At 42.3% G+C, this 144,179-nt stretch overlaps 2 protein-coding genes across 5 annotated transcripts in view; both read left to right on the forward strand.

The window, feature by feature from the left end:
• Positions 1-8,933: 8,933 nt before the first annotated feature.
• AMOT (angiomotin) lies at positions 8,934-71,853 on the forward strand. 4 transcript variants are annotated; one of them, XM_082716414.1, is made up of 14 exons: positions 8,934-9,411; positions 17,104-17,181; positions 23,608-23,756; positions 25,752-26,685; positions 32,966-33,446; positions 37,567-37,711; positions 38,579-38,671; positions 41,361-41,506; positions 55,868-56,017; positions 56,993-57,183; positions 64,752-64,874; positions 65,830-66,062; positions 67,089-67,769; positions 68,112-71,853. In XM_082716414.1, the coding sequence occupies exons 4-14, from the start codon at positions 25,814-25,816 to the stop codon at positions 68,207-68,209; spliced, it is 3,213 nt and encodes a 1,070-aa protein (XP_082572540.1). In that variant the 5' UTR covers positions 8,934-9,411; positions 17,104-17,181; positions 23,608-23,756; positions 25,752-25,813; the 3' UTR covers positions 68,210-71,853. The 4 variants fall into 4 exon arrangements, with proteins under 4 accessions (XP_082572540.1, XP_082572542.1, XP_082572543.1 ...); XM_082716415.1 differs by lacking the exon at positions 8,934-9,411 and adding an exon at positions 16,650-16,829; XM_082716416.1 differs by lacking the exon at positions 23,608-23,756.
• A 34,534-nt stretch (positions 71,854-106,387) lies between these two features.
• The window catches only part of LHFPL1 (LHFPL tetraspan subfamily member 1), a 97,126-nt gene continuing 59,334 nt past the window's right edge, over positions 106,388-144,179 (forward strand). The window contains exons 1-2 of the mRNA XM_082716428.1: positions 106,388-106,469; positions 106,997-107,120. The gene's annotated coding sequence lies outside the window, so the exon portion shown is untranslated. The remainder of the gene's footprint in view (positions 106,470-106,996; positions 107,121-144,179) is intronic.

Consider the following 144,179-nt stretch of genomic DNA (forward strand, 5'->3'; position numbering starts at 1 on the left):
GACACTGTCCATGACCTCAAGGGAACTTAAAGTCTAGTTGGGAATCCAGAGAATAAATAGCTACAAAACAATGTGATAAGTAATCTGATAGAGAGAGGAACTAGGATCAGACCTGAAGCCCAGGGTAAGGAGGAGGAAGTCCATGGCGTACCATGCTTTCCTAACACCCTGACCCAATGCCTGTCCCACTCCAGCACAGGAGGGGAGCAGAAATGTGATAGTACAGGAAACATGACACCTCCTGAAATGAACTACATAAACTGTGAAACGTAAGTCGTGGTTCTCTTGTTCTATAACAAGGTAAAAACTGCATTTAAAAAAAAATCAAGCTAGGAACTATGAACCGTGAAAACCTATGAGCAGTATTCCCTTCTTTTCCCTCTTCTGACATTATGCTTCTAGAAAGGAGACTATGGGACTGGAAGGCTGGAACACCAAACTTTTTTGCTTGGTTAATGTCACCTGGGTAGGAGTATGACTGGAGAGCTCATAGGATAATGTTAGGATCCCAGATTTATGCTCTTCGATTGCCTGGAGATAACAGAGGAAAGTTTATCCAAATGGAGGTTCAACCTACTGCTTAGGGCCACCCTGGGCTAAATTTTGCCACAAATGGAACTGCTGCTGAGGAAATGATAGAAGAACATTACCACTTAGGACAGAAAAACTCACACAAGCCTCCGCTATTACCATATTGCAAGAACCTCAAGTACTTTGTTCAAGCCATCTATTGTCTCTTAGATAGAAATTACTTGGCTTCACCTGAGTTTTTTTCTTTGTTTCTTTTTGACAATCCTTTGTATAGCAATTTAAGCTTGTTGAGAAATTACCTGGTTTCACAGATGGTGATTTGTTTATTTAATAATAATAATAATAATAATAGCTACTATTTATTGAGTACTCATCATATTCCAGGACTGTGTAGACAATATTCTAAATCTTCACAGATTTAAAGTTCTACCCACCATTCCCACATTGCTGAAAAATGCAATCTTCATAAGGGTAGGCATTTGCCTGTTTTGTTTTCCAATGCTTCCCAAGTGCTTAGAACAGTGTTGAAGACATAGTGGATCCTAATACACAGCCAACAGATTATAAAATTGAGACTTCAGAGGTTAAGTCATTTATCTAAGGTCACATAAGCAACTGAGTGTGGGGATCTTAACCCAGTTCTATCCAAATGAAAATCTCTTTGTTTCTTCCACTGTACTAGGCTGCCTTTTGGTAAAATCTATTCCTGGTTTATGGTTGTGATGGACATAGGAAGTCACACCATCCATAAAGTCATCTGGAACCATCTTCTTGACATCAAAGTCTCTGATGCCTTTCTCATTCAGCTACTTTCCAGCACTCGTGCCATGCCTTTCTTCTGATCTTGAAGCCTTCACTTGCTAGACACCAAATAAACATACCACCTTCTGCTGAAACTGTTCACACCCAGATTTCCACAGCGCTCTTCAAAACTCCCCATTATACACCTAGATCAAGGCACTGGGAGGAAGGAAGATGTGGATGGCACTTCTGATAAAGCTTCCCACTCCAGCATTCAGAAAACCTGTCAGCACTCCAACAACTGTCAGCAGTGGAGACTTGCAAGGAGCCCCAAACATCATCTACTTCAATGTCCCCACCTAGAGCAGGAATAATTCTAAAAAACAACTAACTCGGGCCAGGCCATGACCATCACTAAAGGAGTAGGCAAGAGAGCACCAGGGTGCACACAAAACTACAGAATAAGCCTGAAGCTTCTTCCTGGACCAGTAATATTCTAAATTGGGAGACAAAATGAAAGAATTCACCTATTGAATAAGTTAAATATCTTTTTTTATTTTTAAACCACTTCTGATATAGTTTATCACGGGGAATACCTAATTCACACTAATGTTTAAAGATAAACAGGAGGGGCGCCTGGGTGGCTCAGTGGTTAACCATCTGCCTTCAGCTCAGGTCATGATCCCAGGGCTCTGGGCTCAAGCCCCATGTCGGGCTCCCGGCTCGGGGGTGGGGGGAAGCCTGCTTCTCCCTTTCCCACTCCCCCCGCTTTTATTCCCTCTCTCACTGTGTCCCTCTCTGTCAAAGAAATTAAAAAAAAATCTAAAGATAAATAGGAGACAGGGATAGAGGTGACTGCTCAGGGACTATTTCCCTAGAGAAGTGATATTTGAGTTGAGGCCTGATGAATAAGATTCAGTGAGCAAGCAGAAGGATGGGAAGAGAGTAGAGTGGAGGGAGGTGTGTATAGTGTCCTTGGCAGGAAGGATAACATGTACAAGCAGAGTTCCAGCACAGGGAAAAAATGCAGGATCTAAAGAGCTAGAGGCCTGAGGGTCCCAGGCCCACACTCCACAGTAAGAATGTTCAATTATCCCTGGATGTCTTGCAGGCCCTCCCAGGAGTTCCTTTTTGCTCACATCCTGCCCAAATGCTGAAAATCTTGGGGGAGGAGGTCGCACAGCCTGGAACTGAGATGTCTATAGCTGCTCCAGCACCACCCCCAAGTTCCTTAGCTGAGACCAGGAAGCCAGGAACACATAGCTGTCATTGTTTAAGGATTTTCAACACGCTTGCTTGTATTGAGTGGCAAACCACCACTGATTTAGATTGGAAACTGCTTGGTGTAAAAAGTAAACTAGTCAGCACACTGTATAAACCACTGTAATGAACAATATCAACTAATATTTATATATTTGATCTTCACCACCACCTTTTGAAATAGGTGCTATTATGACTCTTCACAAATGAGGAAACAGGCTCCAAATGTACCCAAAGTCACACAGCTAGTGAGCAACAGAACAAAGACTATGGCACTAGGTCCCTTTGGTGTTACAGCCCATATACTTAGTACCACACTGCACTTCTGAGCAGGGTTCCTAGGGAAGAACGATTATAAGGGCCTTAAATCCTAAAGGCCACTAAGCAAACCTGTTGTCCTACCCCCGGGATTCCCTAAAATTGAATGGAGGGGCATGAGGAAATAAACTGTTAACTAGCTACTAAATGCCAGGCATCATGATAGATAACCCTAAATGTGTTATTTCATTTAATTCTCACAGCAACTCCTTGTGGGGGAAGAATTATTATCCCCTGTTTACACATGAGGGAACCATGGCCCAGAGTGGTTAAGCTATTTACCTCATTGGTAAGCACCAGAGCTGTGACCGGAATCCAGGCTCTAGTGACTCCAAAAAGTCTATACCCTTTCCATCAGAGCACACTGAAGACGGCTTAATATTTAACCCTTCCCTGGTTACATATTTGCACTTTAACAAGGGTCTTTCCTGTGTGAATCTCACAGGACCATGGCAGACTGGGAAGGAAGGCTGATTGGGGAGGGCAGGGTGGGCCTGCCTTAAATCACACCGGAATGGCGTTGACCTACCTTCTTCCTGTAGTTCCTGAAGTGGGGCACTGTGCCAGGGAAGATAAATCTCCACTCTTGTTCCAGGCTTCTTCTCCTCCAACTGGGGTAACAGCTCTCAGACTCTCTGGCAACTATAGAAACAGAGAAAGAGCAGAATCAATCAAGAGTTTATTTGCAAAGGGTAATGTCAGAAGACGGACTTCCTCTAAATCCTGCAAACTCTATACGGTTGAAGAGCTTACTGGCTCAGGAATTTGAGGGAATTTGAGGGAAACTCTGTCTTGCTTTCACTGATTTGTTTTTTATCATTGAATAATCATATTTTTTTCTCTCATCCCACCACCGACCTTGTGGAGTGCAGACTTCGATATGTGTTCCTTACAAAACCTATTGAGAAGTATGGACAGCCAGGGCCTTTCCAGAAACTCAAGCTGCTGAAGGAGATATGGTATTTAGTTAAGCTGAAGTGAAGCCCTGCATAAATCATAAAGAGGCGAACCCGGGTTACTCAAACAGGACCCTAGGAAGTGCTTGGGGAATAGTCTTGCAGGCAACTTTATTTTTCTACAGCCGATTTACTTCCAGAATGCTGGGGCCCACAAGTATCCCAGGAGCAACTTGGCTCCCAGATGCTGGAGCAGGTCTTGGCCTTGGAGCGCAGTCGTGGTGGTTGTTTCCTGAATTCCCACATTGCTGTTTTCCACACATGGATCAGGCTTCAAACTTCCTGTGTCTGGACCATTTGTGTGCACATGCACGCGTGCGCACGTGTGCATGTGTGTTTATATGCTTGCAAAGGGTGGAGAAGGGGGAGGAGGGATCCAAAAGGAAGAGTTTGTATTGCATATGTATCCCTTTGTTCCTTTCCCATTCAGATAAAGCCGCTATATTCTGATCAGCTGGCTTCTGCCTGTGCATAAATAGAAGTGAGTTTAGAAGATGTCCTCAAGAAGGCTCCTTTTCATTGTTTGGCTGATGTATTTTGTACGGTGCTTTTTTGGAGGGGGGAGGGGAGAGTTATGCCGAGCCATAAATCCTTAGGATTTATTTTCCCTGGTGTACGTGCTTCCCTCTGCTTTTGTTTCTAGATGCATTTAAATGATTTAGTTGTTCACCAGGCAATTAGAGGAAGATGTGCCCGGTTCACACTCCCAGTTGACTTGGTGGGTGGAGGAGAATGCCACTCAATACAAAGCACTCTGGTTTTGTGGTCTTTTCCTCTAGAAGAACCTAGCCAGGGGTTGAGAAATAGATTACAAGCCACATTCTCCTTCCTACTTTTCCGATATGCTGGGCAAAATATTGCATGAAAAGGGCAGATTTTTAAAAATTAGAACATTTCTTAATTGCCAACATTAAAAACCAGGAAATTTTACATTAAAACACTTCACTTTTGGTTTCTCTTTCAGAAGTCCTGGACACACTGGGCCTGCATTTCCTGTGGTGTTAACCAAGCTGCCCCCTCTACATGCCCCCTTTGCTGCCAAGAAGGTGGCCTCCATCATCAGTCTTGTCTCCTGACACCTAACCTGAGGGTTGTTACCTTAAAAAAAGTTTCTTTTTATTGCAGTAAAATGCATGTAAATAAAATTTACAATTTTAGCCATTTTTAAGCACACAATTCAACGGCATTAAATACATTCCAAATGTTGTTCAACCACCACCACGGTCTATTTCCAGAACTTTTTCATCATCCTAAACAGAAACTATGGTCATTAAACAGTAATTCCCCATTCCACTCTCCCCTCGGGCCCTGATCACCACCATGCTACTTTCTGTCTCCATAAATTTGCACATTCTAGGCACCTCATGTAAGTGGAATCAGACATTTGTCCCTTTGTGTCTGGCTTCTTTCACTTAGCATAATGTTTTTCTAAGGGAGAAACTGATTTTTTAAGTTGCCTTAAAAAAAAAAAAAAGCATAGACACTGATTTTTATTGCATTTTATTGCAAGGAGGAGTTGCATTTTATTAGAGAAAAAAAGACCAAACAGGACAGGTGTTTTGGTGTAGAGGCTCTTTACTTATAAGCTTCAAATGATCATTATATCCATTATTAATATACAGAGGGTCTTAATGTACTTAGGCAACCCAGTGTCTTTACACAGGTGTTTTACAGTTAGTGGTTAATTCTCCTGGTATCCCCCAGAGGCCTCTCCATATTTTATAGTCAGGCTATGAAGACACAGGGATGCTCTGGGGATTAGTTAAATGTGTGTGGCATACTTTGCTGTATAAACTCACTCTCTGGAACTAGTTTTCGCTCCCTGCTCTCAACTTCTACAGCTTTTACTGTCAATCCCATTCATTTAGCACTTAGCATACGCTTGTTAGTTGTCTTTTTCTGTATATACCCTTGAAGGCAGGAGCCAAGTCTCATCCCTCTTTGTTTTTTCAGTCCTGTCCATGATAGCAGCTTGATCAATGTTTGTTGATGTTGGCCTCCCCCTCCCCCTTCCTTTTAAGTAGAGCTGGCAAAGCATAACTCTAAATTCAAGCCCAGTTTAAACAAACTCAAGGGTTTTCAGGGTAAAAACAAAAGGAAGTCTTGCGTGGCGGGAGAAAAGGAACACCTAAGACGCTTGAAGACCTGGGCCAAGCCCAGGTACCAAAAAACCTGTTGTTAGTTTGCCACAGGCCTAAGAAGTGACTCACGCACAGCCTGAATCCACCATTAAACTCAGAGCTCTTGCTCACTCTACTCCATCAAAATTCACATTTAGGGAAGAACAGCAATGCCCCAGGCAGGATCTGAGGAGGGGGTATTAAAGGATTTAAGTGTTTTAGGGGTTTCCATTGCATGAAGGGCCCCATAGCTGTAGGGAAGACAGGCTGGAAAAGTCTTTTGAGGGCAACTTCAAAGCTGGGGACAGACAGCCGACAAAGAGCCACCATGCCTTTGCTACTAGGATTTGCTTCCCAGCGTTTTCTGTAATGGCAAAAGATGGAAACTAGCCTTCGTGGCCTCTCAATAGGGGAATGCATAAAGGAATTTTGGCACATTTGTGCAATGGAACACTGAGCTATCACGGAAAAGAATGAAGTAAAGGAAGTAATCCTGAGATGGAAGTGTAGTAAGAGACCTTGCTGAGGAAAGAAATGCAAGGTGTGCTGTGATTGATGATCCCACTTAGAAGGGGCAAAAATGGAACATCTATATGTAAATAGTATGTTTTGAAGATTGTACACAGGCAGAGAGAGAAGGGGAGAAAGGGACTGTGAGAACAGTGGCAGAGAGGAACTTTTTACTCCTTTCAGTACAGTTTTGGTTTTACCATGTGCACGTTACTTTTTCCATTTGACCAGCATTGTTCATTTTAACCAGAATCCTGTTGCCATTGTGATCGGTAGTAGTCTGCAGCATATACCTATCCAGTCTAGCTCTGCTGTCCACCCCTCCAAATAAGGCTGAAATAGTCTTCCCTTGCCTCACAAGCCAGGTGCCCATGTTTTGAACACTCAAAATCTTACTTTCCCCATGAAAAATCACCCAAATACCTTCACCTCACCCATAACCTCAATCACACCAAGAATCTACTTTACTCGTGTTCCTGCTTCTGAATCTTCGAGCAGCCCTTGCAGAGCACCCTGCATACCCAGGCTACCCCACAGCATGCCACCAGCCTATTACTCTTCCTGGACCCCGTTATATTCGGGGACCCCGTTCACAGTGAGATAGTGTTTCCTTTGAGCCCATTTCCTCTTGCATGCCTTGACCCATGGCTCTCAGAAGGCTTCCTTTGGGGGACTTGAAATGGATGTCATTTTTTTATTTGCACGAGCTCATTGTAATAGCTCTGCATTGCCAAGACCTTTACAATTAAACTCATTTCCACCTTGCAACATTTTCTAGGAAATATGGATCTGTGGAGAATGGTGATTTCCATGGTAAGTGTTCCCTCATGTTTGTTTTCTCAAGTTCACTTTGGAGATACACAGCATGATTTCCTCTTTCAGTACCAACGCCACAATAGCTGTAGGTTGTGGCGCCACTTCAGAACTGTTTAAAAGAGAAATCTCACCCACCCTGGTTAGAAAGGGGGTAATTTATTATTCTAACTGCAGGGATCTGACTTCATATCCAAACTCAAAACTGTAGAAAAAGAGTTGACTTTTAAAAATAAAGCCACAAAATCTACACACCTTGGATGTAAATGCTTAACACAGAGGAGCAATATGTTTGGTCCCTGGACATGGGATATATGCAAGGAGAAAGACATACATGTGTGGAGTGCTCTGTGGTTTACAGAGTTTTCACACACAATTCATTTGATTTTCATATATCAGTGTTGTTAAGTTAATAAGAAATGTCTTACAGCCTTTACTTAAAAATAGATCAAGGCTCAGAGAAGTTAACTGACTCAACAAAAGTCGCACAACTAGGTGGTAAGTGCTATAGTGCAAAAGGAGTTCTTCCTTTAGTTCCAAATTCCATGTTATTCTGCTAATCTTACACGGTTTCTTTGTGCTTTTGTTTCCCAGATGTAAAATGGTAGATTTTCAGTGTCCCAGGATGCTGTTCTCAACTCTGTGTTCTCAGGCAGTCAGTACCATTTTTTTTTTTTTTTTGGCAGCCGGGAAACGTGAACACCACATTGGCACTTCACGTACTTTTTACCCCTCCTGGCCTAACGAATTAAGGGGGATGAAAATTTACCTATTCCCAGAGGGCCAGACAGTGCCACAAAGGTGTACGGGAGACAGCCGACACACTTGTCGCACTCTCTCAGACTGAGAAACCAACCGTCTCTTCTTTCTCTTAGCAGTAGCTGGGGGAGAACGGAGAGCTAGACAATAGTCTCTTGTTCAGTTTTATTAATTTTGAGGGCGGGTGGGACAAAAAGATCAGATCGACGATGCAAGTGGCCAATCGCGAGCGAATCCTGAGCTGGGATTCGCCAATCGGTAGCAGCAAAAGACGGGTGGGTGGGATTACTCTTCGAGACCTGCTCCGTCCAGGCCTGCCCTCCCAAGAGGCGGAGACTCCGAGGAGCTCCGCCCAGGCCCCCTGTCCCCCGCGCGGCCCGCCAAAGGGAAGGGGGGCGGGGACGCGGGGGTGGGGTGGGAAGGGGGGAGGCTAGGGGGAGCGGAGGAAGAAAGAAGGGTGTCGCGTAGGACTGAGACCTGGGTGGGGGCCTGCTGGTAATAGGAAGCAAGAGGGGAAGGAAGACGAAGGAGCGCTGCTCCTTCCTGCATTATTTTGAGCAGGCTCTGCGAGTAGCTGCTTTTCAGCATTTCTGTTATTTGTGTTTCTTCCTCCCGCTGTGGGGCGGGGAGCTGCACGGGCTCTCCCACGCGCCTCCGCTCCGCTGGTGTCGTAGATTATTATTGTAGTCTTTGCAGAACCCTTTCCTTCCTCCCAGCCAGTGCTTGCGTAGCCTCTCAGGACTGCAGCGAGCGCGTTAAGCCACGTTACTGGAAGGACAAGAGCTAGGAACCCCCCACTTTCGCCAGAGTGGCTGGACCCCGCCGTTCAATTGTTTGAAACTTCCCCGCCCTCTAGCCCCGCCTCTCTTCCGCCCCCCCCACCCCCCCAGTCGCTGGGTCCAGGCCTGCTCCCTCCCTCCATTCCCCGCCCTCTACTCCGCCCCACTCTCTAGTCCACCCTCCCGCTCCGGGGCGGTCCTAGCCGCTCACCGCAAGAAGAAAAGCCACCCATTCGCCCCCCTCCCCTACCTCCCATCCTTTGCCCAGGAGCTGCCTTCTTCGCAGTCACGCCCCTTCCTTCCGAGGAGCTTTCTGGCTGCCCAAGCTAGTAGACCCCCTGATTTATTCCTCCATCTCCGCTCTCTTTCGCCTCATCTTCTCTTAGTTCTCACCGCCCCCTCCACCCCCACCTCCAGCCTGTCTTGCCTCCGACCATCCGCTGCTCCACCCTCCGGCCCGGTATCCTGCCTGTCCACTGCCACCAAGGAGAGCCCGGACGGAGCGGCGAGGAGCGGAGCAGCCGGGAGTTGGGGCTTCCCCCTGCCCATCCCTGGCCTCCGGCCCGGGACTGAAGACACTTGAGCGCACAGAGAGTCGTCACCTGGTCTTCGGTGCCTTCAGGGGTAGGAGACGCATGGTTACTTTTCGCGGGGAACTGGGGCAGGAATCCATGGTGGCATGAACTTGATCGTGCCCTCGGCGTGAGTGAGTCGATCTAGATGCGTGTGGGGATGCCCGTGTGTTCTACTTTCTTTGCAGCTGGCCGTGAGTTTTCCGGGATGAGCAGCAACTTAAATCGGTTGAAGAGTGTGCGCTCCTTTCTCGTCCTACAGAGATGCTAGTGGGTACCACTACTTCATGGTACTTTTACTTCCTTGCCTCCTGGGGTCCTTGTGGGTCTCTAGGTAACTAAGCACAAAAGGAATGAGGGAACTTGAGGTCTTCATTTACCTCAGAATGAATGTCTGCGCTTATCTCAGATTGCTAGATGCGTTCCTCCAGAATGCTTAGAGTTGGGGTGGGGGCTCACACTGTCCTCCCCCGGGGGCTGTGAATTCTTGAAGTTTAAAAGTCTGGGAGTAATCTACAATTTTACACTCCTTTCGGTGTGTGTGTGTGTATGTGTGTGTGTGTGTGTGTGTGTGTGTATATGTGTGTATGTATGTGGTGGTGAGGATGGAATTGCCCAGTATCTGGTTTATAGATGTTAGTGACCAGTTTTCTCAGGATCATGCAGGTGTCTTGAGGGTCCCAAGTCTGGGTCCCTGTACACCGGTGCTTCAACAGCAAGATGGATTTATCGATACATAAAAAAAAGAAAAGGAAAAGCGAGACGGAGAGTGACAGCCTTTGTAGCCTGATAAATTGCCAATAATAGTAGTATAATAATAATTTGCAGCAAGGGACTAGATACAATTAAATGAGAGAGGAAAGCGGACGTTTGTGAGAAACCACATTTTCAGTCTCTAGTATGTATTTTTGAAAGAATTGTGGAGTTGTGTTGGATGTAGTTCTCCTATCTCCTTCTGTTCCCCACCCCCACGTTAAGACTAGAAGTTGGGAGGCATTTAAAACTTTTAAAAATATGACTCTCTTTTATTCAGAGAGGAAGATAATTAGTCACCATAATCTTCAATAATGGAGGGCTAAGGTAATTTAAGTCTCCTTGAACTAGGTTTTGTGAAAAGCCCTATCTCTGGCCAGCCTTTGTGAAGCCTTCTCAGTTAGACCTTTCAGCACCCTTGTTTAGTAGCTAAGAATACTTCGCAATACCATTTTGGATGCAGGATAAATTTTCTCCCATTTCCCACCTATCTCCAATTGGGCGAACATGGCCAAATGAGAAGGGTGGTAGTATTCAAAGTCCTGTAACCAAATTGTCAGCAACCCATGGTTTCTTTGGGAACAGATTATTTACTTATTTTTTTTTAATAGTTGTGTTGGTTGATTTTAACGGGAAAGGAAAGCACGAAGGGAGAGAAGGAACGGCACAGGGCGACAATTTTAAAGGCTATCATCTTTCAGATCAGCTGGGAGGGAAAAGTTGGCCTGACCAAACTACATTTTATAACTGGCCTGGGACATTTTAATAGCCAGGTGGTTGTAGAGTAGTTGCATCTATTTACAGATGATAACTCAGGTTCCAGTTATTCTGTATGGGTTTATCTGGTGTCATTTACAGACACTTTCTGGCACTACATCATACTTCATTTTAAGATACTTCTTTCTTTGGAAAACTCTGTGGCTCTGTAAAATTGAAAGTGCTTTTTCTAACTTCATAGTCTAGATAACACAGTAAACCTCTGACTATGCTTGTATGCAGAGTAACTTTTATGTGAAAGTTGTGGATCTACTTACCTATTTAAAATATTTTAGAAGGAAATTTTAAATTCAATACTATTTTGGATTTGGGTATTGAAAGCTCATTTCTGGTTTGTGAAGTAGGAATTATTAGACAGATGCATACCCAAGGCATTTTGTGGAGTTGCTTTTTCTAAAGTTTTGTAAAGAGCGAATGAGACTCTTTCTAGAATGCCCTTAAGAACAGTCTATTCAGAACACAGAGGGATGGATGCTATGACCTTGAGGTCCCATTGAGTGCCAGAATTCTAAGTGGGTACATCTGCTTCTGTGCCTCTCCTAAGAGCCCTCTCCCAGGGCCTGTGCCTTCTTTAAAAGGGTGTCTTTGTAATTAAGCAGCCTGTCTCCCCCATCCCCCTTTCTTCCTTTGATCCAGCTTTTTAAGGCCCTTTTTCCATTTGGAGACAAGAGGAGTTTCTCACACTCTCCTACTCCCCTCTTAAGGTTTCTTTTCCTTTCTCCCCAAAAAGTCCCCCTAAGTTCTCAGGATGGTTAGAAGTTGTTTTGTTTTGTTGGGGTGGAGGGGATGTTACCAGTGAGGAGAAGTAGGGGATATATTCCCTCTTGGGAAATGCTTGTGACCAGGTAGCCTCCTCCATGGAGACTGAGCATTTGGAATGCATGAGAACAGTCTATTCTTAGGGACTGTCTGGAAGAAACTGTCCTTTGCACCCATTAAGTGTGGCTAAAACCCACTGAAAGGGGTGGAGAGAGGTGTGTGTGGTCAGGCTGAGCCTTTTAGGATGGTAAATGGGTAAATGTTCCCCAATCTCCTATTACATCACCTCTTTCCCCCATGGATTCAGTAGGTTTGGAGATCTGCTTGACAAGTTAATTAGCTTGGGACTAAACCAATTTGTTCAGAATTGTGCTCCATTGATTTCCTGTCCCCAGGAATTTTTGTTGGTGGTTTTCTATGATGTGTTGTCTTTAGTCTTGCTTACTTCTTCATTCCTTGCTGCCTTTTGTGGACTTTGGTCCAAAATCTAGGGTCCCACCCCCAAGTCAAAGGTTAGAATTTGGTCCCAGGAACTAAGGGGGCATTAAAACAGGCTGTGCATCCTGCACTGCTCTCCTCCATGGTGGGCTCCTGACCCCTTTTCACCCAGAGAAAGGAGGGAAGTTGCCCCTCACACACACACACCACAAAATCTGAACTTAAAAGAAAAGGAAAAGGAAGGAAAATAAGAGGTCATTTGCTTTATAAAAGAATCCACTACAGGTTTCTTTGAAAGAACTAGCTTTCCTAGTTTGTGCTTTTGAGCTATGACTTGATATATACAATTTACTATAACTGGGACTTCTCAAAAATGTATTTATTGCATAAAGGAAGATATTAGAATTTTGTTGTAGTGACTATAGCTTGAATTAAGTGAGGCGATTATTTGGCCTTTGAAATCTTTTTGTTATGTGGGGTGGAGTTAATTGTCTAAATCATTCTGGCTTGTAATAATGCTGGCCACGTTCAGCTCCAGCCTACAACCACTTGTAGAAGGGAGCTAGTATGACTTTCTGGAAATAAATCAGACTTCGCAGAGTTTGATAAATCTAAGGATGGGACTGTATACCCCAAATAGGTCAAACAGTTTAATTCTAGTTATTGTATTTGAATAATCCAAGATCCAGAAGATTGTTTCTGGGAAATAGCAGCAACTAATGCCATTTTTATTAGAAGAATCTAAAATAAACTTTCCTAGTGAGCCTCTTGGAGATTGGGATGTGGGCTCTAGGCCCACCTCTAACTTACTTTACCACCCTTGGCAGGTCCTCCTCTGTAAATTGTGAGAATTTGAACAGGGTGATTTTGAGAACCAGTTCTCAAAAGTTTATGGTTCCCTTCCTCCACCTCTACTTGCGGTGTGAATTGAATGATTCCTACTAGAAGGAGGCACAATAATTGTTAGAAAATGCAATCATGTAATCATCTGGATGTTTAAAAAAAATTCCTTAAAGGATATATCAATATAAATGCATTGTGCTTTGTGTTTTAACAACATATCAAATTAAAAAGCTAGGATCCTGCCTAGAACTTCATCAAGAATACCATTGACATAACAGATCATCCACTTTCATTTTTCTTAGTTCCTTTCAAGTCTTTGTTTTTGTACTTAACATGAATTTTATGTAGTTGGGGTGGGGTCACAGAAATTTACCGTTTCTTTTAAATAAGTGCTCACCTAAGACTTAACTTTTTAAACCTGTGGGGAAAAGTGAAGTGAGAATCTGACTAAGTATGCATGAAGAATCATGTATGTCTGTTCCTTGAATGCCAAGAGAGACTAATATTAATTAGTCTCTAGATTTAGTAAGTAATCCCTCGCCCTTTCTGTGATTTAGGGGTGTTCATGTATCTAGCAAGGCTGCTCAGTCCACTCCCTTGACCTCTTGTTACCCCTCCCTTATTCTATTTAAGCAAAAAGAAAACTACATTCCACTGTTTACTTTGTCTAAACCATTAGCGATGGATTCTCAAATCACTGTATCATGATAACGCCATCAAGAGAGTACAAATTTGGGTGGACTGTAAAATTTCCCCAATGAGAAAGGAAAAGCAGGAAGGCACAAATTTTTGTTTCATGGCTTTGAAAATAATATGTTGAAATTAGACTAAAAAATAGTAAGGAAACTTACGATTTGAGACAAAGAGATGTAGGTGTGGCAGGATAACCCACACGTAATGGGTTCTTCATTTGAGGCCTTCCCTCTACAGTGGAAGCTCAGTTACCGGTCCTTTAATTTTCCTTTGATAAAGAGGAGGTATATTGCACATATGATCTCCATTTTGGAGAATTCATTCCTAGAAACCAGTGGCTCATTGTAAATTAGATTATATTTCTTTAACCAGGATAGGAAAGTGAAGTATGGGTTTTTAGTCCTTAGAAAGCTCCAAGTTAAGTACATTTTTAATGATATGTATTCATGGGGAAAATGCAGATGGATCTATTTCCTAATACCTCTGAAGATATTTTTTGAAAATCTACTTTTTTTTTTTTTAAACTCTATAGGCTGCCCTTGACGTTTGTAAAGTCACTTTCATTATTGCCGCAACTGCATGAAATACCATTAGACTGTGTGACTTGAAGCCAGGGTCTATGATTTCTGTGCCCAACCCTCTTTGACTTGCCATGTGACCAGGCGTAAATGAATTAGCTGCTCTGAGCTTCAGTTACCCTTCTGGGAAGCAGGGATATTAATACTTCACAGAGATGTCTAGGCATGCTTCATATTGGACACATGCTTCGAGGTCATTGGATGAAAGGTGTTTGCATGATGGCAGAGCCCGTTTATTATAAGGTCCTGAGCAGGTGTTCGTTTTAATGAGCTTTGCTCTCTCATAACCTGTCACACCCTTTGGTGCTCCATTGCCTTTACTGACTATAACTGATCATCCCAACATTTGTATTATTGACCCTCTTGGCTCTTAACAATTAAACATTTTCATTCTATGTGGTAAGCTGAAATTCTAGTAAGAGGACTCTGGCCTCTTCCAGGGTGATGAAAAATCGCTTCGAAAAGAGACATTAGTTGAAATGTGCCATAGAGATCAGCGAGTTCTTCAGAGCACTTCCAAAAGATTAAAAAGAGTACAACAAATTTCTGCGTGTGTCTGTGTGTGAATGTGTGTGTGTTTTAAGGGAGAAAGTTTTGAGTAATATTTGCTTGTGACACATACTGATGATAGCCAGTAACTGAAACTCAGCCATTGTAGTGTTTTATACACAGCTGGTTTTTATTAATGATGGAATATTTATGCTTGCTGTACAATTCGTGGCTCATTTCCATGCGTATGTCAGAACTCAAATACCCCCCAAAGCAACATTAAGATAACATTAAATATACATGTGGCCAAGCTAGAAAGGGTGGATTTTGGGGGGTCTCCCTTATTTTTACTGGTGTTGCTTCAGATGACCATAACTGCCCCCCCCAACTTTAGGCATTGGTGCCGATCTTTTTCTTGCTTTATATATCCCATAGCAGATTTCACATTTTGATCCTTTTGATATGGACAAATGATCTCCCCCCTTCAAAATGCAGATGAAACTGATGTATGTGTTTTTTAAGAGCATATTTTCCCTGCACATGCTTCTCATTATCCAAGAGGCCTGGACTCAATCAGTAAAGGAGCAGAGAAACCACATAATTGAAAGGAGAATGACGGTGGTGCATACTTGGAATATTTGTGGGAAGGGGATTGCTGACATCAGAAAATGTAGTGGCCTGAGTGTTAACAGCATTGAAGAGAAATAAGCTTTCTGTGTTTCTGTGCATTGAGAATTATTTTTAAGGGGATAAAAATATGGGCCAGGTTTGACATCCTTTTATGAAGTTGCCCTGGAAACTTTGATGAAGGTTCAATTAAAACCTTCCCCATTAGGAAGCTAATTAGTACATCACTTACTCATTTTGGTTGTTTTCAAGGGGCAGGATTTGCATTGAATTAATGGCATTTCTTTCCATGTGACAGCAAACTAAGATAAAAATCACAGATGGGGAAAATTATTTAGATAGCCTATTTTGAAGAAGTTTAATTTCCTCTTTATTACATTTAGGTTTTCAATTCAGATTTTTGTTTCACTCCGTTTATATACAGTGATAACATTTTAGTTCAGTAACCAGTTTTACTTTTGGGATCACCAGCTGTAAACCAAAGCTTATTAATTTGAGTTTTCCATATGAATTGGAGAAATATGATGAATGACAATAAGCCATTTTATTAAGTTAACATTTGGGTTTTTTTTTCCCCCTGCAATTAATTTCTCTTTGCTCTTTGTGTGTGTGTGTGTGTGTGTGTGTGTGTCTTTGGGGCAGGCAGATTGTTTCTTTAAAAGCAAACAATTTTTGCAGCTAAGAAAATTTGGATGACCCCCTCTATCCCCAAAGAGCATTCTGTCTGCCCTAGGCTCTCAGTTGGGCTTCCATGAGGGCAGTGTGATGACTTTTTTGACCTGGTACTTTTTGTGACTAGCTAAGTGGTTGTCTCTTGGCAGCCTGAAGGAGACTGGTCTTGATGGGAACTGGAGTCCAGGATTCTTAGTGTGTTCCTTCTACCGTACTCTGTATTTTCTAGAGGAATGAATACTTGTGCGTGAGGTTTTAGGGCCGTTTCCAATAGAATTAAGTACTCTCTAGCTAAATACATAACATGGGCCTGCTGTGGTCCTCCTTTTCTCCATAGCTAGCAGGGGAACAGTCGTTCTGTACACATATCCCCTGACGCTATGCCTGCGGCATATGCCTACACTAGCTTCAGTTGGCTGAGTTATACGATTTGTACTTTTCACTGATTTTACCCTAGGCCTTCCTTGAAAGTCAGAGTCTAGATTTAGTTTTGCAGTGGCAACTTGGTCAAGACAGGTTCTTGGGGCTTGCAAGTCGGTGTGAGGAGGAGGGGCTGCCTTTGGGGAGTGACTCAGGCCCTTTGGTATGAAGATATGAAACTCTGGCTCCTGTCCATGCACCTGCTGGATGCCACACCTGCAGTCAGCACCTGAGCCCCACTCAGACACAAAAACCAGACCGAAGGCAGATGGGGCTCCCTTCGAAAGGGGTGCAGCAGAACAGGGAACTCCTGATTATTTTAGTGCAGCACCACTGCAAATTATAGCTCACCATTCCAGTGTCGGTACAGGAAAAGTCTTAGATTTTTTTCTTATGGGTGCAGTGCCCCGGCTTGCTCAAGGTACTGTTAGAGTCCTGAGAGAATTTCGCTTTCCTAACGAGTTTCTCTTGTGAACAGTCCTCCTTAAAAAATGGAGAGTCCAGTCCACAGGAATTTGTGTCTAGTAACTCTGCAGAGGGGAGGAGGTCACCAGACCCGGGTTCTGATCCTGGCCCCACAAGTAGGCTATGGTGAAACCTTGGTCAAATGAGTTATCATTAGCTATCTGTTCTGGGCTTAAAGCTTCTCCAGTTGTAAAATAGAATCAATCACATCTGCCTCTGTTTCCTCACAGAGCGGCTGAGAGGGACAAATAAGATAACGGAAGTGAAAGAGGTTTCGTCTCCTTAGAAGAAAAGCTGAGAAACTAAAGGTAACAGAATTATTGTTCTTGCTGTTCCTGTGTCTTTTATCCCTTGTCTTGTCTTGCTGTTGCCTCCAGCAAAGTCTTTGGGAAGTTGTGATTTACTCAGTAGGCGCGGTTCTTCTGGGTATCTCATGTACCAGTTAACGTTGTAGCTGTTGGGAAGGATACAGAGGGAAATCACTCACCCAACCCGTGATCTCTAAGATCTTCCATTTCTGGCTTAACCTAGCAGAGTGATTTCTGCCTTGGTATTTAGAAGCTTAGAAGACAAAATTAACTTCTCTCTCTCTCTTTTTCTCTTTCTTTCTCTGGCTCTGTCTCCCTCTCTGCATTGTAACTGCAGACTTCTGTCCCTGGAGCATGTTTTCCATCGTCTAGATTGAAGGCATGGGGTGGGGGGTACAAAGCACTGGGGTAAATAAAGAAATTTCCCTCTCACTACCACAATTACAAAGTATCTGACCCTTGAATGATGGTTTCTTTAAGAGGTCCCTCCTTAGTTTTATCCTTCCTGTTCTGCCTCCTGCCATGCCTGTTCTAACCCACTCTTTGACCTTACCTGTTATCCGAATGCTAATGTCTCCAGAAGATCTATCTCGTCCTATCTTCGGCTCTTCCCTTTCCAACTTCCTCAACAACAAGTTGGTTATCAGATGTCTCCTATTCAGCTCCTTGGTCTTTTCCTCTGGGAAGCTTTGCTGGGGGTTGGGTGGAGGGGAGCTCAGAGTTTTTGGCAGGGTTCTCTGCTTTGCCAGAGCTTCTGGCTGGATTGGGCCCCCTCTGCTTGACTGGGAGCTTCTTGAGGACTGATCTCTGGTTTCTTTCTTTCTTTCTTTCTTTTTTTTTTAATCCACCCTAGGGCCTAGACAGTGCCTGGCTACAGCAAACACTCAATAAATGTTTGTGGAAACTACATGGTGTGTGTGTGACTGTCTTGCAGTTGAGCTGTGTACAAAGTCCAGGGTGCCATCAAGGAGAGAGAATTAATTTTGCATATTGAGCAGAGTTGAGGGCAGAGGCAAGATGGAGGAGGCTTAGAGAGAAACCTCCAAGGGCACGGTGGCAAGTGGACCTGGCCTCTTAGGAGAGCTCTGACTAAGCAGCCCAGGAAAGAAATGCCTTGTGGTGTCTGCGCTTGCTAAGCCTGTTGCCTTCTCTGTTCAGCACTGGATGACTCTTATGGTTGAGTCTGCAAATAAACCTCTGTCTATAACACGTTGACCATTTCAGATCGGTGCCACATAACTCATATAATATTAAACAGAGCTGACCTTAAATGTGCCACCTTAACTGTGGCCGAAAATAGAGGTACACACACACAGGCTCATTGGTCATGTATGCTTAGTTCTATACAGAAAGATACCCTTTAAAATAGAGGGAAGATTGGTGTCTGAAAACTAACAGATTTAATTCTCAGAATGTAGCAGGCGGGGTCACTAGAACTGAATGTCTTCAAGCTGACTGTCAGATCTTTCCAAGGGCAAAAATGAAACATGATATAAGCCATTACAGGCCATGAACCTGTTCTCACCCACCTGATGCTTTTACTAATTAGCTTCTTGGCCGGGTGGCAATTTGGGGCAAGTGCATGCAAGCTGGATTCACAGGGGAGCCCACATTCCACTCTGCCATTTCGCAAGTCTCTGGGATACTACAGTGCTTCTCTTGGCTTCTTTCCCTCCCAGGAGTCCTGCGCTGCCCTGGTGGAAAAATGGGAGAGGAGAACTCTTCATTAAATGAAGGAGAGATTTTGTGGGGCTTTGGTGTTTTGCTGCTTTTATTTCTTTAGTGGACTGTCTAAAAAACATTCCTTCACCTTGACCCATTAATTTCACTTGTGGGATTCTGTCATTAGGAAACAATCCAAAATATTGAAAAAGGCTAAGTCTTAAAGATGTTTTCGTAACATTATTTAGACTAGCACAAAATTGAAAGCAATTTAAATGTCTTAATAAGTAGAGAATGGGTAAGTGAATCTTGATACACTCCTGTCACAGACTATTACACAGTCATTGGGATGTTTTTATGAAGTCTACACCACAGTCTGTCTATACCATGGAGAAAGTGCTTATGAGAAAGTGAGATGTAGGATCCGACATTATATATATGTCAATATTTCATGACTTTGTAAAAACACAAATACACAGAGGAATAAAAGAAATAATCTGTACCGGTAACAACGTTTAGGTTGAGGTGCTGGGACCTTGGGCAATTTCTTTTTCCTCTTCATTATAGATATTTGCATGTTGTGTTTATATTACTTATAAAAGTAGGAACAAAAATAAAAGTGAGTAGTGTAGCATCAAAGATAGGAAAATGGTAAAGCAGGCAGCTTCTAGGCATATTCCTGAACTTGTCTCAGTTTATGCTCAGTCTGATGTCACGGACTGCGTATCGTTTTTCTGAAGTAAGGAGACATGGGATGTCGTGACGGGCCTCTTCCTCCATTGAAATGGGTGTGTGTGGAGGGAGGTGGTGTGGTGGCAACAGGATTTTTCTTGTTACTCAATACGTCATTGCTCATGTACACTTCAGGGTTAATCACCTCGGTTGCCTGTTAACATGTTCAAGTTAATTGCTTTAGAGTACAGAAAAGTAAAACTGGGATCCAGTTGGCTGCACCTTTGAGTGAACCATCTCAGAAACAGATACCTGACACTGTCAGTATGATTTGGAAATGCCATGGCCTTGCTGTGGTTCTTAAAATAATCTTCCAACATAATCTAGATAGCGGTAGGGCTCGAAGCAAAGAAGCAGGACCAACTCAATGCCTTTTCTTAGTGCTGGACTTACGTAAGGGCAAGTTCCAAGTTGGTTTGATGTTGGCGGGACCAAGAACGGAGGCCTGGAGACATTGATCAGTGGAGGTTCATGTTACTCTCTGACCCACCTACAAATCTTGGCCTAAAGAAGGAAGATTTTGCAAGGTCCTTCTGCCATGCTTCTAGCTACACACATCTCTCTCTCTCAACTCTGAATTTTTCCTCCTGCTGTTAACATTTGGCTTCTGGTGGAATTGGAACATGGTAGCATTGAGCCAGGTTTATAGTCTCTTAAAACCAGAGTCAATTCAATTCAGTAAATGTTTATTAGGCATCTTCTGTGTACAAACTAATATGATAGATAATATATTATAGTGGAAGGACTGTTGCCCTGGGAGTCATAAAACCCGCATTCTGGCCCAGGCTCTGACCATTGTTAAGCTCTGGCACCTTCATATATAGAAAGAGGGCTTTGGACCACTCGATGGTCTCCTTAGAGTCTTTTTAGTTCTGACCTTCGCTGATCTGAGAACCCTTGCACAAAGACTGAGTTGCAAATAAAGGTTTTAAAGAAAACTTTAATTCATAAAATTGCTATAGTCTTCTAGAAAAAAAGGCCACTTTGAAATAATAATAGTAATAGATTTTATTGAGCCTTTACTTTGTGCCAGGCTCTGTGCTTAGCACTTTACATGAATTACCTCCCTTAATCTTTATAACAACACTGTGAGGTATGAGCACTGTTATCCCTATCTTGAAGATGATGAAATGAGATTTAAGGAGATCAAAAGAAATGTATGAGGCCAGCTAATAAGCCATAGATCCAGGATTTGAACTTAAACAGTGTGAATCTAGGCCCAGGCCCTTAACCATAGACATTACACTGTTTGCCTGTCACACATTGAAAGGTTAGAGATAACTTGCACAGGGATTATTATTTCTTACCTTCCAGAGGAAGTGATTTAGCATCCTGGGTGGGAAGACTGTCAAGCGAGGTGTTCTCTAGGACACTTCAGGCCTAAACCTGGACCAACCTGAGAGGATGTGAGACAATTCAGAAGGCTGTTTTGCCTCTTTCTGTGGGAGGCTTTGCATGCACGCGTGCATGTGTGTTTTCTGCACAAATAGATATGCACGTAGATATGTAGACATAGGGGAAACTTTGAGCTGGCTCCTTTCCATTTAGCTCAAAGTAATTGTAGGGAACAAGTTGATGGAGATTTATCAGAGAAACAGGTTTCCTAGACTTAGGTTCTTCATCTTGGTTGGCAGAGTGAGGGTTGAGGGAAGATTAGGAAGAGGAGGCAGAAGGGATAAAAAGAAGGTCTTCCAGGCATATTTCACATTTATTCAAAGGGCGGGAATTTGGTCTATCCTGGTCAGCTTGTAACACTGATTTTTCTGGGACGTAGCTTGAGAAACATCCGGGCTCTCACTCATGTGATTCGGTTTAACCAGAGCTGGGTTTAATTGAGGTATACTGGGAGAGGCCAATGATTGCGGGTATAGTAAGAATTTAGATTGGCCTTGCTGCCCTGTTGTTGTTACACAAGAGATGACTATATAGATTCAAAATGTATTTTTAAAGAGAGAACAATTGAAAAGCCTTTCTTCCCATATCAAATGTCCTCGGAGACCATCTGTTTGTCCAGGGGAAATGAGGTTATTTTATTGATTGACGATGACGTCAGAACCCTGGCAGTGGTGGGATTAAAGCTGCGGGCAGACTGAAGGTTGTGGAGTTCATACTATTTTACTTCTTGGCATGAGACAAGGCATCTTTTCCCTCCCTTTCTCTAATAAATAAATTGAGTAGTGTTTTCCTTCTTATGTGACTCTTAACATGTAGACAAACATAAGTTCTTGAAAGAAAAAAAAATCAGTATACTGGAGAGGAATCAGCAAAGTTTTTTTCTAAGGCTGATTTCTTTTCCTCTTTTAGATAGAAATGGAAAAGGCCAGGGCCCTGGGGTGGTGGGGAGGGACAATCTCTGTTCAGTTGACATAAAGTGATTTGGGTTTTGAAAAGGATATGGACAAGAGGGGACAAAATTAAGGGAAGAGAGTAAGATGTTGGGCAAGGAAAGTTTTCTTTGTAAGAAGCTAGGTATGAGGAACAAGGCAGTCAAAATCGGCATGAAGAATTGAAATTGTCCTGGAAAATAGTTGTATGGTGCTTTCTCGCCAGGGGCTCAAGTTTAAAGGCCTAAGGCTGTTTTCTGCATGTTTTGGTTGGAAAAAAAAAAAAAGACAACTGTTTTGTTCAGAATCACACAATAGAAGCACGGTGGTTATATACCACACTCTGTTAATAGTCCAGCTTTGATTCCAACTAGAAGTTGTTCCTCTGCTTTGAAATCAGGGAAGACACCCTAAAATAATCACCTTGCAGATTGGAGATGATTTTCCTTTTGATTGAGATTATATGTTGGGCCAAAACAAGATTGAAAGACAAATTTCCGTGTTTGCTCACTCCGTATCTCTTCACTTTATTTTTGGCAACATTGCAAGGAAATAACGTTAAATTAATCACTGTGTGGTTTTTGTGGATTTTTTTTTTTAACTTGGATGTTTTGGACAGGCTCCCAAAATACAGAGACGCTGTGGGCTTCCTTTGCATTGCCTTGCTCTTCAAATGGCATCTCTAATGTGGATTAAAGCCTTTCTTTTAAGTGACATGAGTGAGTCATGGTGAGTCTGGGACAGAAAATAGGAGTGGGGATCATGTGCATCTCACCTAAACACAAATTCCTCGGTTTCATAACCATTTTTGCTTGGCCCTACTGGGCTTATCAGAGAGCCAGCACAGTAATTAGAAAGGAAGACTATCGCAGATCCATACCTTGGCAGGTGTTTGCATCTAGCCTCTTATCGTGTGAGTCTAGGAGTTTACTTCTGGGGAGATGCCCTGGGCCGGGCCGTAGAAATGCTGAGAAAGCAAGTGGAGGGAGGCATCTTGTCCTCAGAAGAGTTGCTGCTGTGTGTTGAGAAGAACAACCACCTTTGCTTCTCCAGTAAGAATAAATGGGCCTGCAATTAGATTGTAAGCTCTGTGAGGGCAGGAACCAGATGTTGTGTGTCTTTTGTATCCTTTGTGCCTAGCACAAGGCTGGCGAACAGCTGGCATAGTCAGCATGCAATAAATACTTAAATGACTTGGTGGAAAAGAAGTTTTGGTTTCCCTCTGTCCATCTGAGGTGTGGCACTTAAATCGGGAGCTTTATGGAGCACCCCCCCCCCCTTTTTTTTTTTTAACTTAAAACCTGTCTTCTGATCCTGGCCTTCCCTCCCAAGATGTGGGGAGTGAGCCTGACTCATGTGCCCTGCTACTGGTGGCAGTTGCAAGGTCGCACCTTACAAGTGACATGGGTTCTGTCTTTTGTCATCATCCCCCATTTCAACTCAGAGTGGAAGCAGCAGCATTTGGGGGCTGCGAGGCTAGAACAGAGCAATCTTTTCCGGTCCCAGACCTGAACGTTTCCATCCTCTGGAAACTGGGTGACCTCCTGAACACAGCTGCTGGTAGTGAGGTTTCTTTTTGTCCTAATGGAAATGGATTCTGTCACTCACGTAAAAGGCAAACACACGGGAGGTGAAGTCATTCCCTTGGAAAGACTGGTTTGGTGAACGGTTTTTATTTCTCCCTCCCTCCCCCTCCTGAACATTTCAGAGTGACCAGTGGTTGGACTCTTGGCGGCGCTTACCCTGAACCTGAGTGTTAGGGGAGAGGGAATCTGCCGTTGCGGTTTCTGGAGCTGCTCATAAGCAAGAATTCCCTATCCTGATCAAGGCTTTAAGCCTAAAAGAAAGCAGAAATAGGTATGGATCATTCGTGTGTGTGAGTCTGTGTGTGTGAGAGCACACACGTGCCTTTGTGTGCTCCTCTGCGTGTATGTGAGCCTGTGTGTGTGCAGGGTGGGGCGGGTGTGGACTGGGAGGGGGTGGTGTACTTTCAGGGTCCTGGGCCGCTCAATGTCAGGGTTTCTTTCCCTGCCTTGTAGGATGGGTTTGCAAGTGATTGTGATTCAACCACACAGGCTCCCATTCCCATTTCCTTGAGAGAGGAAGGTTAGCTTAGTAGTCATCTTCCCAGTTTAAAGGCACCAAAAGACATTTACACGTTCTGCTTGTCAGCCTATCAGAAAACCCCAGTCTGACAGTTTAAATACAGGAGTCCCAGATGGTCACTGGGAGGGAGGGAGAGCGCAAGGCCCTTTGGTGCACCCTTCTTCAGAGAATATGATAAATGGGATTTAAAAAGGGCCTTTGGAAGGTTAACTGGGGGGTCAACTTGTCCCTAGAACAATTTGAGACCAGGTAGCAGTAATCATGCAAGAAGTGCAAAAAAGCAGAGAAGATGACCTTTTGCTCTCTACCATACACATCTTCTGGCCATTCCCTGCACAACTAGAGGAAAGGGGTCATGTTTCCAGAGAGATTGGAGGCTGTTTACTATCATAGAAATCAGAGCCTGGGAGCCAGGATTCCAGAATTCTCATCTAAGAACCCGAGGCTGGCTAGGTTGACCTTTATTGTGACTTTTTCTGTGACATTATGCCCATGCTCCAACACCGCTTAAGATCCTTAGAGTAAAACTTTTATTACTGAACGTGAATACTGAATGGCAATACTTCACATGACAGATTCTGTCCAAAGATTTTATGGATTTATGAGATTTTATGATTTTATGATTAATTTTATGTGTCCGATACCATGCAGAGAGAAAGGGAAAGAGAAGGAGAGAGGTGTCATCTACGACTAATTTCTCGGGCGGGAAAATCGAAGACAAGAAAATAGAAATCAGTTGCTTAGGTTACCCTGTAAATCCACTATCATGATTAGAATTTGAATCTTGAGTTGTCTCTTACCACCGACACCTGTTTCACTCAACCCATATTTCTTCCTTAAGAAGAATTAGTGGTGGTGGTGGTGGTGGAGGGGGAGGGATATGGTAATCGGACCCTTTCTAGAAGGGTGACCTTTTTATTTTTCAATTTCTAAATGCTGTCAGAGGCACACCTCAAATGAAAGAGGGCTTTCCATTTAAGTTCCTCCTAGCCAAGAACAACAGCAAAAAACCTCACAAAAAAACCCCCAAAACTCAATGATTATTTCTGGATGGCCGAAAGAGAAACTTTGTCAGTAGCAGTTATCTCAAGCCCTTCTCTTATTAAGCCAAAGAGAATCCAAAATGGACAATACAAAAAGGATTTTTTTTTTTTAAAAAGGCTATCTTGCAAAGTTTTATGAGATCAGAGAAAATGATTTGCATCAAGTGGGGATCATTTCCACTAAGTGCAAGCCAAGCTCTCTTCACCTCTTATTTATTTTAGTGATTATTTGGCATTTTGTAGCTCCCTTCACATGATGACCTGCTTTACAGATCCTGCCTGTAGGGTAAATTCTCCCTACTGGCCTGCCCCCAGTGTCATGGCCTTAAGAGTTGGATTTTTCATTTAAATAGAATACAGAGAGGTGAACTTTCTGAGTAAGGACCTAGGAAAATTGCCCTCTCTGGTCACCCTACCTGACTGCTCCAGGTCTCCCCAGTTCTCTCAGAAGTCAAATCAAGGTTGTATATTTAACTCATGCTAAAAGCAAAAGAGGAAACAGTGAGGTCTTACGTCCCCATGTTCCTCATCATATCAATGCTAGAACCAGGAGTCACCAAACAATTAACCTATTAATTCTAAGTTCAATTCTCTCCTTTGTCTCTGGAGTGGAATCCTCACCCCCAAATACCATTTTCTTCCCCTTTAGAAGAAATGATTTATCCATCAACTGGGTGTTAAGCTTCCTGTTTCCCCTTCCCAGGTCAAGGGCAGCCCAGGTGCCCAATTTCTCTCTCTCTTCACAAGGCACCACAAGCAATAGAGATGAGAAATTCTGAAGAACAGCCAAGTGGAGGAACCACAGTGTTGCAGCGTCTGCTACAAGAGCAGCTTCGCTATGGCAATCCTAATGAGAATCGCAACCTGCTTGCCATACACCAGCAAGCCACAGGGAATGGCCCTCCTTTCCCCAGTAGCAGTGGGAATCCAGGCCCTCAGAATGATGTGTTGAGTCCCCAAGATCACCACCAACAGCTTGTGGCTCATGCTGCTCGACAAGAACCCCAGGGGCAGGAAATCCAGACAGAAAACATCATCATGGAGAAGCAGCTTTCCCCTAGAATGCAGAATAATGAAGAACTCCCAACCTATGAAGAAGCCAAGGTCCAGTCCCAGTACTTTCGGGGCCAACAGCATGCCAGTGTTGGAGCTGCCTTCTATGTCACCGGAGTCACCAACCAGAAGATGAGGACCGAGGGACGCCCATCAGTTCAGCGACTCAATCCTGGGAAGATGCACCAGGATGAAGGACTCAGAGACCTTAAGCAAGGACATGTCCGCTCCTTGAGTGAACGACTAATGCAGATGTCACTGGCCACCAGTGGAGTGAAGGCCCATCCACCTGTTACCAGCGCTCCCCTCTCCCCACCACAACCCAGTGACCTCTACAAGACTCCCACAAGTTCCAGTGAATTCTACAAGGCCCAGGGGCCACCTCCCAGCCAGCATAGCCTGAAGGGCATGGAACACCGAGGTCCCCCACCAGAGTATCCCTTCAAGGGCATGCCACCCCAATCTGTAGTGTGCAAGCCCCAAGAGCCAGGGCACTTCTATAGTGAGCATCGTCTGAACCAGCCAGGGAGAACAGAGGGGCAACTGATGAGGTATCAGCATCCCCCTGAGTATGGAGCAGCCAGGTAAGAGAGTTCCCTTTCTGTCATTTCCTGGCATCCCCACCCAGCTTCTGCTGTGTGTTGGGAATCTGAAGGGAAGGAATGGGCAGGTGTTTGGTATAACAAACTCTGCAATGCATGGCTGGCCCCTGGCTTAGTAAATTTCCTGCCAACCTAGCCTCTTCAGCCATAATTAGTGCTCTATTAACATTCTCTTGACCTTATAGGTTGAGCATGGCCCCAACTGCCTAATGGATGAACAGGAGCACAAGTCTTGATTTCTACAGCTACATGCTGTCCTGTCTCCCAGGATTGTGAAGGAAGGGTCAGTGTTGGCTCTTCTTCTGAGTTGTTAAGCCCTTCCTGGAGGAGCAGAAGCAAATTAAATTGGACTTCAATCTGGAATAACCTATCGCTTTCAGTTATTCCCTTCCATAGTACTCTCTTCACTTCCTTTTAGGAACGAATCTTTCTGCAGAATTCCTATGATTCTTTTGGACACAAAACAAACACCTAGATAGTACTGTGGGGGGAACTGGATATGTGCAGGTTCAGATGTTACTTGCCTTTGATGTCCTTGCAGTTCATGAACTTTGGACTGTTTCATCTTTCTTCCTTAGAGCGTTTGTTAGTTGCCTGTCACGTTTTTGTGACATCTATGCGACATCATGTCACATAGAACTTTTAGTCAGTTGCCAAAAATGCAGAAAGAATCATATTCCCATGATTTCTTTACCACGTATCATTAATTCAGGAGGACGGTTTCATATTGTCCAGTTATTCCTAAATGTACGTTTGCATTATTCAGAGGCCCATTGTGCCCCCCTCGCTGTGTCGACTGGACCTTAGGATGCCATGATTCTGTTTGTTGTTTCTTTTGTTACTGTTTGGGCTGTGTCTCTGATTGGTAGGAGTTCAGCATATGGGGCAGGGGGGAGGTTTGGACCATGGCCAACAATGATGGCAGTTTTGCGGGGCATTCCTGCCCTGTTACCATGGGCAATTATGGGTGACCGTGAGGTTTGAAGTCCCTGCACCTAGTGGGGCCCTTTCCCAGGTTAGGCCTGTGATCTCTTTGATGTCTAACTCTTCACCTCCTATCTCCTCACTTACTTGGGAAAGAGCCGCTTGGCTTGAAGTTCATTGGGTGACTCAGGAGAGAAGGCAGTCAGGGGGTCAACTAGGGTGAAGGTAAGAGAATGCACCTGGCATTTCCTGGTACTTCTTTTTTTTCCCCCTCCAGGTCCTGTTTTATAGCCAGAAGCAATTCACTTTGGGCTCCACCCATAACTTGGCCAGTTTAGGACTTTTTTCTTCTTAACCCAGGTTGATATCCTAACTTTTTTCAACCCCTTCTATATAGCTCTCAAAGGGCAGGAGCCTAAGTTCTGATAAGTGTCTTAGAACAGGATATGGGGTAACAGACAGGGCCCTTCCCGTTTAAATGAGAGCAAGAACCCGATTCCCATCTGCCCAATGAAACGGAAGACCCAGGGAGGGGTTGGTCAGTTGGACTGCTTAGCTTAGTGGAAACCCATCCAAGCCAGCAAAATGTCAATGAAGCTGGGGATTTTTGTTTTGCTCTTCCCTTCAGCACGGAAGAGTCTGTGGGACTCTGTCCCTTATGTGGATGGGCTGACGTCTGTTGCCTTGTGGGAGGGGGAGTATGTTGGCTGGGGTGTGGAGCAGAATCCAAAGCCCCGCTTAGTGCAAGGCCCGCCTTCTGAGGAAAGCTATTTTCAGAACTCATTCACCAGTATTGTTTGTGATCTGAAATGACTCCCACAGTGTTTGAAGCTAGATGGAAAAGCCCTTTGATCTGCCTAAATAAATAATAAGGAGCCCAAAGAGATTTTTTCTTCTTCCCTTACTGATTAAGCCACCAGAGAAATTTAGCTCCGTATATTTCACAGGAAGATACTTGTAGCTTCTCTTCCCTCCCATGTTATCTATGGAGCTCTCTCCCTATCCCCAGAAGCAGTAGAGCCCATGCTGATTCCCCTCTCTTGAGCAGAATTTTAATACACAGGTTAGCTCTGTAGTTTTTTTTTTTCCCCTCTATAGGGGAGGAACAGGGTACTTGATATGCTTGGTGAATAATCAGACTTAAAATGGTCCTCATCAGAAGATGCTCTGTGTGAAGTTTGGGTCTGCATCAGACAAATTCTGGCAATAAAATTTCTTTAGGACCTGGGGTGAGGGAGTGGCACCTATTGACAAATTACTGGTAAGGGGAAATAGTTGAACCGCTTTCCAGAAATGGACTGCTTTTAGGTGGTGACACATTTTTCCTCCTTTATTTCCTTGAACCAACTTGCTAGACACTTTGTGAGTACCTTTCCAAGTAACTGCCGCTAACATTAATTAGACGATGAAATTCTTAGTTCTTAATCCATAAATTACAGATCAAGAATGCACAGCAAACTCTTTGAACAAATTGCTGTTCAGAAAACCTTTGTTTGCTTTTAGAGGTGCAGTGAAAGGCTAGAGATTGGCTGTTAGAATTAACAAAATGTTATAAACAATTTTTTTTTATTACTTCATCTTCCCTGTGCCCTCCTCCCCGCTTGAAAAATAAATATCCTGAATGCCCAGAACTCCAGATGGGAAACAAGGCCAAGCCATCTGAAGAATTAAAAAAATTTCTGAAGCTTTGTCTTTCTAAGTGCTGAGCCTTTTCTGCATCTGGGGTTTACACATTTATCAACTGCTTTTAAAAATTAAAACCTTTCTGTTTGTAAAGCAGCCACTTCCTTTCAGTTGTTGAAATCATGCCCAGATCTGAGGTTTCTTGAAATCCTTTCTTAGTGGAATCTAAGGGTGACCTAACTCTGTAGTTCAGAGCCGAGCTGGTTGTGCAAGAGAAACAATCAAGAATTTGCAGCCCTCTCCAGGATTCACAGATTCACGGTCACAGAGCCTGGGAAAGGCAGTTTCTGTGGGGAGAATAAATTGGGTTCCAGGCTGTTGGTGGCACCTGCTCTGGTGAGAGTGTGCATGTGTGGGTTTGCACACGTGTGGGCCAGGATTGTGTGGGGTGTGGGGGTGTGGGGAGGGGGCGGGGGGTGTGTGTGACTGAGGAAGGCAGAGGCTCCCAGTGAGGTGGCAGGGTGGAAGGTGCTGTGTCAGCTCCATGGACCGGCTTTTGCTTTCCTTTTGTGTCCTCACAGGCCGTCTCTTCAGAGGGAGTCCCTCCCTCCCCCGCTTTGGAGAAGGATGCTGATTTTGGTCCTTGGTCTCAGCCCTGCGTTTAGGCCCTGCCCTCCCCTTTTCCACCCAGTCCCAGGGACCCAGGTTGTCTTGGGAAGGAGCTGGATGAAGGGAGGGAAAGGCCCGGGAGGCAGGTCAGGGCTTCCACGGGAATCACGTGATTCTATTGTCTGCTGGCAACTTGTTGTTCCTGGTTAATATGTCAGCGGGAAGCGATTCACACTGCTGGAGCGCGCCACTCACCCAGCTGCCACCTGGATTACTACTGTCCTTACTATTACGCTTATTATTTCATCTTGAATGTACTTTTGCTTCCTCTGACATTCGCCCCCCCCCCACCCTCTGCTGCATCCCTGCCATGCCTCAGTCCCCTCCTCTCAGGGGGAACTTCACAGGAGTGTTAATACAGTCCTGCTTTTTTTGTGGTGGGTGGATGCTGGAGCCCAGATGGAGCTGGTTGGCTGGAGGGCTTTCTCTCCTTTTGTGACTGCCCAAGCCTTGCTTCATGTTTGCAAACCTGCCAGGGACGGACTGCCTTGGTTTTCCCAACATCATAGTGCGCTGAAATCTGCTTTCTTTCCCAGGCTGGGGAGCCGAAGAGGGGCAGTTACCTTGTCTCTGTTATCTCTAAGTAGAGCTCAGAGTCATGCCCAGAGCCACTGCTGTGCTGGGCTTATCTGACTCCAGAGACCTCTTCCTGGAGACCTTGTGGTCTCCTCCTTCCTGAGGCCCCTGGGAGGCCTTGTACTGTCCAGGGCATGGAAAGGCCTATCAGCCTCCAGGCAGGAGGGAGGCCAGTGGCCAGCCTGTTTGAGAGAGAGGCTGGACTGCTGATGGGGCCCAGAGGAGCTGAGGGGAGGAAGCGCATTTCAGAACTGGGCATTCAGTCTTTAAAAGAGAATACTTCCCAGGCCCGGGATTTCCAAATCCTGACAACAAAGATGAAGATTAATTTGGCCATTTTCCCCTTTAATTTTCAGAGCTGGATTGGAGAATATGAAATTTAAGCCCCTCTCTTCTGCCCAAGAGATCCAAAAGCCTTAACAAATCCAGTACATAATATTTTAACTCTAGGGATATATAAAAATTATAATAGTTCTTACTCAAAGAAGAGAAAGAGCGCAGTGTCCATTTGACCCTTAAGGAAACTGAAGATCCATAGTACAGAAAATGGGTTAAGACTTCCCCAAATAAATTTATAAGTAGCTCCTAGGCTTTTGATTGGACAAGTGTTTTGAACATTTCCAAAGAAAGGTAATATACAGTAGCAACTTTCCAGGTGTAATAATGGGAATCATGTAAATTCTTCTGTCCACAAATAGGTCGCATGCCCTCTTCAGTATTCAGCTATATTGATAGTGTTGTGTATATGGAATTGTAAGAGTAGAAGTACGACAGAGGCATCCCTGGGACTGACATACAGAACTGAGGGCTTGAGAAGATTTGAGGGCTCTGGCAAGCATCTGGGTTATTGGGGTAGGTAAGTGTTTGGAGTGACTTTGTAGCCGTAAAAAAGCCCTTACAGTGAGGATCTCTTGTTGGGATAGATACGTGCACAATAACGATAACTGAAATGTATGTGGGAGGGATGTGCTTTAGCTTCTGGAATGCCAGTTAAAAGTTAATTGCTCCTAGTGATTTGTCCCAGTTCCACCATGTATTCTGTGCAATGTAGTGCAACGATTAAATGAATATCCCATAAGTAAAATCCCTAACAGGGTCAACCTATCTTACTGGAAGGTAGATAAGGGACTCTTTGTAATTCCTGTAGAGCTCAAAAATGAGAGGAGCCCAGTATTTTTGTAATTCATCGGTGACCTCAGGAACAAAACAGGCTCATGCAGATTAAGTAACATGAGCAAGGTTACACAGCCAGTAGGCAGTAGAAAAGGTCTCACAATTCTATTGGGATCCAAACCCCATGCTCTTAGCCATCTGTCTTCCCTGGATTGAGAAATATCAACTGTAGGACAAGCATCCACAGGATGTGGGAGTATATGAGGTTAGCTGGGCATGGGCTGGGGGGATGAACAAGCTTTTCGTCGTTAGTGTATACTTCCAAATATTCTTGCTGATGGTGGAGATGGTGAAAGTGATCCATTTACATACTGTCCTTATTTCCCTTAATGGCTAACAGTCCAGTAGGAGGTACAAAAATGGGAGAGCCATATTAAACAATGTACCGAAGTTCTCTTTCTGGAACTTTCTATAAGAAATCACTTGGGGATCTGAATATCCTTGTGTGGAAGTCAATGTATTATGGTAGTGGAAGGAGCAGAAAAATGGAATTTGGGCATAGGTTCTACCCTGGTACTACCAATAAGTCATTCTGTAATATCTGACAGATTGCTTCCTCTCTCTTGGACTTCAATTTCCTCATTTGTCCAGTGACAGAGTGGATTAAATGATTTCTTGAAGGCTTTTCCAGTACTTACACTTTGTGGTCAGGTCATCAAAAATAGTATGACAGTGTTGCCTGTAAATCCTCTCCAATTCTTGGTATCATCACTGCTAATAGACCTTATTCAATTATTAAGTGTAATCAACAATAATTATTTGGTCTCTAACATAATAAGGACCTACACATCCTCAAGTAATTTTCTGTGAATATATGAATTATGAAAGAGAGTTGCCAATAGCGAGCAGGGGACTAATTTTGACTGCGGTTTGCCATTTCCTTGTGGGCAAGTGGAACACATTTTCTGAATTTGACCCTTTACATGTGCTGACCACATACAGAATGTCAGAGGTTTTGTTTAAAATAATGATGTGAAAATTACCTTCTGGAAGACTCATGTATGCCACTCAGATTTTCACCAAGCGACCCTGGAGGTCACCTGGTTCCATCCTCCGTGGGATCACACCTCCATCAGTCACTCACGGGTCAGGCCTGGAAAGGGCTGTGGAGCTCTTTGCAGAGACTTCCGAGTCTAACCCTGCCTGCTCCTCGTTTTGCAGGTCTCCTTGGGGACGGGGAGCGGGCCCCGGAAGCCTCCTCATCTCACTTTCTCGTGCCCTTCTCCCCCCCCTACCCCCCCACCCCCCGGTGCCACGGGAGAAAGCTTAACCTGAGCGTGTAAACCGTGTTTTCCAGGCCGGCGCAAGACATCTCATTACCACTGTCGGCCCGAAGCTCACGGCCTCACAGTCCTACTTCTTCCCTCACATCTGGGGGTTCCTTGTCCTTGCTGCAGTCTCCGCCAGCCACGAGATTGTCTCCTGCCCAACACCCGTTGGTCCCAAACCAAGGAGAGCACTCAGCTCACCTGCCTAGGCCTCAGCAGCATTTCCTCCCGACCCCGGCTCACCAGAGCGATCATTACCGGCTCCCTCAGCCCAGCCTGAGTCAGCCACAGCAGCAGCAGCATCACCACCATCACCAGCAGCAGGCCGGCGAACCCTATTCAGCTATGCCTCGGGCTCAGCAGTCCTCCGCTTCCTACCAGCCAATGCCAGCAGACCCATTTGCCATCGTTTCCCGAGCCCAGCAGATGGTTGAGATCCTGTCAGATGAGAACCGGAACTTGCGGCAGGAACTGGAAGGATGCTACGAGAAGGTGGCGAGGCTGCAGAAGGTGAGGCCTCCGTTTGGGGCTAGCAGAGTCTTCTTTCAGTCACGTGTTGCCTAGAGATGTACGTCTCCACTCGCTGGTGCCTGCGTGACTTATACTCGGGTCTTCTGGAGTCTTGTATCTGAAGGTTAGATATGGACCAATCTGGAAAAAAGCCTGTCTTCCCAGGAGGAGTCACATTTTACATTTATGTGGGGGAGAAAAGAACATATTGGTACAGTTTTCCCAGATAGCCCTAAAGAAAACGTAATTGTTTTCCAGAAGGCCGAGAAACTTCTTCTTAGGGTCAAGTACACTGGCAATGCCTGTGTAGGTGAGGGTCCTGCCAACCTAAAGACCTTTTGTCTTGATTATATTTTCCCTCGTAACTGAATTTGGATCTTAAACTAAATTTGGATCTTAAATTAGATAATTCCCACAAACATCTCACCACTGAATTCCCACAAACAGCTCACTCACGATCACCACTGATCGTGCTCTGCCTTGTTCTGGAAAGGGCTTAGAACACTTTTCCAAGTGGGAGTTCTCATCGTAACTCTTTTTCAACACCTCATCCTTTGCCTCCTCTTTGCTTTGGTTTTTCCCTGCAGCTCACATTCAACATCTGCTGTCTTTCTTTGGTGTGTGGGGGGCAGGAGGGGCTTAGCACCACAGCTGGGTGACAGGTGACAGCCCTAGGCTGAGGAAGTAGGAAAAGGAGTGTCTGTCCCATAGAGTTCTTATTCTTCCCTGGGCCCCTCTTGTCTCCTCCAGCTGGGACTTTAGCTCTTGAGTGCCCTAACCTAGGAACCTTAGCTCTTGGCTTCCAGTGGCTGTCCCTGAATAGGGTTATACCTTTGGCAGCCTCTTTGCAGCTTTTGTCATTGTGGATCTCATGTGGTTTGATCTCCCGACAATGTGAACTGTTCGGGGAGGTGAGGGTGAAGGTGTGGGAGGGAGGGTACATTGCCCTGTTTTGTTCAGCAACTCTGTCCTTAGGAGACACCCAGGAGTGGAAATTTCAGGGGCCTGAATGAAACTGAGAATTTATAAACACCAGATCTGGGTCCTAAAGTAAAGGAGGGCCTACTGTCAGCTGAGTATTTTTATGTAACAGAAACACCCTCACAGTGTGCCCAAATCTGGGTGGGGTATGTTGGGGTTCCTAGAGGACTGTTTCTCTGTGGCTTTACCCCCAGTTTTCCATTTTCTGCTTCCTCTCATTTAACTATATGCCCCACCCCCAAATCACATCGGTGCAACAAATTAATCCTACTCACGCACTAAAAGCAGACTGGCCTGGTGTGGCTGATTGGGTTTAACTGTTGACACCCCTCCCCAAACTCTATTCAGGGTGGTCCCAGCCCCATCTCTGATGCAGTAATCAGGAAGGTGGGTGACAGGGAAGAGGAATGGAACAGGATTTGTGGTGTTGTTCGTTGTTGCTTGTTCCCAGCGAGGGCCAAGATGCCTCCACCAAGTGTAATTGAGTGCTGGGGAAAGTGAAGGCTGACCCGATGCTGCAGTGGATTAGAGGCCTAAGTGGGGTTAGAAGAGGAAAAGGGAGATATGGGAGATACCAGCTGGTGATAGAAAAAGATACGGAGGCCCGAGGCTCATGAGGGGAATAATGAGACAAAAACCCACCACCACATCCCTCTTCCTTGCCTCCACCATCCCCAACCAAACCAGTGGGTCTGCCTTTCTATGACTTCTTTTCCTGGAAGAGCCTGTTGACAGATGTAAAACTTGCCCTTTTGGAGGGTACAGTATTTCTACACGGGGCGGGGAAGAAAAAGATTGGTACAGATCTCGGAATAGTACTCTGAACAAGGTGAGCAAAGGGCCTGCTTTCCAGGTGTGGCATTCATTCTGTGGGGAACTGGAAAGCCTTGCCTTCCGTCTAAAGGCTGCCCAGTTCAGACTAATACCAAGACTGCTCTTTCAAATGGAAATGTTTATTTTCTGTACCCCGCACTTGAATTTCATGCAAAAGCTTTATCAGGCCCAGGCCTTGCAGATCTTGTCTCTAAATGCCATTCACTACCAGTTTTCACCTTCTGTGCTGCTATCTTGGTGCCATCTGCAAGGAGAAAAACACTCTGGAGCCTGCTCTTTTCTGTGGTGTAAGCCTCATTTGTTTGCAGGCAGTCCTGCCTTGGGCATAATTTTGGAGCTGGGCAGGTGGAATCTGAGTTGTTTGGTAACCCCACCTTTCCTCCAGTCTCCCACTGGGGACCTGATAGTTCTCCCCATAAAGTACCCTTGAGCTTTGTTAAGAAGGCTAGTGGGAAACTGAGAAGGAATGCAGAATGGCTGCAGGAGTCAAATTCAATTTGCAAATTGCTGAATAGGCCACAGGGTTTATTTATCTTATACAAATTATATGCAAATATCTCTGTAGTTATTTCATGTGCAATGAAGCTGTACTGGTTACAGAAAGACTCTGGAGTCTAATTTCTTAGTTTCTTCTCGATTCGCGCTGATTTGGGGCAAGACCCTTTCCCTTCGAGGTTTTGTGTGTATGTTTTATTTTTCTCCCCCCATTTTATAAGATTTGCAGTGGTATCATAAAACATAACTCCGATCGTGAATTTCCGTTCAAAAATCTGTACTGGTTTCCCACTGACTATGGGATAAAGTCCAAATACCTGGCATTAAAGCTTTTATGATCTGCCTCCAGTCTATCTTTACAGCCAGATCTTACCAGCTTCCCTCTTTGTACCCCACAGAGTCTAGCCAAATGAGACTACTGGTCATTCTGGGAATGCATTCGCTCTCTCAGAATAGAATACCCTTCCCCTCACCTCTGCTCATTGAAATCTGACCTAGCTTTTAGGATCTGACTCAAAATGCCTGAAATTGGTCTCCTCTCCCCTCACCCCAACCAGGAGTAACCTCTTCCTCCCTGTACTTTTGTAGCACTTACTTCTACTGCTCTGAGTAACGCATCCTTCTCTTGATTCTTTTACTTGATTAGATTGAAAGCTCCTTTAAGGGAAACAGTAATGTCCTCATTCATGCCTACATACCCCACGGGTATTTAAAAAATTAAAAAAAAATTTTTTTTATTTATCTGACAGAGATCACAAGTAGGCAGAGAGGCAGGCAGAGAGAGAGGGGGAAGCAGGCTCCTCGCTTAGCAGAGAGCCTGATGTGGGACCCAATTCCAGAACCCGATCCCAGGACCCAATCCCAGGACCCTGGGACCATGACCTGAGCCTATGACAGAGGATTTAAAACAGTGAGCCACCTAGGCGCCCCTGCCCCCACAGGTATTTTAAAGATCTCTGTAAATATTTAGCCCTTGGTAAAGGTTTGTTAGAGTGAACTGAACCACTGGATAAGGCCAAGATTTCGAGTTTTTAGGGTTCGCCTCTGCCACTAACTTGATCTCAGAAAGGTCAGTTTCACTTTTCCCTGTGCTAAAATGGGGAGCGGTGTCCCTGTGAAGGCAGATAGCAGGGCAAATAGAAATAAACATGTGAAAGCCCTCTGGACACTCTGAAATAATGTTATTGACATATTATATACATTATTAATCCTATTTTCAAAATTAAGAAAATTCTTGTGCAGAAATTAAAATCATTTATAACTGTACTTATGAAATTTATTTTCTCCTACCACCTTCTCTGAAGGCAGAAACCGTATTTGTTTTGAACCTGAGGAACTCTCATGACCCCCTGAGCTGGTTGCTGAGCTAGCTGAACATTGACTTTAGAAATCCTTCTGGGGGCGCCTGGGGAGCTCAGTTGGTTTAAGCGACAGGCTGAGGTCCTGATCTCAGAGTTCTGGGATTAAGCCCCCCCCCCACCCCGTCCCGCTTCCGCCGTGGGGCTCCGTGCTCAGTGCAGCATCTCCTTGAGATTTACTCTCCCTCAACCCCTCCCCTGATCCTGTGCATGCGCAATAGATCTCTCTCAAGTTAAATAAATAAATCTTTTTTTTTTTTTTTTTTTAAGAAATTCTTCTGGGAAACTTTTCTTATCTGTTAGGCAGGCCTCTTAGCCATCTGTAAAGCCCTGGGAGAAGCTGTCATTAAGGATTTGCATATATCCTTTCAGACCATCTATTCCATTAAGCTCCTACCATCTCCACTATCTTTTCTTTCCTTTTTTTTTTTTTTTTTTTTGGTCTTTTCCAGGTGGAGACAGAAATCCAGCGTGTGTCGGAGGCGTATGAGAACCTTGTAAAATCATCCTCCAAAAGAGAGGCCCTGGAGAAAGCCATGAGAAACAAGCTTGAGGGTGAAATTCGAAGGATGCATGACTTCAACAGGGATCTGAGAGGTGAGCGACTCACTTCTGAAGCACTGGCCAAGATGGCGAAGGGAAGGGCTGAGGAGCATACATTGGGGCTCTCAAGGCTTGTCCAGCCCACTTAGTATGACCAGTCAATTGCAGGGCATAGACCAGGCTAGGTTTTGGGGATGGCATCAGAACTTGGTCTCAAGCTTGCTTCATGAAAGTGGGATGTGCTGATGTGTTAAGCAGGCAGTATCCCCCCAGGACTCCTGGATCTACCTGGCTTGTCCCCACAATCCGTGTTGCCTCTTTCCTTTCTAGGTTTTGCAGAGGTCTGTCTTTTGGCCATGCAAGCTTGAAATAGTGATGTCCTCTGTTGTTTCTGGGACTCACTCCTTTTATTTTTACCTTAACATGATAATACTGGAGATGGTGAGAAAAGACCACCTTAATCACCTTCAAAACTGATGACCTTGGGAATGTTATTTTCTGTCTTTGAATTTAAAATGTCTTATTGATAAAATGAGACAACTGAACTAGATACTGCCCATGGCCCCCTTCTAGCTTTGATGTTACATGATTTTAAAGACATCATGATAACTTTGATGCTCTTTTTCCTGGCAAATGAAAGATGTCATGTATTCAGGGATAGATGCCTTCATTAGAATTAAGAATTTTGCACTTGGGTTTAGTGAGGGAGGGGCGAAAGTGTTAAGTGCTCACCTCCTCCTTCCCAACCATGGCTTAGATTGCTTTGGGGCTCCACATTGGTGAATCTGTGTCTGTGTCACCTATTCCCTGGTAACAAGAAGAAGCAGGCTTGTTTTGCCCAAGATCAGTATTTAGAGAGCAAACAACATGTGCTTGGAAATTTGTATATGGAGCCCTGTTGATTGTCTCTGAATTCCACAGAGCGTCTAGAGACTGCCAACAAGCAGCTTGCGGAGAAGGAATATGAGGGATCAGAGGATACTAGAAAAACCATCTCTCAGCTCTTTGCAAAAAGTAAGTCTGAAAGCTCTGGCAGCAGATATTAATGTGTGGTTGGGAGCCAGATGTGTAAAAAGGTTACACAGATCTGCATATCCTTCTAGAACAGCCAGGACAGAGCAAATGACATCTAGGGATTCTTTTTCCTGTTCAAGCATCTTGTTCTTTTATCCTTTGAGGCCAAGAAGGCTGCTTGCCACATTTAGTCACATCAGCATGGCTCCTTCTGTATTAAACCAGGGAAGCCCCTCGAAACCCTTGCTTTTGTCACGGCTAGCTGAAAAGGACCCTAGTGAACATGGGGTCTCTTAATGTTGGAGGGATTTATTGTTGAAGGCTCTGTGGGCTGGCTGTGGTAGAGACGGGATTAACATGCAGGATGGTAGCGTTTGGAATACCTAATCCGCACCTGCGGCTCCCTTAGTTAAACACCCTGTATTATATCATATCATTCCTTATTGGCCAAGGGCAAAGGGAGCTAGAGGAGGACCACTGCTGCCATGGCCTGAGCTACTGACTCTGGTTGCCCAGTTGGAGGATGTGGGGGAGGGCAGAGCTACGTCTTCCCCATAATAGTGTTTCCTTTGTCTGGAAATACTCCAAGGACCGTGACAATGAACTAATCCTCTTCTTTATCGGTCCCTAATAGACTCCACCCAGCTAGACAATGCCTCATTCTTTGCCGTTACCACAATAAAACCGGCAATAAAAACTCTGCAGTGGATTGAACCCATAGGGGGAAACAGATGAGCTACCCTCACTCTGCTTGTGCCCGTAATTGGTGCTGCCGACCCCCAGCCTCCCTCCCTGCGGCTCCCAGCTGGAGTAGCGCACGGAGGGGACTTGTCAGGCCCCATCTTTGCTGGGCCTCCACATGACCCTTTCAAGTCATTCCGTGCAGCTTCCAGTCCGCTTTTACAAGTTTGTTTGATCTTCACTTACAATATCCCCCTCCCTCCCTGGGTTGCTCTGTGGTGCACTGGCCTCAGAAGTGGGGCTTTTTTCTTTCTCATTTCCCTGAGCCTCCTGTTCCTTTGTCGGTATGTCTCAGAGGGAAGAGCGCAGTTTTTCTGGTATAAATTGTTGTGCAGTTGCTTTGGGGGTGTCACGGTGCCCCTGGAAGCCGGTTGCCTCGTGGAGAAGGTGGTGACCTCGCAGGATAAAACAAATCAAAAGAGAAAATGTATGGATTCTTGCCCCAGGTCTACTAGTTCATAACCCCTCCTCCCTGTATGGTAATGGTATTTCAGGGGTCCTGGGAGCTCTGCTACTGGTTTATAAAATGTGGGAATGCAGTAGATAAAAACTGTATTAACAGCAAGGGGAAGGGCTGCCGCATGGTTCTAGAAGGGAAAAATGGACTCTACTTAATAAGCAGAGAAGAGGGCATGACTTGTGGCCTCTTAGTTCTTTTTGCCTTTGGACATCGACAGGGTGCTGCTTGGATGGAACTGTTGTAAGAGGCAAGAAAGCCCTCTTGAAGAGCCTGCTTGGGGAATGGGGTCCACTCATCCTTGAGAGGCCAAACCAACACAACCCTAGGAGAAGGCAGTCTGGTTAGAAAGAGTTCAGAACAGCCTGGCCGTAAGCGTGGGTTCTGCTGTGTATTCATTGACTAATTGTAAGACCTCATACAAGTTACTCAGGCCCTCTGGGTCTCTTGTCTTTTCATATACAAAATGGGGAAGAGAATAACACTTTTCTTGCAGGGGAGTCCTTGTGAGGACTAAGAATACAGTACTTGGTAGGTAATAAGTACTCAATAAATACTCATTTCTTTCCAAGGTACAGCTGAATAGATATGTAATGTCAGAGTGGGGAGGGAGGTAAGGCTGCACTATTAAACCCAGGTATCATGGTCTCCAGAGGAAGGGCACTGTACCTCCAAATGAGAATCAGAACTGCTCTTTTGAGTTTTTGGTATGGGGTCTGCCCTAGTTAAAAGGGGAGGGACCTGGGGCACCCGGGCGGCTCAGTGGGTTGGGGCCTCTGCCTTCGGCTTGGGTCATGATCCCAGGGTCCTGGGATCGAGCCCCACATCGGGCTCTCTGCTCAGTGGGGAGCCTGCTTCCCTTCCTCTCTCTCTGACTGCCTCTCTGCCTGCTTGTGATCTCTGTCTGTCAAATGAATAGGTGAAATCTTTAAAAAAAAAAGGGGGGGGGGAGGGACTTGAAAGGCAGAGGGGATGACGACACGTGTCTTGGTCTTCTCTCCCTACGATGCAGTCCTGGACTTATACTTCAGTTGGAAAATAACGTTAGGAAAGAGTGGGATTTGGAATTTTACACAGTCTGTGAGATTCCATTTTTAGATTGATTTAATATACTGTCCCAAGATAATAAGGAAAACTCTGGGGGGCTCAGTGGCTCTTTTGCTAATACAAGACCACTTGAAGAAATAAAATTGAAGAAACAAGCCTGCCTGTTCTTCTGATGTGTGTGTATTCTTTCCATCATACTTTTCATCACACTTTATACATCCCCTTTCACATTGCTTCTGCACAACAACCACTGTTAAGTGACTTTTCCGAATTTACATCGCAAGTTGGTGGTAGAGCCAGTGAGAGAGTCCCGATCTTGGGTATGCTGGTTCTTTCAGCTGTGTGTTAGACAATGCTTAACAATGGGTCTCATTGTCAGTTTTACTCAGGTAAGGTTTTGAGCCAGCTCCGGAGTGGCAGTAATGACAACTCTTGTCTTGATAGATAAGGAAAGCCAAAGGGAGAAGGAGAAGCTGGAGGCCGAGCTGGCCACTGCCCGTTCTACCAATGAGGACCAACGGCGACACATTGAAATCCGAGACCAGGCCCTGAGCAATGCCCAGGCCAAGGTGGTCAAGCTGGAAGAAGAGGTATGTGTAGTTTCCTTAAGTAGCATATGAGGCTGAGGTGGGGAAAAGCTGGGAAATCAAGGGATCAAGGGTACAGGGGACTCCCCACTTTGGTGAACTGGCAGCTACACAATCCCCCAGTAGGAAAGTACCATCTGCCACTTCTTTTTTTAAAAAGATTTATTTATTTATTTATTTATTTATTTATTTAAGAGCATGGGCTAGAAAGACAACACAAGTTGGGAGAGGGGCAGAGGAATAGGGAGAGAGAGAAACCCAAGCAGGTTCCCCACGGAGCGCACAGACTGACTCAGAGATCCGTCTCACAACCTGAGCCAAAATTATGAGTCGAACACTTAACTGACTGAGCCACCCAGGCGCCCTGCCATCTGCTACTTCTAGTTCTAGCTGTGCTGATGTGAGTGGACTTTGATTTCTTTTCTCTTCTCTGCAAGTTCCTTTGGCTCCAGAATAGAAAATCACCAAGGTCAAGGAGCAATTTCCATTTGCTCATTCATCTAAGAAGCTAGCCACCCCCCTACAAGTTCTCACTGTAGACCTAGCCTTACTTCAGGCCTGTGACCGATATATACTTTTTAATTCCTGCCCTTATAGGGCTTTAAAGCTTTTTTTTTTTTTTTTAAAGAAGGGCTAAAAAAATGATTCCATAATTTTAAAGTACTCCGGGGATCTTAACATCAAAATGGGCCTTGTCTTCCCATACTCAGTGGGAATTTGGTCCCCTTAGGTGAAAATTAATAAGATAAATGAAATTTGATGGCTATGCCCCTTGTCCTAGGATTTATTTTACAGATTGGTTTTGAAATAGAAGCAGTCTCAAACAGGGTGGGACCCAGGGACAATTTACAGTTCGTGGCAGGCCACGAGCAGTGCCTTGGCTCTTCCTGGCTAGGTTGTAGAATGTAGGTATGTGGTGGGGTAAAATTGTCACTTTTTTTGTGTGCAAGGATGGAGTCTTTCTTTGACAAATACAGGGGCTCCCAACTACTAAGCATATGATAAATACATATCTGATTAGTCTTGATGTAGATGTTACTCGATTGCAACACTGAACTGTGTTCATGTGAAATACAGGCAGTGTTGCTGCTGGCCTGTCACTAATTAACCTTGCCTGTCAGCTGTCATTGTATTGAAGTACTACTAAGTCTTCGATGTTTTATACTTCAGGGAATGGGTGTGTTCCAGCAAAAATTGATGCCAAAGTGTAACGTGGTGAAGAAAATTTCATATCTCACTATCTCTTCTGAAATTTGAATTTTGTTTTAAGAGGAAAAAAGAGCCTCCATTGTAACATTGGAAGCCTTATAAACTGGAGACCAAAAAAAAAAAAAAAAAAAAAAGTGTTTCGTGACCAAGCCCTCAGCACTGTAGCTCTTTTATGTATGAGCTCTCCTTTCTGCCTTCCTTCATTGCCTGCTGCTCCTCCCTCAGTAAGAGTGGGTCTAGTTCCTAGAGATCTGACTTACAGATACCCTTTGGTTTTGGGGGTAGGGATTAAAATGCTTTTTGGAGGGCACCTGCATGACTTAGTCAGTTGAGTGTCTGACTCCTGATCTCAGCTCAGGTCATGATCCTCAGGGGTTTTGAGATGGGGCTCCAAGCTCAGCGGGAGTCTGCTTGAGATTTTCTCCATCTCCCTCTCCCTTTGCCCCTCTCATTGCTTGCCCCCTGTCAAATGAATAAGTATTTTTAAAAAATGCTTATGGGTTGTGGGTTCATAGATTTCCACTAGGTAATGTCACCTAACCTATATTATCCTTGACCTGATTTGCTTAATCATTAAACTTCAGGTTGGATAAATCGGGCTCATGTCCTGCTTCTTGAGCTGTCTACATGAGAAATACTGCTAAGTTTCTTTATTGAACATGAGGAATGCTTGTATATGTCTGGTATCTAGACCTAAGGAGCACACCCTTGAACCTTTTGCTATACCTCGTTAATGCTTTTCTTTCCCCTTTTTGTGAGGAAATCACAGAGTAAATTGCAGGACAAGGATAAGACTGTATTCTTTGAGAGAAGGGAAAACTGAGAGACTGGCTGAGAAGTAGCTTGCTGGTGGTCACATGGCAAGTCTTGGGTAAAGCCAGGAATAAAACTGGAATCTCATGACTCTTCATTCCCTACCCTTGCTGCTTGTCTCCCTGTCTGAATCATCCTTTGGTTCTATTCCCAAAGACAAAATGTGGGCGCTTGTTCAAATTTAGTAACCACTGCGTCTTTTCATTTAAAAAAATTTTTTCACTCATAGGGCCCCTCTTTTTCAACCAGACTGTGAGGAGCTTGTCCAGAGTGGTTTGAGATTGGGCTGTATACACAGCCCTGCTAACCCTCCAGGAAGGGTGCCCATCCAGTAGGAGGTAAATGGGGACAAAGACTCTGCAACTATCTTGGTTTGCTGTGTCCTAGGCCTCAGTGGTAACTGGTGGTTAATCATGAAAATAATATACAATATACATCTAAGGAGAGGATGTTAATTTGTAGTTCCCACTGGGCAGCCCTCACTGCAACAGTTGCCTGAAATATATTTCTGGCTTCTGAGGCTTTTCTGGGCATCCGTTCCAGAGATTTTTAGGATTTAGATTTCTAGGGCCCTGCCCCCAAAACACACAGATTTATGATTTAAAGAAGAAGTTCTGAATATTGGGCTAGGTTTCAGTCATGGCTCCTGGTGGCCAGGTATCTTCAATGAGCTCATTGATTATTGTTAATTTTTAGTCTTCACCCAACTTGGACTTCTGCTCAGAGTCTGATTGTTGGGAAATCTGAGTTGCTGTTGCTAAAGGAGGTGCAACATTTGATGGGCCAAGAGCCTTCTACCCAATGGAATCACAAAGGCAGAGGTCGTGTAATGTCTCCCAGACACTTAAGCGTGGTCACCTCTAGCACATGTAGTGGCTTGAAACCATGTCTCAGGAAAAATCCACTGATTCTTATTATCTTTTCTGTCTTAGCAGCCTATCTGACTTTGGTTTGCACCTGGGTGGTGGTTGCCTTATCTCCTTTACAATATTCAGAGGAAAACATTCTTTATCCTTAATCTCAAATACAGGAATTGATTATTGAACTTCCGCTCACCTGCTGTGACTCAACCTCCATTAGGCTTCTTCTGTCTGGGGTAAAATTTTTAAGTATGGAACATTATGGAAGGTAGCACTGGAACTAATCTAGTAAGGAATCTTCAGTGTTCACAAAATTAGTTAACATCTCTAAATCGAGGAGGGTATTCAGGAATAGAAAATGTAGTTCTCTATCTGGAGATAACTCACATAAAATCATTTTTGAAGACAGAGGGATATGTCAGATATTTGCTATGTCTCCTATAAACAGAGAATTTAATTATGGCTTACAAATGGTACCATTACTTTCCCTTAGAAGTTCTTCCAAGAGAAACCTCTGTAGTCTACTTAGCAAATGAGATTTAGGGAAACTTTTCCCAAATTAAGTAGTTGGTCTAGGGAGTATTTTCTTAGCCTACTAAGTATAATGTCAGGTCAATACATATATCGAATTATTATGTTGTATACCTGAAACTAATAATAATGTTATATGTCAAATATATCACAATTAAAAAGAAGGCCAGGGAAAGATTATGACTAGTTTAATGATCCAAGGACCCTTGCATGTATTTATGTCTTTCTGTGTATAAAGTTCTCATTTAGATGCTCTTCAAATACATTTCATTTTTCTAATCCCATTAAGTCTCTGGCCCATGGTACAATTCACTGTGCTCTAAGCTTTATACAGAAATGTGCCTCAGGCTTACAGAGAACCCTTTCCCACAATCACAGCTTCTTCCTCTTCCAAGCTCAGCAGAGATTCTCTGATGGACCTCGCTCTGTTGACATCTGGGGAGGTATCTTGCTGGAAGGGGCTAGCACTTTTACTACAGGAGAGACCTGGTTTTTCAGTGATTCACTATGACCCAGGTCTTGCCTTCAATCTGCGGCGATGCAGCCACTAGCAGCCAAGGTAAATGGTGCCTTTCCATCCTTGCCCTTATCTTTGTGGACACATAGGTCATGTTGAAGTGGAGGCCCATTAAACTCCAAGGCAAAAGAACTCTGTCCACAACAATTATGGTATTCTTCCATGCAAAGGGACCTCCCCCAACTTCCCTCCCACCCCCAACACACGCTGCCACTAATTTGACCTCACTGGAGAGTTTCGACAGATGCCTGGCATATCCACTCACAAGGCTCAAGGCCGCCCAGACTTCTGGCTGGCTACTGTCTTATGATGATCCAGAGCTGAGCCACTGCTTGGGTAATTGTTTCAGGAATGGTGGGAAAAAGGCCCTGGCAAGATCAAAGAGGGAAGATGCTGCGGGTGGGCTGCTTACTGCGCAGAGGGCCCTGGAAGGGAGAGAGTGGAATGTGGGAGGGCTGGCAGAAAAAGTCAGTGAGCCTTGTTCTTTGGCTTTAGGCTAGAATGACAGCCACAGAGATTCAGGGAAAAGGGGCCCAAGTGTTAACCTTTTCTGAATTACCGTAGCTGGTGATGATTTAGACATCACACTGCTAACTCTTGATGCCCATGCATTTTCCAATGTCCTTTTGCTGCTCCACTCAATTCTTCAAAACAAAGTTCATGTTGTTTCCTTCCATTTCCACTGTTATGCTTTTATGGCTGATATTTTTTCTTTTTTCTAATTCCCTTGCTACTTACTTGATTTGTCATTTTGGTTTTAGAGATGGGCAGTTTTCTGCTGTCACACTTATCCACATGGTACCATAAGAAGGTCTCCTTTCCCAGTACTGGAGGAAGATGTACTAGGCATAGACATTTATGTTTCATCCAAAATCATCTCCAGACAATAGCGCATCGTGTGAGTAGGTAAAACTCACACAATAGTTACGATGGATTATAAATGTGGATGGAAGATCCGAGGTTACTAATTATGTGTGCATTTAGAGTATTGATAGGAATTCAGATAAAGTACTTTATCTACCCAGGATGGATTTTTGGCTTATTTGAAGGGCATTTCATCTAAGGATGACATTTCCCATATTTATGGCAGTTTTTTTTTTTTTTTTTTTTTTTTTTTTTTTAGAGAGAGAGTGTTTGTGTTGATGGGGAGGGGCGGGGGAATCTTAAGTAGGCTCCATACCCAATGTGGAGCCTAACAGAGGCTTCAGTCTCATGACCTGAGATCATGAACTGACCTGAAATTAAGAGGCAGACACTTAACCCACTGAGCCACCCAGGTGCCCTGGCAACATAGTTTTTTGAAGTAGGTGTTGTTGCACCCAGTATGTTAAGAAATTATGTCCCCACCCCAAATAAAGATTGAGTGACCACTGAAAACTCGATTTTCTCAGTTTTTCCTATGATTTTCACTTTTTAAATTCCCAGATGGAAGCCTTGTATAATTTCTTTAGTCTCCTTAACAGAATGAACTTCATTCTCTTGGTAGCAAGTTTCTAGAGGTGGTTTCTACTCTTCAGTTCTTTTAATATCCACCAGTGGACCACAGCCTCTTGGCAATAGACAGAGGCAGCTTGCTAATACCAGGGTAGTGTTACCAAATTACTTCAGAGGGAACTCTTACTTGGAGCCAGGGGCTCCTGAGTAAGGCTAAATCAAATTACACAGAAATTACTGAAGGCTCATGGAGCAACATATGAAGTAGTTTTACAAAGGAGAAGAGCAAAGAAAATACACTTGAACTGTGACATCTGTGACATAGTGAGTGGAGTTGTGGCAATGGACAGGAAGATGAAAATCAAACATAATGAAGACTGTCCTCTATGGCACTGCACTTAGTTCTGTGTGACCAGTTTTAGTGTCTTCTAGCCAATGAAGTAAGTGTATGCCTATGATAGTGTTAGTCTAGCCAGTAAAATTGGCCTAACCCCTCTACCTATCCATCTGTATATATTTTTTATTATTTATTAAGACTTTTCAGAGCAGTTTCAAGTTCCCAGGAAAATAGAAAGTAAGGTATGGAGATTTTCTGTCTACCCCCTGCTTCCATACCTGCATAGCCTCTGCCATTATTAACACTGCCCACCAGAGAGGTCATATTTGTTACAGTTGATGAGCCTATGGTCACACATCAGTGATCTAAAGTCCATAGTTTATGTTAGGGATCACTCTTGGTGGGGTTTGGATCAATGTATAATGACATGTATCGACCATTATGGTATCATATAGAGTATTTTCACTCCCTAAAAATTCTGTATTCTGTATTCCTCACCCCCCTACATACTTTTTTTTAACTTTTCAAAAACATTTCCAAATCTGTATTGTATCTCCCACCATGAACCTTGAAACTTTTGTCTTCTTTTAACAGATTAGGAAATTAAAGTGTAGACAGATTATATAGTTAGTGATAAATCTAGGACAAAGCCCAGATCTCTTAATTCCAAAATATCCTACCCTACACTTTGTCCACCAGTGCATACAAGCAAAAGGTCAGTGACTAAATGACTTCCTTGCAAATGGCTGAGACAAATGGGTAACTTTAGGGTCTGAGAAGCAATTTTGTATGTAGCCATCTTTTAAAAAATAAATTTGAAAGACGTCCACAGTTGTTGGAGGGAGGGAAGAGATGCCATCACGTGGTATTCATTTGCAGGGATCAGATTTTCCTGAGTCAGAAGGGGGTTAAGAGATCTGCCAAATGCTTGGGAATGGGTTCAAATTATTGCAGAAGTGTAATGGAAAAATATGATTGATTGAGCTCGAGAGTATTTGCCCTATTCTTCATTGGATTGCCTTTCTGTTGTTCCTCCCACTTTATGATTCCTTTTTAAAAATTTATCTCTGAATCAGAGTGACTTGAAACCCTTGACTTGCCAAAGTAAATACATTGATGAATGTGTATTTATTCATATATTTGTAGTGTTATAGCTAAACTATGCTATGCTCATTTTTATTCTTCTGTTTGACAGCTAATTAATATTAACTGGTTACCAAGAGTGTAGTAAACAATAAACCAGAACTAGAACAGATGCAAAGGAGTAGAAGGTCCCTGCCCTTATGGGGCTTATAGGATACTGCTCTCCAGTGGGGCAGGGGCTTCATTCTGCTTCCCATTATTACATCACTACTGCTCTCCGATGCAGAATAGGGCCTGACATATGATAAGCATTCAGTAAATACCTGTTGAATGAATAAATGAATCCATACATGAATAAAATCTTTTATAGTGACTGCTAATAGAGTATACATTATGTGAGGCTTTTGAGAAAAGCAGCAATCAGGGTCAGTTAAGATTAGTAAAGGAGAAACTCGTGGAGAGTTTAGTGATATGGTGAGGGGGGATGAAAAAATGATCAGACTAAAAAAAGAAGGAGAAATGATCTGATCAGACTAATACAAAGGTTGATTATTTGCAAGGTAGGCCTGGTTGAGTTTTAAGGCAGTAGGAGGCAGAAACATTTTGATAAAAGCAGTTTTAAGAGCTGGGTCTAGACTAAACAGGGGTGATAGCAGACTGGGGGTGAAATGAAAAGCATCAAGTAGCTTGAGATATGAATGAGAGAGAAGAGCTCTGGCCTAGAGAGTGAGAGGGGTGGTATAAAAAGTGCCTTGGATATAGTAGATACCTAATCAATACTACTGGAATGGATATGCTAGCAGTAGATTGCTTTATTCTTAGATAAAGAAGTGCCTTAATGTACTCCTTGAAGAAGTCTGTTATAGCCACTGTATATAGGATGGACTGATTGTGCATGTGTGTTTATGTGCACAGATGCTTATATGTAGATGGGAGAGGGCAGCTGAAAGGAGATCTGTTAGGTTATTATTACAATAGCTCTGTTGTGAAATGAGTACTTAAACCTATGTAGGCCAAAGGGGCGCCTGGGCGATGCAGTCGGTTGAGCATCTGGCTCTTGGTTTGAGGTCGGGTCGTGGTCTCAGGGCTGTAGGACGAAGCCCGGCATCAGGCTCCACACTCAGCGTGGAGTCTGCTTGAGATTCTCCCTCTCCCTCTGCCCCTCCCACTCATGCACGTGTGCTCTCTCTCTCTCTAAAGTAAATAAATCTTTTAAGAAAAAAGCTATGTAGGTCATGAAAATATAAGGAAACAAAAGAATAAGCGATATGTTAGAATTAACACATAGTAATAGTGAGAGATTGGGTATGTTAGACAAAGGAAGGAGGGAACAATAATTTCACGATTTTGAGACTGGAAAAATAAAGTGATGATAATGACTGAACTATCAAAAGGATAGCCTTTTGGAGAAGATGAAAGCAGTCTGGGACACAGTAAGTGTCAGAGTGAGAAATCTTGCACTCAGCTAGATGTCTGTGACTAAAGAGAGCATGATAACATTAAAATGTGAATATAAGCACTTGTTCAAAGTATGGCATGAATGAGATCTCCAGTAGTGCTGAAGTGTAGATCAAGGATTCTCACCCTCAATATTATTGGCATTCGGGGCCAGATAATATTTTAATGGTGGTAATAGAGGAGGCTGCCTTGTACGTTGTGGGATGTTTAGAAGTATACCTGGTTTCTACCTACGGGAAGCCAGTAGTAACCTACCCCTAGTTCTAACAACCAAAAATGTCTCCACACATTGCTCCATGATTCCTGGAGAAGAACCATTGGTATAGAGGCAAAAAGAATAAACTTCATAGATTAGACCTTTGTGGTATAGTGAGATGTAGGAATGGGGTTGGGAGGGAAGGTGGGTCTAAAATATCAACACAGAAAGTAAGAGTGATTTAAGGAACCACTTTTGGAGAATACAGAATTAAAGAAAGCAAGGGAAGGGGAGCTTTGGCAAGTTTTTGAAAATTGGCCTTTGGAAAGAAAACTTGAATAGATGGAATGATTTCCCTATTCACAGAATATCCAAAGGGAATTTGGTTTAAATGATGGATTAACTTGGCTTCTTCTAGAGGTGCATGGGTACTCGTCTCTAGACCTGAGTCACTACCTTGGCTTTAGAAACTTTTTAAGTGAACTTTGACTTCCTTGAATACTGAAGACATAGAAAAATAAATCATCTGGGATCCTGTGGGGAGCGCAAACATTGTATGTTCTCTTTTCCATATACATACACACAAACTAAGGCACAACTTCTGTTTTTACCTCCAAGAATGTGCCCATATAGAATTCTAGGATTTCATTTTGCCTCCTTTCTTAATTATTGGTCAGTGTTGAAGGTGAAAAGGGGAAGAGCAGATCCATAGAATACCTGTGAATTGAAAGACCATCAGAGGCCATCTGAGACTGTCTGTCTAGCCTATGTAGCTTTTTTTTTTTTTTAACTTCTTGAAACCTACTGGTCAGTGGTTTCTCCTAAGAGAGAGAATGCCATACCCAAAGGCAATGAGGCGTGAAATGCCATGGGGTCCTCGGGAACCTTAAATAATTTAACCATGCTGAAAAGTTAAGTGTGAAAGACAATGGAATGAGGTAATGCGATATATATGTAGTAATCTTTTTTGGAAGTTAACTTTTACGTAGAACCCTATATATATAAATACATATATATAGAAAACACCTAAAATACATACATAATATATAAATATATATATAAAACACATAAAAGAGAAGCCATCTGATACAACTTACCCACCATAGTGGCCTCTGAAGCACTCCACAGAACAGTTTGAAAATCACTCCAGGGCCTGGCATTTTATCTTCAAAGGACCGGATAGTAAATAGTTTCTGCTTTGTAGACCTTAGGCCTGCTCAGCATTGCTGTTCTAGCCAGAAGGCATCTGTAGCCAGTATGTATGTAGATGGGGTTGGATGGATTTGGCCTGCTGCTGACCAGTTTGCTTGGCTGACTCCTAAAACCCTCCTCATTTTTTACAAATGGGGACTCTGAGACTGAAAACAGGGAAGCAAATTACCATCAAGAGCAGTGCTAGGACTAGAATCCAAGTCTCCTGATTCCCACTTTGTTCCTTTACCTTTCATTTGTTGTCAGATAGAAATACCTGATTGTGTATGTGCGTGTGTGCATGTGGTAGGGAATGCGCTCTGCCTGTGGCTCTTTGAATAGTACCTTTGACCGTAAGTATTTATTTCTCATAAAACTGAGGTCATTTGGAGAAAATACGGTGTCCTTGCAGCTACTTAGTGCTTACTTCTAATTGTACCACCAATGACTGGCCTTGACCTATAAAGATCCTGAAGCTCTGTCATACGAACTGTTTGAGGCTTAGTTGTTTTTTGGGGAGAAGGAGCAGAGGGAGAGAGAGACTCTTAATCAGGCTCCATGCCCAGTGTGGAGCCCAACATGGGGCTCAATCTCATGACCCTGAGATCATGACCCCAGCTGAAATCAACAATAGGATGCTTAACCGACTAAGTCACCCAAGTGCCCTGAGGCTTAATTTTATTATGTTTTCCTAGGGGGAAATGACTGTATTTTTAATGTCTTTAAGTTTTATTTTCTTAATCTTTAAGTCTAGTTGTCCTATACTACTACTTGGTGGTATACAACACAGTGATTCAACAATTATTTACATGATAACATGCTCACCATGATAAGTGTATTTCAGTATTATTAGCTACATTCCTTATGCTGTACTTTTTATCCCCATGACTTATATATTTTATAACTGGAAGTTTGTACCTCTTAATCCCCTTCACCCATTTTGCCCATTCCCCCACTCCTCTCCCCTTTGACGACCGCCAGTTTGTTCTCTGTATTTATCAATGTGTTTCTCTTTCTGTTGTTATTTCTCTGTTTGGTTTTTCTTAATTAGACACTGATGTGATAATGAGAGTTACTGAAATAATGAAAACCATATCAAGGCTATCTGGCATGAATGTACCAAGTTGAAAGTCTTAAAGCATGTGTGATTTGGCAGTAACTTTTTCTTTAAAAAAAAAAAAGTCCTTTTTGTGCTGGGTGATCTACTAAGCACTTCATGTGTTATTTCATTTGATTCTCATAGAGGTATAACACATCTTCATCATCTCCATGTTGTTGATGAATGAATAAATGGAAGCTCAGAGAGATTGTCTTACCTCAGGTTGCATACCTAGTGAGTGGGAGAACCAGGTTCTGAACTCAGACAGTCTGAGGCCAAAGCTCATAACCACAACCATTGTACTATGTGGCCTCTCTCTTTACCTAAGAAGGAATCACTGACATTTCTGATGACATTGGAAGGTGAAGTTGGGCACCCACAGTATCCTAATTACCGATCTAACATTTGAGGAGATACACACAGGAGATAAGTATACAGAAGAGAGTCAGAAAAGAAAAGGGGAAAAGAAAAGGGGATTTATCATGATGAAGGTAAAAGTGAAGCTTATAACAATAGTAAAGGAATTAATAAATCATATAGACCTTTGTTCCTTTTTAAATATAGATGAGATCTAGGGGTACCTGGGTGGCTCAGTCAATTGAGTACATCCGACTCTTGATTTTGGGTCAGGTCATGATCTCAGGGTTGTGAGATCAAGCCTTGTGTTGGACTCCTCACCAATGGTGAAGCTTGCTTAACATTATTACTCTCCCTCTGCCCCTCCTCCTCCCTCTCTAAAACAAAGAAACAAATAAATATGAGATCTAGAAAACAGAGTACATAACTTAGAATATAGCTGACTTGTTGATTTAATCTATAGGGTCTTGCATTGGTAGCATCCTAGAGTTGTCCTTTTCTGTCATAAGTTATCTAGGGATAAAGCATTTCCTAGGTGACCCTGGTATTTATGGGTGAGCTATCCTCATTCTTCTTGTAAAAGAGGTAGGAGGAGAATTAGGCCGGCAGCAGTGGTCCTGGTACCTTACATGTAATCATCCCAGTGGCTCAGTGACTCCGACTGCTGGAGATGCTTTTGATAAGATATTAAGGTTTCCTTTCTCAAGAAAAGGAAGACATGGAGATATCCACCTGGCCCTGGACTGCTTCTTTTTCAGTTCTCTGTGCTTATACCAGAGTACTTTACCATCAAGGCAAGAACTGCATGCTCACTTTAATTGCCTTTAAGTATAACTGCTGTAAGCCTGAGTAATTATAGTTAACATCCTCTGCATTAACATTGCACTGTTCCCTTAGGATTTTCAGTGATTCGCAAATAAATGCATTCAACTTTAAATAGCTCATGAGGATTATAGAACCCAGAAGGTGAAGATAGAGAATATTCCCTGCTCTCCAGTTATTCAAAGCTTAGCAAATAGGAAGGCAGAGACATCTGGGGCCTGACAGTCTTTACTGCCCTAGTCACTGTTGTTACAGTCACCCATTCCAGGAAAGAAAAGAGTTAGCTTACTGAGAGGAAGATTACGGTGATTACTGTTCATTTTATTTCCTAGGCAAAGGTCTTCTGGATAAAAGCATGTAGACTTCCAACTCACCTCAACTGGTTTACAAGGCTAAATTGAACTAGGTCTTGGAATGAAACGAAATGACAAGAAACTAAGAAAATTTCTAAAAAATATTTTCTTTATTTATTTGACAGAGATGACAAGTAGGCAGAAAGGCAGGCAGAGAGAGGGGAGGAGGCAGGCTTCCCGCGGAGCAGAGAGCCTGATGCAGCGCTCTATCCCAGGACCCTGGGATCATGACCTCAGCTGAAGACAGAGGCTTTAACCCACTGAGCACCCAGGCACCCCAAGACAATTTTTTTAAGTTTTCTCAGTCACCTAGGCAAAGCATTCCACAGGTCTGGTGGGAAAATATAAGATAGGTTTTCTGCAACCAAGATAAAGTTCAGCAATCCCGACATTAGGAGAAGACAGTTCCAAGACAAGGACAGTTCAGCACATGCTTTTGCTGTCTGACCGGACATTCTAGACAGCAGTGATTTGGTCTCATTACCATTAAGAAGTTACCTGGTTTCTGCAGTGGGGAAGTTGGGGTGGTTCTGCTGGCTTGGCCCCAGCTAAATGGGGGTGGGCAAGGCTGGAAGGGTGGGTAACCTCCCACGTTGCAACTATCTGCCTAGGTAGCTCAGGGGCTTGGGAATTTGTTGAAAACTTAGAGTTGAGCTGAATTCTTCAATTTCCTTTTGACAAGGTTAACAATAATATTTTTATTTGGATCTTAATAGTAAAAGTATCCCTAATCTCAGCTTCCACGAAAGTGATAATGACAGCTGTGACTAGCTTAGAGGAATTTCTGTTTGAAAAAGAGTCCATGCCTTGATTTTATTGGCAAGATAGCACCCCACAAATATGATGAAAAGCAGAACCTCCTCATTGACTAACAAGCTGGGAAGGCTGCATTTACCCTCTCTTCTTAAATGCTGAGGAGGTATATATATGCCTTCCGTAAAGAGCCTTGAGATCCTCTTCATTCCTCCATTCCAGAGGAGCCAGGATTAAGTTTATGAATTACAAGGGTACAAAGAACTCGGTTTCTTAGTCCCAACCCTTTGCTTTTAGTTGTGGTTCATAGGCTTGGAAAGAGGAAGACTCATGTTTGACTCATTGACTCTTAGATTCGATTCATTATTTCGAGTCTTTAGATATCTTTAAAGGTCCCAGAATGAAGTTGAGAAATTACGGTCCACTGTTACCAGCTCAGGCTCATGACTGAGGCAGAAATTGCAAATAACTTGTGTTCTTTTAATAAATATCTAGTGGGGCATGTGCTAGGTAATGAGGAGATTAAAAACTCTTCAACGTATGGTAGCTTCACTTTTGAGAAGCAGAAACTGTCCGGGAGAGCAGTGATCACCATATTGGGTAATTACAAGGACCACAGACTTCAAAGAGACAATTCTGGCTTCCTTGTAACCCCAGCACCCTTTCTCTATATAAGGGTGGGGGTAGGTTTCCTTTCCATACCAAATTAAGGTTTTCTCCCTGGAGAGTCCCCATTTTATTTTTTCGAATTTCTGTACTGTAATGACCAAAATAATACATTGTTGCTCCCAGAGTATTCCATTTTAGAATGAAGAAGAGCAGATAATCCATCAGGATTATTATTTTAATAATGGTAAAAGTTTGCCATCAAAGACAGACTTTGGGGGCACCTGGGTGGCTCAGTGGGTTAAGCCTCTGCCTTTGGCTCAGGTCATGATCCCAGGGTCCTGGGATCGAGCCCGACATCGGGCTCTCTGCTCTGCAGGGAGCCTTCTTCCTCCTCTCTCTCTGCCTGCCCCTCTGCCTACTTGTGATCTCTGTCAGATAAATAAAGAAAAAATCTTAAAAAAAAAAAGACAGACTTTGTTGATGGAAGTAGGTCTGGGGAAGACAGAGAGGTGGGGGAAAGAATCAAAAATAAAAGGGAGTTCCTAATTCCTCGTCCTCATCACATTCTGTGTGTGCTAACTACAAGGCAACTACTCATCATGAAGGACCTTCTTACCATTCATTCTTTTTTTGGAGCTGGACAGAAAGTGATCGAAACACAAGGATGGATTTGGGAGCTAAATACCTGACCCTGTTATTCTCTTTCCTTCCATCTTGCAACTCTCCCACCCTGGAATTTCAGCTGAAAAAGAAGCAGGTGTACGTAGATAAGGTGGAGAAGATGCAGCAAGCCCTTGTACAGCTCCAGGCAGCGTGCGAAAAACGCGAGCAGTTGGAGCATCGTCTCCGGACACGGCTGGAGAGGGAACTGGAGTCCCTCAGAATTCAGCAGGTATGGAGAACTTAAAGAAAATGAGATTGTTCCTGGCCAGTTAAGTTTCATTTGGTGCCTGACGTGAAGATTGGCTCATCTTTTTGTCCCGCCCAACTTTACTTCCAGACTGACTCCTCATGGTAAAGATGAAGTCGGCATCCTTAGCTTTCCTGTTCCAGCAAAATCCTTAATGCCTGTTATCTTGTGCCTTTTATCTTCAAATGAACAAGTAGACCCTGTAAGAAGTCAAAATACTGTACAAATAGACTTCTTGACATTTTAGAATTGAATGTGGTCTTTAGAATCATCTGGCCATACTCCTCCTCATTTTTATTTATGTATTTTATTTTTGAAAATGTTTTATTTATTTATTTGTCAGAGAGAGAGAGAGAGAGAGCGAGAGAGTGAGCCCAAGCAGGAGGAGCGCCAGGCAGAGGGAGAAGCAGGATCCCCGCTGAGCAGGGAGTCCAATGTGGGGCTCGATCGCAGAACTCTGGGATCATGATTTGAGCCAAAGGCAGACATTTCACCAACTAAGCCACCCAGTTGCCCCATACCCCTCCTCATTTTAGATGGGAGAAAATCAAGACTCAGAAAAGGTTGCATGACTCACTTAAGGCTACACAAGAAGTTAGGGGCAAGGTCAGGCCCCAGTCCTAGATTTTTTTTTTTTAAAGATTTTATTTATTTGACAGACAGAGATCACAAGTAGGCAGAGAGGCAGACAGAGAGAGAAGAAGGGTAGCAGGCTTCCCACTGAGCAAAGAGCCAGACGCGGGGCTTGATCCCAGGACCCCGGGATCCTGACCTGGGCCGAAGGCAGAGGCTCAACCCACTGAGCCACCCAGGTGCCCCCAGTCCTAGATTTTTCATGTCTTATTTCTGTTGTGTACCATGGGACACATTCTCTCCAAGAATGGGGGCTCTACGAAGGGGACTTGGCCACCGTGGTTCGCTCACTAACCTGAGGCTTCTCCACATCTCCCCACCCAGCGCCAGGGAAACTCTCAGCCCACCAACATTTCTGAATACAATGCCACGGCATTGATGGAGCTCCTCCGGGAGAAGGAAGAGAGGATCCTGGCCCTGGAAGCCGATATGACTAAGTGGGAGCAGAAGTATTTGGAGGAGAACGTGATGAGACATTTCGCTCTAGATGCTGCTGCAACTGTAGCTGCTCAGAGGTAAGGAGGTGGGTGGCTGTTAGAGTCAGGCCCTTCAAGGGGCTGGGGGTGGGCGTGGGGGGCAGAACAGAAAGGGGCCCGATGAAAAGATTTTTCTGTATTTTTCCTTGTTTTTCCTGTCACGCTCTTTGCTCTTTCCCCCTCCCCTCCCCTCCCCTCCCCGGCCCATCTCTGCTTAAGTGTGTTTTCTTTCATCTGATGAAGCAGGGACTGTGAGGGGAGAGGGTCAGGAATTGGTAAATTAACATTAATTTATAAACTTAACCAGAATCCTAGCTCGGCTTTCCTTGGGAGCCAGAAACATTGCAGGTGGGATCACCCAGACGTTCGCACACCTCTTTCCACCAGAGCCACAGCTTCTTGCAGCCACGTGTGTAGCTTTCTTTGTTTGGCCCTGGGACTAGAGTGGAGGCATCTCCGGAGAAATGCTACTCGAATTAAATGTCACTCAGGAGTGGTGGCCGCCATTTGATAGCTCTGGCTCACCCCAAGTATGCCAAAGGCTGTGCTCAACACAGATCCATCCCTGCCCTTTGAGCAGGTCTATATTTGAAGGCCACATTCTCTGCATCCGTGAGTGGGTCACATGGAAATGGTCACATTCCATTTGGTCAGGGAGAGAAAGTGGCAGGAGGATTTCTTACGTATTTTTTGCCTCTGACATTTCCCCCTTCCACATACTCACATACCAATATTTCAAATATTGGTCTTTGGAGGAAACGGTGCTCTTACCTCGTCTGGCTGTCTTGCTGCTGCTCGGAATCATGAGTTGGAAAAAAAGAAACAAAACAAAAATGAAGTTTGAAGCAGGAGGTGGCCTGGGTTGTTGGAGAGACGGACAGAGCCTGGGGTGGGGTTGGGTGTCTGAGGGAGTCCGGAGCCTCTACCTAGAAAGTTATTAAAATCCACGGTGCTCCTAAATGAGGTGAGCTTGCCAGAGTTTAGGGCTGGGATGTGTGTGCTGTGCAGAGGCGGTGGCGGATACATTTATCTGTAATTCCTTCTCATGCCTTCACTTCTTTCTGAAGAGCTGGGCTGGTGGTTTGCAAACCTACTCTCAATTCTCCAGGAAGACATCTTACATTTCTGTAACACACTCTGCCCGTCTCCAGGTATCTTCTATAAACCTTAAATGGATTGGAATTGCCTCTGCCCCAATTTCGAGGCCCTCATGGGCTTAAGCTTACCCGCCTTTGTTTTTCTGCAAATGGTAGATTAGAAGCACAATTAAGTGTCATTTTAGCTTCTGTCTCCCAAGAGAAATATCTGTGCTCTGTCCTTATCTAACAAAGGTTGTTCAGGCAACCCTAATACTGCAAAGGAGATGCAGGATGATTTCTGTCATCTTTGTGCAGAAACTGAGACAGACACCGCTTGCAAAGGTGTGCAGTGTGAGCAAATATTGGGCAGCCAAGGTTCTTGGTGCTGGGATGTTCGCTATTAAAACTGGATCCAGAATAGACTTCAGGTCAGGAGAGGCAGGAAAGCTGGGAGGTTGTCCCCAGGATCTTGTATAAAGAAAGGACCTCCTTCCTTCATTCTGGAAGTTTTGGGTATCGAGGGGAAACCCCCTTTCAGGCATTTCTTTCCAGCATCTATTGGCTTCTGTAAGGTAGATTTAAGTCAAATTTGTTTAAATCACCAGGTAGGAGGTGGAATCATTGTTTCCAGTTAAATGTGCATGCTTATTATTTCATATGATAAAAAGCAGCTAGTTTCTGCCTAGCAGAAACACCTTAAGTTAATTCCTCAGGCAGACATCCTGTATCTGAACTGTATAGTTTTTGTATGCCTGTCAGTCCAGTCCACAGGAGAAATTGAGAGATTGTATTCAAATTCCTGCAGAATGAGAGAACCGGACTAGGTAATTCCTCCAGAACCTTCTATTTCTAGGATTATACTAATTTTTTTCCCAAAGATAATGCCTCTTACACTTGGCCACGGAGACTGGTTCCCTTTCCTCCTTTCTCAATGAGATTTCAAATTCGAAAGGCAGCATTCAGAAAACTTAATTTATTTCAGGACCTGTGAGTTCTTCTGCCTTGCCTTCCAGCATCTCTTGTCATTCCTTTCCTGTCCAGTGGTTTCATTCTGTCTCTTCTCAACCCTAAAAATTTGACCACGGTTCTGCTCTTTGCCCCTTTCCGTGGTAAAAACCTTACATTCTGTTTTCTTTCTAAATAATATTTAAGTGCCTAGGGTATTGGCGGCAAATAGAATGTGCTCAACATGTATTTGAATAAGGAAGGAGAGAAAGAAATAAAAAGGGAGGAAAAAGAAAAGAAGAAGCGAAAGAGAAGGCAATGATTTTCAATTCTATAACTTAAATCTCTAAATCTAGTGCCATATTTTAATGACCTGCTTGGTTCCTGTGTGTTCTGCTGGTATCTCAGGCTTAATCTGTTCCCAATGTAATAGCTTATACGGAGGTAAAATTTGGGAAATGTTGCTTGGGTGATATCAGTGGTAGTTACAGAGTTTTTTCAATTGAGGTATTATTGATATATTAAGAAAACACCTATTTCAAGTGTATGGTTTGATGAACGTGGGCAGGTGAATACAGTAATGGAACCACCACCCCAGTCAAAATAGAGGAAACATTCTAAAGTGCTCTAGCATTCCTTCAACTAGATCCCTTCCTCCCCCACATGACCAGAGACAACATTTTTGGGCATTATTGTTTTGCCTTTTCTAGAATGTTGTAAAAAAGGGATTTATAGAGTATATACTCTTTATGTCTGATTTCTTTCACCTGGCATCATTATTTTGAGATTCATACAAGCTGATGCATGTATAAGTAGTTTATTCCTTTTCATTGCTGAGCAGTGTTCCATAGTTTGGGTCATACCACAGCTGCTTATCCATTCACTTGGTGATGGATATTTGGATTGTTTCTCTTTTTTGCCCATTGTGAATAATAAAATACAGATTTGAATATAATAACAGACAACCGTCTTTTCTCAGGTGAGAAAACCTATTAGGTGATCAGTTTATGCCCGTGTTAGCACTTGGATTCTACCAAGCACCACTTGTCAAAGGGAAAGTGGTCAATGTAAGAAATCACAGGTAGTCTTTTCTGTATAACTACTCTGCTAAGTAGTTTACAGTTATTGCTTATCCTCCTAAAAATTCTTTGAGATAAGACAGTTGTTTATTGTATAGGTGAGGAAACTGAAGCAAAAACAGGTAAAATAATTTGTCCAAGATTACACACAGTTAACTAAGAAGAAGAACTGGGATTGAAAATGACATTTTGACACCTTGACTACTATCCTCTGCTCCTTCCCAGATATGATGATTTTAAGATGGTACAATAGGGATTATGAACTGTTCAAGAGTTCCCATTTGAGGCTTCTTATTTAGTGACTCAAAATACTATATAATCACAATAATATGGCCCAAATTATAATCCCATATTGTTGTGCTCCTAGAGGTTCTCTAGATGCTTAATATAGATAAGGGATATTATTACCAAGTAGTTCATCCTAGAAGAACAGATTTGGCAGTGCAGATTGAAGTTCACAAATGGTGAATATATTTCTGAATAGCAGCAAAAGGATAAAAAGATAACAAACTTGATCGGCCCTGCAATTTACAAGTGCATTTCCTGAATTCGGTTGTTAACCTTCTCCAGACATGCACTGTTTTATTTTTATTTTGGGTGCTGTAAATCTGGGAAAGAAGGAAGGAAGGAGAAAACAGGAGGTAGAAGCTGCGTGCACACATCATACATGCCTTCCTAGCCCTTCCTTGTAGGCTTTCCTCACTTTCCATCCTTGGCTTTCTCATTATACCTTCTGTCTTAGTTATCTTGTTCTCTATTACAACTTCAAATAGTAAGTCTGACATCGCTTAAAGTTAGAATTGTCAACAACTTGGGGCGCTTGGGTGGCTCAGTGGGTTAAGCCTCTGCCTTCAGCTCAGGTCATGATCTCAGGGTCCTGGGATCGAGCCCTGCATCGGGCTCTCTGCTCAGTGGGGAGTCTGCTTCCCCTCCCCTCTGCCTGCCTCTCTGCCTCCTTGTGATCTATCTCTCTCTGTCTGTCAAATAAATAAATAAATAAAATCTTTAAAAATAAAAAAAAGAATTGTCAACAACTTGTTGGGTATTGTCATATGGCTATTCATAAGACATGTTAACTCCAGTGTAACTAAAAATCAAGACGCATTATTGTGTTTTCCCAGAGATCTCTCCTTATTTTCTTAGCACAGAAAATGAGTGGTATGCCATCTTCTCTAGGCATTTGAATTAGAAACACCGAAGTTCTCATTCATTCTTTCTCTAACAGCTACCTTTAAATAGTCTCTTGAGTTGTAGCAATTCTGCCTCCTGTAGCCTGTTCCATTCTCCCTGCTGTTGAATTGGTTCATGATTTCAGTATCTCTGGATGGGATTATTACACTAACTAGTCCTGACTGGTTTGCCCAAGTCCAGTGTATCCTCCCCCACAACTTCCCATCACGTTTCGGCCAGAGAGAATGCTATCTTTCTAAATCACAGCTTGGATCATCGCAGTCCCATCAAAAATGTCTAATGGTTTTCAGTGCCTGTTGGAGTAAAATTCAGACTCACTTCTGTAATAACTAATTATTTACCTGTTTTTTTTTTCACCTCAGCTTGCAAGTCTCCTGCAGTCAAGGACTAGTCTTATGCATGTCTAGCCACTTTTTAGCATCACAGTGACTTCGGACACACAGTGCCCCACTCATGGTCAGGTTCACATATTAAATAAACAAAAGGATGCTATCAATAAGAAAAGATGGATTTGAAGTGTAAAAGGTTTTTTGTGAAGATTTTATTTATTTATTTGGCAGAGAGAGACACAGTGAGAGAGGGAACATAAGCAGGGGGAGAGAGAGAGGGAGAAGCAGCCCTCCCAGCTGATGAGGGAGCCCAGTGTGGGGCTCGATCCCAGGACTCCTGGATCATGACCTGGGCCGAAGGCAGACACTTAACGACTGAGCGACCCAGGTGCCCTGAAGTGTAAAAGTTTAAAACACTAGATGTTTTAATGAGGAAGTCATGGGTGACATTCGAGAAAAGAATGTCGGCAACAGGATAGGGATAACTTCATTGGAGAAAGGAAGGAGAGAGATGACTAGAGGGGGAGGGTCACCAGAAACTCCTTTACTTAAGAATTTAGATGTAGGATGTCAAATTTGGGGATCTGTATTTTGGAGTATACACGTAGTGTTTTCAAGACACGAGCTCACTGCAGATGTGCCTAAGGATTGGAGTATTGGAAGTTACCAGGTCAAGTTGCTCCTTCCAGCACTGTGCTTGCTTGCTTTTTGCTTAGTAGTTCCAGTCTTCTAGAAGGAAGATTGATGTTGAAGGCCATCCTGGCAGCTCTGTAGGAATTCACTAATAAGTGTCCCACATTTTCAGGCTCCATTCCTGAGGAACTCACAGTGTCCATATCAATTAGCTGGCAGGGCTCTAAGTCCCCAAAATGGTCTTTTATGCAGTGAAAGTGGCAGTAAGCCAGCATTGGCTCCCCCAGTGACAAACCGTATGCTCATGTCCCCAGTGTCCATAGACACCAAGAATTCTCTAGAGAGGCCTGGCTCTGAAGCAGCCATTCCATTGGAACTGTGCGCTGTAGGAACTGCCTCCGGGATATAATCCCAGAGCTGGAATTCTTTAGAGTCACACTCTCCTGTATGTTACTCTCCTTCTATCTATGTACTTTTCTCTCTTAGGTAATAGGTAACTTTGTTGAATGTTTTTACTGTGACTGGCACTGTGTCTTTTACATGCATACTTTGACTTCATCCCCCCAAAATGCCACAAGATTAGAGGTATAGTTATGATTTCTATCTTGCATATGAGGAGACTGAGCTTTCGAGAGGTTAACTGACTGCCTGGGCTCATAGAGTTTGTTAGTGGCAGAGTACTTGAGAAAGTGGGATTTGACCCTGGTGTGGTCTATAGTAAGAGCCTGTGTTCTCCACCTACACAATGCCATTTCCCCTTGGGTACTTTGGAACACAAGAGCCATCCCCAATGGGGCTGGAAGCAGGTGAATTCACCAGAGCAAGTGTGGAATTCTGAGATGCTAAAATGTTTCAGATTTAGCAATTGACGTGAGCCACTGTAGTCCTTGTGCTTCTTGCTCTCCCAATGATTTCACCACTCAAGTACGTTGTTTCAGCCTTGCATGTAAAGTGCAAGCATTTGGGGGAAACAGTAGGTTTATAGAAACTCACCCAAATTCTCTAACTTTAATACCAACTTTCTGCCTCTTCATTCCCCTGCCCTTTCCTTCCCATCTGCACTGGTCACAATCTCTAAGCTGAGAGAACACAGCTAGCTGCCAGCAGAAAATTCTCCCACAGATCCTCATTCTCAAAGGAAGTATAATGAAGCTGTGCCAGTTCATTGTTTTCTTGGTCTATTGTCGGCTTTCCTTGAAGACCCATATAATGACATCAATATTCTTCCTAATCCCTTTTTTTCCCTCCAAGTGATTCAAAGAAGATCTAGTTTTCTTCATTCCCTTCCCTCTTTTGTCTACCACTCGTTCTAAATGCACTGAAGAAGGATGCATGACCTCATTTATCAGGACAATACAGGATTCTGTATATCTTTGACTTGTGCTGTTTAGACATCAGCCTTGTCCATGGGCTAGACCCTCTCCCCAGCAGCGTCTTCTCCTCCTCCTCTTCTTACTCCCCCATGCCTTCTTCTCCTTTCTATCTCATACACACACACACACACACACACGCGCGTGCGCACGCGCGCGCACACACACACACACACACACACACACTTCACTCATTACTTAGTCTTTGAGTAAATGGCCTGAGACACTTTCAGATGAAACTGGGTGGTGCCTCGTGCAGTTGGGACTCTGGCAAGAGACCAATAGTGTAGTTGGGGAAGAGACTCCTTGATTTGGCACTAGAATGTTTCTGATGTAGGTCAGATAGGAATTAAGTGGCACTGACTCAAAGGCCCTACTTCTTAGTCAGCTCACACGCTCTGTCTGACCTTCACTGTTGACGTGTCTCTAGTTTGTTTCTAGCACTCGGTGTAGTAGTTGTTATACATCTGTAGCAGTAACTGTCTAGTACATTCTGTCTTTTGGCAAAGTCTAGCCTTTTCCCATTTATAACTGTCATGAGAATAAGGTGGAAATAAATAATAATTATTATTTATATTACATATAAGACAGTATATATAAATATAAATATAAATAATAATATAAAGTGGAAATATAAATATCTTCCTATTACCTGGCCATGATCAAAAACCTCAAAGCGACTCTGCCAGAAGGCTTTGGGAGGCTGTCTGTCTAGTTCTGAAGGCAGGCCTGTGCTCCTCGTGTACAATCCCTTCCTGACTTCTGCAGCCGTACTCATGCCAAAAACCTCTTCTAACTCTAAAAGCTGTGCTTCCCCATCTTGGAGGTTCTTCTCAGTAAGTCATCCAGAAATCGACCATTTCTAATGAGTTTGACTGTAGCTTACTGCTTTCCGGCAATACCTTTGACTTGAGATGGAGTTGATAGGATTCATTGATTTTGCTGCCTTGTCATCATCATCACTGCCATCTTCCTTCTCAGGGACACAACAGTCATCAGCCACTCTCCCAACACCAGCTATGACACGGCCCTGGAAGCTCGCATCCAGAAAGAGGAGGAAGAAATCTTGATGGCCAACAAGCGCTGCCTTGACATGGAGGGCAGGTAAAAATACCGATCTGGACGCTGGTAGAACAGAGAAGAATGTATCGAGACCAGATAGGTCAGAAGGGAAGGGCAGGCATCTTTATTCACAACCGGAAAGCTTGATAATGCAGCCTCCCCAACCCTTGCACCCCTGCCAGCCTCTTACTTGGTATGTGAAATACAATGACTTTTACCTAGCTGTTCCCATTGGCCTTGGTAATTGCTTTCCATCTTCCCTCTGCCAGAACTTTATTGCTGGTATTTGCACTCTGGGGTATTCTTTCTAGCATTGGACTTCAACCCTGTGATACAGCAGCATGCACAGTAAGAGAATATCCATTCCAACTTGGAGGTAGGGTACCTGATACCTTTTATAAACTCATGATCATTTACTTATTAGCTGAAATTGTGGCCCATTCATAGTTCTCATCTTTTCATTAAATACATCATCCATTGACGCAGATCGCTCACTTCAGCACCCCCTGCATGAGTTTACTCTCCCATATACAGTCTTCTTTTCCACCATGACCTTACTTTGGCCTCCTAATTTTTTTTAAAGATTTTATTTATTTGACAGAGAGTGGTCACAGGTAGGCAGAGAGGCAAGCAGAGAGAGAGAGAGAGAGAGGAGGAAGCAGTCTCCCTGCCGAGCAGAGAGCCTGATGTAGGACTCGATCCCAGGACCCTGAGATCATGACCTGAGCTGAAGGCAGAGGCTTAACCCACTGTGCCACCCAGGTGCCCCTGGCCTCCTAATTTTTAAAACAAGTCCTGGGTGCTCTGCTATACTCATCTAGGTATTAAGAAAGGCATTTTAAGAAATGTGACACGCCGTCCCTTGCTTTACACCCCAGAAATAACTAAGCCACTCTTCAGTCGAAAAGATACTGGAAGCTCAAGTCCATGCAGGCAGTGAGACCATAACATGGAGGAGGCAACAACGTTTTTTATGTTCTCTTTTTATGGCTCCTAGGATTAAGACCCTCCATGCCCAAATTATTGAGAAGGATGCCATGATCAAAGTACTCCAGCAGCGTTCCCGGAAGGAGCCAAGTAAGACAGAGCAACTGTCGTCCATGCGACCTGCAAAGTCTCTGATGTCCATTTCCAACGCCGGGTCAGGCTTGCTCTCACATTCTTCCACCCTGACTGGTGCCCCCATCATGGAGGAGAAGCGGGATGACAAGAGCTGGAAGGGGAGCCTAGGTAATGGCAGTAAATGAAGAAGATGAAAATGACGCCTTTAAGGAGAGCCCCGACTTAGATATGTACCCACTCAGCAAGGAAAAGGAGTGATGGTCCAGAATCTAGAAAGGACGATGTATCAGGTTGGGTTTCTGATTGGGTCGCTCCTAAGAGGAGCTCCTCCACGCTTTGATGAGTCACTGAGAGAATACTGGTTGAAACCAAGGCCTTAGAAGATAAGAATTCTGAGTTCTGTTTGGGTGGGAAGGAAGACAACTTCAGTTTCCTTTTAAAAATTCTCAGATCTGGTCTTGCCAAGTGAGACCCTTTGTCTTTGTCCAAAGCCTATGTGTCCTTCACGTCAGTCAGTATCTCAAAATTTCACATTTTCTCTGTTTTTTCCTCTCATGGAATAGGAGGACTCAGAATTCTAGTTAAGCTAAATGGAGCCGGGTGGCAGGTTTTTGTTACCAGTATGTTCCTGTCCATTCCTTCCCCTCTAATCAAAACCCCAGAAATATTGTAGCTACCACAAGGCACATTTTTAAAGCCTGAGAAAGCCCACTTTGTATTTTTATTTTGGGGCTCTTTGTTGCTTCTAATACCTTTCTTGGTCCTCTGACACTTGCAGCATCCTTTGGGTAGAAGAGGCATTCTGGGGATCATGGTCAGGATTAGAATCTTCAGTTGCACAATTATTATCACCCTCATCCATGACCACAGACTTCTTCCCCCAATCCTTTCCAGTTGTCTATTGGTAAATGATGTTGGCGATAAGTGGAACTGAGTGGAAGCATTCTGAAAGCTTGCTGGAAATGAGTTGCCATTGGAAAAATAAAACAGATTCTCGACACTTCAAGGTTTCATACCTTGGTTTGGGGTGGAGAGCCAGGACCAGGAGGGATGTGCCTGCCAAACCGATTCCTGGGTTCTCTAGAGGCACAGGGAAAGTTTCTCCTGAACCTTCTGCAGGAGAGAAGAGGCAACCAGACGTCTGCGTTTGAAGAGCCTGTACTTCTCTGACCTCTTTCCCTCTTTCCCTCCTAGGTATTCTCCTGGGTGGAGACTACCGCACTGAGTCTGTCCCTTCCACACCATCGCCGGTGCCGCCCTCCACTCCCCTGCTCTCGGCTCACTCCAAGACAGGCAGCCGAGACTGCAGCACCCAAACGGAGCGGGGAACAGAACCGAACAAAACCGCAGCTGTCGCTCCAATCTCTGTTCCTACGCCAGCCGCTGTCGCCGCCACTGCTGCCGCCATCACTGCCAACGCTGCCACCAACACTGCCCCCGCTGCTACCAACACCACCACCATGGTAGCCGCTGCTCCGATTGCAGCTGCCGCCGCCTCTCCGGCTGCTGCCGCCGCCGCTGTCGCCACCCCATCTCCGGCAACTGCTGCTGCTGTTTCTCCAGCTACTGCTGCTCAGAGTCCAGCCGCTGCCTCTGCTGTTGCCGCTGCTGCTGCTGTTGCTCCCACTGCTGCTGCTCAGGTTGCTCCAGCTGCTCCGGCTCCGGTTCCAGCTCCGGCTCCGACTCCAACAGCACCTCAGGCGTCTGCTCCGGCTCAGACTCAAGCACCAGCTCCAGCTCCGGCTGCGGCTGCTCCTCCAGCTCCAGCTCCAGCTCCGGCTCTGGCTCAGGCTGAGGCTTCTGCAAGTCCGGCTGCCAGTTCTGGGTCACGTCGTTTGTCTATACCCAGCCTGACCTGCAATCTGGATAAGACAGGTAAAGATTCTTTGGGTTCTGTCCTCAGTTACAGGTTGTTTGTTGGCACCCTGCTGCCTAGACACTGTTGGTCATTTAGCCAGAGTTTTTCATGTTCTCAGAGGGGATTGATCACAAGACATAAGTGCAGAGTCTGTAGATGACTCCTTGGGACACCAGGATAGGAATAGGAATGAGCCAAGGCCATTCTTCAGTAGAAGTAAATGCTCAGGTGAACAGTGGGAGAGGGTGGCAGGCAAGTCTCACTTCGCCATTGGCTTCATGGCTCCCAAGCTGTCTATTTTTAGGAATCTGTGGCTTTTCCTTGTTCCTAAGTGCTTTCCAATCCCTGTTTCCATTTAGATGGCCCTGTGTTCCACTCCAATACTCTGGAAAGAAAAGCTCCCATTCAGATCCTGGGACAAGAGCCTGATGCGGAGATGGTGGAATATCTCATCTAAACGGCGTATTCGAGAGCTGCAGTTTATCAGCGAGAGTGCTTTTAATCATTTTTCCCTTTTGTTTGTTCTTATTTTGAGGGTGAGGACAAGGGTTGGGGGGGATGTTTTTTAAAGGGACTTTTTATTGAAACGACCTAGTACTTAAGTAATACTATACAAACTCCAGTCTATTCTGGTACACACTTAGAGAGTACCTCTAAAGACCGATTATCAGAATGTGCTCTAAAGTTTACTGTTTGGAATTATACAAATACTTGGACTGTTGATAGCTGACTATACATGAATGTTTTCAACGTGCATAATTTTATTTAGCATTTTGGAGAGCACAGTACGTTTGGAAGACAGTTTGTAACATGTAGTTCAGAAGTGGGAAGCCGGAGAGAATTTGCACATGTGCTGTTTTGTATACTTACCATCTACACAGCGTCGAGAGAGAGAGAGCTCTATGGCTCGGGCTCGTGAAAGGGAGTAGTTTTGGGAGCTGTGTAAGCTAGAGAAAAGGCAGGGAATTTGGGGGTGTGGAAGGGTGCTGGAGCTAATTTTCCCTCCCAATTTCCCAGTTGCCCTGTACCAGGAGATTGTGTTTATCTTCATTTCAGTGGTGCTTTGGAAGTGGATTCTTTTGGTTCCCTCATGGAGGTTCATACATTCATATATATACTCTGGAGTAATTTATGCATTTGGATAATTAATATATTGCTTTCAGATGCTAGGAGAGTAAATTAGCTGCGTGATGTACAACTTCCTCTTTCTTAGGGAGTTAGACCATCAGAGGCCTTGATGGAGAGTTGTTTGAGGTGCTGTGTGCGGCCACGAACACAGCTGGCTTGCCTTTCCTGAGACCAGTCTGCTTAGTGTTTATTTCTTCTCCAGCATGAACTCACTGGCTGCATCACTAGTCTCAAATTTCCAATCGTTGACAAAACCAGGAAGCATTTTCAGTGATGGGCCGAATGCTTTGAATTTCTGGTGACTCCTCTGAAATAACTCCTTTTGTTTTCCCCAATTCTTAGCATACGTCTTAAAAGGCATCATTGACTCTCACCTCCAAGGGGAATAGCATCAGAAACCCAAAGTACTATGCTGCAGCGGGGGGAGAGGTGGGTTGCAGATGTGTTCTTAGCTATCCCCTCTCACTGCCAGTGACTCCATCCCAGAATACCTTCGGAGAGCAGCAGGAAATGTGCATGTGGACAGGGACCAAGGAGACTGTGGCTCCAAGCTTTGCCATGGGGCTGCCTCGAGGGACGAAAGAGCTGCTTTTTGCCACAGGTCCCTGCTCTGTGTCACCTCTCTGCCCTTCATTAAGGTGACAAATCTGCCGACAATGTCATTAAGATCAGTTTTCAGGGGTATGGGAGGGTGAGGGAAGTTGGGGGGGGTTAGGTAAGGGTGGGGGGTATAAGTTTGGGGATGTGTTAGTTAGAAACCAGATTAATAGAAGAGTAGGCCTGATATATTACGTTGTGAGGCATAGTGGCTGGAAAGAACTGTAGCAGTAGAGCCCTATACTCTCAGTTTAGTGATGAGGCATCTGAGATCCTGAGAGGTTACGTGACTTTTTCAAGATCACACAACACAGCTTTCCATTTTACCATGCTTCTTTCGGGAAATCTTATCTACAGCAAGCCTCGTTTTAAGGAAAGGAATCTTGTCAGACCAGGGCATACATATTTTGTAAAACGTTCCTGGTTTGAGTAGTTTGTCCAGGGTTCTGAATTCCTACTTTGCCTCTCCTGCAGTGCCTTTTGCAAGGTCTCATTTCCACACTGAGTCACATGAAACTCTCCCCACCCCAACCCCAAAGAAATCGACCTCACTTCTTCTCTTGCTGTGGATTGACTGCCTCAGATCATCTTACAGGGTTCCTCTGTGACCACGGGAATGGTGGCCTGTTTAACAGTATTTTTGCGCCATTCCTAATTCTCTTCCATAGGGATCATCCTGCGCGGTGGAGGGAGAGACAAGAGGGAGACTGATGTGATTTTCAGCCAGTCTTGACATTTCAGTAATGAAGTGATCATCCTACACGTTAGTCCTCTGTCATCAAGTGAATCCCAAATAGAAATTAAAAGTGCAGTTGTGTTAATACTGGTTCATACTACCCTTTAGTCATAAGGGGGGAAAGTCCTCAACTAGTAGAAGCCACAGGTAGCAAACTTCGGGACTGCTACCTTCTAGCCAAATAAATAAATCCAAATAAATTTAAACCTTTCATCTACTCCTTTTATGGTTATAACACATTGCCAGAATTTTTGCTAGCTCTGGGAGCCATCATTCTAATCACATTCTGTAAGGTGACAAATGTCATACATTCCACATTGTATGGCAGCCATCTCTTTAGACTCATGTCATTTTGGGAAAGGAGGAAGTTCTTGGCTGAGTGCTACCTTGAACTTTCCGCCGCATCTCTGCCCCCTCACACCAGAGGCAGTCTGGTTTGGCTCAGTTTTTACTCCCTGGTAATTGGCTAAAGTAATAACCGTACGTGCATCCGAGAGATGGAGGAAGTCTATGTCAGTATATTATGTTTACGAGGAAGGTCGATTCAGCCTTTTCAGAAAATCTCTAATAGGTGTCCTTTTAAAATTTCAGGTTTATGGGAGAAATGTCAAGTTAGTCACCTTTTCACAATTGTGTGGATATGTAACATGTGGGGGATCTTTGTGGACTCCCGCTTATCTATGCATTTTACCGGCACCTCAGGACAGAAGGGTGACCTTGTTGTCTTAACGTGTACTGCCCGGTGGTCTCTGGGGACCTTTCCAGTCAATTGTACCCCAATGTCCCATGTACAGAAAAACTTCATTAGAACGAACTTTACTTGATAAAAAACTCCTATTAACGATTTTTATTAAATAAAAGTAGCTTGAATGTTCTTTTAAAATCATGTTATCTGGATTGTTGTTTCAATGAAGGATTTATTTGCCATGCTGCTTTCGAGCTTCGGGATGACAGGATAGCAGAAACCTGAGATATCTGCCATCATCTGCTGCAGGAAACACCAAGTGTTCTCTTGTTACGCAATTGGGTGGGTACAACGATTGGAAAATGAACAAAGTGACTGTGCAAACTACTTTTTAGGAACAGCCTAAACACTCAGAATGCGGCAGCTTAAAGTGCATACATATGGACTAACTTTTATAAATGATATTCTCATGTCTGTTAGCCATACAATCTCCTGTTATCTCAGTTACTCATTTCACATATGGAATGTGTTTACTTCAAATGTGTGCTTTCTTCCTGAACATATTGTCAAAGGAAGGCATCAGCTATGGGCTAATTGCCATCAATTTCAGCCCGCCATGATCCTTGGAAAGAGATCTCCCAAGTATCATTCATCATCAGTAGGACAAGTGTCGGGAGTTTGTTTATTTTTTTCCAGTAGCAACGATGGTTACATGGAGTTGTCAAACCTCCTTCTGGCCTCCCTTGTGATTAATGGCATGTGTTTATAAGATGGATAGCTAGGGTTGGCAGATGGCTAGAGAAGAAGCACCTTCGGTTTAAAATGTATGTGGCCCCGTAATGATTGAGACCCCATTCTGTAATCGACTGAGCTAGTTCCAATAAAGATAAGCAGGTTTGAATCCACTTTGTGCCTATCTTTTCACTGACAATAAAGTTAGCTATTTTAAAATGCAGTGCCGTGTGGAAAATGTTTTGGTGTTTACCCAGCAGAGGCTTTATTTACACTGTACGAGTGATCACTTTGAATTTAGTATGCAGTGAAATTGCCTTTCAAGGGCAGCTTAAAGTATGGAGTGTGATTATAAAGTATTAAGACAACACCACAGGCCACATGCTCTAATCGGTTCCTTTCTGTATTCGGGCAGCATATATTAAAAGCTTTGCATCTTTTTATCTCCCGTTTCTGAGGGATAAAATGATGGCCACCCAAAGCAGAGAATTCATCCTTTAGTTAGCAATTTGGAAGGCCCCCTTGATGCTTCTTTTGTACCCTTGTTCTTATGCCAATTCATCAGTTTTGGTTGAGGGAGCTTGTTATTAAAAGCAAATCAAAACCGCAAACAAGTTGGCTTTTTTCACCGAAAATGTGAAAGTGGAAAGTGCACCTCCTGTTTACAACTGGGTCTTTACAACACGGGCTTTGAAATGACACTTCTTACAGGGAAATTGGCTGGATGCGTGTTGCAAAATGTATGGGAAGGGGATATAGAATTCATTAAACTCTAAATTTGATTTGTTACAATGAATTCGGGCTGCATTCCCTCCATATTTATGATGAATACATTGGAAACGTCACACTAGGTATGAAAGCCCACTCCTCTCTTTTGGGATGAAGATGGCTTTAAGTGAACCCATCTTTTTTTTTTTTTTTTAAGATTTTATTTATTTATTTGAGAAAGGAAGAGAGGGGGAGAGGGAGAAGCAGGCTCCCTGCCTGAGCTTGATGCTCGCTCCAGCCCAGGGCTCTGGCATCATGACCTGAGCGGAAGGCAGTCGCTTAACTCACGAAGCCACCCAGGCGCCCTCAACCGCACCTTACAAAACTCTGTGAAACATTTTTTTTTTTTCAGAAGTATATTGTGACCAGTTCTTAATGAGCAGTCATTTGCAGGGAGAAAGAAACAGGTTCCTTCAAAAGTGACTAAGATTGCGTTGTAGGAGCTTTGTAGAATGAGCTGGTATTATAACTGATCTGATCGTCTGTGTGGGTTCTTCATCTCCCCTTGCTGTGGGCCTCCCTACTGTGAAGCTATTCGCAGTCTATGTGAGTTCCACAGTTGCAGGGAAAAAACAAAAACAAAAACACCTGCTGCTTCCCACCTTCCTCACCTCCCTCTTCTCCTGAAGGGAGGTTTTTATGGGAGGAAAAAAGTGTGATTTAGTTTTAGAATACTTTCTAAATTACTTGGCTATCACCATGATAATTGAGTGAAGACCTGTGGAGGACAGGACTTAGTTTCCAAAAAGGAAATGACACCAAAATTTCATACCACGCCACAAATACTCAGATGCACCAGCTGGCCAAATCCAAGGTATTTATTTAGGCTCCCATGGGTTTTTTGCTTGCTGAATACCTCTAATCAATGGTTTCGGGCACGTATGAGTTGTGGAATCTCACTGCGGATTAGATGTTGCCATTATGTAAAAGGCCCCAGAGTTTGAAAAAAAAAAAAAAAAGAACAAAAACATAGCCCATGGTTCTAATTTACTAGAGAAAATGACACATATGCATGCGCATACCTACATTTACAATTCTTTCTGGCATATGAAATGAAAAAAGTTTGAACAAGATTCAGAACTAGTGCAAAGGACAGAATGATTGCTGGGATGGCACAGAGTATGTGTGTAGGGGCCGGGAGGTCTAAGGGGGGCGAGGTTTGAAGGATGTACTGGCATTAACCTGGTGAACTAGGGAATGGGGATGAACATTCCATGCAGAAGGAATAGCATGTGCAAAGGCAATGTTACTTTGTTGGACCTGTGATCAAAAGAAGACCACTGTTTCCAAGATGAAAGGCCTGAGAGAACTAAGAATTCTAACACCTCTCAATGGAAATTTGCAAGCTTCCCGGATTAGGTGGTAGAATGTAGTGAACTGGTCCAGTAGTTGAAATAACATGGGTGTCTAGTCCTAAATCTGCACCTAAACAGTTGTTTACCTTTGGGTAAGTCCCTTAACAGGATCAGAGAGGTTTATCAGTAAAATGGGGATAAATACTCATTTTTGTAGACCCCATGGAGAGGAAGTAAGAGAGCTTCATAAAATGAGAACATAAAAAGGTACTAGTCAGAAACAATGGGATGAATTTATAAGGATGAGGTTTCTGTAACGTCTATTAAGGAAAAATTCAAACATACATAGAACAGAATAGGACAAGGCCACTCCATGTGTCCATTACTGGGCTTTAGCATTATCAATGTGTAGTGAATCTTGCTTCATTTATCACCCGTGCCCATCAGCCCCATATTATTTGGAAGCACATCCCAGACATCCTAGTGTGCATCCATAAATATTTCAGTATTCATAAAAATGAAACTTTTAATAATGAAAAGTGTAAAGTGCTACTCCTGGAACCCAAACAAGATGACAGCCCGTCTGTGCTTTGCCATTGACAAAGCTTCTTTGTTTGATCTCTCAACTCCTCTCACAACTCACAAAACCTACTTTCTCAAAAATAGAGGGGTTCATTCTCCCATAATCCGAATATCAAAGGGGAATATATTTTCTTTAAAGGCTCCCCAGTGCAGCTTCTAAGCTATTATTTCTCCTCCACTCATATAAAAAGCTCCAGCTTCTTTAAAGTCCCTGTCCTCCACCTGTTCTTTATTTATCTTCATCTACTGATTAGGGCACTATCCCAAGCTCAGATGATTTTGGCCCCTAAGTCACAGTTGTCCTCTCCAGGCCCAAACTACCCAATCAGCATCCTGCACTATTAGCTCACTGTCCTTTCCAACTCTACTGACCTCCACATCCACTCTGCCTCAGCCTGCTGTGCTCACGGCTAACGCAGACCTGATCACCAGGGAGAAATGAACAGCCATGGAAATCACCTACAGCAGTACCCCACACTCTGTCCACAGGCTCCCATCCTTCCAGTTCTTCTAGTCTGACTTTATCTGCCCTTTGACTTCCAGGAGACCTGAAATCCTTTGATGTCCCCCTTTTCTTCCTAGGTTTTAGCCCCAACCTACTTAATCTGGACATCATGCTCAATCACCTGAAATCATACATAACCGTTCAAATCTCAACCATTCTTTGAAAACCAGAATCTCATGGGTCATCCTTGACACCTCCCTCTTCCTCATAGCTGATATCCAATCCACCATCAATCCCAACAAAATGAAAAAAATTCATCCACTATTTAATTATAGTCAACAACCTATTTTAAGCTACCATTATCTTTCACCTAGCTTAGTTCTTCTCTTCTTTTAAATTTATTGATTGATTTGAGAGAGAGAGAGATAGATTGATGTGAGAGAGAGAGAGAGAGAGAGAGAGAGAGAGAGAATGGGCCAGGGATGGAGGGAGAGGGAGAAGCAGACTCCCCACTGAGCAGGGAGCCCGATTCCAGGCTGGTCCCAGAACCCTGGGATCAATTCCTGAGCTGAAGATAGACCCTTAACAGACTGAGCCATCCAGGCACCTCTTGCCTAGCCCATTTCAATAGCATATTAACTTATTGGCCATGTCCACTTTTGTTCTACTATACATATACATACATATGCATACTACATATACATATATGTGTTCCATATATACATATGTATATATACATATATAGAACATATATTCTACTTATAGAACATATATACAAATATATATTTATATTTACTCAGCAGCAAATATAGATCATATTGTGTTATTCTCCTGCTTAAAATCTTTTGAAAGCTTCTCATTGCAAAGTGAATAAAATGGGGCCACAAAAGGTAAAACAACTAACCGAAAGTTTTACTGTTGATGGATTTAAGACTAAAAACCCAGATATCTCAGACTTTTATTCCAGCAGGATCATCATCATGCTTTGTTTTGAATATCTTTTGTTCTCATGCTTATAGGACACTACTGCTATGATGTCATTATCTTCTCTGATGTTAACTTAAAACAGTACTTCTTGCAGTCATCTCCAAGCCATCTGTCTTGGAATCACCTCAAGTGTTTATTCATTGCACACCCCATGATCTTCCCCCCAGAACAGTTTACCCTGTTGTTCCAGGGCAAGCCCCTGGAATTTGCACTGTAACAAGCTTCCTGGGAGATTTTGATGTAGCTCCTCTTGACAGCACATACTTGGACAAATACTGGCTGAGAATTTCCGGGCATTTATCTTATTTCCCTTCCACTCTTCCACCCTTACACCCTGCTACATAACTGACACCCAAGTGCACATAGTTAAGTGGATAAATCCAGTTTGGACATTAGCTATTAACATACCCTTACTTCAATAGGCAGCCATTTTATTTTCTTCATTCACCCTTAGTACTGATGGCAAAATGGTTGTCTTTTCTTCCCAGATATGATCTTAAGTGGGTGGATTTACTGCTCTGATCAAACAAGACATGTCGTTGGTTACTTTTGTTATTGGTTTACATGGTTTATAGTCTTTGAAACAACCACAACCATATTTATCATCTTAGCCAGCTCATTTAGCCCGAGTGACCATTCTGTAATATGAGGTCACAGGATTATGATCCCTAATATCCCTTCTGGCTCTTACATTCCTTGATTCCACGAGACTAAATACTACCTCTGAGGTCATAAATTCTTTCACATGCATCCAAAATTGACTATGCAGCACAGATAAAAGACATTTTAAAATCTGAATAAACTGAAAGTATTCTACAGGCCTAAGATCTGTTCATCAAGCTTCAGTTCTTTTCCCCACTGGTTGTGCCCACACTTGATTTTTTATTTGGTCTTGGCTATACCTACTCTATTCTCCTATTAGGCCTGTTATTTTCCAATGAAGACATGTGCACAAGAATAAATTTCCCAGGAAAATCTGAGATCAAAACAGGAGGAAAGCAGGGTAGTTTGCATTTCTTTTAAACCATGAGTCCATGGTAATTTGCATTTATCCGGTTGTAAGGGACTGGGTGGCACAAACAAGGGAGAGTACAAGGGAAATAGTCAAGACATGTGTCATGTTGCAGTGGATGGCCAAGTAAATGATGACAGTTGCTGGGCCACCATTACACCCAAGGAACTAAGTGAAGCTGGGGAAAGGGGAAAGGGAAATAACTTTTTTTGGTAACCTGTTAGGTGTTAGAAACTAGTTGTGCAAAAAACACATGCAATAAATATTCTTCAGGGGCACCTAGGTGGCTCAGTGGTTGAGTGTCTGCCTTGGGCTCAGGTCATAATCTCAGGGTCCTAAGATAGAGCCCTGCATCAGGCTCCCCGCTCAGGGGGAGTCTGCTTTTTCCTCTGCCCCCTGTCCCACTGGGGCTTGTGCCCTCTCTGGCTGTCTCTCTTTCAAATAAATAAATAAATAAACAAACTAACTAAAAAACATGTATTCTTCCCAATGACAAAGTTAAAAGATCCAAAAAATTAAAAGCATGTATTTTTAAAAACTCTTTTCTTTCTCTCATGCCCAGGGGGAGAGCCACATCTTGTTATTCTTGAAGTTTAGACAATTTGGAAGACCCTCTTAATAAAAAAGACCTTAAAATGTTATGCATACACGAGATTCTAAAGTATTTATTTAGAATGAGAAATCACAGCTAATTATAATTTTTGAAAGCTGACAAATATCACAAACATGATAATAAATAAGAAAAAACACATTTTAAAAAAAGTTCTTATTTAAATTCCAGTTAGTTAATAGAGTATAATATTAGTTACAGGTATAGAATTTAGTGATTCAACACTTCCATACAACACCCAAAGGTCATCACAACAAGTGTGGTCCTTGATCCCCATCGCGTATTCACCTCCTCTCCCCTGGTAACCATCAGTTTGTTCCCTAGTTAAGAATCTGTTTCTTGGATTGCCTTTCTTTCCCCCTATGATCATTTTTTTTGTTTATTAAATTCCACATATAAGTGAAATCATATGGTATTTGTCTTTCTCTGAATTATTTTGCTTGGCATAATACTCTCCAGCTACATCCATGTCACTGCAGATGGCAAGAGGTCATTCCTTTTTATGGCTGAGTAATATTCCATCACATATACTACATCTTTATCTGTTCATCAGTCGATGGACACTTTGGCTGATTTAATAATCTGGTTATTGCATATAATGTTGCAATAGACACGGGGGTGCATGTACCCCTTTGAATTAGTATTTTTGGAGGATAAATAGCTAGTAGCTCTATTGCTGGATCATGGGGGTAGTTCTAGTTTTAACTTTTTGAGGAAACTCCATACTGTTTTGCACAGTGGCTGTGCCAGTTTGCATTCCAACCAACAGTGCAAGAGAGTTCTCCTTTCTCCACATCCTCTCCAATACCTGTTATTTCTTGTGTTGTTGATTTTCACCATTATGACAGGTGTGAGGTATTATCAACACATTATTTTTTATTAACTGTCCAACACACCTCGATAGTACTATTTTCCTATACTTTTGGCTTCATATTTTGTGTTTGCTTCTTCATATGCTAATGGTTTTACAATATCATTTTCTGTCAAGAGAACAGGAAGATAATTTAGTCTTTTCACTAGCATGGTTGATGAAAATGTATTGTTATTATCAATAGTTGACAAGCTAATGCACACAACTTTACACATTTGAAGCAGAACTGATGCTTATGGAACTGACCCAGGTTTGTACTCTACAAACATAAGAATTCTGATAAATTGTATTGCATGCAATTCCCATCACAGAATGAACAAAAGTATTATGCATAGCTGTATACACTACATTATTGAGTGTATTCCTAACAGAAGAAAACTTCCTCTGTCTTTATACATTAGTGAGAACTGAATACTCTGCATCCCGTTTTGCAAATCAGGTGATCAAAGGCATTTTCTGTGGATCAGATTCTGGATCTATACATTTCAAACCTCACTTCAGTACCCACATATTTTCAGTGTCAAGGAACAAAAGACCCATTCATATAGTGATAAGACCTCTGGTTTTGAACCTTTCTACTACTGTGCTAGAGAAGTCAGCAGAGTGAGCAATTGGGGTATTTCTGGAAGCTATTCTTTTACCAGGATGTTTTAGCAATGATTTATCTGTACACAGGACTGACTGCAAACCACACAAATACATGTCACTGAACACAAACTAAATCTATCTCCAACTGAACTTCCCCTTTCTTAGATCTCAAAAATGAGAGAGGATGTACTGTATGGGAGTCAGAGTGGAAAGAGACAGCAGTTATATTGGGGTTCTCCAGAGAAATGACAAGAGTATAAATGTATGTATATGTACTTGTATATGTATATGGAGAGAGAGATAGAGAGAGAGAGAGAGAGAGAGAAACTGGCAAGTCCAAAATATTGAGGCAGAATTGCTTTTACTCTGGAAAATTTCAGTATGTGCTGTTAAGTCCTTCAACTAATTGGGTGGAGCCCACCCATATTATGAAGCATAAATGGCTTTATACAGTCTATTGATTTAAATGTTAATTGCATCTAAGAAATATCTTTGTAGCAACACCTCCAGTGGTATTTGCCAAACAACTGGACCCCATAGCCTAGTAAAGTTGGCACACACAGTTACCGATCACTGCAGAGACCCTCCCACAGCATTGGAACGGGCCCATGAGATTCACATCCCATATCCAATCCATCAGCAAATCTCATTAGTTCCACCTTCAAAATATACCCAGAATCTGATCTTCCCACTGAGTTCTGCTAGTTTAATGTTCTGTTGCATCACCATCTCTTCCAGTTTCTTCATGTCTGCTTTGTGTTGTCAGCGAGTTGGTTACCTCACTAATTTTAAGGAGCAACATTTGCATACAATTTTCATCTACTCAGAGGTATAATTTTTATGGTGTTTTGTTTTTGTTGCACTTTTCCACTTTTTTTTCTTTTTTTTAAAGGTTTTATTTATTTATTTGACAGACAGAGATCACAAGTAGGCAGAGAGGCAGACAGAAAGAGAGAGGGGGAAGCAGGCTCACCGCCGAGCAGAGAGCCCGATGTGGGGCTCGATCCCAGAACCCTGGGATCACGACCTCAGCCGAAGGCAGAGGCTTTAACCCACTAAGCCACCCAGGTGCCCCGCACTTTTCCACTTTTTAAAAGATAGTATACTTTTGTCAGTACTGTGTCAGTTCCGTTTTTATTACTCATCCTTGAATGACTTGGATTATCTGGTCTCGGCTATTTGCAGAAGATTCTGGCTATGGAAAATGGGCCAGAGTAGCCTTCCATGCTTCACTATCCAAAAGCTCTATCCCCTACAGGCAAAAAGGCGGATATCTTACTGCAAATGTGGCTCCTCTGAGTGGTTCTTTGGCTTGTCCCTTGTCATCAGTCTCTCTGAGCTAAACCTAGTTCAGGAAGGCATCTACCCCTGCTCTATCCATCCCAATGCCTGGACATGTTGCTGCAAACTAGAGACAAAGCTTTTATAACTCAGGATGTACCAGTCAGTTACAGGAAGTATGTTTTTTTTTTTTAAGATTTTATTTATTTATTTGACAGAGAGAAATCACAAGTAGATGGAGAGGCAGGCAGAGAGAGAGAGAGGGAAGCAGGCTCCCTGCCGAGCAGAGAGCCCGATGCGGGCCTCGATCCCAGGACCCTGAGATCATGACCTGAGCCGAAGGCAGCAGCTTAACCCACTGAGCCACCCAGGCGCCCAGAAAGTATGTTTTTGTTGAAGCTTCCTAAGATCAGCTATACCCTTGCTGCACTCTCAGTTCTTCACTTCCCATCCCTTCTTCCCATTCCTCTCTTATCTCAGATACTTTTGGAAGATGCAATTTTATTTTTGAGTCTGTATATATCTGTCTTAGTGGATAGATGAAGCTCGTAAGTTTCTTTTGTTCTCTTTGTTACTTTTGCATGATTTCCCAGAGAGTGAATGGGGAAAATGCGCTATTATGATATTGCAATACACTACTTTGATATTATAAATGACCTTATTTTTGCTCATTATTATATCCTTAGAGTATAGAATAGTGCCTCATCAAAAAGTGAGTGGGTGACTCAGTTGGTTGAGTGACTCTTGATCTCAGGATCCTGAGTTTGAACCACCCCACCCTCTGCCCCACGTTGGAAGTAAAGCCTACTTAATTAAAAAAAAAAAAGTAACTGCTTATTAACTCTTTTTTTTCAGTCCAGCAAACAATATTCTCCACTCCTGTAACTAAGTTACTGTAGTTTCTGGAGAAAGATGAAGAAACTGGTGCCACTACACATTTAGAGACCCCAGTTTCAGCTGGGAACTTCTATATTTGCCCTTGGCCAGTTTCTTGTTCCTTTCAGAATGTATTCCACACATTTTTAACAATATTTGTTCTTTCAATCCATGAGCATGGAATGTTTTTTTCCATTTATTTGTGTCTTCCTCAATTTCTTTTGTAAGTGTTCTATAATTTTCAGAGTACAGATCCTTTACCTCTTTGGTTAGGATGATTCCTTGGTATCCCTTGGTTTCTGGTGCAGTTGTAAATGGGATCAATTCCTTTATTTCCCTTTCTTCTGTCTCATTGTTAGTATATGGAAATGCAACTTATTTATATGTATTGATTCTATATCCTGCCACTTTGCTCAATTCGTGTCTGAGTTCTAAAAATTTTGAGGTGGACTCTTTTGAGTTTTCAACAAAGAGTAAGTATCAAGTTATCCGGAGAAAATCTACACATTCAAAGCAATCCCTCTCAAAATACCGTCAGCATTTTTCACAGAGCTGGAATAAATAATCCTAAAATTTGTATGGAACAAGAAAAGACCCTGAATAGCAAAGGAATGTTGTAAAGGAAAACCAAAACCAGCAGCGTCATGATTCCGGACTCCAAGCTCTATTACAAAGCTGTCATCATTAAGACAGTATGGTACTGGCACCAAAACAGACACATAGATCAATGGAACAGAACAGAGAACCGAGAAATGGATCCTGACTCCATGGTCAACTAATATTCAACAAAGAAGGAAAGGATGTCCAATGGAAAAAAAGACAGTCTCTTCAACAAATGGTGTTGGGAAAATTGGGTAGCCACACGCAGAAGAATGAAACTGGACCATTTCCTTACACCTTATACAAAGATAGACTAAAAAATGGATGAAAGACCTAAATGTGAGACAGGAATCCATCAAAATCCTTGAGGAGAACACAGATAGCAACCTCTTTGACCTTGGTCGCAGCAACTTCTTGCTAGACACATCTTCAAAGGCAGAAGAACTAAGAGAACAAGGAGAGTGCCCTAATGTGGGAAGAGGGGTGGACAGTGATTGGAATGTGGAAGAGAGGAGACTAAGAGTGGCCCCTTGAGCACCTCCTACCTCAAGCTTCACTTGCTCGGGAAATGGGCTAGGCTCAGTCCTTGGCATAGATCAGTAGGCCAACCTGTGGGGAGCTGGGACAGGCAGAGGCAGAGACAGGGAAGCTGAAGAGGGGATGGCTGAAGAGGATAGTTGCCTTTGAATATTTGAAGGGCTGTCAAATGAAAAGGAAGATTTACATTCTGTGCCCTAAGGGCTAGGTCTAGGAGTGAGGAGTGGTAGCAAAAATGAGGAAGATTTACGCAAGGTTAAGAAAAGTTTTCCGTCAGAACTATCTGAAAATGGAATGAGCTGCTTAGAGGATGATTAGATCCTCATCATTGGAATAGTACAGTCCAGAGGCCAAATGATCACTTAACAGGCATTCATCAAACTGCATAATTATTCATAAGGCTCCTTCAGGGCAGGGACATATAAGATTTATGTCTGTATTCTCAGCATTTGGTACAATGCCTGGTTCAATGCCTGCTACATAGTAGGTGCTCAATCAGTGTTAATTACTAATGATAAAAATAATAGTGAGTTCTTAATGTCTCATAAAATGAGTGTATTGTAATAGAATGAAAATAAGCATCACAAGGATGAAGAGACAACATGACCTTCCCTAAAATGCTATTCTGGTGCTTGTCATAAAAATGGAATAAAATAATATAGGTGAAAGCACTTTGAAAGCTCTTAAGTATTATACTAACATTTAAGCATTTTTAGGGATTTCATTCTCTTGGCCCCACCCTGACTAAACCTTATGGTCAATTCAATGATATAAAAACTTAGGTCCCTGATTTTGAGAAGCTGACAATCCAAGGAGGCTGAATAAATGTATGTGAGATAATAGGAGAAGACTTCAGTACTAAATGTGTGGTGCTGTCTACATAACAGCACCTCTGGGGCTCAGGGAGCCAGTGTGTCCCTATTACTTTATTGATGATTACTGACATTCCTTAAGACTCCAGTACTGTCTCTACCAGTACCTTGGTTTGTAATCTTGGACACTGTCATAGCTCATTTGCATCTTTATCCTCATCTATCAAATGGGAACAATAACTCCTGGTTTACTTTGAGGACCAAATGGGGTAATGGGCAAAAATGCATTTAGTCAAAGTAAGCCATGCTCTACAGATGCAACTGTAATCATCATTGTACAAGCATTTCACATCCTTGCTCTTGTGCTACATAGCTAGTATTCTTTTTTTTTTTTTAACTTAACATGCTGATGATCACTGATACCCAATTTATACAACTTCCCTTACTCCTCCTTGGAGGGAGGAAAACTGAGCTGTAGGGACCATAAATCTACTGTCTGGAGTAACTGTTGAAATGTGGGTTACAGTAGGCACTCCATGGCAGAGCATACACATCCAACCATTGAAGATGGAAACAGGGTTGCTTTGGGGTTGGAGGATGGGAGTTAAGGAGTGCTGATTGGCCCTTTGGGAGCTGACTTTTCCTTTGTCTGTGGTGTGCTGCTTTTTCCTGGGTTGGTCTTTCCAGAAGCTGTTTGCAAGCTGGGCTGAGTGTCTGTTCGCTGTCTTCCCACATTGCCTTCTTGCTATTGACTGATTTGTGGCCCCCCAGAATTCATATGGTGAAGCCCTCACCCCCAGTGTGACTGTAGTTGGAGATGGGGCTAAAAGGAAGTAATTGTGGTAGAATGAAGTCATATGGGTGGAGTTCTAACCTGATGGGATTTGTGGTTTTGCAAGAAGAGGAAAAGAGATGTCTCTCTCCACGAGCACCAGCACGCCAGGAGGAAAAGCCATGCAAAACACAAAAAAGAAGATGGCTGTCTGCAAGCCAGGATGTCAGAGGCCAAACCCTGGCAGACCTTGATCTTAGACTTCCCAGCCTCCAGAATATGAGAAAATAAGTACCTGTCGTTTAAGCCAGGCAGTTGACAGTATTTGTATGAGCCGACTAAGACACATCTCATCACACTTTGGGCACATGCAGACTTATAACACAGAAGCAGGGGAAGAAAAGGCTACAAATCAAGAGGAACGGAAACTCCACCCTGATCTGAGGTCCCTAAACATGGGGAGCAGTGGTGTGTGGTGTGTGAATGAGTGGTGCCATTATTCCCAGACAAGTATCACTGAAAGTCAGTGGTAGGTTTGTGGAATCAACAACTGTTTTCCAGCAGGGGGTCATTTGTGTTTTAAACTAATGCCACATTTCTGAGCAAATTGCTGAAACCTTCTGTAGTAAGGCTGGCTCGGTGGAACCATGAGAAGCTGAGTTGCTGAAGCAAGAAACAGTCTGTTTCTTTTTTTAGTGGTCAAGTTCTGTAGAGGCATTCTGTAGCAGATGGGATTATTTCTGTACCTTCTTCTGCTATGGTTTTTTCCTGTTTCTTTAGAACTAAAAGTAAATTCAAAATTGAAGTCCATGTAGAAAGTAAACTATTTTTCTTTTTCTTTTGTTTTGTTTTTAAAGTATTGCTATTGCTGCTTCTGATTCTGTGCTCAGATCTATTTATTTCCAGGTATCCAAAGCCAACAGTGGCTCCTTCAGACTGTATCATCTTAGCAGTCAATGCATCAAGATGAAACAAAAAACAAAACAAACAAACAAACAAACCCACAGGTTTGAGGATTGCTTCCTGTACAGGCTGTATGAAGTTTACTTCACCAAGATGCCCAAGAACACATTTGGATATCCAGGGCCCTTTTTCTCTCTCATGGTCTGTGTGACCTGAGCTATGGATGACTCTGGGATATGGTCAGAGCTACTTGCTACAGACATCTTTCTCAGTAAATGCATCAAGTTTAGGACAACAGGACAAGTGGGTGATGTAGGCTAGGATTTGGTGACAACTACTGGCCAATCTTGACTATCTGTGAGGCACTGCTTTAGAGTCATTGGGGGCAGATTTCTCAAAATACAGGGACCTGGAATCTGTTCCCAGAGGATATGGTTTGGTAGGTGGGTTATGAGACCTGGGTATCTGCCTATTGAATAAACTCCCAAGTTATTCTGTTACACAGTCAGGATTAAAAGCCCTTTCCTTTAGAGGGCCTCCAAAATTAAGAGGTGGACGTAACTGGAGAAGAGCCAGTCTCAGCTTCTTTAACTAGATCAGTTCCAGACCCTCAGGCCACCGTGGTTTGAAAAAAGGCAGTTATTTTGTGCTGATGCATGATATGTAAGGCAAATGAATGATCTCTCATGCTTGCTTTCAAACGAAGAAGCCTGAAGTAGCACATTGAACTAAATGGAATGGGAATATGTCATGTGCATATTGCCATTTAGTAAATATTTAATAAATCCCCAGAGTGGGCAGGAAGGAATTTTCATTTTACTGTTTGGTCAGAAAAATTGATCCTACCTGCTGATGTTGTAGCAGTGCCAGAACTTCACCCAAATTTTTCATTCTTTTGTGTATTTGTTCATGTTTTGATTGACACTCATTCATTCATTTATTCATTTATTCATCAAATGATGTCATAGGATAGTGTGCTGGCTCTGGAGATATAGTGAAGAAGTTAAATATCTGCCTTTAAGGACATTAGCGATTAAAAGAAGCAACAGTAGCTGTCTGGCACAAATGTTACCAAAACAAAGTTGCATATAGGGTGGACCATACACATGGCCAAAAGAGGCAAGAACTTCAAAGAAATAAATTCACTGTCTTAACCCAAGAGTTCTGTAGTACTTGCTAAAGTACCAGGCACTGTTTTAAATTTTTAAATCTATTAATTCATTTCACCATCTAAATAATCTTAAGAAATAAGTACTATTATTACCCTATTTTATAGATGAGGAAACTGAGGCACAGAGAGATTAAGTAACTCGCCTAAATTGTCAAGAAGCAGAGCTAAGGGTCAAACTTGTTTTCTTAAGAACTGTCTTATATTCCCTTCATTTTGATATCTGAAATCTCCACCAGAGGAGAATCATTGTTTTCATTCGCTGTAACAGTCATCAATGGTTACATTTATTAAAATCTTACTAGGTATCAGGTGCTGCACTAAGTATTTTACAGCTATGACTTTATCACTTAACCTTTGTATCAACTATCTTCATTTAAGAAAGAGGAAGCTGAGAATCAAAGAGGTTAGTTCATTGCTCAAGGTCACATAGTGAGCAAAGGGCAAAGCTTTGATTTGAAACAAGTTCTGTCTGAAGATCCCACATTCTTTTTTTTTTCTTTACGATTTTATTTATTTATTTATTTATTTATTTATTTATTTATTTGATGGGATGGTGGGAAGAAGAGAGATCCCAAGGAGGGGGAGCTGTGGGCAGAGGGAGAGGGAGAAGCAAACTCCCCACTGAGCAGAAGGCCTGATGCAGGGCTCCATCCCAAGACCTCTGGATCATTATCTAAGTCAATGAAAGATGCTTAACTGACCGAGCCACCCAGATTACCTTAGAGCCCATAGTCTGAACTGCTATACTATATTGCCTTTCCACAAAGTGGTAATACAGTTAATGTGACATTAACAACAAGAGACCTGGAGTTAAGAGCACACAACCTAGAGTCAGAATGCCTGGGTTTAAATTTGCTCTACAGCTTTCAAGCTGTTGTGAACGTGAATCATTGGTTTCATTTATAAAATGAGGATGCTAGTGGTAACCTATCTCATAGAGCTGTGATCAGGATTAAATACATTAATATAAGAAAATACTCAGAAGAACATCTGCTACATAATGAGCACCACATAAGTATTGGCTGTAACTAGCATTATTCTCTGACAAGAAGTCGCCACCAGCCATTTCAGTATGAGCGTCTATGAGATGTTAGCTAGCTTGTCAGCCAGCAAAGCTCGGATAAGCTGTACTATCAGATTTGAAAGGGATAGAGGTGGCATGGAGAAGGGTATCCCAGGCAAAGGCATGAAGGTCAGAAATAGCATGGTGTATTTGGGACTGAGGACGGACAGATTCTCAAGATAACTGGTCAAGGGCGTATTTGAAGTAGAGTGTCCAAACGGAAGTCACATTATATGAAGTCTCACATGCCACACTCAAGGATTTAGACTTGACCTTAAGCAGGAAAGGGACATGACCAGTTTTGCATTTGGAAGATCATCACTCCGGCAGCACTCTGGTGGATGGATTGAAAGGGGACAGTCTCAAGACACATTGTTCCTATAGCTTTCTTTCCCCTCTTTTTCTATAGGTAATAATTAATACTTGAACTATGGCAACCAGAAACAATGAGAATGGAGAAGAGGAATGGATGTCAGAGATAATTAGGAGGTGGCATTTACAGGACATAGTGAGTGGCTGAATGTGGTAGGGGAAGGTAGAGAGAGGAATTTAAGATAGCTCCCAGGTTTCTGGCCTGGGTATCTTGGTGAATAGTGGGGCGATTCACTAAGAGTATACAGGAAGAGAAGAAGGTTTGACAGGAGGGAGTACAGACAGATGATTTAGTTTGGGACATGTTGAGTTTGAGATGCTTTTGGGACATCTGAGATGAGATGACCAGTAGACAGATGAATATATGGGTCTGAAGCTCAGGAGAGAGATATAGATCGAAGATGAAGACTTTAGAATCATCAATTTGTATGTTGGATCGGCTGAGATTGTGTAGGAAGGGTATACAGAGTGCAAAAAGAAAGGGGCACGAAGAGAACCCTGGCTTACAGTGGCATATAAGGGGTGAGAACAAGAACAGTGGTTAGTAATGGATCCTGGGGTAGAACAGCCAGAGAGGAAAGAAGAGAACAAAGAGAGAAGATTCCTGTTGGGATCTGGGCTGAAATTTTACGAGTTTGTCCACAGATGACATGGGCAAGTTCAAATCCTTCACTGCCAATCAAGTCTTTGTTCTTGTGAGATTCCTTAGGGAAAGATTTGCAAAGAACAGTATCCAAATGGGGGACAAAGTATCACTTAATAGAAAAGCTAAAAACTTGGTGCATGGCTCTTTAGGAAAGTTGGGTTGGTGTACATAGCTTAGGTCACAGGCCTAAATAGGGCTTCCACCTTCTAGAGCCTATCACTTTCTGGGTAGTTCTGGAGGAAGCTGTAAGAACAACAGAGCCAAGGGCAAATTCTGTTATCCCTTGTCTACCCAGGTGCCTAAAAGAGTGGCAATTTGAGAGAGAGAACCCAAGTTTAATCAAAGAGAGAAAATAGATGAGAGCGGAAGAGGAGACAGAGAAACAAAAGCAGAAGAGGAGCCAGAGAAACAAAGAGTAAAAAAGTTAGAGAGGGAAGAGAAAAATCCCAGAGTGGTCACTTACGTGAAAAGCCACCAGAGAAGTCACATAGCTAAGGCAGCAGAAGAAATTGATGGGCTTCTCTCCTGATTTTCGTTTCCAGTCTATACCCCTGAACACTGCGGCACCTGCAGTAGAACAGACTATCATAACGAGCTTAATTGTCTTTTGCTTGCACTCTTGGTTTGCAAAGCTGGTGCAGTGTGGGGCTCTGACTTACAACCAGAACAGGCTCATCACATGTTGGAAGCTGTAGAGGAGGAGTTCGTAAACTGGTAGTTGGCAAATATGATTTATTTGACCTAAGCAGTGTTTGCCAACATAAAAACTCAGGAAAGGTCACCTAAAAATCTGGATTTCTGTCCTCTCTTGGAAAAATAAGAAAAGCTGGCAAAGCTGAGCCTGCACCATGAATGGTCCCAAGTCATGGTTGTCATCTTTAGATAGAGATGTGCTCCTTATTTTGCCACTTCCTTCCCTATTGCTTTATATCCAGGCTGCTTCCCTCATCTGTGTCAACAGACTGACACTCTCCAAGTACAAGACTCCAGGAGAATGCTAGCAATGGTATTGGAGAAGCAGACATAGACATATTTGTAAATGAATGGGCTTGGCATAAAACTTTATATATGGCCTCTAAAATGGGAATATTATATAATTTCCATGGTCATGACAAATTATTCTTTTCATTTTTAAACATTAAAAAAAAGTAAAAACATTCTTGGCTCATAGGCTGCCCCAGGTAGGTGGCTTGAGCAGATTTGAGAGATAGGCTCTCATTGGCCAATTCTTGGCCTAGAGAATCCATATGTTTAATGTGGTAGGTAACATGTAGATCAGAGGCTCCCTTCCCCCAGTTAGGACATATGATCATGTGTATAAGTTGGGAAAAAATATGGTTATGGCTATAATAAAGACAGGACTGGCTTGAGGATAAAATTTTGCTTGGATACAGGTAGGATATGACATAGATCTGGCTTTATAAACAGCCTCCACCCTCCATGCAAATCCCAAAGACAAGGCAAGAATAAAAAACTCAGGAAAAAATACCCATCGAAACTAATCAGGCAGAAGAGAGCTAGTGCCAAATAGTGATGCAAATTGTGCAGACTGTCTCATTAGCCTCTTTGGATTTTGTCCTTCTGATGTATGGTATGACTATTCCCCAGGTCTTAGGGGACTTCAAGTAGGCAAGCTTCTGAAAGAGAAACCAGCCAACTTTTATGGAGACAATACCAAGAATGAAAAAAGCTGTTAAAATGATCAAGTAGTCAACCTGACAGATCTGAATTAGAATGGGTCTGAAAGATAGTTGTTTCTGGAGCTAGGGATGAGGAGAAAAAGGCTTTCTGAGGAAGGTATAGTTCAAGCTGGGCCGGAGTTTATGAAAAGGGTACATGACAGAACATATCTTATGGCCAGCAATGCATCCTGGGGAACTTGGCAGCATCCACTAGGGTACCAGGTTGGGGAAGGTATGAGCAAGTACCGAAAGATGTCCCCTTACCTCCATGTGGAGATGGAAAGAAGAATCTTTTCTTCCATAGACTGAATGCTCCTATCCCCAGCTCTCTGCCTAATTCATATGTTGAAATCCTAACCCCTAAGATGGTTGCATGAGGAGGTGAAGATTTTGTGAGGTGATTAGGTCATGAGGGTGGACCCTTCATGAACGGGGTTCCTGACTTATAAAAGAGGCCCCAAAGGGATTCCTCATCCCCTCCATTATGTGAGGACACGGAGAAAAGGTGCTGTCTGTGAACTGGGAAGTGGGCTTCCCCATACACTGACATCTGCTGATTCTTTGATCTTGGACTTCCCATCCTCCAGAACTGTGAGAAATAGATTTCTGTTGTTTACCCAATCTATAGTATTTTGTGAGAGCCACTCAGATAGACGGCACTTTCCTTCTGGCTAACTTAAAAAAAAAAAAAATCTTGGGGCGCCTGGGTGGCTCAGTGGGTTAAGCCGCTGCCTTCGGCTCGGGTCATGATCTCAGAGTCCTGGGATCGAGTCCCGCATCGGGCTCTCTGCTCAGCGGAGAGCCTGCTTCCCTCTCTCTCTCTCTCTGCCTGCCTCTCCATCTACTTGTGATTTCTCTCTGTCAAATAAATAAATAAAATCTTTAAAAAAAAAAAAAATCTTGGTCCCAATTATCAAAACAATACAAGTTGGTGTGGAAATGTAATAAGCATAATATAGGAAGGTGTAAAACAGCAGAAAAAAGCGTTCCTTATTACTCTCCACCTAGACGCAGTCACTGTTTCTGCTTTGGTCTGCTTTCCTTCCAGCGCCTTTAAAACACCTCTATGGAGGTGAGAATTGTGTATATTATTTTTAGCTCACTTGCCCCCTCCAACTTGATCTTAAAATTTTCCCCATATCATAAAAAAGTTTTGCAAACATGCACACTACACCCCAGCTGTGTTGAGCATGGAAGCATTCTCAAAGGTTTTGCTATTAGGAACACTGTTTCACCTGATCATTTTATTCATAAATTTCTACATTTAAAATGATTTTTTTTTGTTTTAGGAAAAAAAAGCTAGAAGTGGAGCTACAGGATCAAATGCTATGATATTTTTAAGCTCTTGCTACATCTTTTTGTCGACAGAATAGACAAAATTTGTGCTACATATTTTAAGATCTACATGAAGATCTTCATGAGGATTTTCATTATCTTCAAAATTTTCATAATCTTCATTATTAGTCATTAAACATTTACTACCACTTATTGTATGTCAAGACTCAGGTGGATACAAAGGATTTAAAGATACAAACTGTGCTCTTTGGAGCTTGCTGTCTATCCATAAAGCAAGACCCAAACACATAAAACGTAACCAAATTCTACTGGTAAGAATTTTCCCTACAGGCAGACTTGCTAAGGCTCACCAGGAAGTTTGAAGAAATACTCAGTGCAACTTTTATAATAATAAAACAAGCCAAACCACATGCACAAACTAACAAAAACCACAATGAAAAACCTGGAAATTACCCAAATGTTCATCAGTAGGGGACTTAAGAAATAAATAAGTAAATAGGTAAATATTAGTACAGCCATACACTGGAATGTTAGGGGATAGCCTTGAAAAGAATAAGTTAGGGGTGCCGGGGTGGCTCAGTCTTTAAGCATCTGCCTTTGGCTCAGGTCATAATCCCTGGGTCCTGGAATCCACCCCCATATTGGGCTCCCTACTCAGCAGGGAGCCTGCTTCTCCCTCTCCTACTCCTCTTGCTTGTGTTCTCTCTCTCGCTCTCTGTCAAATAAATAAATAAAATCTTTAAATTAAAAAGAAAAGATTAAGTTAGAACTGTACAGGCTGATACAAAAACATATCTAATAGATGTTTTTCAGGGGAAAGAGAAGCAAGGGTAGAACTGTAGGTATCGTATGGGTATAGTGTGCATGCATGTGAGAGACAGAGAGAAAGAAAGAAAGAAAGAGAACATTAATATAAAGAAATCCCCTACCTACTTTTCCCTAATCTCAAAAGCTCTGAAAACAGAACAATTCCCATTCCCCCCCAAATTTGGCCTAGATTCATTTGGGGAAAAACCTGGTATTAACTGACACATGGCTATTTGTAATCTTCGTTTATCCCAAGCAGTGTGAATTTTCACTTGGCTCCATAAATGTTAATGTGCTTGATTAATACTGAACATATATAATTTATGTCTTTGCTGTCCCAAACCCTGCTGAGGGAGTGACATACTAAATGTCAAAGGCACTGCATCATCATCTTAAATCTTAAAATCTTAAAAACATTGAATTCTAGCATATTTCTGCCCTCAAGGGTTTAGGATAAGCAATTATGCCCTGAATACAGATACACATATATGTTAGTATATGTTACTTTCTTTTCTTTTCTGGAGGATGCCACACGAAATATTTTATAGTGATCTTTGAGAAAGGGACTTGGGATGGCAGGGAAAATCTTTTGCTCTTCATTTGTTACCTTTCCATAGTTTGAATTTGCTCACCTTTAAATGTGTTATTACTTTAATGTATTAAAAAAAAAAAAAACCTCAACAGGAGGGAGAAAATTATGGCTCATTTTCATTTCCTTCTTTGTACCTTTCCATATGAAAACTAATATGAAAGTAAGTAAATTTTTAAAAGAAATGCATTTACGACAATAAAAATAAAAATATCCCAAATGGGAGAGCCGTCTGTGATTAAGAATTAGGAGGTGCACATCCCACACAACTTTGGAAGCATGAGTGGTCCCTGTAGCGCGAGAGAGCTACAGAGAGCTTGCATGGGGGTACTGGGACTTACACTAGACTCTACACACACGTTGGATTTGGTTGGTAGAACTGATAGAGAGTTCGGATGGGGAAATCTGTTCCTATAGAGGCCAGAAAGTGCACATGAGCTCCTGAAATCTGGGAACTTGGGAGGCCAAGTAAAGTGAGGGATACCACCTACCCAGTAGCTGCAAAGGACAGAAGAGTGAGGATGGCTCCATTTTCCACTTACATTTGACCCTGAGTGTTTTCCCACCAAACCGGACGGTATGATGTTACAGTTTGTCTCCTGCTCCTAGCCACCTCCAACCCCATTTATTTCCTTTTCCTCACTCCCTTCACAGGCTTTTCATTAAACAGCCTCTTTTTAAAATTCTCAGGATCCCGGTTGATGCTCTAGAAACAGTTACCAATGACACTTCTGTGCATGTTGAAGATATACACAAAATCTTGTGGGGGAGAGAAGAGCCCTTGGAAATCCGCGAGTCCACACCTGTTATATACTAGAAAGGGAATGTGAGATCAGGAGAGGTGAAGCATCTTGCTAACTTGCATAGCTCTGACGCAGAGCTGCAAGTAAAATCATTTTCCTCCTCACAGACCTGTTTCAGCCTCTTCTTCCTTTTGTATTTACTGGTGGTGTGATTGTTTCCCAGACTCGTCTGTGATCTGCTAAGACTCCAGCATGTTATTGATGTCCAGAAAAGAAGAAACAAACATAAAAGCTATGGAACTGGGTGGTCACTGGAGAAGCATCATGCCTGTGTGGATTGGAGCCTGATTACTAGTGAGTTACCATGGCAACATTTGGGCATGCATTTCAGGCTCCAGGGAGAAGATAGAATTCTCACATACTGCCTGGCCTCTCATTCCTGTCAAGATGGGATTCATCACTCAAAGAGCCTGGACCGCCAACTGTCAAGGGGAGGGGAGCAGGAAGAGGGTGATGGGAAGGTGGACACTCTTTTCTTCCTGTTTGCAATGTCCTCATTTTTGAAGGTGAAGGGAGGGAGGGAAGGAAGGAAGAGACAGAGGGAGGGAGGTTTAGAGGGAGGTGTTTTGCTTGCAATATAAAACACTGCACTGCCATTAACCCTTTCTAGCCTGGATAAAAATTGTTCTAGCTGAATGTCCTTCCTTGGAAATCCAGCTCTCCTTAACTCTTTTCTCTTGATTTCATATGCTGCAATAGGATTCCACCAACGGCACACAGATGAGAGATGCCCACGTTTTTGTGACAAAAATAAATATTTTTCTTAAAGGGCTGTCTCCACCTGGAGCAAAACCCAAGGGTCAAGGTCAGCAGTGAAACAAGAAATTTAAATGAAGACTGGTCTGGGAGTGTGGCAAAGTTCTGTCTCCGATTTCAAGTGCTCTGAGATCCTAAGGTAGGGAATGGATCAATTTTAGCTCAAACCTCACGAGCCTCACTCTCCTGACCCAGCCCAAGCACCTTGCAGAATCTCCATGGGGTGCTAGGAAGGAGGGATGTGGCCTTGGAAACTGAGGGTGTGCCAAATGGCCATTTTGGGGGGAGCCCAGAGGGATGATCTAGAAGGCATGATGATCTTAAGTGGATAGAGTAGGGCAGGAAAGCAAAAGTTTGCTGCAGGATCGGAGTGCTGAGTGGTGCTATTCTGCTAACAAGGCTCAGTTGTTCTAGCATGCTGTTCTCGTGCTGTTCTATCCATGAGGTTTGTGTTAGTCTTTTCTCCATCACTGACCTCAGGACAGTGTACGCCCTTACTCCACGCACACTAGGCTCATTTTTCACCTCCCATTTCCATGGTTTCCTCTACTTCCATTTCCCCCTCCTCTTCCCTTCTGCTTGGCCAAATTCTAGTATGTGATTCAAAATCAAAGTTCGGTTTTCTCCCTAGAGCATTTCTTTCTTGCCCCAGCCCACGATAAGTACCCCTTAGGCAAAGCTTACTTTGATTTTTCATTACATAGTTATTTAATCTCTCTGTGCCTTGATGGGGTAGATGAAGAAAACAACAGCATCCACCTTTTAGGTTTCCAGTGAGTATTCAATAAAAAATGCACTTTAGGAGCATTTAACAGGGCAGGTCCCAAAACAGAGTGAGTGCTCAAGAAGTCCTATCTGCTATTGTTATCATAGTGGGGCAGTGCATGGTCCCTAGTTAAAACCCCACATACTGCTCTAGGTAGTACATAGTAATAGCACTGAACGCAGCAGGTAAGCTATCCACTTGTGCTATGGATATGTGAGAGAATGTTTCCAGAATAGGCAAAAAAAAAAAAAAAAAAGTGTCCACTGAGTGCTAACTACGAGCCCGGCCAAGTTCAGGGCTATCATTCTTATCTCCCGTCTACTGAGGAGCAAAGAGGCCCAGAGAGGTTGGGTCACTGGCTGCAGGCCACACAATCTAGCTAGCGAGTGGTAGTGGAGCTGGATACGAACCTAGACAGTGTGGCTCCAGAGCCTGGACTCTTCACCACTATGTTATGCCTTTGCAAATTCGAAGCAGAAACCCCGGGAGAGCCTCTGGGGAGTGAGGAGGCTATTTAGCCAAGTGAAGGGGATATAGCTGGAAAGTGTCCAGACCCTTAAGAGAACGCAGGTTGGGGGGTGACCCCTATCTGTGGGGCATGAGCAAGCCGTGTGTGTGAACTCATTGAACTCCGTCCCGGAGGGGTTTTGACTGCACTCGGGGAGTCCGGCCTGGGAGTCTGTGGTTGTCATAAGGACTCACCGTGAGGAAGGGATGGGAGAAATGAGGAAAAGAAGAGTAGCATTCCAAGGCCGCGGGTACCAGAAGACCCTCAGCAAACTCCTGGGTGGCAGTCGCCAAGCTGGAAGGGAGGAATCTGCCCGCTGCTGTCTGGCCACTGAAGGATAGGAGCAGCTTTCAGAAACTCAACTTCATAAATCAAGCCTCGAGGTCTTATCTCTTACTTCTTTCTTGGCTCCTTCTTGGCCACAGTCCTGTTGTTTATCTGGAAGGAATTTCAAGTGTTACACAAAGCTGCGAGGGAACATAAATACTTGGTTTCGATGAAATAGTGCTCAGAGGGGGATTGGAAAGCTCCTCAGAGCCAGCGCTGGGTGGGAGCTTTTGAAGGAAGGGAAACTGTTACAGCTCCCAGACCTTGAACCACAGGAGCTGGGTGGTTAGGAATCCTGACCTACCTCAAAGTTCCCAACTCTACTGTAAGCTTTTTGTCACTTGCTTTGCTTTAGGCTATTCTCAAATCTCTGGTGACTTCACAAATACTTGGAATATTAGGTTCCACTGAAGGAACTCCTACAGTGCCACAGGTCTTACCATTTTTTCAGTCATAGAGAATATTAGAGAGAGCCTCGTCCCTAAAATCCTAGCTGCCACCATACCTGTCATCTTACTATTGGCATTTAAAGTGTTCGAGGCTTGGAGTTTTTTCTCCCCATCTTCAGGAATGCCCGTCTAAAAACTGGAAGGGTGTCTGAGATGCATCTGATCCAACCCAGCTAATCTCTATTAAAGTGTGAACACTCTTTGATGCAGGTAGTATATAAATTAATCTGAGGATTGTGGGTTCTCTGAATTACCTGCAGTTGTGTGCAAAGTTTCATGTGCCTGCGCACAGGTGCATTTTTCCAAGTTTTTACCCATTGTGAAGCTCTTGTTGGGCTGGAACATAGGCCTTTGTGTTAAAACTTGAGAGTTAGTGTGGTGTGGCGAAAGGAATAGGCTTTGGAGCCAGAAAGACCTAGCTTTGAATTGTGGCTACCCACTGTATAGCTATGTGATCTTGAACAGTGTATGTCACCACTCTGAGTATCATCTATCTATAAACTCGGGAAAATAATAGTGCCTAACTTGAGTTGGTATTGTGAGGTTGCAATGAAATGAGACAGATCTGATGCAGAACATAGTGCCCGGCACAAAGGTGCTTACTAAATATTCATTTCTCCAGGGGCACCTGGGTGGCTCAGTCAGTTAAGCATCTGCCTTCGGCTCAGGTCTCAGGTCATGATGCCCGGGTTCCTGGGATCCAGCCCCGCCTCAGATTCCTTGCTCAGTCGGGAGTCTTTTATTCCCTCTGCCACTCCCCCTGCCTGTGCTGTCTCCGTGTCTCTCTCTGTCTCTCTCTTCCTCCCTTTCTCTAATAAATAAATAAATCTTTAAAAAGTGTTCATTTACTCATTCAACAAATATTTATTGAATGCTCACTCTGGATCATTCATCCTTCTGTGTTCCAGAACTACAATACTGAACAAAAGTCCCTGTTCTCATGGGACTTATGTTAAAAAAAAAAAAAAAGTCAAATAAGTAAAACAGCTAACAAGATGATAGGTGCCAAAGGAAGGAAACAGTAGGGACTGAGAAGAAAAATAATGGCAGTGGGGAGAGGAGACTCATTTAGAGTAGGATGGTCAGCACCAGACCCTCTGACGTGGTGACATTTCAGTTGATATCCACAAGTTTTGGAGGAGATAATCATGAAAAGGGAAGGATGATGTGTTCGTGCTTTATCGCTGTTAGAAGAAACTACCACAAACTTAGTCAATGAAAGCAACACTGATTTACTGTCTCACAGTTTCCATGGGTCAGTGGTCCTGGCACAGTGTGGCTCAGCTAGGTTCTCTGCTCAAGGTCTCCCGAGGCCAAAATTAAGGGGTAGGCTGGACTGCATTCCTTAGTGGAGACTCTGAGAAAGAATCCACTTCTGAGCTCTTCTCCTTTTCATGTTTTCCATGTGGCCCCTTTCATCTTTAAGCCAGGAAGAGTCACTCAAGTCCTTCTCATGCCTCCAGTCTCTCTGACTTCCTTTTTTCTTCATCTCAGCTTCTTCCTACTTTTCCCTAATCTCAGCTTTCTGGGCCTACCTGGATCATTCAGGATAACCTTTCGGTCTTAAGGGGAGCTCTGCCAGTAGTCAGAATTACGTTTGAATAATTCCTTTTGCCGTATAATGTTATATAGCAATGAGTGTGACCCCAGGGGTGAAGGTCATGGGGTCCCAAATTCTGTCTTACCACACATCGAAAGGATATTCTATGCAAAGGGAACAACATGAACAAGTACAAGAAGATGGACCCCAACTTGCCATATCTGAGGAACTGAAAAAGCCAACTTAGCCAGGACATTGTGAACAAGGTGGACAGTGAGGCAAGATGAGGATGGAGAGGTGGGCAGGAGACAGCTCACGCTGGGCTCGGAGGCCATGGTCAGGAGTCCGTGTTTTCGTCTGAGGCCGATGAGTAGCCAGGAAAGAGGTTAAAGCTGGGAAATGACATGATCTGGTGGCATGTGAGAAAGATCATTCTTGCCACTGTGTGGAGAATGAACAAACAAAGTAAAAATAAAAGGGAGAAAATCGTCATGCAGGATAAAGATTATGATCCCAGTCCTTGATTCTGGCACTTTTAATCCTGTTTCAGTGACAGCACTGGAAATCACAGCGCTCTTTGCTCAGTATCATGAAATATTCATACTTGAACCATAAAATTTCTCTCTGTTTAATTCTGTGATAACTCAGACGCTAACTTTTATGTTCTAGTACGGGCCCTTGGAAGCAGAAAGTCCGCAGAATTTACGGGAATACTCAATCCATCAATGTTTTGCTTTCTTTGAAAAATTTTGGGGGAAAGACCGCCATTTCATTTCAAGTTCAGTTTGTTCCATTTTTAGTGACCAAATACTCTTTTGTTTGCTTGTCTGGCTTTCAGAGGACACGGCCTTCTCTCAGAGGACAGTCTGAAAAACATTTAAGAGCAGAGCAGTTTCCTGGGGCATAGATACTGATATGAGCTAGACGCAAGAGCGGGCCCTCCCTGTGTCCCTTGGCCTCTTCTGGTGCTCTTGGCCAGGAGTTTTGGGTCTCCATTTGAAATGCGTTATTACAATGGGAAGAAATGCAAGGTGCAAAGGAAAAGAGAGCTAAGAAGAGTCCAGTTTTACAGTCTAGCTTGACTCATCAGCGGGAAGCAAGATCCTTTCAGCCTCATTTCTCGGTGGGTCCTTTGGTCCCAGGTGGAAACAGCTCTAAATCTACCTGGAAGCCTGATTGCCCAGGCTCCCATGGCCTCGTGTCCTGTCGCCCTTTGAGCACAAAGCGCCCAGCTGAAGGCAGTTTCCCACCCAGGCTCCTCCTCTCCTGCTCCCTGGCTTTCAAGAATTCTCTTGATCTGTGCTCCTTGCAGACACTCAGACTTCTTTCTCCTACTTTCTCATGCTGTCCGTCCATTTACACACCTCTCACTGAGTCCTTCAAATGTCCCATTTTTCTAAATAACCCCTGTGTTTCCTTTCATCCTCTCCCGGTCCTCTCTTCCCAGCGTCGCACATCTGGGGCTCTGATGGCACTTGTCCATTCCTGCCTCTCACATCGACTTTGTTCAGCTCACCCATGCTCAGAACATACATTTGCATGTCTAAAGTCCCATTAACATTATGATTATGCCTTCCCCATTCATCCTGCGGTTTTCTCAACATCACATACATTGAGAAGAGGGAAGGCATTTCTATAGGAGCCAGGATGCAGGTGTCAGACTTGTGAGTGAGGCCTTAAAGGTGGCACTGTTGGATTCCTGAGAGCCTGGGCTGAAGTAGCTAGGAGTGGATTGAAGAGGCGCTGGAATGTCCACTTGAGGATTTGTGGGAGATTCTAGGATCTGAGAAACAAAAGCAATATTGTCATCCCTTTTGGACAAGTCTACCCCGCTTCAAATGAAGCGAGGCCTGTGTACCGCCACATCTTTATATCTGTTTAGAGCACTGGGGGCTTCTTTGGTGATGGCGGGGGAGGAGGGGTGAGGCTGAGAGCACAAGAGAGCGTGAGAGAGCTGGGGAGGGCACTAAGGCGAGAAAGACATTGATAAAAGAAAAACCTTCTCAGGATTTTGAGAAAGCCTTTCCAAGAGCCTGGAGGGTATGGGCTATTGTGGTTCTGGCAATCACGCTGAACGAAACAAGACGCTTCTGCAAAATATGGCTCGGGTGGCACATGTTTTGGTACCAACTTATTAGAGTAATGTCAAACACTTGTGAAGTGCCTACCAATGGGTTTTGGGTCCAGGGCCAGGCCTTTTACTTGTCCTAACCCATTTAATTCTCACGGTTACATGAAAGAAGTTTGAGTTATATTTACACTACCTGTGAGGAAAGAGAGGCACAGAAGTTGGAAGCAACTAGTTCAAGGACACACATCTGTGTGTGATTCAAGCCCAGGTCTGGCTACCTTGGGTGCCCATATCCCAATGACTATACTATACTGGCGTCCTAGGCCACTTGGGGGAATCCATGCAGAGGCCAGGAAGCCCATCCTCATCCTGCTGACCTAGGTTCTGAATCCTTCTCTCCTCCTCTGCTCCCAACCCTAGTGCTTCCAGTTCTTTCTGAGAGGCCCAAAGCTTGGGTAATGGGAAAGACTTGGAGAAAGAGTATAGTCAGTTCATAGCAGAAACACCCTTTAGTGTCTGGGCTCAGGCAAGCATCGGTGACTCAAGAAATCACAAACTATCTTCACGTAAGCCAAAGGCTTCTTTTGTATTTTGTTTCACGGAGGAAATGAAAATCTGTATACCCTTCCCTGTCTGCTCCAGGGTCAAGCATCTGCTGGTTGTGTTTAAAGCCCAAGACTCCCATCTGGATTTCTTCAATTCTCTGTCCTTCACCCTGCCTTCCTCCCCTCTGCCTCCCGGCTCTGTCTCCTGCCTCTCTGTTCCTTTATCGGATTTTGTCTCCCACTTCTCTGACTCCCTTTTCATCTTTGCTGGCTAAGCCATAGCCAGAAAAGAGAGTTGTATTTTCTTCTCTCCAGGGTGATTTCCTGGCTGGTCACATTCTCCTCTACTCACTGCCTCTGATCATTGCATCCTCTCCTAGCCACCCATGTATATGTTTAAGGTTTAGGAAGTAAAAGGGGGTGGGGGGCTGTTCCTGTTCAGTGTGGACAAAGATGAAATCTCGTCTCTTCATTGAAAAAATGGTGTGACATACCAATAAAAAACAATAGTGTCACTTTGCAAAAAGGCTGCTTTCACCATCTCAGAATGCTTTTTCGGTCTTTGATATTACAAGGCATAGTTATTACATGGTCTGTGGAACCAACTGTAGAACTCTGTATCTGTATGACTCACTCTCTTTTAGGCTATAGCCCTGGGAGGCAGACTGGACAAGTGTGATTAATCCTCATATACCGACAGGCAAGTGACTTGCCCATGGTTATATTGTGAGAGAGAAACAAAGCTAGAGGTGGAACAACGTTATCTCGTCTTTAGCTCTGGAGAACTTTCCACAGTTCCATACCTAGTAGATATGCTTCTTCCCTGACGCGATCTGGATTTTAGGAGGGTGCAGCTGGAAGAAGCTCCCGGATGGTGCACTTGAGTGACAGGAGACATACAACAATAGCCCTAACATTTTCTAGAAGCTTTTTTGTGTCTCACAAAATCTGATGTGATAGGTACTATTATTGCCCCATTTTATAGATGAGAAAACAATTACAGAGAGTTTGGGGATTTCAGTACTTAGTGGAAGCATTCTCTGACCAGGTCAGAGTGACATTACTGAGTCTAGGATGCCTAATGCGGGGGCGGGGGGAGTCACTTGCTTCAGTTACAACTTTGGAATTTGGGTCGTGGCATCAAATGCCCTTCTCTGAACTCCCACTCTCCAGACAGAAGTATCTCCTGTCCTCATCTCTCAGAGTTCATTAAGAATACCCTATTCTGATTGCATCTCTTCTCCAGACAAAATATGGAAATGATAACGTGTACAATTTAGTGACAATACCCCAGATCTTAACCTTGTATGATCTAGGAGTTAAAAACTCTGAAGTCAGTCAGAGCTGGATTCAAATTCCTCTAATTAATGACTCTTTGACATTAACAAGTCGAACCTCAGTATAATCCAGTTTTCTCACCTATAAAGGGGGACAATAAGAGGGGCGCCTGGGTGGCTCAGTGGGTTAAGCCGCTGCCTTCGGCTCAGGTCATGATCTCAGGGTCCTGGGATCGAGTCCCGCATCGGGCTCTCTGCTCAGCAGGAAGCCTGCTTCCCTCTCTCTTTCTGCCTGCCTCTCCATCTACTTGTGATTTCTCTCTGTCAAATAAATAAATAAAATCTTTAAAAAAAAAAAGGGGGACAATAAGAATAACAATCATGCTGAGTTTTGTGGGAATCAAAGGAGATTGCAGGTCAAGCACAAGAAAGCTTCTAGAAAATGTTAGTGCCATTGTTACTGTGCTTTGTACCAAGTTTTCTTCTGTTACTTCTTTTGGAAGTCTCACTACTCGTTCTGTGAGGTAGAAGCTGGGACGGAGAGCTAAGTGACTTCCTCAGGACCACTCAGAATCCGGTCTCTCCACCTGGAAGGGTGGTGTTGGCTCTGGCCGCAACACGAGCTCCACTTTAGGGGCTCCAGCTCCCAGCTGCCTGTGTACGTTTTAAAGGGACTCCATTGAAAACACATGTGCTTTGGTCACCACCCCCCACCCCCCACCGCCGACCGTTTTCTTTTTCTTTTTTTTTCCTTCGGGGAAGAGAAATGAAACCAGATGCTCTAAGACCTGGGGGGGGGGCAGAGGGGGGAAATCCCAGGAAAGTCTTGTTTTCAGTTAATTTTGTATATTTTACTGGCATAGTTTCTCTTCAACCCCTCTGCACCCCCATTACCTTCACCCGTACTTGATATGGCCCCAGGTGAATAGAACAGTGCAGTCTAAAGGCAGTGGGGGAGGGAGGTCTCCTCTGGGTCTCCACGTCTGGACTGGGATAAATTCCGTGTCCTTGGAGAGCAGCTTCCTTTTCTGCAGGCTTGGAAATACTTGAGTCTCTTGGGCTTCACACAGTTTCAGGTTCTTTCCTTCAGATTCTCTGGGCCTCTCTTGGGAGCAAGGAATAGGCTGTCCCTGCCTGCCACCCCCCTCCCTGCTCTGGTCCCCTCTCCCTCTCCTCCAACACCTTCTTCCTTTATGGCAGCTGCAGCTGCTGGGTCAGCCTGGGGGCCCCAACCTCCTCCCCACACCCATTTACCCCAGGTAAAAATAAATAAAATGTCAGTGAGCTGATTGCTTTTTGGATTGCACCTCACCTCTTTCTTCCTGTTTTGCGCTTTCTTGGTTTCTTAGTGGGAACTACAAACCTTGCCTTGACTCTGGTGTGGGTGTGATTTCCTTCTTCTTGGCTCCTGGCCCACTTTCCCCCTACTCCCTCCTTTCCTGGCTTGATTCTCTTATCTTTCTAATTGGGACTTCTCACCAGCAAAGCGTCTCCATCTTCTCCCAAATTAGTAAGTCTGGAAAGGACAGTGAAACAAAGTTTTCAGGAACCCTGCACCTGGAACTGAGAAGTGGAAACTTTTGCCTTTTACCTGAGACTTACTAGGTGACCATGAGCCATTCTCAAGGACAGTGTCATTTGGCTTGGGGAGGAGGATCTTAGTCACCCTTGAGTTACCCCAAATATGCTTGCAAAAAGTGTGCTTACTTGCTCTACAAACGCGCTTTAAAGGCAAACCCCTTACTCCTCTGCAGCCTCCTCAAGCCCCTTCCCACATAAATACAGAGGATGAACACAATGTTTGGGGACAGATGCCCGTATAGACATTCTGGAGCTACTGCTCGCCATTCACTTCATAGGCTGCTGCCTTTTTCAAGACTGCTAAACAATACCAACTTTTAACATCTTTGAAATGGATGGCGATGTTTGTCGAATTTAGCTGGTGTGTATAGTTCCCAGATTGTAGCCTGGACGTATCAATCAGAATAGCAGCCTCTGTGGTGCATTTGCAGTTCTGTTGGTAATCACTGTAAAACTATACTCAATAAAACAGTTAATGAATGTTGACTGAAATCCTTATGTAGTGTAGAACCGTATTCTATTTATCAGAAGTGTACTCGGATTCCTCAGGTAGATCTGGAATGTATTAAAGGCATTGAGGCAGTGTGAAGGAGAAAAGCAGCAGTGGGAGACAGACTTAGAGATGTAAAATACTTAGAAATGCTTTAGGGCAATGGGACTGAGTACAGGGGCAAGTGAGGGAGCAGAGGCAAAGTGCTTGTTGTTTAAGCAGAGTTGAGGGCTGGCCACCAGCATCCGTAGGTCCTCTTGGGATCACATCAGAAAGAGAGATTGTGGGTCTGACTTTTGGATGGAGGCAAAAGTAATTTCTCTCCTAGAGGGGTTCCTCTCCTCTGAGGAGTCAGAATAAGAGAATACTTGGAGGTATAATGGTTAAGAGTATGGTCCTGGTGCCAGGCCACATGAATTCAACTAGATTTCCTGCTAACCAGCCAGCCATGTGACCTTGGGCAAGTCATTTCCCTCTCTGAGTCACTGTATCCCCATTTGGAATGCGGAGGCAGTAATTATACGTATGTCATGAGGATGATGAAATGAGTTCATGCAGGTGTAGTATTTGGCGCAGACTGAAAGCTCAAACAATGTTAGCCACTATGAATTCAGTACTTATGATGTACCAGGCTCTGGGCTATGTGTTTGTGTGTCTCTCCTTTACTTACTACAACTACTTTGTGAAGTAGAAGTTATGGTAATCTTCCATTTTCCAGATGAGAAAGCTGAGGCCCAGAGAAGTTAAAATAATGATTATAATTGAGTGTAGAAGATGCTATAACAGATTCAAGAGAATTACAAAGATGGACATGTCCAGTCCTGCCTTGGGAGATTTAGGGAAGGCATCACAGAGGGCAGCCCATCTGCGGTGGTCCATCAAGAGGGGTGAAAGTATGCAAAGGCGAATGCATGGTAGTTGGGGATAGCTGAACTACAGACATGAGCAGGGTTATGTATTGCCAGGAAATAGACTTGGAGATTGGCCAAGACCCGTTGGTGTACGCCAAGCTAAGAATTTTGGATTTTACCCTCTAGAGAATCATCAAGGACATGAAAATGCTGCATACAGGGAGAGAGTTCAAGCCAGCAATGGTGATGGTCTGCACTAACATGGCAGCCATGCCAATGGTGAGATAAGCCCAATTGCTATGTAGCCTCTACTCTAACCTCAAGGAGCTGACAACACAGTGCAGAAGACAGAACCCAAATCAAAAGCAAACCTACAGTTAAAATGCAATGTGGTACATTCGGTGAGACACACACACATAAGGTGTTGGAGAAGCACAGAGAAAGAACATTGCTCTGGGGGCAGGGGGTTCAGGAAAGACTTCTCACAAGGGGACCTCTGGATTGAAGTCTTGAGGGGGTAAAAAGAGTTATACAAGCAAAGAAAAGGTCAGAATAGGGTTGTTACTCTAGTTTCAGGAATAACACAAGCAAAGATGCAGAGGTAGGCAACAGCATGGAATGTTCACACTTATGATGAGGGCCTTGACTAAGGCCAGGCAGCAGTGACAGAGAGGAGGGGAGTGATGGGGGAGTTAGGGGATAAAGGTGGCAGGACGTGGTGAGTGGTTTGATATGCTGGTTGAAGGGAAAAGAGTTGAGAAAGATTCCCAGATTTATGGGCTAAATGAGGAGTGAACTTGGGTTTTGCCAGCCAAGACAAAGAATAGGGAATAGAATCTGGAAGAAAATGATGAGTTTAGCTTTGGTCCTCTTGAGTTTCAGATGGTTTGGAGGCATCCAAGTGGAGATGATCACTGGACATTTTTCAGTATATGAGTCTAGAGCTCTAGGGAGATGTCAAGATGGAAGATTGAGATTTGGAAAGCATTAGCAGATGGATGATGGTAAAAGTCACCAAGAGAGGATGAGATCACCTAGAGAGAAGACATACAGTGAGAACAGAGGAGGGCCAAAGGTAAAAACTTGGAAGATTATCACCATTTGAGGGGAAGACAGAGGGGAGGGTCCAGGAAATGTTGGTACTTGTCTGGACTGTATATTTTAGGGACTGTGGGATTAAGTAAGAAACCCCAATATAGTAACCTCAATCTTTCCTTCTTGGAACTTTGTAAAACTTTTGTAGCTTATATAATTGAGGATATTAACAAACTTTAGGACGGCATATTTTCAGTTTCTAATACAGTACCTTTTTCTGAATATTGTTGCAGATTGCTTTGTGACAGTGTTCACGATAAAGTTTTTTGAGCTCCTTACCCGAAAGCCTCTCTAAGCAGAAAATTGGATGTACTTTCTTTGTTTCATTGACCTAAAATACTTTGAAATGTCACGTCACTTTTGACCCAGTTAAAGTTTCCTCCTCTTAGTTTTAACCTATGTAAAATATTCAGCACCAGACCCAGTGCTTAGGAGCACAGGTGGCCAACACAGCTCATTACCTGAATTTACCATTTACCTTTATATGCTCACTCTGCCCTGTAGCTACAGACAAACATGCAAGTAAGTTAGGTCTTTCTGAAGTAGTGATGGCTGAATTTAAATCTTGCCTTACAGCGGCACCTGGGTGGCTCAGTCAGTTAAGCATCTGACTCCTGGTTTCAGCTCAGGTCATGATCTCAGGGTCCTGGGATCAAGTCCTGCATCAGGCTCCCTGCTCCGAATGGAATCTACTTGAGACTCTCTCTCTCCCTCTCCCTCTGCCCACACCCTCTGCTTGTGGTCTTCATTTTTGTATCTTTCTCTAAAATAAATAAAATCTTAAAAAAAATCTTGCCTTTCAGGTTTTTGTTTTAATTTTTTGGCACTGAAAGGCAAATTAGTAAAAGAACAACAACAACAACAAAAAATGGTATAGATTCCAAGGGCTGTTTCCCTTTAGATTATTACAGCATGTTAAAAATTGATCACAGTTGATATACAGCAGCTTGCCTGAGTCTATGCAACACGCCTCAAATGCAAAAATCCTTGGTGATGGACGACTGTGGGTAAAAACATACATGTATCAAATTTCTTCTCTGATAGCTTCCAGACCCCATTTTAGTGGGTTTGGCTCTCAAGGCAAACTCCGTTCGACAGCACAGGAGTAGCACTCTGTCATTTCCACCACACTTGGCCTCCATTCAGCAGGCGGGCCTGACTAGCTGCTTACATCCTCTCCCTCCTAAGGGAGAAGGGAAGTTAGAGAACTCCCCGGTGAGTACTGAGTTGCCATCTGTGCATAGGGTTTTATAGGAGAGAACCAAACTACGCTGCTTTCTTTCAACATAATTGTAATAAATCTCTGAAGGTACTCTCTGGTCGGATTATGAGAGAGAGAGAGAGAGAGAGAGAGAGAGAGAGAGAAGAAAACAGAGAAAGAGAGGAAAGGGAAGGGGTAGGAGGAGGAGAGGGAGAGAGAAAAGGGGGAAGGAATGAAGGGCGAGAGACAGGGAGACAGAGAGGAAAGACACAGAGAGAGAAATTAAGAAACAGAAGGGAAGAGGAGGAGGACGGAAGGGGAGACAGAAAGGAGAGAATATGCCTTGCCCCTGACATGCGTTGTTTTTCTATGTGTGATTTGTACTTGCAATGGTTAATACCAGATGTGCCCTAAACCCCACAAAACTACTTCCTTCCCAATGACTAGTAGTAACAATCCAATCCAAATGTAACCCTGGATTCTTTTCATGAGAAGAGGTTGGAATCCTTTGTTTCCTACATACCTTTTTTTTTTTTTTTAGTACGGTTTTGAGTTTTAGAAGAAAAACAACTCTAGTCAATGTTCCAGCAGCTTACACCTCCCTGTCTCCCCTACAAAACTGCTGTTCTTTGCTCCTCCACAGGTCAGCTGTGCTCTCATCCAAGGTAAGGCTTGCATTGATCAGTCGAAGTGGGTTTGCTAATCCCTTGCCAGGCTACAGCTACTACACCCAACACATCAGCCTTCACATCACCACATCCTTGTCACTGCTGTCACTCTATTGACCCCTGTCTCCAGAAGACGAGAGGAAGAGAGGTGTTTTTGCAGCCTTTGTTACAAAAAGGAAAGGCAAGGCAAGGTAAGATGAAGAAAGGAAAGAACAGGAAAGGAGAACGGAGTGAAAAGAAAGGAAATGAAAAAAGACGAAAGCTCTGAAACAACGGTTTCTCAGGCTTCACACCTAGCTCGTGTGGCTGTCCCTGCTTCTCTGCTCAGCACTTCATTACACAAAGAATATTTCTTTGAGCTATAGCTTTTTCAGTCTCTACTGTGGGGTTAAGCAAAGTATATGATATAGTGGAGGGAGGAAAGGCACAGGAATCAGATTGTCCTGGGTTCTCATTCCAGGACCTAGCACAGTGTCTGACTCAAATTCCCTTTCTTAAGAAGGTTCTATTGGATCTATTACGAAGTTCTATTTCTCTCACACCTCCTGCAGCATTGCCAACACTACTGGGATGTAGAGTTTTTTCTATCATTGTGGGGTGCCAGTAATCTTTCACTGGGAATCCACTTTTCTCACCTGTGTTTGGCTAAGAGGAAACCAGATTTCAACTGACAGACAAAGTAGGGAGTGGCTTAATGCATACACGGGAACATATACTTGTACCCACACAGTGTGTACATGGTAAACAATCCAAGCTTAACAAAAGGTATACAGCAAAAGCTCTACTCTTTGCACAGCAACCCTCGGTTCATCTTGCAAATGCAACCACTGCCAAAGTACTGTTAACTTGTCCAGTAAGTAAACGGCACTGTGGAGAGGAAGTTGGTCCAAAGTGCTCATGGTTTGCACAGGTGCTGAAATAGAGGGCCTTCGGGCCTTGGACTCTCATGCTGGGTAATAGTCCTGAAAATAGGTGAGACAGGAAGATAGGAAACATCACCTGCTTTATAATCCAGTAACATCTGTGACTCTTAGACCACAGAATGAAAAAGTCCCATCAGAAGAGAATCTGAAGTCTGGTCCAAGAAAGAAAAGGCCAGCTCAAAGTCAGTCTCTCTCTCTCTCTTTCTCTCTCTCTCTCACACACACGCACACACACACACACACACACACACACACACACAGCCATTTAGAGGCAGATTCATGATGTTAGCCCCCAGGCTTCCAACTCTCTAGGGACAGTGTTTTTTCCTCAATTCCCCAGCACACCCACCAGTGGAACAAACCAGGCTAGGACCTCTGCTTCTGGCACCTTCCAGGGCGACTCTATTCCCTGTGTCTGGATTCTTGAGCTTTACAGATCTCCTGGGTCCCTAAAAGGGAGTTTTTTGCTCCTCTTTTCTCCTTTTATTGGAGACATGATAGTTTTGGTGCCCAGAGAGATAGCTTTCAAACTCCAAAGTGATATGGTTCACCTGAGCTGATTATTAAACATGTCAGTCTTTCCCAGATGTTACTGGATTTCAATGAACCCTCTACCTCCTTGAGAAAGGAATTTTTTGTGTTTACACTATCACTTTCTGTCCAATGCAGCTTTAAATCTAGATGAAAAACAGTCTTGTTTTTTTTCTTTTTATCATAATATTTGTTTGATTATAACATTAATACACATGGGTTGGCAAAAATGACTATTATGGAAGAATATTAGGAAAATAAATATAAGCCAACAGATGCTATTCTTAAAACCTTTTTGTGAGCTGACAAGAAAATCCCCATTCTAGACACAAGAGGGAGCTTTTAGCTAAAATGAAAATAAAGGTGATTTAATGTACGCTCTGTTATCTTTATTTTCTTTCTACTAAAAATTGAACTTGGTTATCTTTGAAAACATACTAGTTAACTGATCTTGGAATTGTAAAGTGGTAGAGTGGATAGACTCCTTAATCATGCTGACCTCTCTCCAGTTGTTGCTATGGTTATAAATGTTCTTCTTCCTTTGCTGCTGAGACACCACTCTATCCCTGGCTCTGCTTGTAACTTTTAGACCATTTCTCGTCCTTTGCTCTTCCCTTCAGTTGGGTGCTTTCTTAAGCCCCTCAGCCATCTTCTGTCATTCTGTCATATATACATTCTTTCCTTGGATGAACCTACTCATTCTGAAGGTTTCAACTACAATTATATGCTGACGAATAAGTCACCTTGCATATCTCCTGCTATAAATCTAGTCTATGCTGAGGTACAGGTATAAACATTCGCTTAGTTACTGGAAAGCCCAAGAATACAAAGAATACAAGTCAGAACAGGTCGGTTAAGGGAGTCTTTGGGTTTTCAGGATCTACAGGGTATCACCTTGAAAGACCCTATGAACTGTGATAGTGTTGAAACAGAAGTAAAAACAAAGCAATACAGAAAAAAAAAACAACCCTCTACATACTACAGCATAATAAAGAGAGCAACTTAGAGCATTTGCTAGTCACAGTGGCTTCTGAACACCTGAGATGTGTCTGGTTTGAACTGAGATGTAAGCAGACATTAAATGCATATCAAATTTAAAAGAAAGCCAATATGTCATCAGTATTTTTATGTTGATTCCAGAATAGCTCCTCATCCATATGATGTGTTTAATACGTGTTAGATGCTACTATTGTTAGACACTCAAGTGAGGTCATTCCAAATTTCTTGATGTTACTAAAACTGACCAGACACTTTGTTTCTTCTCGAGCTTTGTGAGGGCTGTTTCTCCTGCTTAGGGTGCTCTACCTTAAGTTCTTCACCTATTAAACTCCTCTTCATCCTTTAGGACCCAGGCTAAATATCATTTGCTGTTTGAAGCCTTCCTTATTACCAGGAGTCATTTTCTCTTCCATGGCACTGTGTACATATTATTGTTACTATTACACAAATTGTAGTATAATTACACTTGTAGCATACTTCATCTGTCTGTTTCCTCCATTAGACTCTTAAAGTCAATAGGGATAGGGGCTTGTCTGCTTCTTCTTCGTATCCCCAGAGTCTAGCACAACATTTGCCACATAATAGGCACTCAATAAATGTTTTCCGGACTGGAAACAATTTTCTAATCAAACGAGCCAATGACATTGAGGCTCAGGGAATTGATGGCACTTTTGGACAAGATCACACTTTGGATCTCAGTAGACCTTTTTTTTTTCCTCTTGAAAAGAACAGGCAAAAAGTGACCCCAGAATTCTACTATAACTTGAAGTACAACTTTTAAAAATTAACATATAATGTATTAGTAGCCCCAGGGGTAGAGGTCTGTGAATCGCCAGGTTTACACACTTCACAGCACTCACCATAGCACATACCCTCCCCAATGTCCATAACCCAACCATCATCTCCATACCTCCCTCCCCCCAGCAACCCTCAGTTTGTTTTGTGAGATTAAGAGTCTCTTATGGTTTGTCTCCCTCCCGATCCCATCTTGTTTCATTTACTCTTTTCCTACCCCCCCAAACCCCCCCATGTTGCTTCTCGACTTCCTCATATCAGGGAGATCATATGATAGTTCTCTTTCTCGGATTGACTTATTTTGCTAAGCATAATACCCTCTAGTTCCATCCACATAATCACAAATGGCAAGATTTCATTTCTTTTGGTGGCTGCATAGTATTCCATTGTATATATACACCATATCTTCTCTATCCATTCATCTGTTGATGGTATCTAGGTTCTTTCCATAGTTTGGCTATTGTGGACATTGCTGCTATAAACATTCGGGTGCATATGCCCCTTTGGATCACTACATTTGCATCTTTAGGGTAAATCCCGAGTAGTCCCAGTAGTGCTCTTGCTGGGTCAGAGGGTAGCTCTATTTTCTACAATTTGAGGAAACTCCATACTGTTTTCCAGAGTGACTGTCCCAGCTTGTATTCCCACCAACAGTGTAGGATGATTCCCCTTTCTTCACATCTTCGTTAATACCTGTCATTTCCTGACTTGTTAATTTTAGCTATTCTAACTGGTGTCAGGTGGTATCTCACTGTGGTTTTGATCTATATTTCTCTGATGGTGAGTGACGAGCAATTTTTCAAGTGTCTGTTGGCCATTTGGATGTCTTCTTTGCAGAAATGTCTGTTCATGTCCTCTGCCCATTTCTTGATTGGATTATTTGTTCTTTGGGTGTTGAGTTTGCTAAGTTCTTTATGGATTTTGGATACTAGCCCTTAATTTGATATGTCATTTGCAAATATCTTCTCCCATTCTGTCAGTTGTCTTTTGGATTTGTTAACTGTTGGAAGTAAAACTTAGATTACACCAAATCCTTCAGTTTTTCCACCCTGTGTGAAAATGTCATGAGAGTAAATTCCCAACCTGGTACTGAATTAAACACATAACTGTATCAAAACTCCCAATAATTTCTGATCTCAAGAGTTAGTCAATTTTTTAAAAAATTATTATCCTTCTTTGGCTGGGAGACAGCAGGATCTACAAGTCTAATTGACCTCTGGAATCAGATTACCCTAGGTCTTCACTCCTAGACCTAGCATAGTGTCTGACTCAAATCAACTCTCTTTCTTAAGAAGTTCTTTTCCAAAAGGGTAAAATACTGATGTGCCCTTGGTGGCAAGATATGGAGTCAAATGCCCCATATGCTAATTCTAATTCTGATGCTAACTCTTCATTAAGTTTCCTAAACTTTCAGCAACTATTTTCACCTCTATATGATCCAATGATCTCCAATGTCTAAGGAGCTTGCCTGTGACTGTGACTATGACAGGATCCCTCATAGACGATGAGACTCTTAGTTTTAGAGCTTTCTGGAGAACTCATGCATTTCCTTTAGGAATACCTTTAGCTTTCTTACATCTCTGAGGTCAGCAAATCATCATGGAAATGATTGGAATAGTGTTTGTAGAATACAAATTATTTTCACATGCAATATTTCAGTTTGTAATACCTTTTAGAGAGGGAGGGGGATCTTAAGAGAATCTTAAGCTGGCTCCATGCCCAGCATGGAGCCCAATGTAGGGCTCAATCTCATGACCCTGAGACCATGAACTGAGCAGAAATCAAATTCAGAGATTAGTTGAATGAGCTACACAGGTGCCCCTGTAATACATTTTTAAGGAAAGCAGTCTGGTTGTTATACCAACTCCGCAAAAAATGGTAATGATGGTGATATTGATAAGAGCTGATATTTTATTGAATGTGCCATATATTGTTCTTAGAACCCTGCTTGCATTACATTTTGAGTTATTCTAGATGAGGATTCTAAAGTTTCATAAGATAAACAGACCACATTTGTAATGATAGAACCAGGATTTGGATCAAAACTGGCTCTAACTTCTGTGTCCATATCAATGACTCATCTTCCTGCATAGACTGTTCCACTTGTTTTGTGCACCATTGAAGTAAAGAATGAATAAACACCATTTTTTTAAATGATAGCCTTTCACCACTGGAAGCCTCTGTTCTTTATCCTTTTAACTTGGTCTTCTCTTCTGGATGGATTATATTTTTGGTCACCGAACTGGAGCCAGCTCACACCATTTTATCAGAACTAATTCTGTGTAACTCTTACTTCACTGATTTAATGATTCAGTGATATCACCTTGCTGACTTGATATAAACCATAGCTGGACCACTGAAATATGTAGATGCTACAAATCAAGACTCCTTTCCCCCTAGAAAGCTAGTTGTTACACATTTATCAATACGTATGTAGTTCCGGATGAAAAAGAGAAATGCCTGGTACCTTGTTCAGGAGTCTATTGAGTAAAGTGGTCATTTGTATTTGAGCAAACATAGCAGTGTAGACCACAGCATCTTTCTGAACCTGGAAAAAGAGAGGAGTTACTCCTTCTTTGAGATGCCTTTGCTAATCTGCAGGTACACCTAGACTTGAAGAGGGCCTATAAAGCCAAGAATTTATCGATCCAAATTGCTACTATTCTCCTTTCTGTGGGATCCTGAAAACTGAAAATGTCCAGACTCTGATCCATCATTGGCAAAGATTTTTAGGTAACCTGCTTCAAGCAACTTATACTGGCTTAAGGTAACAACCTAATGAATGGAATTGCCTGGTGTTCTGATGACTGGTTCATAGCTCTTGTCACCCATCAATGTACCTATAAAAGGTATTATTTGGAAATATTTGCAATATATATTGATTGTCAGTGGTATATAAACAAACTTACATCTAATAAATAATCACTCTGAGCATGTTTACTAGGTGTTCACACTTATCAACCATCAGAATCCCTGCAGACCCTGCTATTACACATGTTCACATTTAAGGAGAACCTTGTGCCCCTTCTAATATTTTGGAGCTGGAACAATTTCTGTCATTCTCTTGAGGAAAGAAATGGTAGAGGGTCTGATATGATAGCACACAGCATTGACCACATGAGCACCTCATAAATTCCAGCTGACAGAGTTATGTTCATTTTAGTGAAGTGGACTTCAGATTCCTTTAAAAAAAAAAAAAACAACTAGTCTATACCTACTCCCCAGGAAATGAAAGCTCTGGATCGACCCGAGGTAGCCTCAATTCCAAAACCTCTGACTGGCACTAAGTCCTTATGCCACAAGACGTGCCCTACTTTTTGCTTCATGAAAATACCATCACTGTACACACTGGGAATGGGACTATTTTGCTAAAACTGTTCATCATTATTTATAAATTTCATTAGGGTAGTATTTTTAAGAAGCTATTTTATGGTCTGGATGAGTGGGCAGAGCTCTTAAGCTGGACTGATAGGGAACTGAGGAACAGCTGAAGAAAGTCACGAGAGCTCAGGCTTCAGGCATGACTCTTTTCAGCCACTCCTCGTGAGGAGTTGTGTCCATGGCCCACTCTCCCGTACCTGCATGTCTAGCCACATATGTGTTCTGAGGAGCGGGCTGGGTGCATGCTGGAAGCAGGGCAGACAGTATCCATAAGACCCCTTGCTCCAAACCAGCCCTCTGTTGCCATTGCTACAGCCCCTGAGAGAATTCACTTAGGGGCCTTGTCTGGGCACCAGGCTCTGAAGGAGAGGCCAAACAAATTGGACTATGGGACAAGGAAAAGACTGAGCAGGAGTGCTTGTGAGTGGTAGAGGAAAATATCACGGGTGGGCTCAGAACATGATTGATTGAAAGAGAGCTGAGTAGCACTCCTTCCCAAGGGATTTCTTCAAGGGCAGAGATCCGAAGACACAACATTCTGGAAGAAGCAAATTGTGGGCTGTGAGGTCAGATGTGTTTGGTTGAGGAACTGCCGCACTAACCTCCCCCTCCCCTGGGTGTTTCCCTGAAGGTGGAAGAATGAGGAAAGAACTTTCTGGAAAGAGCTATATGATAAAAGGCAGAGCCTAGGAGACGCTGTTTTTGGAGAGGGAGACTGATCATTATATATGATCATGAGTCTCAAGATTCTAAATAGACAGTGGACCAACTGCTTTTATTATGTGTATTTTCTTCCTTTTATCAAAGCTGGCACTCTTTAGCTCTTTCTAATTGTAAGTCACATTATGGGACCAACTTCTTTGTATTATCTTGATCTCCTTCTGCCCCTCCTTTTTCCTTCTTTATATCTTTAAACATGGACTCTGCCTATCCAATTGAGTGGGTCAGCCTTAGACACTCCTTAAACCAGATAGACGAATAATTTAGAGCTGCCAAGTTGGAGATATCTTTCACTCTTATGGGGAAGAAAAGTGACATACAGTGCCAAATAAAGTGAAAACAATAGGAAGGGTACTAGAAAAAGGGCAAGACTTGAGGTTGGGACTTGGCAAAGAAGCTGACAAAACCGAGGGGGGACATCTTGGGCTCTAGGTGAACACTGAAATAAATTCCACTGCTATTTGAGGCTGGCTAGGATAGTTGCGGGGTCTGGAGAATGCATTTAAATGCTTATAAGAAGGAGGAGGGGTTAAAAAAGTCATTGTCAAAATAACATCCAGCAATGTTTGTTTCTTTACTATGTTGTCTGGTCCACAGAAGTAAATATTTATTTGAAGGAGGAGGGGGAAAACTGTCACCATCAAAATCAATCCAAATGATGTAGGATTCTGGATAAATTAGTCATGGGGTCTAATCCATGTAAGTAACCCCTTCTCTGAAGAGGGAGAAAGAAGAAAGCCACTCCCCAAATTATATGAAGCGATGTTTTTTTTCTAGACTCTATGTGTTGTCTAATCATTTTAAGTAAATGCTTATATGAAAGAGGAGGGGAAAAATGCTAATAGCAAAAAGGGTTCCAGTGATCTAGGATTCTGGGCAAATTAGTCAAAGTGGGGCCTGATCAATATAAGTAAATGCTGATTTGAAGAAAGGAGAGAAAAAGTGGCATCTCAAGTTAATTGCAGTGATGTTTGATTCTGGACTAGTTATTAGTTTTGCCTGATGCATACAAGTAAATCTTGCCTGAAGAACTAGAGGGACAAAAGAAGTGATCACCAAATACATGGCCAGATAAGTTAAATTATATGCCACTTGTTTATTGAAAAGATTATGTGGATGTGAGTGGCACTGGTTTTTATCCCAGCAATTTTGCTGAAGAAAAATAGGTAGGAGCATGAAAGAGTCTCCTGGTAAGAAGAAAACACCAGAACATGGTAGAGGCAATCTATGATAGAAAGAAGTGTTAGAAGTCTTATCTCAGAGTGGGCAGGGAACCCTAGAATAGTGGCAACATTGTCCTGGGTCATGGTAGAAAAGGAAGTGGACAGCTAACACGGGCAGGAAACTCCAGCTACCTGGCAGCCAATGAGAAATCTGTCAATGGACAGGAAATTCCAACTACAATGGAAAGCAAATCTGCTTTTTTAGTGGAAAGGAAAGTGGGCAACCACATTGCCAGGGAATCCTGATTGTGAATGAAGTGCCAGAAAGAAATCTTACAGTGAAAAGGAACATGGGCAAAGAGAAGAGGACAGAGAATCCTAGGTAGTCAGGAATCATTGATCAAATCTTGAAGTGGACAGAGATGTATGCCAGATAGTGGCCAATCAACCATGATCTGCTAGGTCAGCAGTATGGAAGCAGAGGTCTTGGAGACTGGACTGCTGGACTTTTGAGGAGCTCCAGTAAGTTGTTGAACCCTCCACCCCCACTCACAGTTAAGAGCAGCTGTAAAAGGATCAGAATTGAAATAGAAAACTGAAGCCTAAAAAAAAAAAAAAGAAAGAAAAGAAAAGAAAAGAAAACTGAAGCCTTTCTCTACATGGGTAAGATATCAAAAGGTAAATTGAGTTTTATTATAATGATTTTAGTGAGTCTTTGAAGGGGTTAGGAGTTGTGCCTCATTGCTCATGGCAGTTGCAATGTGCTAAAGGACAGCACTAGAATGTGTTCGGTCATGCCACATTCTAGGCTTTCCTCGTGGTGGTAGGAGGAAAGGTTTGGAGCACTAATAATCTCAATTAATGGTGAACAAGCATTTTCAATCCAGAGATTACTTTTCCTATCAAGAAGTGTTATTCACGTTCAATATTTTTCTAGAAATGACAATGCTAACCATATTTTATCATTTCCAGAGGTTAAGATCAGGGTAAAAATTTGGCTCTGAGATTTATTTGAAGCAGAATCTTGCTTTAATGTACTTCTTATTTATTTCCACATACTTCTTCATTGAGTATTGCATTATATAGCCAGGCAATGGTTTTCCAGCTCATTAGAGAAAAGTATCTCTTTGTATTTCCAAAATTATGCTAGGAAAAAAGTCTCAGGAACAGCAGTTCCTCAGAATACCAGTGATTGTATATTTAGCTAAAACTTTTATTTAAAATATTCTTTAAATTGTTAATATATCCTAACCTAATTTTTCTTGAAGCATTTTTCAACTAGAGTTAACTCATTGGAAAGAGCTCTTAAGCATTGTTTTCTAACTCCATAGAAAGATAACACTACTCAAAACCAATTTGTTAAACACATAGAAATATAGAACTTCAAGGAAATTTTGGTATCACTCATCCTGTGAGGTGACAGGCTCAACATTTTAAGTGATTTCATCTAGAGCATAGCTGCGGCTAGCCCAAACCTTGCTTCCAGGTAAATTGCTTCCAGTTAAATTCTCCTTCGGTTATTCATATGGAGGGATTGAACTTTAAAGTACAACCTTTACAGTGCAAACTTAAAATTTAGTAAGGTATTACAAAATGTTCAGAAAAAGTTGTTGAATGTGTTGGCTTCAATCTTCCATAAGCACTGGTGTTAACAGGCAGCATAATTACAACTGTCAAGTGGGAAATCTTAACTTTAGCAGAATATTAGTTTTCTAGGGCTTTTGTTGGCCTTGATCTTCTGTAGGCAATGGCATCAATTGCCAACATTTGATTAAGTCTTTGTGCATAACTGTTCTCTTAAACAATTCTCTTTTACTTTGTTGAAAGCACGAGGAAACACCACTTATAATAGAAATAATGGAAGTGATGATACTTCTCATGGACAAAAGCAGAGGAATGTAGCTCATGATGTGTATCTTCTCTCCCTCCCTCCCTTTTCCTCTTCCCTTCCTCCCCTCCCCCTCCTCCTGCTCCTCCTGCTCCTCATCCTCCTTCTTCTTCTTCTTCATCATCTTCTTCTTCTTCTGCTGCTACTACTACTACTACTACTACTACTATTACTACTACTACTACTTTTTCACTGCAAGAATCTGAATAAGCCCTGAGTTGTTCTTTATTTCCTAAGCTACTAGACCATTCCAGACTTGCCCTGTTTTGGGTATATTTTGTATATTTTGGGTTGGGTCTTAATACCTCACTGCTATAAAATAGAAGAATAAGCTATACAAAAGAACATATACTGTTTTCTTTAAAAAAAAAAAATACTGTTTTGGGGCACCTGCGTGGCTCAGTCATTTAAGAGCCTGCCTTCGGCTCAGGTCAGGATCCCAGGGTCCTGGAATCGAGCCCCCGCATCGGGCTCTCTGCTCGGCAGGGAGCCTGCTTCCTCCTCTCTCTGCCTGCTTCTCTGCTTACTTGTGATCTCTGTATGTCAAATAAATAAATAAAATATTTTAACAAATACTGTTTTATTGTAAAATCTAACAGAAATAAGAACCCCCTTAAAATGAATGTATAGTGTAATTGGTTTTTATGAGGCAAATAGCTTTATAGCCACAATGTAGGCTAAAAGGTAGAATTTTGCAACCCATTTATCCTAATCACAAGGCCTTCTCTCTCCTCAAAAGTAATCACAGTTATGACCTTTATGGTAGTGAATTTTTAATTTTCTTTATAAATTTATCACTCAAATGTTCCTTCCTAAGCATTAGTTTAGCTGTCCTTTCTCCTTTCCCATAAGTTTCTTCTAAGCTGGAGACTGTCCTGCTTGTCTTTGTGATTTATTTGTTGAAGAAATGTACCTTGAACTCTAGAGTTTCCCACAGTCGTGATTTTACTCGATGTTATACTCTGTTGTAGTTTAATATGTTGCTCTGTCCTGAATTTCCTAAAGATGGGTAGCTGGTTCTACAGACTGGACCAGATTTTTTTTTTCCTTTGACTTCATAGCATAGTAATTTTTTTTTTGCTATTAATGATCAATGCCAACAGTCTTTAGGTTGATGAAATTTCTCCAGGTGTTTTAGTTGTTAGAAGCTCATTCTCTAAAATAAGGAGGGACTTGTGGGAACAATGGTCCCTGAATTCTCAGATGTTGACAGATTTGTTTGTGGCTTTTTATGTGAAAATTAGCCTGAGTATAAAATTTTTGGTCCACATGCTCTTTCCTTGAGTATTTTAAATATGTTATTCCATTTTCTGATGGCATAATGATTTGTTGTAACAGTCTGATGACAGTCTATTTTCCTCTCATTTATGAGTGATTTTGGTCCTTTTACTAAATTTTTTCTCTTTAAAGTCTACTAAGTTTACCAGAATATATCTCAGTGTTGGTTGCTTTGGCTAGGTCAATTTCCTTTTTTGATATGTAGCTTTAAATCCTATTTCAGGGACATTTTCATGAATTACACTTTTTAAAAATTGTTGTTCTCTTCCTTTGATTTTCTTCTTTGAGGATTGAGAGCCTATGAAAAGTGAAATCATTTTGAACAGCTGTTTGAGGGGTATCAACGTAGGGATGAATAAGGAATTGTCAATCAGTAATTAACTCTGAACTGAGATTAAATGGCATACATTTGTAGTGAAGCGAACTTTCTATTGCAGAATTCAGCAGAGACAAAACAGATGTTTGGGTATGGTGTCAGGGTAAAGAGCTGGGAAAAGTGAGGAATTGAGGGATTCTAGGATGCTTGCTGAATATAGCTGAAATAGTCAGCAACATATTAATTGCACAAGTAAGTAAAAAATACACACGGGTATTTCTGGAACAGTTCCAATTTTTTACTATTTAATTTAATTTATTTTATTATTTTTATTGACATATAATGTATTATTTGCCCCAGGGGTACAGGTCTGTGACTCCTTAGGCTGACACACTTTGCAGCACTCACCATAGCACATACCCTCCTCAATGTCCATAACCCAACCACCCTCTCCCTACCTTCCTCCCCCCAGGAACCCTCAGTTTGTTTTGTGAGATTAAGAGTCTTTTATGGTGGGCACCTGGGTGGCTCAGTGGATTAAGCCTCTGCCTTCAGCTCAGGTCATGATCTCAGGGTCCTGGGATTGAGCCCCACATCAGGCTCTCTGCTCAGCAGGGAGCCTGCTTCCCCACCCCTTCTGCCTACTTGTGATCTCTCTCTCTGTCAAATGAATAAATAATTTTTTTTTTTAAAAAGAGTCTCTTATGGTTTGTCTCCTTCCCAATCCCATCTTGTTTCATTTTTTCCTTCCCTACTCCCCAAACCCCCTCTCTGCCTCTCGAATTCCTCCTATCAGGGAGATCATATGATAATTGTCTTTCTCTGATTGACTTATTCCGGTTGGCATAATACCCTGTAGTGCAATCCATGTCATTGCAATTGGCAAGGTTTCATTTCTTTTGATGGCTGCATAGTTTTCCATTGTATATATACACCACATCTTCTTGATCCATTCATCTGTTGATGGCATCGAGGTTCTTTCCATAGTTTGGCTATTGTGGACATGGCTGCTAGAAACATTCAGCACAAGCCCCTTCAGATCACTACATTTGTATCTTTAGGGTAAATACTACTATTTAATTTTAAATAAAGAAGATGTAAATGTATGACTAAATGTGATTTAATGCTTATTCACTTGCAGGAATGTTCTTGATACATTAGCAAATCAGAGAAGAAAATTTTGAAAAACCATTTGCCCCAATTTTTGGTTTAAAAAAATGCATTCCCTATCTGTATGTCATCATCCAGTCCATAAAAATAGTTACACATGGATTTCTGTTATGCAGTAATAATGTCAATTAAAACTTCCTGGGAGTGAAGACACTTTAATTGGAAACTCCTTTTTATGGGTCATATTGGCAGATTTCAGAGGTCTCAGTAACATGATTTCTGCTACATTTTAGGCCTGTGGAGCTGAAGGTACCGCCCACATAGAAAAGCTGATGTTTGTTTGCACACTTCCTTTCTGAAATGGAAATCCTTCAGTTTTGGGTATTTTTTATATTTACACTAAGCTTAAGGTAATACTAGATAAAATTGTATTGTTAAAAAAAGTATAAAGTTTTATTGCTCTTTATCTCATTCAAGTGGTAAATGTCCATGTTGGTCAAATCCTCTGTACTCTACTTGAATTTCCCACTATTCCTCTTGTCACATCAGACACCATTGATGCTGGTTTCCTTTACCACTTTCTCCTAGGTTCCTAATGTTAAGCAGGGTCAGTGCAAAGAGCCAAGTACTGATGTTAGCCTAGAAAAATGTTTTGTGTCCACATGGCCTTGTCTTGAATGGAGAAGGAGGGAGGGAGAAACTAGACACACTTCAGATCTCATTCATAAATCTGAAGGAATTCTGTAGTCACCTTTGAGAATCTCATAGGAGTTTTATTCTTCTTACTTTTATTTTTGTTACTACAAAATCCATGCTTTTTTTAGCCTCCTTCCTTGCCATTGTCCAGTCAGTAGCCTTGACTAAGATAGTGAAATGGCGTTGGAATGCACTGGGATTGGCCAAATAGAATCTGAACATAAGCTTCTTGATTAATTTAACCAGCTTACAGCCCTTGCAATAATCTCCTTCTAAAGAATCTCAGCCAATTTCTGTCCCTATCTACAATTATGATGTCTCTTGCTGCTACTCTCCACAGATGACTTCAGGATGCTGAGGCTTCACCAGAAACACTAATGCCTAAACTCTTTGTTGGACCAAGGCAACATTACTGATGCTGAATCCCTCCTTGTGACAATGCTGCAGATGCCTGCATTTAGAGTACTAACACTGCCTCAAAGATAGTACATTCTATTACTGCCAAAGCTGTTTGGCACCAATGCTGCTGATTCTTTGGCTTTGGTGTCTTATGGAGATTTACTCTGTTTACTGCATCCTCTTTGCTAAGGGATTCAGACTTAAGTGTCTGAGGCCTGGCCTAAAATACATTCTGATCTACCATGCTATACTTAAATTCTACTTCCCCACTGTCTTCAAACACTTGTCTATTTCTGTTAAATCAAATTTGTTCACCTTGGTTCTTCCCATACGATTCTTTCCCAGAAGAATCCCTAGATCCTAGTATAATATCCTTCTTAGCTCCACCAAGTCTCCTGATAAGAATAATAATATGCCCTACTATATTCTTCCCACCCCATTACCCTCAGTAAAAAGTTTGTTGTCTTATTAAGAATCTACCCCCATAAAATAATTAGGCTAAGTAATGGCTATTCCTTCAAGTGAGACCTTTTTTCAATATCAAAGCATTGGGAAGAGGGAAAGTTGGAGCCATCTTGTTCTTATCTATTCATTCACACAAGTTGCCTCATTGCCTTGTTGCTACTGTCCCTGTCTGATGACTCATTCAACCCAGCACAGAGCTGCTGTTCAATGCCTGCTCAGGACAAAGCAATTTTGCTATGGCTTCTCTTCCACATTTGGGACACTGATATATTTTATGAGGTTTCTTTTTGTCCTCTCTTAGATACACATCCCATAGTACTTTCTTTCTGGAGTCATGAGACCTCACACAACCACACTGCCAAAAACCAGGATACAGGACTTTGTTTTTGTTATCTGCATACGTCTTTCTTTCCATTTCCACTGTCTCTTACCTAAAGCAATATTCAGACTGTGGGAAACCCATTAATCTCCCCACCAGTCACTGTCCCTATGAATTAATTTAATTCAACATACTTGTACCCTATAGCTCAACTGGAGTGGGGGTGGGGTGAGGTTCACAGGAACAGTTTAAATATGCTAGAAAGCCTTAGAGTGGGTGTCTAGCAGCTGTTTGATGCTTTTTTTAAGGGTGTGTATGTGTGGCAAGGTAGTTCACTCTTACTATCTTCAGCTTTGGGATTTTTAACTGAAACTGTGACAAAAGTGTCCCACTTAAAAGTCTGCAAATCTTCATCAATAAATGTCAAAAGAAATGAGGAAAATAAAATAAGGGGGTGTTTTAGTTATCGTTTAACAAGACGAATCAAGGCTATGTGCTTAAATTTCTCTTATGAACGTAGTCACCAGTTAGTGTAAATAAGACAGACGTTTGCATAGAATTACAGGGGAGAAAGCAAGCTCCTGTGGCCCAGGGATAAAAAAAAACACCTTAATCTTGATAAGTATAGGTGAAAAGGGGCAGGAAACTGGCACTGTGAAGAACATAGGCAATAGAATGCTTGGAGAGTAGCCGGTTACCTTGCTCACTAGAAGGCCAAGTTACTTGATAGAGACAATACTCGGTTCAACTTTCAGATGCTCTGAAGCACAAAGTTCATAGGAAATGTGGGAATTTAAAGATATGAAATGTATGGGACAGACTTTATAGGTAAGCTCCAGTGATTGGAGGCATTTGTTTATGTGGCATACTGCATATTTTTGAAGTTTTGCAAGAAGACAGGAGTGTCTGAAATACCACTCAGAGAGCAGGGAGTTCACAGAGTTGTATTTTTTCCAGTGTATGGTGACCATACCATTTTTCTTTCTTTATATATTTCTTTTCTTTTCTTTTCTTCTCTTTCTTTCTTTCTTTCTTTCTTTCTTTCTTTCTTTCCTCTTTGTGTAAACTTTTCTTTTTCCTAACACCATCTGAAGTCATGATTCCCTAACCAATGTCCACTTGTGATATAGCATTTTAATGAAAGTGTCCTGTGGTTCTTGGGCCCAGTTGTCTGATTCTACATTGGACAGCCTCCTCAGTTTTTCGTGCAAAGCCAGAGGGGTACAAAGTCCCAGGGTCTCAAGGGAGCATTTTGGGTACCATTCAGCTGGGAAACCCACACCTCCAGATGCCACACAATGTGATAATAGTCACACTACTCAGGGCAAGGCCAAGGCCCTGACAGTAGAATTTCTCGACTGTGCTGATTCCCAGATGCTGGACTCTGGACAATAGAAACTGATGGGTTGTCACCTAAGTTCAAACTTAGTAAAGAATAAACCTTAGATAATTTCAGTTGGAATCATTTAACTACAGAGGTTCTGACAGAGCTAACAGCTGGATCAACTGTCCTTTTTCACAATATATTTAATATATTTCACAATATATTAATTAAATAAAGTCTAAATGTATTGTATGACAATAAAAGGAAACATCATTAGAATGTAGAATGGGGAGTTGGCAGAAGGAGCTCCAATGAGGTACCACACACAGTGAATAGTAGAACCAACAGGAAGAGACTTACATTCTAATTGGATACTGCTTTACTATGGGACCAGGAGGAAGAAAAATTTCTCCCACCTCCAGCAAAATCCCAGCCAATGAGAGACAGGTATAGCTCAGCCAATGAGAAGCCACTATATTTCCAGCTCTCAGTTTACCCCAACAGACTTTTTGTTTACAAGAGCCCCTTCCCAACTCTTCCCTTTTCACTGTAAGAAGAGTGTTCCTTTCTGGGAGGGTATGTGCTATGGTGAGTGCTGTGAAGTGTGTAAACCTGGCGATTCACAGACCTGTATCCCTGGGAATAAAAATATATTATATGTTTATAAAAAATTAAAAAAAAAAAAAAGAAGAGCGTTCCTTTCCTTTGTTCTTTGTTCTTATCTGACCATTTTCTCTTTCATTCCAGATCACACCTGAAAATTTTCTATGTTCTATGCTGGTAACAGTAGCCTAGATTATAAAATCTGTATTGGATATGGGGCACATTACCTTTGCTTGGGAAGTGTTTCCTGTGGGACAGTAGGTACCTAAATTAGGCTATTGCTGTGGTCACATTGGTTATGATTGTGTTTGCTCTCTTTTGTGGGTATAAGCACAGACATTGCTATCTCCTAATGTTTAGTTGCAGCTTCTGAAATGGAACTGTGAGAGATTTGATATGGTAGTAACTCAACATCAGACCTGGTTTAAAAGGCTCATGAGCTTATCATAGACTTCAACATGTTACTATCCCTCATCCTTCTGGGACAATGGGTTCAGTAGAAAATGGTAGAGGATGACCATTCTTACACATTTCTTAGAAGGTATTCAGTTTGCTTTAGTAATTTATTTATTTACTTACTTAGTCAATTAGTTGTGCATTTTGATTATTAAGTTGACTTATCTTTGGAGAGGTTATGTTTTTAAATTAACATATAATATATTATTGGTTTCAGGAGTACAGCAGTGAAGCTCTGTGATTCATAAGTCTTACTCAGTTCACAGTGCTCATCATAGCACATACACTCCTCAACGTCCATCACCCAGGTACCCCATCCCTCCCATGTCCATCCACTCCAGCAACCCTCAGTTTGTTTCCTGAGATTAAGAGTCTCTCATGGTTTGTCTGGGGAGATTAATTTTGTTAGAGCTTTAAATTTCAAACAAAAGGTTGAGTTGACAAAAGGATAGACTTTGTAATCTTACATTTTACAGAAAAGTTAAAGTTTGAAGTAGCAAATGTCTGGCAATGTGTGTGTTTCTTGCACACGTTAAACACAGTACTCTGATAAGTCTGGACGACATAACTATGTATGATTTAAAATAGGAAATAGAATTGAAGGATGTCTTCTAGCATATACTTTGGGTTTGAGATTAATTATTTCTTGTAGCTTCTAGAGGCAATAAAGTAATAGAAATATATGTATTCAGTAAAGTCCAATTGAGTTGAATCTAGGATTAATTGTTCATTTTCCAGGTCATCCTTTCAACACATTTGTTGAGCATGTACTATGGGCCGGGCCTCTTGAGATCCATCTGTGAACAAAGGACAAACATTTCTGTTCTTGAGACATTTATATTCCAGGTTCTAGCAAGATACATAGAGCAAAAGGAAAGACTGCAAATGCAGCTTCAAAGTATACACAGGATTTTGATAATCCACTGTTCTCTCCTTGTTAGGAACAGCAATACCACTGTTTGAACATTGGATTGCTTATTGAGGCCTAAGATGTCAAGAAAGAAAATAAGATATTTGTTATGCTCCACAAATAAGTGAAACCATATGATAATTGACTCTCTCTGCTTGACTTATTTCACTCAGCATAATCTCTTCCAGTCCCGTCCATGTTGCTACATGTATTTTAAAAAATAAAAAAATTAAAAAAAAAAAGAAAACAAGATATTTAGAACAAATACCAGTTATATTCTCTAACCCCTGGAAGAAAATGTGGGGGGTGTCTCAGGGCCTAAACATTTTCCTTTGGCTGTCCCCTTAATGAATAAGAACTAAGTGCAAAATAATAGAATTCTTAAGGATAAAGTACCCAACTACAGAGTAGATGGTGGTATACGGAAAAAAGTTTGAAAAGGTTAAGATGCCTCCATTTAGTTCTCTTCAAATATCTTGGATCATCTAATTTAAGAGTAGTGAAGCAAGGTGACCTAGGGCTTTCTTTTGCTTCATAAGTGGAGTTTAAGGGATCAAAGCTGTGTGGTAGGCTGCTTGAGTGAAAGGAGCCCAGGCAAACATACACCCTTGTCCTTATAGGAGAAGGTGAGAATCAAAATTCTAATTCATAATAAAGTGCATGTCCTTCAAGTTTCTTCTGTGTATGCACCCTTTGTTACTTTCACATGTCAAATATGGATGGTAAGGACAATGGCAAAGTGGAAGATATGCATGATGCATGACAAACCACACCTGTAGGTCACGTTCAGCTCAAGGGACCAACAGGCCATGGCCCTTGTGGACACCTTCATACTACGATCTCGTTTATCCTCATCACAACTTGTAAAGTCGCCTTTATAGCTACCTTTTACAGATGAGGGTGCTGGGGTTTAGAGGTGCTAAGTGCCTTGGGCTACCTGCTGTTGTGTGTCCAGATTGGGGGATTAAGCCTAGACCAGTGTCTAGGGGACCTTGTTCCTTGGAGATGCAGAAAATTCCCTTTTATTTTATAACAGCTGATAAGTGGAGGAAGGTCAAAGGGAAAGACTCAGTAAGACTAAGACTGTGGATAAATGTTATTTTGTTTTGCCATGTTCTGAATACACACCTCTGATTTTTATTTAAGAAATTAGAACAGAAAAAAAATCTTTAAGACTTTTCAGTTCCATTATCTGTAAAATATCAGTCACCATCCTTACAGGACTGTAAAGTTGGTTTCATGAGTTACAACAAGTAATATTTTTTAAAATGGTAAATAGAACAAAAACTATCAGAGACCCTCACCCACAAGTAATGGTAGGTACTAGTCAGTAATAAATGTTTAGTTCTCTACACACACAAAAAAATCTGATCTCCTTGTAAAATCAATTTCTTTTGTTTAAGTCATACTCAGCAAAATTTAAGTCAATTCTCCAATCTAGGATCTTCACTGATGAGGAAACTGGGTGGGACAGTGACTTGCCCAAGTTTACACCATTAGTCATATTAAACAAATTAAGGTACAGAATATTTAGCCAGTAGGAGGGAATCTTTAAAATGAGAACTCATAAAGACACATGCTTTAACTAACTACAAGACATTATTCATTAAAGATAGAAATTCATTCTTGTCACTAAAAAAGGAAGGAAAAACAGGCAAGCAATCAAAGAAAAGCTTCCTCTTCATTTATACCTTCATTTGATGAACATTTTATTTAGTCCTCTAAGATCATGATTATTTTCTTTCTCTCAAAGTAGGGTATTTATAATTAGGAAGCCCAAGGTGTGAAGGTTGCACCTTCTACCTTGGACACACCAAGAAACACTTGTGGGGGCACACTAATTTCACTGGTTCTTCCCCTTGGTATGAAATTGATGGCCCACACGCTTTCTGCCTGGGAACTGGACAAAGAGTCTGAATCTAGTGCATGGCAGATAGTGTAAAATGGTGAACAGTGTATAATTGTCCAGTAAAAGGAGACTGTTGTCATTGAAATAAACCTAAGAAGGCCGAATTCATTCAGATCCAGCACCAGAGAGTGAGATTTGAGCAAGAAAAATAGGTCTTAAATGGAGGAATAAAGGTCGCTGGCCTTCTAAGAGCATACCTTGGTCCCAGACAACCTGTCCCTCCAGTGCATTTGTGTGTTTACCTTCACATCTAGCACACAGACATGGAGCATACGGGGTTTCCTAACATGAGGTATGATTGATTATTCTGTCCCTTCTCATGGCCCAGGTGCCTCTTCCCCCCAGGACCATCCTTTTTTTTTTTTAAATAAAGATTTTATTTATTCATTCGAAATGGATAGAGAGAGCATGAGCAGGGGGAGAGGCAGAGGGAGAGTGAGAGGGAGAAGCAGACTTCCTGCTGAGTCAGGAGCCCAATGAGTGACTTGATCCCAGGACCCTGGGATCATGACCTGAGCTGAAGGCAGAAGCTTAACCATCTGAGTCACCCAGGTGCCCCAAGGTTCATCCTTTTCTACCCCTGTTAGGGATCAATTCCCTTCTAATTCTCCCACCTGTCTCTGCTGGGTCCATGAGAAAGGTGGGCCGCCTTAGTCAAAGAAGTGGGGCTCCAGGTCCCTGAGAGACACATCTCAGCAACACTGCCACTGGCTGCCTTTCCTGTGAGAACTGGTCCTCTTGACATATCTATCTCTGTATCAGGCTCTGCCACACTCTTGGGCATGCATGTCTTGGTGGCCAGCAGCCTCGCACATTTGATGTGACTCTTCAAACAAGATGGGGCTTCTTTAAGACCAGTACACAAGTCCTGCTGCCTTTTGAAGGATACCTCCCTCCTGTGTAGGCTTTCATCTCAGATCTGGTCACAGGGAGGGTCTGATCTGCTCATCCTTAATGAGGAGCTACTACACATTTGAGGAATGCAAGCGGAAGCAGCAGTGCATCTTTTAAAGGCCCAGAGAGGCTCCAGGTTCTGTTTCAGTTCAGAGGCAGCCAAGGGCTGGGCTTTGAACATTAGCATGTGTGTGGCACCTATAGACAGTCCTGGTGTGGGTTTTCTTGGTCAAATGGCACCCAGAGGGCCTCCTCTTGAGGCTCTGGGATTGTGCTACCTTAGTCTTCCTCCAAAAACTGAGGAGTCTGTCCAGAGAAAGGTCAGTCAGCTGGACCGAAAGGCTGAAGTGCACAGTTATTAAAATATTGCAGCCCAGGTAGACATTGATTAAGGGGTCTCCACATGATGTCGAATGATTGTAGATAAAAGTCTACCAAGGAAAGCAAATCTAGTAGATCAATTTTTTAAATACTTCAACATATTACAGACCACCCCCAGTCATTTATAGGGGTTTTAGGAGGCTAGAGGCAGGTGGGGATGGCAAAGAAAGGGGTAAGGCAAAAAGCTCACATTTTGTGAATAGAAAACGGAAATGCTAACAACCTTCTGCAAAGATAGGTTTCCAGTTAAGAGGGTCTATAAATTTGACTCATGGTTTTGGGAGGCAGTGTTCTCAGATTAAATCATTTAAGGATGCAAAATTTGAATCCATCTGAAAAATGAATGCTTCCTATTTTTTCTACTTAACTGAAAATTATATTCTTCTTCTTTTTTTCTTTTATGAGAATTCCTTGCTTTTACCATTAAAAGGGTGCCATAAGGCACCAGCCCAGTAATTTATACTTCCTAAGGGAGGGTCACCACTGCTTGACCCAGAGAGCCAACATACACTTCTGTTAGAGGATATCTGTAAGTAAATAAGCTAGGGGGAATAAAACAATCTCTCATTTTAAAAGAAAACAAGCATAACAAGAGGGGAAATGTTTGGGATTTATGACAGTCAGACTTGCCTGTCATTTTTACGACCATCTTAATGAATGTTTGTTTTTTTTGAAGATCTCTTAATGTTTTTGGGAAAAGCTTGAAATAAAAACCTGGTATTGAGAAGAGAAAAAGTAAGAAGGTCTTGAGATACAGGAAGGTCAGTTTTGCTAGACTGAAGATGACAGCATATGCTGTGGTTTAAGGATTATAGAAAATGGAGTTACCAGTGAGAATATTTCTAAAAAAGCAACAAAGAATAAAATGAATTTACAATGAAATAAAGCCAATAACCTCCCCCAACAACTATACATTTCACACGGAGGAGAAAACACCCTAAAGGGCTCTCAAATCAGTCCTTATATAGTGCATGTGAAAGACTTACAAATTTCTTGAGAACACATTGTGTGTGTGTGTGTGTGTGTGTGTGTGTGTGTACATACACATGTATGCGTGCTTCTTTTGACATAAAGCTGCAAGCAGGATCCAAGAAGATAGCAAGAGAAATAGGAAGGAAAAAGAGAGGAGCCCATTGGCTAAAGGCTTACTCTGGAGACACTGAGTACAACCAATCATTGTTAATTAATTATGGAACTTCAAGACATTGGACCAGGACTCTCCAGGCTGATGTGATGACCACTCATTTTTTACCTTGGCTGACTACAAGACTTAGGGAGTTATTGTCTACATAAGAAAAAACAAACACAAATTTCCAAAAGTGAAGACAACCATGAAGTATTCCTTTAATGGATAATGCTTGAGAACCACCACTCTTTGCTTTGGTGCCAGGATATTTAACAGAATATTTTTTGGTTCAAGTAACTCAAGGAAGAAAGCCTTGTGGGTTCCTCAGGATTACGGATTCCTGTGGCAGTTGGTGAGAATGTACGAAAGGTCAGTCAAGAAACTGGTTTCTAGTGACTCACCACGACTAATGCAAAGGGCTTTTTGGGAAGGCAAGCTCCCTGCTTAAGGGGTCCATTGACTCGACCCAAGGTCAAGGGAACAGTGAGCTCTGATTTAAGAAAGGGCAGAATAGGTACCCATGTTTTTCTCTAGCTAACTACCAGGAGTCATCCTCCATTAAAAGATTCAAATTATTCCTTCTCGCCAGGAAAATAAGACTAAAATGAAAGTCAAGAAAAACAGGAGACTACCACATCCAGCCTTATCAGTCATAGATTCTTTCATTGACTGTTATAATTTCTGGAGGCTAAATTGATTTTTAGTTTTGTTCAAAAAGGGCAAAGCTCAGGGTAAGGTGCTGGCAATAGACAAACCCAAAAGGGATAAGGCTGGCCAGAGCAAGGTCAGCTTACACAGTGAACCACACTGAACAACTGCAGCACTTAAAGGGCATGCACTTATATTGCAAAGAAAAAAATAAACAACAACAGAAGTAAACATAAAATAAATACAAAAGACAGAAAGAAGAAAACATCTACAAATATACTCTAAAGGTTTTTTTTTTCAGGCTGTGCAAAATAGTAGATGTCATTGAGAAGGATAACACATGAAGTGCACCAACCATGGGTGTGGTGAGGTGCCAGGGCATGCATTTATGGCTCAAGTGATTTAGAAGGCCTTGAAACAGGGTGTCAGTCAACATCACAAAGTTTCACACACCAGGTAGATGGGGAGCACATGGCATCTCCTAGCATGATGTATGACTATTCTTTCCTTTCTCCTTGCCTCCTGGGCTCCCTTCCTTGATGATTATTTTCTTCTGTATTTTTCAGCTATCATTCCTCCTCAAAATTCCACATTAGACACTGGCAGATCAGTTAGACCTGATTTGTATGAGTAAAATCAAGAAGGTTATTATGTATCTGCTTCCTTCTATCAGAGGGTAAAAGGAAGTCAATAGTGAAGGGTGGGGGGTGGAGTGCTTCCAAATCAGTTCTGACTGACCATACTTATGTCACATTCTTCCAGCAACTTGGAACCTAATAACTTCCCTGCCAAAGAGGTAGGGATTTCTTCACCAATCAGTGTTGCCCTAGCAAACTCCAGGCCTCCCTCTCAGGTTCCTCTCGGTCTGTGCTCAAGGAGAGGGACCTGATTTCCCATCTTCTGATAAAGGCTAGAGACTACTTCCTTTGAGATCTAGGGCTGGTGGAGGAGAGCCAGTACAAATTGCCACTGAAGTTCACAACCACCTCCTCTCTAATATATTAAACTGACCTTGGGGGACGCCTGGGTGGCTCAGTTGGTTAAGCAGCTGCCTTCGGCTCAGGCCATGATCCCAGCATCCTGGGATCAAGTCCCACATTGGGCTCCTTGCTCAGCGGGGAGCTTGCTTCTCCCTCTGCCTCTGCCTGCCATTCTGTCTGCCTGTGCTTGCTCTCTCCCCTCTCTCTCTCTGATAAATAAATAAAATCTTTAAAAAAAAAAAACTGACCTTGGTCTTCCAAAGCACTCTTACTGCAGCCTGGTCCTCAAGTACGCCTCTTCTCAGCATCTCAACTGATAAACTGTGGCCATGGTTCCTCAAAGCTCCTTGTATACTAACTACCAAGGGCTTGCATGTCCATCCACATGTGTGCCCAGATGGAAGTAGTATCCAGAAACACTCAGAAGGCTGGATATAGGGGGTAGTAATGTGCTATTATTTAAAGGTAAAAGAACAGATAGACATTGACAAATGAGAAACTTTTAGAACAAATAGGGTTTCACCTTGACCAACCACATGACTGGGGTCCTGCTGTTGAAAGAGAAGTTAAAAGAACTATATATCTCAAAAAATATAGTAACTATTAGTGGTATCCCTTTGTGGGATAACACCTGAAGACTACCATTTCTTTGTGTGGTGTCAAGACATTTAGAATAAGATTTTAAGGCTTAACTGGATAATGGACTGAGAATACTGATTTTTATGGCTAGGCAAGGCAAGAGGGCTGTCAAAGGTCTGGCTTCTAGTCAATAATAATAGTTTTAAAAAGCCAAAATGTGGAGAACCTCCTGGAATGGCAAACCTCTAGTTTTGATGGTCTACCAGCTACACATGAAGGTAGGGTTCAATAGGGAGAAGAATGCTCAGATTAAAACACTTAGGGTTCCAGAATATACAGTTGTCCATGAGGCAATCTCTAGGCCTTCATGAGGAAATCATTCATTCGAATGCATTCTGCACATTTGCTGTAGTTAACTACATGGTACTATTCTTTTTATTAAAGATAAGAAATCCATTCTTTTGCCAAAAAGGGAAAAAATGAGAAAAGGGTTGTCTACCACATTGAACTCTCCCAGTTGTTCATATTTTTAAATTACAAAGCCCAAGGGTACCAAGTTTGCCCCAAGGAGAGTGTCTTGGTCTGGCCTGAGGTGGAGTGTGCTATTACTTAAAGATTGAAGAATAGATAGACACTGGTGAGAATGTCTTTAAGTTTTTAGGATCCACAGGAGTTAGTCTTGGCTGATGAAACAAGGGAGATTTTTTTTTGAATAATAGAAGAACATAAACATTTTCAAAACCAACCAACCAAACAAAAAGCATTGATTCTAGGGAACACACATGAAGGCCTCCAGTCATTTGTGTGATGCCAGATCTGTAAAAGAAAACTTTATGGCTTGAGTGTCTTACACGGTGAGGCCTGATGAGTCTCTCAGGATTCTTATGTGTATGTGGGGGTGGGGGTAGGGGGTAAAAATTCGAGACACAGAAGGCCTCCTGGTAAGGCCAACTCCTATTAGAGGGTCTATTTGCTAGACCCAAGGACAGAGTGAGCAGCAGACCCAGAATGGACAATCATTGGTGAGGAAATCTCTTAACCTTTCTGATCTGTCCTGAATGATTGCTTTAGCAAAGCCAAAGTGCTCATCTTCTATTAAAATATTATAATAGCTTCCTCTTGGTAAATAAGGAAAATAAAATAATTGAGAAAGAGTGAGAAAAAAAATGCACACCAGTAAGAATTCACTAAAGTGAAAGCTACCACACTGAAACCTACCAAGATGTTTTCATTTCCTGATGATGTATTTTGTTTGTTTGTCCCTTGTGGTAGGGGTACCAATAGTTTATTTTCAGTGTTAGAATGTTTTTATTAAGGGCTTCCTTTATTCTGTAGGGGAAACACTAGAAAGAATTTTTCCTACCTTTGCCCAAAGGAAGAAAACAAAATAAATGACAGTAAGAAAAACTAGGGGGGAAACCAAGGGCTTAGACACAAGTGGTTCAATAAAACAATTTTAAAGCCAATTTTTATAGAAATTGGAGAAGAAAAAGCACCTAGAGATGGGACATTTGGGAATCCCACAAAGGGGAAAATCAGGTTATAGGCATCAAGGATTAGCTGCCCTTTTAGGAAAGAAGAAAAAAACTGATGCAACCTCAGTTAAAGGTACAGTCCATTTTTAAGTCAAAAATTTGATTGTCATTTCTTATTCTGGGCCAAAATGGAAGCTCAGAAGAGGCAGCTGTTGCTTTGAGTAACAACCCGCATTTTAATGATTTCTAGCCAAGCTCAGACCATATGACCTTCAGGACAATCAGCCCATTAATCAGCAGAATGCCTCATGATTATTTGATGTGATTCAGCTCTCTATTTTCACACAAAACTCTATTATTAGCCTTATTTCTATCAAAGAGCCACAGGCACAAAGCCAGCTATGGACAACCTGAATATTTGCATTTACAGGAAGATGTTCTGCAAAGGTTGGAAGTCAGTGAGAACTGAAACTGGCTATGGTATGGGAAGATGAAAATGGGAATGTGTGCCATTGGTAAAGTCATAGCTGCAGTGGCTAGAGTGTCTTCCCTGCAGGCATTGCTTTCAGAGATTGCTTTGAAAGGTCCCACTCAGTAGAAAGGTCCAAGAGTAGCTTTGGAACTCAAGCATACAGATAAGGACAAGGTTCACTTTAAAAGCAGACTTTTACATTAGTTTAGAAAACCTGACTTGCATAGAAGTTGATTATAGGTCTAGCATGAATCCTCATTTTATTCTTTCTCTTTTCTGACTTCACAGAAAAGACTTCAAAGGCCTCCATCAGCCTTGACCACAGCCAAGTCTGGATTTTAAGGTCACAGAACACTCTTGGCAAAAGACAAGATGAAGGAGGTTTAAAAGGTTAGAGTTCTTTAAGCTCCATTCCATTTCAGTGGGAGGCAATATCAGAGACCCTTAGAAAAGGATTCGAGTTGTTGAATCATTAACTCTTTGGTCAGAGGTGGTTACATAAGAGCAATGGAAGATTTTAAAGAAGTGGCCTCATGAATGTTTAGGCAAGAGTGTCGGATATTATACAGACCTTCTTCTCTGAGGGGGCCAGCTCCATCCCTGGATGACCAAAGAACTTGCTCATTAGTCCACCCGATTTATAGGAAAAATAATAAAACATCCTAGTAGCATACACCTAACTTCTAGAAGGAACTCAAGGCACCCTCTCTCACTCCAGAGGGGGGAAGTATGAAACATCTTGAAAAGAGGCCATATAATATTGAGAACTAAAAGTAAGGACTGTGATGCAAACAGTAAATAAAAAAGAGCAGGGGTGGCTATACTAATATCTGATAAGATAAACTCTAAGTCAGAAACTGTTACAAGAGACAAAGAAGGGCATCATATAGTGAAAAAAGGGTCAGTTCACCAAGAAGATATAGTGGTTATAAATATTTATGCACCAAACCTCAGAGCTCCTAAATAAATGAGGCAAACTTTGACAGAACTCAGGGTAGAAAAGGGCAGCAACACAATAATAGTAGGAGATTTCAATACCCCACTTTCAAAAATTTATAGAAAAATCAGACAAAAGTTGAATAAGGAAATAGATGACTTGAACAACATCACAAACCATTTGGGTCCAATAGACATATATAGAATACTTCACCCAACAATACCAGAATACACGTTCTTCTTAAGCATACATGAAGCATTCTCCAAGACAGACCATATGTTAGGTCATGAAATAGGTCTTAACAACCAAGAAGCTTGAAATCATACAAAGTATCTTTTCTAATAACAATAGAATGAAATTAGAAATCAATAACAAAAGGAAAACTAGAAAAGCCACAAATATGTGGAAATTAAACAACACATTTTTAAACAACCAATGGATCAAAGAATAAGTCACAGGAAAATTAGGAAACACCTTGAGATAAATGAAATGGAAACACAACACACTAAAGCTTATGTGATGCAATGAAAGCAGGGAATTTTAAAGATCTGTGTGTGAAAAAAAAAAGAAAGAAAGAAAAAGGAAAAGAAAAAAGTAAAAAGATCTCAAATCAACAAAATAATTTTGTACAACAAGAAATTAGGGAAAGAAAAACAAATGAAACCCAAAGCTAATAGAAAGAAGAAAATAATAAAGATTAGAACAGAGGTAAATGAAACAGAAAATTGAAAAATATTGGGAAAAAGGTCAACAAAATGAAGGCATTGTTTTTGGAAATATCAACAACGTTGGCAAACCCTTGTCTAGATTAACTAAGAAAGAAAGAGAGAAGATTCAAAAACTAAAATCAGAAATGAAAAAGGGAAAACTATAAGTGATGCCAAAGAAATAATAAGGCTTGTAAGAGAATAATCTGAAATACTAAGTACCAAAAAATTAGTAAACATAGAAGAAATGAATAAATTCCTAGAAACATACAACCTATCAAGACTGAATCATGAAGAAGTAGAAAATTTTAACATGCCAATAACAAGTAAGGATGTGGAATCAGTAATGAAAAATTTCCTATCAAATTAAAGCTAGGACCAGACAACTTCAAGGCAGAATTCTACCAAAGATTTGAATAACAACACCCAGGCACCTGGGTTAAGCATCTGCCTTCAGCTCAGGTCCTGATTCCAGGGGCCTGGAATTGAGTCCCAAACCAGGCTCCCACTCAGCAGGGAGTCTGCTTCTTCCTCTCTCTCTGTCTCTCCCTCACTCATGCTCTCTTTCTCTCTCTCAAATAAATAAATAAAATATTTTTAAAAAACAATTAACATCAATCTTCCTGAAACTCTTCCAAAAAAATTGAAGAGAAAGGAACATTTCTAAGCTCATTCTGTGAGGCTAGGATGCACTGATACGAAATGATGAATATTGGTGCAGGAATTCTTAACAAAATAACAGCAACTGAATTCAACAGCATGTTAAAAGGATTATACACCATAGTCAAGTGAAATATATTCCTAGAATATAAGGATGGTTCAACATAGACAAATCAACAAATGTAATATATCACATTAGCATTATAAGGGACAAAACTCACATGTTATTTCAAAGGACGCAGAAAAAAGCATTCAACAAAAATCAACACCCCTTTATAATAAAAACCCTCAACAACCCAGGAATAGAAGTAAACTACCCCAACATAATAGAAGTCGTATTCAAAAAGCTTATCACTAATGTTATAGTCAATGGTGAAAAATTGAAAGCTTTTACTCTAAGATCAGGAACAAGGTAAAGATGTCCACTCTCACTACTTCTACCTGACATAGTACTGAAAATCCTAGCCACAGCAATTAACCAATAAAAAAATAAAGACATCTAAATTAGAAGAAAAGTAAAATTATTCCTCTTTGCAGATGAAATGATTGTATACATAGTAAACCCAAAAGATTCCATACGAACTATCAAAACTAATAAATCCAGCAAAGTTTCAGGATACAAAAGCAAGAAGCAAAAATATATATTGCATTTCTATATGCTAACAAAAAATCTGAAAAGGAAATTTAAAAAAAATTTCATTTGCATTAGCATCAAAATGAATAAAATACTTAATAAACTTAACTTTAGAGATGAAAGACCTACATACTGGGGGCCTGGATGGCTCAGTTGGTTGGGCAACTGCCTTCAGCTCAGGTCATGATCCTGGAGTCCCAGGATTGGGTCCTGCATTGGGCTACCTGCTCAGCGGGGAGTCTGCTTTTTCCTCTGACCCTCTCCCCTTTCATGCTCTCTCTCTCAAATAAATAAATAGAATCTTTAAAAAAAAAAAAAGAAAAACCTATATACTGAAAACAACAAAACATTGGTAAAAGAAATTTAAAATGGCAAAAATAAATGGGAAGATATGTGTGTTCATGAATTGGAAAACAATCATTGAGATTTCCATACTACTCAAAGCAACCTACAGATTTGATGAAATATCTTTCAAAATCCTAACAGCGTTTATTTTCAGAAAAAGGATATATTTTCTTAGATATATGACTTGCAAATATTTTCTCTCATTTTATAGGTTGCCTTTTAGACCATTGATGTGTCCTTTGATGTACAACAATTGTTAAGTTTGATGTTCCAATTTTCTATTTTTGCACTAAAAATTATCCTAAATTCATGTGGGATTTCAGGGGGTCCCACATAGCCAAAGTAATTTTGAAAAAGAAGAACAAAGTTGGAGGCCTCACACTTCCTGATTTCAAAATATATTACAAAGTTACAGCTATCAAAGTGGTGTGTTACTGGCATAAAGACAGGCATAAATACAAATGGAGTAGAATAAAGAGCCTAGAAATAAATCATCACGTGTATGGTGAAATTATCTTTGAGAAGGGTACCAAGACTACTCCATGGGGAAAGAATAAACTCTTCAACAAGGAAAATCTGATATCCATATACAAAAGAATGAAGTTGGACCCTTATCTTACACTATACACAAAAATTTATTCAAAATGAATTAAAGACCTAAACACAAGACCCTAAACTCTGAAACTCCTAGAATAAAACACAGGGGAAAATCATGACATTGCATGTAGTGGTGATATTTTGGAAATGACACTAAGAGCACAGACAATAAAATAAAAAATAGTGAACTGGGACTACATCAAACTTAACAGCTTTCTTTTTTACATCAAAGGACACAGTCAACATACCCATAATATATAATGAACTCCCACAACTCAACAACAAAAAAGTCAACCCAACTAAAAATGGGCAAAGGACCTGATGATTTTCCTCTAATGATGAGCTACAAATGGCCAACAAGCATATAAAAAGATGTTCAACATCTCTAATTTTCAAAGAAATGAAAATTAAATCACAGTGAGATATTACATCACACTTACTAGCATGACTACCATAAAAATAAAAACACAAAATAACAAGTGCTGGTGAAGATGTGGAGAAATATAAACCCTTGTTCACAGTTGGGGTTATAAAATGGTCCAACCCACTAAGAAAACATTATGAAGTTTCCTCAAAAAATTAAAAATAGAACTATCACAGTATTTAACCATCTCACTTTTGGGTATATATACAAAAGAATTAAAAGCAGAATCTTGAAGAGATATTTCTATACCCATGTCGATAGCACAGTTTGTAGCTAGGAGGTGTAAACAACCCAAATGTTTATTGACAGATAAATGGATACACAAATGTAGTATATACATTGTTACAGACTGAATGTTTCTGTCCCCTCAAAATTCATATGTTGGGGTGCCTGGGAGGTTCAGTTGGTTAAGCATCCAACTCTTGATTTTGGCTCAGGTTATAATCTCAAGGTCTTGAGATTAAGCCTGTGTCAGGTTTCATCCTGAGCAGGGAGTTAGCTGGAGATTCTCTCTTTCTTTCCCTCTCCCACTGTGCATCCCCCCAGCTCTCTCTCTCTCTAAAATAAATAAGTAAATCTACTAACTCCCAACGTGATGGTATTTGGAGGTGGAGCTTTAAGAGGTGATTAAATCATGAGGGTGGAACCATTATGAATGGTATTGGGTCCTTGTAAAAGAAAGCCTAAAGAACTTCCTTGACCTTTCTGCTGTGTGAGGATACATCAAGAAAATGGCCATCTGTGAACCAGAAAGAAGGCCCTGAGTCTGAGACTAAGTCTGGCAACACCTTAATCTCAGACTTCCGAGCCTCCAGAACTGTGAGAAATAAATTTCTGTTGTTTCAGCCACCCAGTCTATGGTATTTTGTCATAGCTGCCTGAACAGACTAAGACATGCATACAAGTGGAATATTACTCAGCCATTAGAAAAAAATCAGGAAATCCTATCACATGCTAAAACATGGATGAACCTTGAGGACATTATGTCATGTAAAATAAGCCAGTTACAAAAAAAGACAATTACTGTGTGATTCCACTTATACACGGTATCTAAAACTAGTCAATTCCTAGGAACAGAAAGTAGAGTGATGGTTAACAGGTGCTGGGTAGAGGAGGAAAAGGAAATTTTTGCGTAATTGGTATAGGACTTCAATTTTGTGAGATGAAAAAGTTCTGGAGATCTCTTGCACACCAATGTGTGTATAATTAACACTGCCAAACTATACACTTAAAAATGGTTAAGGTGGTAAATTTTATGTGTTTTTTTAACCACAATAAAAAAAGTTTTAGAGAAACAAGGGATCTGAGATCTGACTGACTTGAAAGTGACCATTGCCTTCAGTATATTTATGAGCTAAGAGTTCTAGGACAAGCTTGTTATAGTTACGGTTCAATTCTTCTAATTACAAAAATAGGATGATAACATAGTACCGATTACACAGAGTTGTTGTCAGGCTCAAATGAAATAATTTATGTAAAAACACTTACCACAGTTCTTGCTACTTGGTAAGTGTTTAGTATTTATTAGCATGATTGCTAGCTAAGGACACCTTTAGGCTATAATTCTAGAGTAAAATTTTTCATACAATGAGGGAAACAAAGCTTGAACTCTGATGACCAACCAATTCTTCCTCTTTTTTCTCACAGTCCTCAGGTGGGTCAGAGAAGCAGCATCACGGAGGTGTATAGCCAGGACATTTCTGATGGCCTATTTATTTTAGTGTAGCCAGCTACATCCCTAATTGATCAAAGCTTTGTCTATTTAGACCACTAAATTTGCCGGAGAAAGAATAAAAACTGTAGAACTATACCCCTAACTCCAATAAGGATCTCAGAGCTTCCTTAACTCCAGAGAAGAGGAGCACTCATGGGGGCCAAGGGGACAGAATAGTATAATGTGGAGCTCAAGAGCAAGTTTAGATTGACAGAACTTGGGTATGCCTTCTTATTACCTGGTAAGTCTTAGACAGGGTTTTTTTTTTTTAAGATTTTATTTATTTTAGAGAGAAGGAAGAGAGAATGAGTGAGCAGGGGTAGAGCAGAGAAGGAGAGAGAGAATTTCAAGCAGACTCCATGGTGAGTGTGAGCCCAGTGTGCAGCTCAATCTCATGACCTGAGTTCATGACCTAACTGAAATCAAGAGTCAGCTACTTAACTAATTGAGCCACCCAAGGGCCCCTTAGACAAGGTTTTGACACAGAGGTACGTCAATTTTCTCAGTTGTAGAATTGGGGATACAAATGTGAAAAATCCTCACTGGGTTGTTGTGTGGATCAAATGAGATAATCAACAAAATCTCACCTAGCATAATGCCTGGCACAGAGTAATCATTTAATAAAATGTAATTGTTAAGGTTAGCCAAGGTGATCCTTGGGGTATAGTTTTGAAGGGTAGAGCTTTTGTTGTCATGCAGGGAGCCATTAAACCTTCATGTCCTTGGAACACACTTATTATATCTTCTCTCCATTGTTCCTTTGATTCAGTTGGTGTCTCTGGAGTCTTTCGTGGGGCTTGAGAGGAAGTTCCCACCCTGAAAAGGACAAGGGAAAGTAATTAGATTACCTCTGTTCTAGATACAGAGACAAATATCCTCAGTCTCCCCTACAGTTCTATGCTCTTTGATTTTAGAGTGCTAATTTTTGAAAGGAAAGAAAAAGCCTTTGGCCTAGCACAAAGAGGCCAAGGAACCTGCTCAATGTATATATTTAGCATTATGAAACTTAGAACTGCATGGGGCCTTAGGAGGATGATATCCTTAGACAATTTACAACTCTTCCCCTTCTATCACTTTCTCTCACTATTCTTGGATAATATTAGCATGTTTTGTGAAAACATCTTTACCTAGATATAACTCAGATACCATTCATCCATCCATTTAAATTTATTCTTAGTATAATCAGAGTTGTGAAACCTTCACCATTATCTAGTTTCAGAATATTTTCATTACCCCAAAAGGGCATTTATTTCTTCATTTCCTCCCCAGAGCCCTTAGCAACCACTAAACTACTTTTAACCTCTATAAATTTACCTATTTTGCACATTTCATATAAATTAAATCATATAATATATGATCATTTGTGTCAGGCTTGTTTCACTTAACATAATGTTTTCAAGATTCATTCATGATGTAGAATATGTCAGAATTTCCTTCCTTTGGATAAGGTGAAAGATAGCAGAATATGAGGACCCTAAGCTCACCTCATCTCACAGATAAAATTAGATCATACTCTCATTAGTGTAAATAACCCAGAAAATCACCTGAACACTGACAAACTCCACAATTAGAGGTAGAGAAAAGTCCTCACTGAAGAAAGTGGGAAGGGCAGAGACTGGATGGGAACTAAATGTACATGCAAGACAGTACTTGAGGGAGGGACCTAAGGCATAGAGAGGGGAAAGAAACAGACCATCACACCAGGAAGCCCGCATGGGGAAAATGAATTCCCATAATATTTGGCTTTGAAAACCAGAGGGACCAAGTTTTGTGAGTTTTTATACCAGCAGGATTAAAAACCAGGAATTTTAAAAATCAGTGTGCTTGGCTCTGGGAGAGTTGGGAGGGTGAGAGGAAACTGAGTCCCTGCCGTTTAGGGGGCAGCACAAAAAGCAGCCTGCAGAGATACAGCATAAAAGCAGTAGTTTGAACTACACCTGGGACATACAGGAGGGAGAGTTGTTTATTTATCTCAGAGCATGTCCCGGAGGGACAGAGACCACTGGGACACTCCTCCAGGAACAAAAGAGCTGGCAGGCTCCATTTCCTTTCCCTACCTGCCCCCCAGCATAAACACATGTCCACCTGCAGGAACCAGCACACCACTGACTCTCCCTACTGGACATGCTAACACCACTGTTCCACCCACCTCCCTCTGTGCTTTGGTAGATCGACCCCCTCCAGGTGGTACTGACTCAGTCCTGTTACTGCAGGTATCCCCCTGCATAGGACCAGGATAAGCCTTGCCAACACCATAACTCCTGCCCCCTGTGTACTTTGCAGGCACACCCCCTCCAACTTGGCCAGCCTCAGTTCTGTGGCAGGTCACCTCTCACAGAAAACTGGTGCACAAACCATGCAAACATTGCATCATTCTCTCCTGGTGCATATTGCAGATCTACCCCCTCCAATATGCTCTTGGCCATATCCCATCCAAAGCAATACCACAAGCCTTCCAGCGCTCAACCAGCCCTAACAAGGGCCAACACCATTCCAAAAAGACAGCTGCCCCAGGGAGAAAGAAAGTTAACTACATACACCAGTCAGACAGTGGCCTTAGCAGTGTGCTGGAGGAAGACAGCTGTTATAATTGTAGGCTCTCCTCACCAATGAAAGCTTCTCAGAGCACAATACAAGGAAAGTGCCTTATAGTTGGGGCTATTGCATGTTGAGAAAATAAGGTCTGACATAAATCAAGCCCAAAGTGGCCCTAGACTGTCCCACTAATAACACAGGGATGAAACACTGCCATAAAGAGACAAGGAAAGACACTGCAGATGACTGGACTGAAGGGAAGAGTGGCTCAGCCACAACAGTATGGCACACTCAACACACATAGGAGACATCCACAAAATGCCACATCCTGATGAACAGGGACATTGTACTGCAAGGCACTACAAGACTTCTTCTTAATAAGGCCACTACTTTTAGGAATAGGAGATGTAACTGACTATCATAATACACAGAAACAAGAACAGAGAGACAAAATGAGGAGACAGAATGTGTCTCAAATGAAAGATCGGGACAAAATTATAACAAGATACCTAAGTGAAATGGAGATAAGTAATATGACTATTAGAGAATTTGAAATAATGATCATAAAGATACCCATTAGACTTGAGAAAAGAGCACAGGGCATCCGTGAGACCTTTAAGAAAGAGATAAAAAGAAACCAATCAGAGATGAAGAAGACAATAAATGAAATTAAAAATACACTAGATGAAATAAATAGAAGAGAGGAATCAGAAGAATGAACCAGCGAGCTGAAGAACAGAGTAATGCCAAATAATCAAGCTGAGCATGTGGGAGAAAGAAAAGTTATACAAAATGAGAATAGACTTAGGGAACTCAACAATTCCATCAAGTATAATAAAATTCACATTATAGGGATCACAGAAGGAGAAGAGGGAGAAAGGGGGATAGGAAATTTATTTGAAGAAATTATAGCTGAAAAATTCCTGAATCTGGGGAGGGAAACAGAAATCCAGATCCAGGAGGCACAGAAATCCCCCAGCAAAATCAATGCAATGAAGTCCACACCAAGACATGTAGTAATTAAAATCGAAAAAAGTAGTGTTAAAGAGACCATTTTAAAAGCAGCAAGAGAGAGACACCCACCTGGCTTAGTCAGTTGAGTTGTTTAAGGCTTAGGTCATGATTGTGGGGTCCTGGAATTGAGCCCTGTATTGAGCTCTGTGCTCAGTGTGGAACTTGCTTGTCCATCTCCCTCTGCTCTTTCCCCAGCTCACTCGCTCTTTCTCTGTCTCTCTCTCTTTCTGGAATAAATAAATAAAATATATATATTTTTAAAAAGCAGCAAAAGAAGAGAAAGCCATTTCATACAAGGGTAACCCTATAAGGCTATCAGGAGATTTTCCAGAAGAATTTGGCAGGCCAGAAGAGAGTAACATAATATATTGAAAAAAAATGAAATGGAAAAAACCTGCAGCCAAGAATATGCTACCCAGCAATGCTGACATTCAGAAGAGAAGGAGAGATAAAAAGTTTCCTGGATGAAAAAAGTTACAGGAACATGACCACTAAACCAGCCTTACAAAAAATGCTAAAAGAGACTTTCTGACTGAAAAAGAAAGAGTAAGAAAAGTAGGAAGCACAAAAACAGCAAAAAAATAAATACATCTGTAAAATCAGTCAAGAGACACACAAAATAAAAGGGCGCAAGGTAATGACACTATGTACCTAAAATGTGAGGGGGAGAGGACTAAGAATGGGTACAAAATTAGGGGTACCTGAGTGGCTCAGTTGGTTAAGCATCTACCTTCAGATCAGGTCATGAT

The sequence above is a fragment of the Mustela nivalis genome (genome assembly GCF_964662115.1).
Source record: "Mustela nivalis genome assembly, chromosome: X".
NCBI classification, from domain to species: Eukaryota; Metazoa; Chordata; class Mammalia; order Carnivora; family Mustelidae; genus Mustela; species Mustela nivalis.

Excerpts from the sequence above, each read along its gene's own strand:
- AMOT (XM_082716414.1), top strand. The coding sequence starts at position 25,814 with ATGAGAAATTCTGAAGAACAGCCAAGTGGAGGAACCACAGTGTTGCAG. Across the intron at positions 57,184-64,751 it reads GCAACTGTAGCTGCTCAGAG|GGACACAACAGTCATCAGCC; the intron begins GTAAGGAGGTGG and ends CTTCCTTCTCAG. Across the intron at positions 64,875-65,829 it reads TGCCTTGACATGGAGGGCAG|GATTAAGACCCTCCATGCCC; the intron begins GTAAAAATACCG and ends TATGGCTCCTAG.